A 111235-nucleotide genomic window follows, 5' to 3' on the forward strand; every position below is an offset into this window, starting at 1 on the left:
CTGGTAAATGAGAGCGACAGACAAGAGTTACACACGTATCAGCGTAGTGACCCTTGGAAAGTAGCTCAGATGGAGCACGCTTGCTGGGCACTCGTGGAGCCCTGGGTTCTGTGCCTAGCACAACATATACTGGATGTGGTGAGGCATGTCTGTTAGCCTAGCACTGTAGGAGTCGAGAGGAAGGATGATCAGGAGTTCAAGGTCACCTTCAAGTACTTAGTGAGTTTGAGGTCAGCCTAAGTTATAGGAGACTCTATCTCAGAAGCAGAAACTAACCAACAAACCCCAAGGAGTATGGTGAACACTGTGCTAAATAAAACCCGAAACAAGGCGATGGGCTAAAGAGAAGGGAGGTTACCATCGTCTAGACCTGGTCAGGGGAGTTAGTAAAAAATCCGATGATCCCTCCTGTGGGCTCATACTGGGTGCAAGCAGGCCTGTAATCACTACAGGATTTGTGTTAATGCATGCCTTGGAGCACGTCGATGTGTTGTTTCTGCCATCTACAGATTATTAAGTTTTTGGCAGTAATTTAATAACAGCAGGGCTTGCCTTGTTTTACCCTGAGGTCCTTTCAATTTGATTACTATAGAGGAGTTCTGAGACTTGAGGATGAGTCAGACAGAGGGAGAGCGTTTGATTCTCAAATTGCAGTAAGTGAGGTAGCCACACAGAGAGAGCAGTGACCATGAGGAAAAGTGAGAGAAACACTCAGTTCACAAAAGGATGAATCAGGGGACAGGAAATGGGGGGTTTGGCCATGGGAAACAGGCGTCATAGGGTCTGAGCAATCTTGTCTTTTATAACGTCGGAACAGTCTATTGCCTTTCTTGTATGTTGCTTAACAGGGCTAATACTCAACCTTCAGTCATTTCCCCTAAAAGCAAGTTCTTCTCTCCCCTGAAAGCATCCTTTGGAAATTACCCAATGCTCAGACACTCAGAAAGTCAGTCTAATGATGACACTCTAAGCCACCGAGAATATGAGCATCGCAACCTACGCCTTCTGAGATTTTATAGGAAGAGTCATGAGCAGAACACTGCCAGGGAAAAGGTCTCTCACGCCAGTTTGGAGGCTGGCCGGGTACCAAGTGGGAGGTTGCAGTCAACCCCTCCCCCAGGGAGGACAGCTGACTAGCACCTCTCTGTGATTTAAAGAGATAGCAATCTGTCCATGCCATTCAAGTATTTCTGAAGAATAGGGTTCGAAACCATGCCCGTTCATTGTAGCGCACCCCAAGTGACAAAATCAAACAGAAGTGAAATAATAGATAGGCAGGAAATGGTCCTCCACTCAGACAATATTTCCTTCATTATCCTTTACTTAAACCAGTCAGCGTTCTGTCCAGCATTCAGTCATGTTTTTCTCCTCCACGGTGAGATCAGTAAGTTTAATATTGCTTCTAATTACCAAGGAGGAGCCTCAATAAGTAAAGAGTCACCGTGGTCAAGTAAATCAGTAGATAAACTTTGCAATGGCAGATGGGAGGGAGAGGACGTGACTCTTCTTTCCCACTGCCTCTGTGAGATGGGAATTCAGTGACAGCTCTCCCAGGGGCTCATGCAGGTAACAGTTTATAATGGCCATCCTGTAGCACTAAAGACTTTGCTCTCTGGGAAATAGAGCCCCAAGGAGGAGAGGTGGGTGCTATAAAAAGAAGGGAGTGCTTGTCAGTCAAGGAAGCCATCTTCACGACATTTGAGCCAGCGGACTTCTTGGTGGCCATGGTGCTAAAGGCAAGGCTAAAGAGCCAGGACCACCATATGGGATGTAGGTGGTTACCCATGTAAGGCCCGATTCTCAGCCCTCCACTGAAAACCAATCACCTCCGCTCCCGCAGAATCTGCTCATCATCCTTACCTTGTGCCACAGCCGACTGGACCACAGACAATTGATCCCCATTGGTCTAATAGAATCCTCTCCCCTAGAAAAGTAGAAGTGGGTTCTAAGAACTACATGGTAAATTTCTGTTATGGTTTAAATGAGTGTGTTCTTGCAAAATTCAAATACTGGGATCTCATAACAAATGTGATGGGATTAAGAGAGAGGGTCCTGGGGGCTGGAGAGGTGGTGTCCCAGTGGTTAGAGCACTTCTTGCTCTCCCCAGGATCTGGATTCGACTCTTGCCATGATTTATGACCTCAGTTCAACACCATCTCCTGGCAGCCTAGGACACCAGGTACACATGTGGTGCATATACATAATGCATGTTTTGTTTAAAACACACATGCAAAGTAAAAAAAAAACCAAATATTAAAAATTGTTTTTTAAAGAAGAGTCTTTGAGAAGTGATTATATCATAAGTACTCCATCGTCAGGAGTTGGATGGATATTTCTGTAAAAGAGATTGACGGGAGTACCCTGGTTTGTTTGCCCTCCATCCCTTCTGCCCTGTTGGGACACAGCATTTATCCTTTTTTTCTGTTTTCAACCCCCATGAAGATATAGCAACAGGCTCCATCTTGAACACAAACAATGACCTCTCGCCACACAGCAAATCTACCTGTGTCTTCACCTTCGACTTCCCAGGCTCCGGAATTGTGACAGGTGAATTTCTATTGTGGATGAACTGCCCAATCTAAAGAAAGCATTCTGTGTAACAGCACAAACTAAAACAGGAAGGCTTAGGGCACAGACACTAAAGCATGATTAAGTCAGCCAAGCAAGAGTGTGATGCAGGCAAGCCTGTCAATCATCGAGCGCTACCCAGGGACCAGGGACCCAAACTTACAACAGTCTACGAAGTAGGAAGTTGATACCTTTGTCCCCACTTTACAAGAGGAAATTGAAGGTAAGGAGGATTTCAAATGTGCTCAAGACCACTAGAGACTTTGGGGGTGTTGGGGGAGGGGGGGATTCAGAAATAAGTACCAGAGAGTCACAGAGACAGCCGCTGCTTAGCTCCTGTCTGTTGGCAGTGTCTGGTGTCATTCCACATGCCTCGCTTCCTCCCTTTGAGACGTACCAAATCCCCCTGTTTCTAACCAATTTTCATTTTGCTCAAGTCAGCTTGACTGAGTTCTGCTCATTGCCTCCAAACGGTCTCAGACTCCATACATTGGAATAGGAGGGAACATTTTCCAGCAGGGGGTCTGTCGTTTGCTAGAATTGTGTTATGTTAATCAGCTAGAGAAGTATGTGAGAGATGGTTTAATTTTGTTCTTTCTTGAATTCACACAGTAAACCAAGCAGGGGTCATATAACTCCCTTAACAGCGGAGATTAAATTTCACACAAAAATATGATTTAGGGAAGAGGCTTCACTTTCAGCCCAGTGACTGGGGATTCGTGTGACCGTGGCTTTGCTTCCACCTGTGAGCTAAATCTCCAGAGTGGGGAAAGTGCTCACTAATAAGAAGAGCGTAGATGACACATTTTGTAATTAGTCTTCATTTCTGCTTTCCTGGTTAGTGCGTTTTTAATTACTGTGTGAATTTTTCTGTTGCTACATCACAAACCATCCCAACACTCTGTAGCTTACAAAGATCAATAATCACCGTATTTTTGCTCGTGGACCAGGAATTCAGATAGGGCAAAACAGAGATGGCTCATCTCAGTCCCGTGATGCTTGGGGCCTCAGCAAGATGTCAAGTCTAAGCTTGGTGGGTGTACTTTCCCCTGTGTACCTGGCTATTATTGCTGGCCCTTGGCTAGAGCTTCCCCCGGGCTGGAATCCAGAAACTCCATGTGGCTTCTCCACGTGATGCCTCCGCATGACCCAGTTTGTTCTTGCTCACAGAACTGCTGCTGTGTTTCGAGAGTCAGATCCTTGGACACAGCTGGGTAGAAGCGGCCCCTTCAAGATCTAGCCTTAGAAATCACGTAGCATCCCTTCTTCCAGAGCCACAAACCTATCTGCCTTTGAGAGGTGGGAACATAGCTCTTACCTTTCCATGGGAGAAACCGGAAAGGATGTAGTGAGTCAAAGGATTGGATAAGGTGCCATTGCCATGGGCACAGTTGCGAAGGAAGCAGGGAGGCCCAGAACAGCATGGCAAGTGTTGACTTCTTAAAAAGTAGATTGTAGAAGTTTCTTGTTCTTGTATACCTTTAAACGTTTAATCTAGTCAGGTCTCAAGTGGCCCAATGGAAATCTTCATCCACTGAAAGGAAGGGATGACAAATGGAATTTGACTCCAGCAGAGGCTGGCTACTGGGCAACAGTGATGTCAGCCAGGGGAAGAACAGCCACCCTATCAGAGCAGGTTGCTGTCTCCAGACATATAGACCGGGAGACATACTTCCAACAGTTCAGAATAGATGCAGCCATCGTGAGAGGCTCTGAAAGGAGAAGGGCTAAAACGGGATTGCCCTAAAAATAAAAGCCAGAACCTAAAATTGCAAATGATGAGGAAGAAAAGGGACTAATGCAAAGAAAACAGCCTTCCTGATGATGAGCAGGCGAAGCACGCAAGGCCGGAAGGAGGGGCACATGATAGAGACGTGGATAGAGAATGTCACCAGCTCCAAAAGCAAAAAAAAAAAACCCCAAAACCAAAAAACAAAACAAAACCCCTCACTCTACATCCTAGGCTTGCCTTGAACTTTCCTGTTCCCATCCCCACCTCAGGACTGCTGAGACTACAAATATGTCATCAAACCTGTGTATCATCAACTTGTAAGAAAATTGTGGGGTCCTCAAGAGCCCAGGAAAAGTTGGGGTTTCAAAGGTTGGAGGAGGACTAAAAACAAATAACTCAACAGACTGTCTTGACACTGTGTAAAATGAAAATGGGGCCTGGGGAGGATGTCTGAATCGGTGACAGGCTGTGCTTGCACATGCCTCATGACTGGTATTTGATCCCCAGAACTCAAACAAACTCCATGTAAAGGTGGAAGAGAACCATCTCCATAAAGTTGTCCTCTGCATGTGTGCTGGGACATGATCACCCCAAGATACAAAAATAAAAAGTAAACGAAGAAGAAGAAGAAGAAGAAGAAGAAGAAGAAGAAGAAGAAGAAGAAGAAGAAGAAGAAGAAGAAGAAGAAGAAGAGAGAAAGGAGGAGAAAGGAGACACTGCTTGTAACCCCATGGTCTAATCTGTTAAAACAGCCAGAGTGAACTTGCTGTCTTCCACAGTGAGCACTGATGGAGAAAGCACTCATAGCCCTAAGCTCTGAAATTCTTCCTTGAAGTGAAAGCCGGGTGGGTTGGTCCCTGTTGCAGGCTATTCTTCCCCAATGCGGACTTTTCAGATTTGGCCACTGGCCAAGGCTTTGTAAGACAGGCTCTGTTTGTACCTATGACCCAAGTGTGATGAACAGTGCTTCCTACCTCCTGCCATCCTCAGAAGTAACTTGGTGTGAATGCCAGACAAGACGGGGCAGAGGGGGCCATGTCATTTGATGGATCTGGTGCAGAATTCAAATGCAGCAGTTCCTTGCTTAAATTAGCAAGGTGAAAGTGCTATCAAAGACATTACGATAAAAAGGGTTGTTTTTCATTTCTCTCGTAGTCTCAGTGAGTTCTCACTGTTTGTTTGTTTGTTTTTTCATTTGTTTCTAAGACAGGGTTTCTCTGGGTGGCCTAGACTGTCCTGGAACTTGCTCTGTAGACCAGGCTGGTCTTGAACTCAGAGATCCAACTGCCTCTGCCTCTTAGAGTTCTGAGACTAAAGGAGTGTGCCACAATCCCCATCGGTGGTCTGTTTGTTTGTTTTTCTAGCACTTGCTGGTCTAAGTAAAGAAAAAAAAGCTTGACTTGCTAACATGAATTTGCCTTTTCTTTTGGTGTGCAATGACACTTTTACAGGCAGAATCATTCAAATGGAAATTCAGACATACATATTTATTTTGCTCTCATCAGAACAGGGGAAGCCCAGCATGGGATTGGCTTACTTATTTTACTCTCTGACACATGCACACCCTGGTAACATTCTCTGACCTACACACACACACACAAGCACACACACGCACGCACACACACACACACACCACGGAAGAAGACTGAGAGATGGACCCCCTGCTGTCTCTCTGCCCCTTTCTTTCTGTGTCACAGTTCCCAGGAGGAGTGACTATCTGATACAGTGAATCAGAACGCATGTAAAATGGGCTATGATAATGTCCCTTGGCCATTTGTATTTCTTAAAATACCACCTCCACATCTGTGCAGAAGGCAAGTGTGGCTCCGCATGGCTATCTTCCTGTGACTAGAGTGTCAGGATAAAATCTGCGGCTTCAACAGGCTGGGCCTGGCCCCCAGTCCCGATACTCGCACCCACGAAAGAGAGGAGTGATGGTGAAAAGCAGAGGGGGCACATAAACAACACACACTGGAAAGGGAGGCCCAAGACTGGCTTTGTAACACTGACAAGCTTTAGGTTTAAATAAAGGAAGGTGGCAAGAGACCAGGTACAGACTCTTAATCTAACCGTCTCTGTCGGGCCGGCTGTCATTGTCTCAGGTCTGGTCTGGAACAGTGGTTTGGATAAGATCTTGTTGTTTAAAGCAACATGATACATCACTGGAGATGGTCACTACCTCTTCAGGTGCAGCCTTCCCAGCATTGATAAGGTGGTGGCCCGTCCTGCCAGGCTCTGCTGTACCTGGAAAGTCCCATCCACCCAAGATGACTGCTGGTCTAACCGAGGACCTTCAGGCACCCTTTAGCGGCTGACAGATGCCTCCGTTGCTCGGACTTCTGGCTTTCCGCCCTGAAGTGAATAAGTTCTGTTCAGGGTCACTGGTTCTTTGAGTGATCGCCTACAAGCAGAGGTGAGCAGGTCACCTGAGGAGAAGACAGTTGCAAAACGAAGGCAGAGCCGCAGGCTTCTGTCCTGTTCTTCGTTACCTTGAGGGCTTGAGAGGAGTCAATGCTTTTCAGCAAAAGCAACTTTTACAAGCTTTTTACAACCTCAGGCTCAGTGCTAACTGCAGCTCCCTTAGCCTGTGGCCACTTTGAGTCTGTCTGACATCGCACACATTATAGATTCACTAGAACAGTGTGTTCAGTGAGCACAGAGGCTGCTCTGGATGGTAAGGCAAGGAGAACGCTGGTCCCACACATGGTGCATTATATCTGCTGATAATGATGCTGTCCTCTAATCCAGCTCAAAGGCCCCATCAGGACGGCACTGAAGAGCACCATTCCCTGGCTGCATGCCCACAGAGCTGGTCCCATGAGAGGACAGGAATCTTTTCTGGTCCTTACACTTGAAGTGTCTTAGAATCATGCATAGGGCTTCCCTTCTGGAGTTTCTAGATCAGTAGACCTGAGGGTGGAGTTAGAGAATTTGCTTTTCTAACAAATATCTGGATAATGTTGATGTTGTAGGTCCTGGGAACACACTTCAAGAAATACCAGTTAAGAATGCAGCCCTGTGCACACATAGGACCGACTTATCTTGTGGAATGAAAATCTGGGTAAGTTGCCCTAGGGTGGGGCCATCCCACCAGTCTGAAGCCTTATCAAAATGCCAGAGTGCAGAGTAGGTGATAAGACCTATAGGAGGAACAGGGGTGGGACTGGAAACCAGCCTGAAAGCCTGAGATGGAGGAGGAAGCAGAGGCTGGGATGTATAAGAGAGAGGAAGAGCGGGGGAGGGGGGCTGGAATTGATAGCATCAGAGGCTCTTTTCAGAAACTGGGGTGCTGAGGATGGAGGGCCCCACAGGGCCAAAATGCACAGGAAGGAGGAGGTGAGGCACTGAAGTGGCCCTAAAGCTTGTAGTTTGGGGCAGTATGCCTGGGACAAGGTCTCCCTAAGCAACTCTACAAACCCATTGTCCTTTAAACCCCATCAAGTCAGTGTTAGGTTAGCAGTCCCAGAGAACAAAACCTCCAGAAGTTAACATCCTCTCTAACCTCCTCTCCGAGTACCTTAAGGCAGCCCCTTAGAGTAGAAGGCACCTTTTACTGTTGTTGAGACCAGTTGTAGCACAGGCTTAACTTGCCTCAAACTCACTGTGTACCAAAGATGCTCCTGGCCATTTATTTTATTTTATTTTGTTTTGTTTTGTTTTGTTTTGTTTTGTTTGTTTTGTTTTGTTTTGTTTTGTTTTGTTTTCAGTTACAGGTATGTGCTGCCGCCCTTGTTTATGTGGTGCTGTGAGTCAGACTCAGGGCTTTGTGTGGGTTAGGTAAGCATTCTACCATGTGAGTCTCATACCCAACCTATTCTTGATTTTTTACTTTGACTTATCTATTTTATTTTAGTGTGTGTGTACGCGTGTGCGTGTGTGGACAGAATTTCACTGTGCAGCCAGACTGGCCCCGGACTCAAGGTCCTCCCACTTTATCTTTTTTTGGGTGGCTGAGATCTCATGATGGTTCCTGAACCTTGGAATCCTGCTTGGGAGGTGACTCTGGGGAACAAAGTTTGTCTTGCTTTTCTATAGATTCTTCTATACCATGGCAGGCATGTCTTTAGGTGATCTCCAAGTTTTTTTTTCAAATAAGATTTCATGACTTGAGGAACTTGCCTGTTCTGCCTCTGTCAACACCATGAGACTCTGCCGTTTCGAGTTGGCCTGAGTGTGGGTCAGGGAACTGTCCCAGAATTCCCAATGCTTCCACTTCTGTTCCCAGTTATTTCGCATCAAAGGTGTTCACTGAGCATTCCAGGATGAAGGCAGTTCCAGCCCTCAGGAAACACATCCAGGAAACTTCCTTGACATGCCCTATCCCAACCAGGCCTAGGTTCTGCTGTGCCAGGAGAAGGAAGGCGGACATGGTAGTGAAAGAGTTAATGAGTGTGCTGGGCTGTGACCTGAATCCTGTGGCAACCACCTACAGTTCAGAATTCTGAGGCCTCACTCTCAGGTCTTGATGAAGCTTTCAGTGTCCCTAACAGTGGGGACCTTAGCTTAGCATTCTCATGGCTGGAGCAGGGCCAGGCTAAAGCAGGGCTCCTAGAGCAGGGCCAGATACAGCAGGGCCGGACAGTTAGAGAGGTTTATACGCATGGCAGCTAGTCGGTGTTAACTGACATTGTGTGCAAAAGTTCCAGAGAATTCCTGCTTGGAAGCTAGGGATGAGAAAGAGTGGGGGAGGAGGGACCGGGCAGGGTTGGAAGAAAGGAGGGGACAAGCTGCAGGGGCAAAGAGAAAGGTCAGCCCAGAATTTAACCTCCGTCCTCTTGCCTGCTTCTGTGAGCCAGAAAGAGTTTGGTCTCCTCCCTCTGCCCCACCCCCAGGGAGGTGGGTAAACCCACTTTATTTAAGATTTTAATTCAGGGGTAATTCCTTCCTTCCCTGACAAGTGGGGGTTGAAGAGACCCTTGCATCCAAGTCTTTGATCCAGATGAAGCTGAGAAGAAAGACTTCTATAAAACTGTCCGGGAGAGAGGAAAGGGCTTCGAGGGGAGGTCATAAACCCGCAGATCTCCTTTGATCAGTCCCCTGCCCCCCACCCCGCATCCTTTTTAAGTCTCAGGATTATGGGGTTTGGAAGTGCCCTTAGTGTGTCCTCACAGGGACCATGAGACCAGAATAGAGGGCTCTAAAAATTTAGAGAGATTGTGGACAAAAAAGAAGAAAGAGGAGAAAGCATCAGTTCAAATTAAAAACTTGAAGTCACAAACTGGAAACCCAAGTAGCCTCCTTCTGTGTGTTGAGATAGTCCCTGACCTGGCAATTATTTAAACATCTACTTAACTGATGATGGTGTAAGATGTACATTTATTTCCACTTTCTAACTCCCCTGGACAGGAGAAAGCATTTGCTGTCTCACACTGTTTTATTTCAGGCTATTACAATGTGAGAGGACCAGAAATCTAGTCCCTTCAGCCTGTGTGTAAACAGCTATTAGAGATGAGTGGTGACTTCCAACAAATTTGGCCTTTGAGGTCATTGTCCACCCAGACTCATTCACCAGAGTTCTGTCTGGGTTTGTGTCCCCTCTTGCCCTCGTAACCATGGAAAGAGATGAAGTTTACAGTCTGTTGTTCAGCTTCGACACCCTCTTGCTCACCCCCTGGGGGCCTCTCATCTCAGTCAGCAGACCTGTGAGCCACCCATCTCCACAGCCACGCGTCAGGAGCACCTCATTTCTCACTGCAGCCCTCGCTTGTTTGTCAGCTGGGAGGCAGCATCTCTGTGAAGAGGGTTTGTTTGCCTGGCATTCATACCTATGCTCTACCTGTGTCCATACCAAGTCCAAAGGAGACACATAGACCAATCAACTCCGAGTAAGCAACCTTGTTAGATGGCCCTGGGGCTTACCTCTGTCTTAAACTTTTAAACTGGGGAGATGCAACACACATCTGCTCACCCCAGATAGGAATCCCATGACAAATATGGATACCACCAAAGTCCAACTGGGTTAACCAGTGATTTTATTGGGGTTACTTACCGGAAGATGGATGAGGGGTTTACTCACAGGAACAGAAATAGCTCAAAGACAGCTGCATCACCAAAGCCCACCCCAGCATGACTGACAGCTCACAAAGCAGGGACCCCGGAGCTCACTGCACAGCCTGCAGGCAGTTCAACAGGTGGGTGAGTGTCCTTTCTAAGTGACTCAGTTGGTCTAAATCTCTCCCAGGTAGATCGACTGGTCTCTGCTTCTTCCCGGCAGCTGGTCTGGCTTTAGAGTCTTTGTAGCTTGGCTTATTTGAAAGTGTTTTGCTTGCTTGCTTGTTCATTTGTTTGTTGTTTGGTTTTGCAGCTTGGATTGCTAACTCTAAAAAGGAGGAGCCCAGTGAATCTGATCAGTTTTAGGGACTTCCTGAAACTATTCTGAGTTGTTTATCTCTCTACTTAAAGGAAGGTTCCCTGAAAGATGGGCTGTTCCTTCTCTGGAACCTATAGAATCCCCGAACAAGAAGAAAAATGCCACTCTGAGCCCCTTATGGTAGCCTGGGTGGACTTAGCCCTACATGTAGAATTATACAACTGTATCATCTTGTCCGCAGTGAAGACTGTTAGCATTCCTCCTAGGCTCCACCCCAGAGCTACCTGGCAATAGCCAGGTATGCCTGGCTTAGTATAAAGGAGGCTGCTTGCTCTTATTGTCTTACTCTCTCTGCCCCCTTCTTGCCCTGACCCCTTTTTCCCTCTCTCTCCTCATACCCCTTCATGTGCTTCCCCTCCCTCCCCCTTTCCCTCCCCCTCCCCTCCCTCCCCCCTCCCTCCCCCCTGACCCCTTTTTCCCTCTCTCTCCTCACCCCCCTTCATGTGTTTCTGGCTACCCCTCCCCCTCCCCTCTCCTCCCCCTCCCTCCCCCCTGACCCCTTTTTCCCCTCTCTCTCCTCACCCCCCTTCATGTGTTTCTGGCTACCCCTTCTCCCCTCCCCTCCCCCTCCCCCTCCCTCCCCTCCCCTCCCCCTCCCCCCTCCCCTTTCATGCCCTAAATAAGCTCTATTCTATACTAAACTTGTAGTCTAGCTGGTACCTCAGGAGGAAGGGATGCTTCTTTGGCATGGGCCTACAGAGGCACTCCTCCCACCTGACTATACCTGGCTCTACAAACATGTCCTTGGCGTTCTCTCTCTCTCTCTCTCTCTCTCTCTCTCTCATAAAATACAACAGAGACAAGCTTTTCCTGGTTATATGCCAGCCACAAATGAAACACTGTTCTTGCACCAGGTTCTGATGCGTTTAAGGCAGGTCCCTGGACTGGAAGGGTGGGAAGTAGCCTATGAGGAACCAACTGTTAGGACTCTTCCAGCTCACAGCAGACTGGGGAAGCCTGGCTGGTAGTAATGGGGCAGCACCCATGAGTCAGCTTCAGCTGAGCAGAGAGGGAAACATCAAGACAAATATTTACAACCCTGGTCTCACTAATCCCAGAATGTGTAGGCAGGGGAGTCAACTCTGGCAGTTTGAGACGAGGTAGTCTAAGTACTCATGTGTTTATTGCTTGGTTGTTGAGTAGACACAGGGTGTCTGGCATAGGTGGGGAGAACCAGAAAGAGCACCGGGGACATAGAAGACAACACAATCCCAGGGATGGTAGACAAACCCAGAATGGGGCAACCAGACTTTTGCATTCTTGCTGTTGATTTGCCTTTCTGATTCTTTGGTCTTTGTTTTGTTGTTGTTTTCCCACCCTGTGGTAGGAATTGAACCCAGGGCCTCCTAGACCCTGCTTTGACTTCTTGTGTGTATGTGACCCGTGTACATACATGTTGGAGGCAGGGCCAAGGCCAACATAAGGCATCTTCTATCATTCTCCATCTTATTTCCTGTGACAGGGTCTCTCACCACATTTGGACCTTGCTGACTGGCTACACTGGCTGGCCAGGGAACTCCAGGGATCTGCCTGTCCCTGTCCTCTTCCTTGGGGTTCCAGGGAAGCCAACAGTGTCCGGCATTTATATAAGTGCTCTTTGTCCAAACTCAGGTCCCCAGGCTTGCTCAGTAAGCATGTCACCAGCTGAAGCATCTCTTTCTGTGTCATTGGGTGTGGCTCAGCCATCTCCTGTTAGGTCCGCAGGAAGTTCATGTTGCTTGTAACCAGGGCATCCATTCTTTCCATGTTCTGCCCTTGAGACAGCATCTGTGGGCATGCTGTCATTTTGCATTCTTTCTGCTAGAGGTTACTGTGCCAGGAGAGCATCCTTAACAACAGGCTCTCAACGGACCCAGTAGTTGGCAGTGGAAAGACCAGAGGGCTCCATTTCATGGGGATGAACTAGAAAATAGGGGGTGAGTGTCTTTTAAGAGTTTACTGTGCTATATCCAGACTCCCCTGGGCATACCAGTGGTCAAAGCTGGATCTTGCTAGTCAGTTCTGCTGTAAGAAAAAGTATTTTGCTGGAATTTGGAGAAGTGAGGGTTTGGGAATGGGTGGAGCATGGAGTCCCCTCCCAGGGAAGCAGCTTCCAAAGGGCACGAGGCAAAGCCAAGGCTGCTCTATAGGAGTGAGGTCAGGCAGAAACCAACCAAGGCCTCCAAGCCTTGCTCAGTGGAACCGGCTCTCCAGGTTCTCACCCAGGAGCACTTCAGAGGCTCTGAGCTGCCCTTGGCAGTCTCTCTGTCACCTTGGCAGGGAGATTTGGGATCCAAAGATCTTTCCACAGATATCAATTCTTCATGAGTGCCAGCGCCCTCTTCCTCAGGAAACAGCGACTGAGTCAGTAGTCCAAGAATGGAAGGTCTTTTGGTTGTACTTTCGTTTTTTTTTTCCTTTGTGGTGTGTGTGTGTTTCTCCTTCCTTCCTTCCTTCCTTCCTTCCTTCCTTCCTTCCTTCCTTCCTTCCTTCCTTCCTTCCTTCCTTCCTTCCTTCCTTCCTTTCCTTCCTTTCCTTTCTTTCTTCCTTTCTTCCTTTCTTCCTTCATTCCTTTCTTTCTTCCTTTCTGAGAGTAGATCTCACTATGCAGCCCAGGCCTAGAGTGAGCACATAGACCAGACTGGCCTCAAACTCACAGAAATCTGCCTGACTTTGCCTGCCAAGTGCTGGGATCAAAAGTGTATGCCACCTCATCCAGCTGAAAGGAGTGAGTTGGCCTGAGCCAGGCTGACTCCATGACAGGTTACAAACTAGCTGTTCAGGAGTCTAGGCCTGAGTTTCTACTTCCCAGAATTGGGCAAGTCAGTCCCTGGAAGAACAGCAGGCTCATGTAAAAGGACCCCCTCCCCAGCTTGTAAAAGGACAGTTATCCAAGCCTACAGCCAAGAGGTAAAGAGCTACTGTTCGTTGGCATGAAGCAAGAATAGTCTGAACCATAGCATCACCCAGACCCTGGGAGAGAGAACCCACCAATCAAGATACAGATCACCTACTCCTTCCTATTGTTCCTCTTTTTGGCTTTAAAACGGAATCTTCAAATTCAGTCAGGGTCCTTCCAACCGGATGGAATTGGGACCCTGCTTACACGAATAAACATTCTTTGCTTTTGCCTATTTTAAAAAAAAGATTTATTTATTTATTTATTTAATGTATGTAATTACATTGTAGCTATACAGATGGCTGTGAGCCTTCAAGTGGTTGTTGGGAATTGAATTTTTAGGACCTCTGCTTGCTCTAGTCAACCCCTGCTTGCTCCAAGCCAACTCTGCTCATTCAGTCCCTGCTCGCTCCAGCCCAAAGATTTATTTATTATTATACGTAAGTACACTGTAGCTGTCTTTTGACACACCAGAAGAGGGCATCAGATCTCATTACAGGTGGTTGTGAGCCACCATGTGGTTGCTGGGATTTGAACTCAGGACCTTCGGAAGAGCAGTCAGTGCTCTTACCTGCTGAGTCATCTTGCCAGCCCTGCTTTTGCTTATTATTTGAGCCTGAGGTATCACTCTTCAGCGATTCATGGACCCTAACACAACTTAAACTGGCAAATCTCTATATTAATGCATGTATTCTGTTCTTACTGAAGGGATGTTATTCAAGATAGATTTGCCAAGCAAGTATGATAGCTCATGCGGAAAGTCCTAACACTTGGGAGACTGAAGCAGGAAAATCATAAGGCCAGTCTGGGCTCAACAGCAAAATTCTTTCAAAGAAAAAAGAGAAGGGGCTGGGGAGGAAGAAGTGGGGAGTGGGGAGTAAAAGAAAGAGGGGATCGGAGGGAAGAAAATAGATTTGTTGAATTCTATTGCTGTCCCTGTGGAATGTTATGACTGAATATAAATAACCCTGAAGGCTCATGTTGAATGTATGGTCTCCAGCTGTTGGAATTATTTTGGGGAAGTTCTAGAGACTTTTAGGAAGTGGGCCCCTGGTTGGAGGAGGGGGGTCAGTGAGGTGAGCCCTTGAAGGTTCTGTATGTCCTTATGTTCTCTCTCTCTGCTTCCCATCCTCTATGAGGTGACAAATCTCCTCATACATGCCATGTTCTGCCCAAGGATATGGAGTCAGGAAATCATGATTTAACTCTGAAACCAAGAGTGAACAAATCCCTCCTCCCTCTCATGTGTGTCCTCTGGCGTGTTTAGCCTGGGTACTTCCTGAATTTTCCAATAAGACTGGACTATATAACTGAAAATTCATTTAAGGGAAGAGAGTTCTTCCCAGAAGCCTAGAGATCACCCCAAATACCCTCCTTGATCCAACATTCCCCAACAAGGACACCAGACATTTGGGCTTGGCTAGCAAGGAGAAACAATGCTGAGAGGACAGGCAAAGGAATAGGGTGAGATAAAGAAGACACTGGGGTTAGTGGGAGTGAGCGCAGGATTCAAAGGAAGCAGTCTGATCTCATGGCGGACCAGCTCTGCAAGACCAGAGGCACAGAGGCTCTGGGGTGGAACATCAGGGCTGGTAAGAAAGGAGCTGTACCCTGAGAGAACCATCCATGCATACAAATACAACACACCCCAGCGGGCTGACGAAGCCAGAAACCCAGACAGGGCTGAGGAATTGGGGCTGTGCCCACACAGTCCTGCAAGACAGAGGACAGGACTGTTGGTGACTCGGGACCTCAGTGTGTTGATAAAGTGTAGCGGCCTTTGCCCCTGTGGATGCTCCCTGGTCCTACCCTGCCTTCCGCTTTGACAAGAACTTCAGCAGCAGGACCTCTGGGGTATGGGGAGAGCCAACAGTTAGGAGGAAGGAGGTGAGATGCTGGGGTTTACTTCTCCAGCTCCATACCTGTGGTGTCACCTTTGTCAGATTGTTCCCTTCCTCCCAGAGCATCCTGGCCTTGCCCAGCTCTCTCCTTTCTGGTTCTGGCAAATGATCCCTCCCCTTCTCCCCACTGTCACTAACCCTGGGGTCCCAAGCTCTGCTTTGGGCTATCCTATACTCTATATTCTAACCTGTCCATGTTACAAGTCAGCCTTGACCAGGGATGAACCTCAGGGATAGAGTCCTTGCCTTGCATGTGCAAGACCATGGGACTGAGGCCTAACACACACACACACACACACACACACACACACACGAGGGAGAACACTACCGAATCACCCCGATTACAGGAACATTTCTCTCCTGTGGAGACCCTTATTGACAGATGGGAGTGCTCCTGCATTTGTAATAGAATCACATGGTGACAACGCCATTATTATAATAGGTTAGAAATATCCCAAAATGAAAGTGCATCCAGTACCTACCAAATGCCTTTCCTTAAAACACCCTATTTTGGGCAGGCCCCAAATGCTTCCAGCAGCTGACAGTGGCGAAAACCACCAAATACTGAGCCCACCTTGTCACGGAGTATCAATCGGATACTCTGTTAATCAGTTTCCTGTCCCTGATAAATACCTGAGACGACCAACTTACCAAGAAAAGCAGTTATCTGGGGGTTGCAACTTGGGAGGTTCCAATCCAGGATCAATTAGCCTGTTGTTCTTGTGCCTATGGTGGTCAGATAGACCATGTCACTCACCCTGCAGACCTATGGTGGTCAGGTAGACCATGTCACTCACCCTGCAGACCTATGATGGTCAGGTAGACCATGTCACTCACCCTGCAGACCTATGGTGGTCAGGTAGACCATGTCACTCACCCTGCAGACCTATGGTGGTCAGGTAGACCATGTCACTCACCCTGCAGACCTATGGTGGTCAGATAGACCATGTCACTCACCCTGCAGACCTATGATGGTCAGGTAGACCATGTCACTCACCCTGCAGACCTATGGTGGTCAGGTAGACCATGTCACTCACCCTGCAGACAAAGAACCAAAAGGAGAAAGAGGAAGGGGCTGGGGTCTTACTACTCCCCTTGAAGGTATCCCCCTAATGACTTTAAGACACACACATCCCGATTAGATCCCAACTCTTAACGGTTTTATGACCTTCTGATAACATCATGGGTTAAGGCTAAGCCTTGAACCCGTGGTTCTTTAGGGACAATCCAAATATCAAATACCAGTAATTAACTGAATGGTCCTTGAGAGGAAGAGACAGCATGTGGACATGCTTTTTGCTTTTGCACCATCATAAAGTTGAATAATTCTAAGTCAAAACACCATAAACGGGGGCAGGCTGTGTAAACTGGATGTCAGTGTGGTTCTCACTTTGTCTTTTAAAAATACTGTCTGTGGTTCAGCTAAGCTGGAATAGAAGAGACCACTGAGATTTGAGAGGTCAGAGTAATGAATGATGGCAACCATGAGCCCAAATGAAGACAGCAACAGCAGCAATGCCCACGGTGATGCCCACAGTGATGCTCATGGTGATGCCCATAGAGGTACCAATGATGATGCCAACAGTGATGCCTATGGTGATGCTCACAGTGTTGCCTACGGCGATGCTCATGATGATGTTCATGGCAATGCCTACAGTGATGCTCATGATGATGCCCACAGTAGTACCCTCAGTGATGCCTATAGTGATGCCCATAGTGATGTCAATGATAATGTCCACAGTGGTGCTTATGGTGATATTCATGGTGATGCCATGGTAGTGAATGATGGCAACCATGAGCCCAAATGAAGACAGCAACAGCAGCAATGCCCACGGTGATGCCCACAGTGATGCTCATGGTGATGCCCATAGTGGTACCCACGATGATGCCAACAGTAATGCCTATGGTGATGCTCATGATGATGCCCAGAGTGGTATCCACAGTGATGCCTATGGTGATGCTCACAGCAATGTCAATGATAATGCCCACAGTGGTGCTTATGGTGATATTCATGGCGATGCCCACAGTGGTGCCCACAGTGGTACCTTCAGTGCCTTACTGTGGGATACTAGCAGGAAGGAGTGTGGAGGAAACACACATTTCTCTTTATCATCTATGCTATAGTGCATCACTGAGCAGCAGGTGGGTCAGCATAGGCACTAGGTACATCTCATCACTAAGGGAGTACCTAACCAAAGACCCTGGCAAGACTCTGGGGTAGGGATAATAGAGCCCTCTGTATTTAACACATCTATTTTGCATCTTATTAAAAAAATCTGTACACTACAAGTTCTGTCATATCAAAGTTTTGTTTATTTTCTACTTTATTTTAGGAAAATTTCCTATGGAAAATTCCATCTAGGTGTGGTAAGTGCTCTGAGCCCTTAAACAACTGACTCACCTTGGGTGCTACACAGTGAGATCCTATCGCCAAAACTCACCCAATCAACTCAGCCTTCTCTGTAGTGACCTCTGAAGGGGGAAGAGCGATTTCCAATCTAGTGAATGAGCCCCGATATCATTAAACTGGGAAATGTACACTTGGCCTAGCCTGAGTGCTGCTTCAGGTGAGGGCTGGGACACTCTTACCTCTCTCTGCCTGTGGTTGCTGCAGGCAAAGCTCTGAGGAGCGGAGAGGGGTACAGGAGGGAAGATGGGAGGGGTGGTTGTGAGACAGGGATGGGATGGGGCAGGATCAGGGATGAGGTGGGAAGGGAGGGGCAGAGGGATGGAGGAGTAGGGTTGAAGGGTCTCAGACATGTACACTGAGAGGACAAGACAGGACTGAGGCTGACAAGCCGCTCCCGGGACTTCACTCAAACACATGCAGCCCTTTCTCCACAACTCTAAATATTGCTCAAGGAATAAATGTGACACTAAGTCTCAGGTTTCAGAAAGTGACAAACTCCAGGAAGCTGGCCAATTCAGCCCTGCCCCCCAACGAGGTTAGGGCTTTTTTATTGTTCTTTGAAATAGTAAAGATAGATAGATAGATAGATAGATAGATAGATAGATAGATAGATAGATAGATAGATAGATAAAAATAAAACAATATAGCAATTCATTCCCAGTCTTGGACTTCTAGCCCGTATCTGCAGGTCGTTGAGCTGTCTGTCTGTCTGGCTGGCTGGCTGGGATAGAAACACCTACTTCAAGACCGTAGCAGAAATTTTACTCTACCTGGCAACCTTTAGGACACCAGAATGCCCTCCCCTTGACCTCCCTGCAACCCTACCTGGCACATTCTGCCCCTGGTCACACAGGCATCCAACAAGAACGGCACGCTGATCTCAAAGACTAAGTGCAGAGACAGCATTTTATGAGCGTTTGTCTCTAGAGGAAGCATTTAAAAGCCAGACAGTCTACAGATGAACTTGGAAGTGATTCCTAAGCCTGGTTTCTGGGGCAGCTGGGGCCAGAAGACTCAGACAACCTACATTCATCATTAAGACCAACATTGGGTGGAAAAGAACCGCCCAGCGCCAAGGATCTGAGTAGGCAGGATTCATCCAGAGCCATCTGGACAGACAGCGCCAGCAGACACAATGCTGCTGATTTCTCTGCCCACTGGAAAAGTCCTTTTCATCTGAAGCAATGCTCTCCCCGGCTCCGGGGCATGGGGGGTGGGGGGGGCTTTAACCATTTCCTAAGGAGATTTTCCTATTTTGTGTAGCGGTGGTCTGGTACTTAAGATGCTAAATGCTTTAAAGATAAAATTCCCCCAAAGCCTCCAAAGCCAAAGGCTGGTGAGTAAACTTAGGGCCTGGAGTGTCATCCATTGGATGCTGTGTGCTCTGCCCAACAAACCATGGGCACTGTGCCCCTTCTCCAGTGACAGCTGGATGAAATGCATAAAATTACAAAGTGATAGAGTTGGAAGGTAGGCAGAAATCCTGCCTAATTTTTATCACTCAATGGCAGGGAAACTGAGCCGGAAAAAAGGAGAAGGAATGGCCACAGGCCACAGAGCCAATTAAAAACCAAAGACCCCTCTCCCGATTCTTGACACAGATCTTCTGCCCATCTCCCACCTCCCATGCCCCAGTGGCATCCACCTTGAGGAGGTGGGAAGTAAGGAGACACCAGGAGGCAGTGGAACTGCCATGAATATTTTAACAGGTTTCAACTTTACTCTCCTACCTCCCGGCTCCCTGACGCGTCTTTCCTGGAGACTTAGGCCCAGAGTTTTTTTTTTTTTCTCAGTGCTTGCTAGAGAGGGAACACACAGACATGACAGAAGTCATCAAGAGCTTTCCACAGGGAGAGTGAGCAATGGGCAAGTGTGGTTGGCTGTGAAAGAACCTAGTGGGGAAACCCCGACTCAATTCTCGATTCGGCATGCACCCAAGAATCACGAACAGACGACCAACTTGATGTAAGAACATGAGGTAGTTTAATGGCGGAGCTCTGGGTCAAAACGTATCTCACGCAGGAGACAGTGGATTCGACCACATGGTGGAGCCATAATGGCGGAGCTCCGGTTCGACGAAACGTATCTCACACAGGTGACAGTGGTTTCGACCACAAAGCTTGGAAGCTAGGGGTTTTTATAGAAAAGGGGTGGGGCTGGGGGAGGAATTGGTGCGGTTTCACATGACTGGTCCATTTAAACATCAACAGACTGTCAGAAGGGCGGGAGATAGGGAGGTACCAGGCCAGTCAGGACATGTAACAACGGGCCTGCCCGGGCATGTCCTGGCCATTTCTGCTATGTTCTCAGCCCCAGGTTTCAAAGCTCACAAACTCCTCTTTGGGCTATTTGACATACATTACATGAATCACAGGTCTCAAGTTTTATTTCCTTTCAGCTGCAGGGGAGCCCCACTCTCACCCCAGCACAAGGCAACTGAAGAAGTAACAAAATTCGAGGCTTTTGGGCCCAGGCTTGGGAGTGTGGCTGTTGTGGCTTAGTGCTCCAGGTGCTGGTCATAAAACAGATAGCGACATTCCTTCCTCCACCCACCCGCTTCCTGGGTTCAAAGAGTGTTCATTCAAAGAATGGCACCCTGACCATTACTGGAACCTGCAATGCAAATGTTCTATCTTTAGGGGCTCTTAGATTGTTAGGGGCTCTTAGAAACTGTCTTGAGAGATAACCTGACACTTGTGACTTTATACTTCCTTGTGACTCTTAACTGGTATTTTTGGTATTTTCCAACAACGCCCTCCCCACCTCCTTGAGTTGTGGTTTCTTCCTTTAAATACCCCCTTACTCAGCTACTCGGGGCGCCACGGTCCTCTACCCCTGCGTGGTGTATGACCGTGGGCCCGAGAGCGCTCTTGAATAAAAATCCTCTTGCAATTTGCAGCAAGACCGTTTCTTGTGGGTGATTTTGGGGTGTCGCCTCTCCTGAGTCAGAACGTGGGGGAGTCCTCACGTTGTGGGTCTTTCAGCAACAAGGCAAGTAACACTCATGGAGGGTACAGCTCAGGGAACACAGCAGAAGCAACATCTGAATGTGGGGCCGTGTCGGACATGGAAGGAGATGAGCGCGGGTAGAGATGTACTTGTGCAAAATCAACACTTGTATTTGGCTAATTGGGTAAAAGAATTAAAATCAGTCTTTAGCATGTAGTTAGCTGTTTACACTTAACTGCTGTACAAGGATAGAAGGACAGTGGGGGTAGGCATACCAACGATGCTGGTGCCCACCTTTTCTGGAACACAGAGTACCCTGCCTGCTAGATTCTTCTGGTTTACAGCACAAAAGTTTCCACCCTGTTTGTTCTCATCTCACAGACCCTGGGGAGGGAGAGAAGGCATGACCGAGCATCCAGGTTCCTACTTCTGTCACATGACCATCCTGGAGATTCCCTTTCCACCAGGAAGCTAGGACAGAGCTTGGTACAGGTCAAAGTCAACCTTCAGGGTGCCTTTGTAAAGAAGGTCCTTCAGAAAATATCAAGCGCCTCTCTGGGTCAGTCAGGCCTCTCTTCACCCCGACATTTGGTGGTAAAGGAGGCTCTGTTTCCAAAACCGTGGGATCAGGTGACACTGTGTGCCTAGCAGCCAGTGCTCCTGGGGCCCTTCCTTGAGGCAGGCAGATGCTCTGCTAGGGGTATTAGCCCCAGAAAAATGTCCATTGGATTCAGAAGAATGTTTAAACTCAGTTTCTGAGTTTATCGCCTCTCATTCCTCAGGGAAATCCCTAATTCCTCACTCTGACGTACTCAGAAGGTGACCGTTCTTTAAACCCGCCATGAGCGCTGAGCTCCATCCCCAAGCACCAAAGCCTATCTCTGTCAGCACATTCCACATCAGTCCTGATGCCTTCTCCTCTGCCAGGCTGTCCCTTCCTCCTGTCAGCTGATGGCCATCTTGTCCCCTGAGGCACCGTAAGCTTAATGCTAAAGAGGCGGAGTCTACCTTAGCTGTCCTCTAAGTTTTCAAAACTGTTTGTTTCCTTCATAAAGTTGGGGGAGAAAAACACAACTTAAGCTCTAGTGCAGCCGGTGAGCTAATGGGCCATTCTTTCCCAGGGAAGAGAAAACAAAGGGTCTAGTGGTCGGTAGAGCCTGGAAATCCTGCTGAGCAGTGATCACTCCCAGCTAAGGAAAAGGGAGCTCAGAACTGCCTGCTCAGCGGTCGTCCTTTGTTCTGTCTCCCGTGCCACCTGAATTATCTTCCCTGCTCCCTCTCAGACACCCTGAGCCAGAAATTCTGTCTTCCGGGGACCAGAGATGGATTTGCCTCTCTAAATCATCATAATTCACTGGAGTGATGTTGCCTTCAAGGCAACATATATCTGTGTTATGGGGCTTATTAGGAACTGGTCTTCCAGAGGCAGGAAGGTATTTTCAGTGCAGGTTAAAGTGTAAGAATTCTTCTTTCTTCCCTCTCCCTCTCCCTCCCCCTCCCCTCCCGTCCCCTCCCCCCCTCCTCTCCTTCTTCTTCATTGTCCCCTACTTATTATTGGGCTTTACAGCTAAAAGGCACGTAGTTAGTTCCCCGACCAGTACTTCTTACTGTTGTCTATTGCCCTGGGTGAAATATACAGGCAGTTTGAGACGTGGCTTGCCCCCCACACCTTACATAACTGCACTGTGATTTTGGCTTTTGTTCCTCTCCAGATCTGGGGCTGAGAGCTGACAAAACAAGCCAGGCAGTTCCTCTGTCTTCCTCTCAACCAAATTAACACACTCCTCAGGCACCATTCAGAACAATGCTTCTGGATCCTGGCTGCAATTAGAATCAGCAGGGAGCTTTAAAAAAAAAAAATCAATGCTCAGGCCCCACTCCAAATCAATTAAAATAGATTTTTGAGGCGTGGGCCTCCACATGGGAATTTCTATACAGCTTCTGTGATTTTATCAACATGAAGCCATAGATAAAAATCACTGTTTTAAACATAACCCGAATTAATGATTATAGGTTTTGCTTGCATGGGGAATGTTAATTTAATATTTGTATAAAACTTAAGATAGTTGTGCATTGAGTTCAATAAAGCCAACAGGAAGCTAGAATTGTGTAGGGTAACTCAGCTGCACACAGAAAGAACAAATGTAGAGAGATTTACTCCAGTGCTGCCTGGCTTAGAAGACCTTCGGAAGTCTAAAAGCAATAAGGTAGACAGTGAAATTAGAGCAAGTCAACTGAAGCAATCTGTTTCCTATTCCACACATTTCATAACAAAGCCCAAGTCCGTGAATACAGACGATGATGCCAGTCCTTCCTCAGCCTCTCCGTAGAGGGAGCCTAGAACTGAAGCCAGTAGTCTGACTGCTGGAAAGAGCCAGTAGACAAATGACATTAGACACAAGGGCACAGTCTAGGAAGCATCGAAGCCTGCAGCAGCATCTCAGGAACTACATGACAACTGGAAGAGTCCATCTCAAGGATGCTGTCCCTCATGACATTCCTCCCAATGCATCCCCAGGCTGGTCCTGTAGGCAATTGTTTACTGGCCATAACTGTGTTCCAGGAAAAATACCCTGACTGCCAGGAGTCTACAGCTCCTGGTGAGACAGTATGCTCTTCTGAATTTATTTACCAAGTCCATGTGTCCCCAAATGATGTTTTTCAGAAAAGTGGAATCTACAAGTCTTAAACCATCTTTATTGTTTTAAAGAGGGGGGGGATAATATTAGCTTCAAATGATTACACTGATAGATAATAGATCTAGTGCCTTTGAAAACTTCGTGCTTCACATCTGTCTGGAAAACAGCGTTCTCTGCGGGATTTGGGAAAGCTGAAGTTACTGACACATAGCTGCTGGGTGACAGTTGATAAATGTGGTGGTCACTGGTTCTAAGCCCAGCCACACCTTTTTTGGAAGGCTGTGGTGGGAATAGGAACCAATGAACCTCATGTAAAACTGGCCTATGGGTCATGGGGACTGACATGTTCGTGTCTGTCGAGACCTTCATGAGAAGAAATTGAACAAAGGGTATGGTAGTCTGTCTGGAACTTTCTTACCAACTGAGACAGCCTCTTGTCAGGTTCTTGTCTTCCTCTAAGTGGGCACACAGGAGGGTGAACAAACAAGGAGAATTTTTATTACGTTTGTTTATTTATTTAGTACGTGTGTGTATGTATGTATATATGTGTAAGTATGCGTGTATATGCATGCATGTATGTATATGTATGTATGTATATGTGTGTAGTATATGTGTATGTATATATGTGTGCATATGTATGAATATGTGTATGTATGTGTATAAGTATGTATTGTGTATATATATTATGTATTTTAAGTATGTATGTGCATATGTGTGTATGTATGTATGTATGCATACCATGGCATCTCTGTGGAAGTCAAAGGACAATTTATGGGAATCAGTTCTCTCTTTCCACCTTGTAAGTCCCAGGGCTTCCCTTCAGTTCATCAACCTAGCGACATGTGCTTTTACCTGGTAAGTCATCTCCTTGGCTCACTGAGGACTTTTATATACCAGGTGAGAGTGGCAGCGTGGATGGAAAAAATTAAAGCTTAAAAAATGCTCCATAGCAGCAGGATGCCAACGGGAGGGGTTGCCAGCAGATGTTCCAGCTGTGAGCTCTCAGTGTACCTGGGATGCCAACCAATGTCAGCCTCCAAAGGAGCCCATAAAGAACAAGTCACCCAAGAGAGTGAGCATAACAGAAGCAGAAGTGGTGAACCCTGTGGGCGCTCTCAGTGGGCCCGCCCTGGAGGCTGCACCATGTGTTCCTGCTGCTGGAGTCTAGTCTGCTCAGCCTTCCTCTGACGAGCAGGTCTACTGAGTGGATGTGCATCTCCTGCAGAAGAGCTGGGGCTCCAGTCCAAGGGCCAGACTGATGACAGAGCTGTGGCCAGGGGTTTATATTAACCCTGATGGGATCTGATTGGCTGGGTGTATGCATGCAAATGAGATGAAGAACAAAGACCAATCAATAGAGAGCCTGCTAAACCCAGGCAAGTTCTCCATCAGACCTACTGCTCCATTCCCCTCTCCCCACTCCCTCAGTGATGCAGAGACGCGGGAAAGGTGGAACAAGACATGTAGAACTGTAGAGTACTGGCATTCATTCCTTCTTCTAGCCCTGATTATATTGGCATTGGGGGTGTCTTCTACCTGTATCCTCACCCTTATCTAGCATAAGATAACAAGACTGCCTCTTTTAGGAGTAGAAATGGAATAACCTAGATCCCAGCCTTCCAAGCTTGCAGTCAAATCTAGCTCTTCTTTCTTTTGAGAGAGTCATCCACAGATCAAGCCAAATCCAGTCTGGACTAACTGGCTGCTGAAATCAGATGTCTCAGACCCTGCTCGGTATCAGAATCACCCTAGTTCCTAGTCAGATCTTCCTCTGTGCATACTCAAGGTGATCAGATGTCGTGGGAAGTGACAAGATGCTGCTCAAACTGATAAGAGGCCACGAGTCCGTTTATCGTAGACTCCAGTATCAGCACTTGACAGAACATCCAGCCTTACATAGGAATGACCTTCTCCTGACCTTCTCCAAATTGTGAATGACAAGGACTGAGCACTCAGAAGCCCCAACTCCCCAATCAGTATGCCTTCTATCACATGCTACCAACCCTTGTTGCCATAATTTAATGAGAACAAGAGTGCACATATAATGTGGTCAACATACTCTTTGAGGAGGGTACTCAAGGAAGCTTGAGTTAGTCAGGGTTCTCTAAAGGAACAGAACTGACAGGGTGAGGACATACGTCAAGAAAGGGATTTATTAGCTTGGTTTATAGGATTCAGTTCAGTCCAGTGCTGGCTGACACAAACTGAAAGAGGCCAAAAATCTTGTAGTTGCTCAGTCAATGAGACTGGCTGTCTCAGCAGTTTCAATATGGCACTGAAGGTCTGGGGGAATCTCTTGGAACATGTGATGGTTTGTATAGGCTCCACCCAGGGAGTGGCACTATTAGAAGGTGTGGCCCTGTTGGAGTAGGTGTGTCACTGTGGGTGTGGTCTGTAAGACCCACATTCTAGCTGCCTGGAAGCATTCTGCTAGCAGTCTTCAGATGAAGATGTAGAAATCTCAGTTCCTCCTGCACCATGCCTGCCTGGATGCTGCCATGCTCCCACCTTGATGATAATGGACTGAACCTCTGTAAGCCAGCCCCAATTAAATGTTCTTATAAGATTTGCCTTCGTAATAGTGTCTGTTCACATCAGTAAAACCCTAACTAAGACTGCCTGAGGGACTCCTGGAGCACTGCCTGGGAGACACTTGGAGTACTGCTTAGTCTTCAGTCTAGTTGGTATCCAAGGTTCTAACCTTGGTGAGGGAATGCTACAGCAACAGAATAGGGGGACTTGCCAATGAGGGTGAAGGAGAGCAGACAAAAGGCAAAGTTTCCTTTTTCTGTGTTCTATGAGGAGAGCCACAGAAGGTGCCATGAAGATTTAGGATGGGACTTCTTGTTTCAAATGATCTGATCAAGAAAATCCCTCACAGAGTGCCCAGTAGCCCAATTCCAGATACAGTCACGCTGACAACCACAATTAGCTATCACAAAGTGATACTGCTGTTAAATATACTCAGATGGACAATCTAGGGTGTATATTGGATGGAAGTAAACGGAGCAAAGAATCAGGGGCAGAGAGATGCTGTGCTCTGGACAGTGGGGGCAGCCAGTCATCCCACGGCGATATGGACAGTCTACAAAGAACCAGAAGAGAGGCAGCATTGCAAAAGAAACCCATGGCCCCACGTTTGTAGTGAAACTATTCTAAGAAAGAAGAGAGCTTGCCAGTAAACTGAATTACCCAGTCAGCTTCTTAACTGCTCTTTGTTCCAGATGCAGACAGAAGCAAGGGAAAGGATGTCCTAGCCCAGAACCCCTAGTGAGAAAAGTCTACTCAGCTGATTCATTTAGCCTACTGCCAACCCGAGAGACTTGCAGGCCCTGAAAGGGCCACTGTGGCTCTACAAGGGAAGAAACTATTCTACAGCTCTCAAAATTAAACTACCTGTCTTAGTCAGGGTTTCTATTCCTGCACAAACATCATGACCAAGAAGCAAGTTGTGGAGGAAAGGGTTTATTCAGCTTACAATTTCATACTGCTGTTCATCACCAAGGAAGTCAGGACTGGAACTCAAGCAGGTCAGGAAGCAGGAGCTGATGCAGAAGCCATGGAGGGATGTTCTTTACTGGCTTGCTTCCCCTGGCTTGCTCAGCCTGCTCTCTTATAGAACCCAAGACTACCAGCCCAGAGATGGTCCCACCCACAAGGGGCCTTTCCCCCTTGCTCACTAATTGAGAAAATGCCTTACAGTTGGATCTCATGGAGGCATTTCCTCAACTGAAGCTCCTTTCTCTGTGATAACTCCAGCTGTGTCAAGTTGACACACAAAACCAGCCAGTACACTACCGTAGTGGTCATTCCCGGGCCAGTACAGTGCCAGAGCAGAAGAAAGGGTTTCCTTAGTGCCTAGAACGGGCACAATTCCCATGGGCCACTGGCAAGATATGGCTGCTCTCTCCTCCCCCACCTTCAGGGAAAATATAAGAGAGGAAATCTGAACTTGGCTTTCGAATGGGCTCATTTTGTTTACCCGTTGTAACCTGAGCACCTCTCAAGCCCCAGGGCTTGCTGTCTGATGACTGGTCCTGGCTTTGGAGGCTGCCAAAGAAGAGTTGGCCACTCACAGTTCCAGCCTGGTCTCCCTTCCAGTACAAAATCAAAGGAAAAACGGAGTGGGTTGCAGATGTGAGGGGTTAGAGGTCAAGTGGAGGCCACAGCTCTCCATTCACTATAGGAACTAGAGTCCTGTTTAAGGAAAGGAGACTGATTATGTCAAAACAGAAGTGAGCTGGGCGTCCCTGACGTGGAGCACCAGGGAGAGAGTTCATGCGGTAAACAGCAATCTTACCTGGGCACAGACTTTAGGCAGTCGTCACTGCAGGCCAGTCTCTCCAGAGATGTCCTCCATTGAGGCTCTTCCCCTACCCCTTACAAGTAGGCAACAGGCCTATTGAAGGCTTTACAGAGAGACAGGGACAGAAAGACAGGCCTCTGGTTACATCCGTAGGGCTGTCACAGTCCTGGGAAAGCCCTTGTCCCCCACACTTACTGAATATCTTAGTTCCAGAGCACATGTTACCATGAAAGAGCAGCTTCCTGCTCCAGAACATTCTGATGCAGGCTCACACCATGCTAAGAGCCCACAGGAGCTCCAAGGAGCAGAGAATCACACAGCACACACAGAACACCCACCCTGCTAACAGCAGACACATGGAAAAGTGCTTCTCCTAAGACTGATCATGTGGGCCTGACTGAACACAGGCTAAAAAGGCTGTCATCTCTCCGTCATTATGTATTTGCCCCCAACTTTTGAGTTGATAGACCCCCATTCATCTCTACACAGCCATATTAGTCACTTAAGGAGTGTCTGTCTAAAACCTTATAATACAAGGTTGGTTAGCACTAAAGGTACCTGACCTCTCTCCTCCCCCGTGCAAGGTGCAGTTCTGTGAGTAATTAAGCTATTTTACTGTTAGATGCTTACAGCATTCTGTTTCAGACCCCTGAAAAGGCACCTACAAGTTTCTAGTCATTGGATTCAACAGATCACCCTGTGATGATGTCACCTCCCAAATGGGAGCAATTACCCCTTTGATTGAAATTTCCCTGCTCCCCACCACCAATCAGGAGGAACCGTGAGGCTGAGATAATGACCATCCAAATCTCAATTTGGCTAAGACTACTTTGCCCACCCTCCCCCCCCCCCGGCTTTTCTCTATTTAAGACCAGCACTCTTGTCAGCACCCCAGATGATAGGCTAAGATTCCTGATTTCTATCTTTGGGACATGGCCATGCTGATTAAAATCTCATTATTTTTTCTTGTTGTTGTTTGGCTCTTAGAGCAAAGAGTGGTAGCTAATTTGTTAGACTTGGCCTATCCCTACCCACTCCCTCACTCTCCCTACACCCAACCCTTCCACCCCCATGCTCTCCCACCCTCCCTATCCTCTACCCACTCTGTGGCCTGGGACAGTGGTTATTCTCAGATAGAAGCATCCTCCTCCTCATGGCCAAATGTTGAGAGCAGCCTGTACCATGCTCTAAACTCCTCCATGTTGTATAAAACAATGTCTTTTCAAACTGTGCCTTGCCCTGAGCGACTCCATCTTCAAGCAGTATTTTGACGGCACTGAGTATGGTGGTGACTCAGCACCTAGGTGGATATAAACAATACCATCTGCCTGGTACATCCCCAAGGCACAGGCTGATAATTACTTACTCCTGAAAGTAGAAAGAGCACCATCCTATAAACTTATTAAGATAAAGTAGGTCTATAGGGGCACTCGGTTTATTAAAAAATTATATCCGAGCCCTGGAATTATCAAACAATGCATACTGAGGAAAGAGTGCAGCTCTCTCACCTGGACCCCATAAGAGGAAAACACCTAACAGTCCACTGCCAATAGCCCAGAGGGCTCACAGGCAGAGGACTCCGGACAGTCCCAGGGGCTTCTCTTAGATCAGTTCCTGAGGCTGATGTGGCCTACTCAGACTGCTATCCATCCACCTGCATCTCTGCTTGCCTGCACATGGTCCTGTCTCTCACCTCTCTATTGCACTTTGCTGCAGCTCAGCAGATCCGCAGCCTGGCTATCTGGGCATCAGCAGTAGCAGCACCCCCAGCCTGGGTTTTTTTTTTGTTTGTTTGTTTTTAATCTTATTCTCACAAACTGCATCCCTTTGGCTTCTGCTCCTCAGACCGCTTTCAACTCCAAGAACTCACTTGGGGCCTTTTGTTTTGTTTTGTTTTTTTGTTTTTGTTTTGTTTTGTTTTGTTTTGTTTTGTTTTTTTGAGACAGGGTTTCTCTGTGTAGCCTTGGCTGTCCTGAAACTCACTTTGTAGACCAGGCTGGCCTCGAACTCAGAAATCCGCCTGCCTCTGCCTCCTGAGTGCTGGGATTAAAGGCCACCACCGCCCTGCACTTGGGGCCTTTTAACCCTCTGTGGCCAGTGAGATGACTCAACAGACCAAGGAATTTGCAGACTGATGTCCCGAGTTCAACCCCACATGGTAGAAAGAGAGAACCAACTCCTACAAATTGTCCTCTGATGTCTACATGCCCCCCCACAAGCATGCATACAAAGTCACATACATACATACATGCATATGTGTGTAAGACATACATATGCACAAAAATAAATACATACTTTTTTTTTTAAACAACTAGAATAAAAGAACCAGTATATTTCCCTCAGCTGGGACAGCAGACTACTAGGCAATTACTGACAAAAAAATTCCATATCTCATGAATTTATTGTTATTTACTAAATTCTGACTTTATGGAAAAAATCCAAGCATGTTCATCTGTGTTTCTGACAGCACACTCACAGCATCAAGGGAATGGTAGAAGAGACTCATTCTATTCCCAACACAGCCTGGGGTGGAGAGAACTCATTCACTCCATGCTGCACTGTTCTGCTCCAAGGGACTCCCCAAGCCTTTGGTGATAGCACTGTTAGTCAGCAAGAATACTGTGTATGTGAGACACTGTGGGTCCTAGGCAGGCCACAGGAGGAAGGCCGACACAGTCCCACATTCTTACAAGTGTATTCCCAGAGACAATATATAGTAAACCAAGAGTATACATGTTCCAGGTACCGTGAAAGATGTACAAGGGAGCATGGGAATTTCTAATGTAGCCGTGAGGGCCAAGGAGAGCCTTCTCTTCTTTCTTAGCCACAGGCTTCCTTCCTTCCTTCCTTCCTTCCTTCCTTCCTTCCTTCCTTCCTTCCTTCCTTCCCTCCCTCCTTCCCTCCCTCCCTCCCTCCCTCTCTCCCTTCCTTCCTTCCTTCCTTCCTTCCTTCCTTCCTTCCTTCCTTCCTTCCTTCCTTTTTTCCTTTCTTCCTTCCTTTATTATTTTTGGTTTCTATATGTAGCCATGGCTGTCCTAGAACTCACTCTTTGGACCAGGCTGGCCTCTGTCTCCCAAGTGCTATGATTAAAGGCATGCACAACCCACCACATGGTTTAGCCACAGGATTTTAAAGTGAGTCCTTGGCCAACCGAAAGTGAGAGGAGGTGGTATATAAATATTTGGATAATGGAGAGAATCTTGCCATTCGTTAACCCTGCTGCTAGCTAAAGTGTTGTCACGGAAAGCCATCTTGAAATATGTAAAAGAAGACACCTTGGCTAGCTACATGGAAGGGGCTGTTCCTCTGGTGACCTGAGCTTGTTATGTGAGAGAGAAGTAAATACCTGTCTCACTTAAGCTATTTTCAGTTTGATCTTGCAGCAAAGCAATGTCCAATAAATAGCAGCAAGGGAATAGTGGAACCTACTGCCCCAACTCCATGTGGTCTTCCTTAGAGCACAGTAAGTTATCATCAGTTTGTATTACAGAAACTATGGCTGGGGAAGATCATTGTGTTGCCTAAGGTACATAGTGAAGCTAGTAACAGAGATTTGAAATCTTCCTATCAACTGTTTGCAGCTTTGTCTATTAGATTTAGAAGCACCCAGGACATCGGAGAGGTACACCTCTGGTGTCTGTGACCATGTTTCCAGAGAGGATCACTGAGAGGATAAGACATACCCCATATGTGGATGGCACTGCCCAATTGCCTGGGGTGGTAGGGAGGGGTCCTTCCTAGCCACCAGACTGTGAGCTGCTCTGCTGTGTCAGGCCCTTTCTGCCACTATAGAACTGGGTTGTCTGGAACTGTGAGCCAAAGTAAACTGTTCTCTTTTAAGTTTTTGATGTCAAATAATTTGTCAGTGTGGTGGTTTGAATATGCTTGACCCAGGGAGTAGCAACATTACGAGGTGCGACGTTGTCAGAATAGGTGTGACCTTGTTGGAGTAGGTGTGTCACTGTGGGTGTGGGCTTTAAGACCCTCATCCTAGTTGCCTGTAAGCCAGTCTTCTCCTAGTGGCCTTCAGAGGAAGATGTAGAACTCTCAGCCCCTCCTGGCACTACACTTGCTTGGGCACTGCCATGCTTTGATGCCTTGATGATAATAGACTGAACCTGCAAGCCAGCCCCAATTAAATGTTGTCCTTATAAGAGTTGCCTTGGTCATGGTGTCTGTTCACAGCAGTAAAACCTTTAAGACACACAGTAAAGCAAAAGCCTGACTAATAATCCAACCAGGTTCAAGGGATACCCACTCTCCTTCCATTCCTCCCTCTGTCTAGATCATGTTTTATAATTCCTTCCGTTTAGATGAATTTTCACCAAATCATCCACACTCCTGACTGTGTTGCCCGCTCCCAGGCCAGTCCTCCCACTGACTCTTGGTCTTGATGATGTATTCCCTGAGCAACCCTAGTCTACACAAAGCAACCCCATCTACACAAAGTCTAGGGTCAAAGATGTAGACAACATCCACTTTTCTCAAACATCTTTCATTGTGTTCTAAACGGGAGCATTTGAATCATCCTTTTGCCCCACCACAAACTTAACTCTCCCATGTACAAAGAGCCTAGGAATTCTTGACGATAGCAGCACTCGGAGAGCCCAGAGGACCCTCAACTCTGTCATTAGTGCTGTCTAGACATCCTAGCAGCCTAGCTCCCTTGGGCTCTCCCTGGGATCCTGCATCAGAATGATGTTGCTATTTCATCTTTTTCTTCAGCCCTTCGACTGACTGCTTGGGGAACTGTGAGCTAAGCCCTGCCTACAGAACCTGCAGTCACTGTTCTCCCACTGGGCTCTCTCTTTGGGTTATGAATCACTTCTGGGGTATAGCATCTGAATAATTCAGATCTAAAATATTGACTTTTACTCCTCACAGACAGGAGGCAGGCAGCTTTACCCATGCCGTTGGACTTAGTGGGCATAGTGCGACTCCGATGATTGACACTTAGAAGGGCCTTTTGTCTGCAAATGACTGAAGCCCACAGGGAGACAAGGATGCCAGTCCAGGAGGTTTCCATGGCATCCTACTACAGCTTTATGCTAGACCTGGGAATTAGAAGCAAGGTAAAACGTCATACACAACATCATCTCAAACAAGCAAGGTCACAGAACTCAGCCAAGTCTCACCAAAGCCTTCTTCTTTCGTCCAGGAATCTCTATTTGCAGCCTTGTTGCTGCCAAAAGTGTGCCTGAGGGTCAGACTCCTCCCTCAGAATTTCTGTTGCTTCTGGTTTCTGTTCTCAGGAGTTTTAGGATAGGAAGCCACCCAGAGAACTCTTTGACCTGAGACTCTGAGGCAGCCCTTTCTCTTTCCTAATCTATACTCTCTTGGTGGCTGATTAGTTTTACTTAGTTAGTAAACTACTTACTTACTTAGTTTACCTCTGCCTTCTGTCTGTGTCCCTTTACTGTATATCTCATCCAAGTCCTGTTCATTGAGCTTCTGACTCACGTGTTCATCTTGTTTGTGAATCTCTAAGCCTAGATATCTCCCAGGCTCCTCCTACTTTCCATGACCCCTCCTCCACTCACTCATTCCCAATTAAAGTAGGACTTCTGGACACACTGTAAGACTTTGATCCTCAGTCAGTGGTACTTATTTGAGAGTCCTTCCCCCCAAGTGAGACACCGAGGCACAGATGAATGCAAAAGCAAGAGGTTTATTTTTCAGTGTGCTGCGGTTGACCTTCAGTTAGTCCCGCAAGGCAAGTGACTAGAAGGCAACCCCCAAATGGCTATTACAAGCAGTTTTTATACTTTTTTAGGGGCACAGGTTACATCATCAAGGTTACAATTCAAACTTATTGACTAAGTATATTGACCTTCAAATCTATTGGCTAGCAAGCATGACAGGCATTTGAACTCTACCTGGGACTTTGCAGAGGGTCAGGTGACTATCAGTCAGTACATTCTGAGAATTTTTACTCAAGAATGTTCCTGTGGGTGGAGAATGGAACTTGGCCTAGCCTTGACCCCAGACAGGAGGGGGAAGCTGTAAGGAGGGTATGGGACTGGAAAACCCCTTAGGGTCCCTCAACACCAGTGGTGTAAATAATGACACAGACTTTTTAATATTTTAAAGCTTGGGAGTTTAAGCTAGGGAAGCCTCCCAGCCAGTGGTCTAGCTTAACCTGACTACCTGACTAGTCCTGGCACTACGTCCTGCCACATAGCCAGCTCAACCTTACTTCTCTTGTCAGTCTGTCCTATCCACCTCACTGCCCTCCCCCCGACCCCCAATTCTAAATTACCTCTAGGCTAGTGAGGAAGGATGAATATTTATAAAATATGAGACCAGTGATGGATGGGCCATAGAAATAACAATACCAAGATCCTGCCAGCTTTTAGCTCTCCGCTGGGACAGAATTAACAAGTGAAGACATACTCTCACATAATGTACCCCAACACCCAATCTGTGTCTTATCTTATTTCCCTTGCTGACATCTCCATCCCCCACATCTGAAGCTGAGAGTCAGTGTAGTGTGACATACTGTCCAGTGACCTTGAAGTCATTCTTCCCTCCATTTACCTTCTAAGTATGTTCCAAATCATCTCCTAAGAGAGCTGTCCTCCAGCATTCTTGTTCCTGCACAGCTACAAGAGTAATTGTTACAGTTTAGATCTGCAATGTCCCCAACTCAGCACTGTTAAGTGATAGAAGCTTTAGGGGGAGGGGTCTAATGGGAGGTTTTAGGTCTTTGGGAATGAGCCTTCAAATGGGCAAATGGGACCCTTGCCCCACCTTTTTTCTTTTGTTTCTGTGCCATACACTGGCACTGTCATGTGATGCCTTATCATGTCGGTATGGGGCAAGTGGACCAAGTCAGCAGACAGAAGACCTTGTAAGGTTAAAGCAGGTTTAAAAACCCAAGGGAGCCGGGCGTGGTGGCGCATGCCTTTAATCCCAGCACTTGGGAGGCAGAGGCAGGCGGATTTCTGAGTTCGAGGCCAGCCTGGTCTACAAAGTGAGTGCCAGGACAGCCAGGGCTACACAGAGAAACCCTGTCTCGAAAAACCAAAAAAAAAAAAAAAAAAAAAAAAAACCCAAGGGAATTTTTATAATTGTGAATGGCAGGCGTTAGAACTAGCTCTCAGCCAGGGTCTATCTGTCCTGAAACACATAATCATGATACCCCATTGAGAAGACCATGACAACCAGCCACATAGGGACAACACCTGGAGTCCTTTCCCATGCAAATAAAGCATCTCTAACATCTCAGACTGAGCCAATGAGAAACTTCTACCCCTTGATCTCACCCTACTCCCAAAATGTTTATAAGGTCCCTATCCACATGGAACAAAACGCACAAGTTATTGCACCAAGAATTGTCTGAGGGTGGCTGTCTTATTGAGCTGTGACACTCCAGGGAGCTGAAGCTGCTTGCTGCTATGGCTACTGGCTATCTTTCGTTGTCTTATCAATCGCCTAGTGGCTCTGTCTCCAGCTTCTGTTGCAGTTAGTCACTGCTGCTGCTGTTGCTGCTGCTGCTGCTGCTGCTGCTGCTAGGGATGGGGCTGCAACAGTAACAGAAGAGATTCAGCCACTTCTCTGCCCAGGCTTCCCCTTGGAGAGCGGTAACACTTTGGCCAGAGGACCTTGGATACTTTTGTTCTGGCCAGACTAGGGATCTTAGGTTGTGTCCTGTCTCCCCTGAATGGTGCTCCAGCATCCCAGTGGTGAGGCAGACACACAATCCAACATGTTGGCATAATGTTATTGTACATTGTGTAAAGGTTGTCCTTGTACTATTCAAATGCTGACTTCTGTGTTCCCATATCTGGCTGCAATCTGGACATGGCATTGCAATGCTTACTCTAAGAATCTCCTGTCTCAAAGTTGTGTAAACCTTGCTCCCCAATTATTCTCTGATTGCTCAATAAATAAACAATAGGACTGGACTTCCGATCCCAGTGAAGGGAGGGACAGAAAGAGAAGAGGAGAGGATTGGCAACAAGGAGAGTCCATGAGCCACCATGAGAACACACCTGGAGCAGAGAGAGCCAGATCAATACTAAAGTGCAAGTGTCTCAGGAATTTTGGCTGGGAGGTAGCCAGATTATTAGAGGATTAGAATAGATTAATAACTGCTCAGTCATTGTGCCATAGATCTTATTAAATAAATCTAAGGGTCTCTGTCTATTTGGGAGCTAGCCAGGATAAAGAAAGAACTATCACTTTTAAAATTTCACTAACATTATCACATGCTCAAAAACATGGGCCAATGAATGATGGACTTTGTTTAAAGGTTTAAGCCCAAATAACCCTTTTCTCTTTATAAGTGGACTAAGATCTTTGTTATAGTTACCAAAAGTTGACCATCTGGCACAGTAATCTTTTAAAATATAAATCAAATCATTTTGAGATTTTATAATCTTTCAGCAGATCACTCATGCTTAAAGTCTAAATTCATTGGCAGGCATGTAAAACCCTTGCTGTTCTTGCTCTGGCTATACTGTGGTCCCCATACCTCTTCTTTCATTCTCCAGATGTTATGTTATACAGTCAATATAAAGGACCCTTTTGGGAAACAGAATTCTCAGATTCTCAATTCCCCATATAAAATGGGTCCATATAATATAACACACACACACATATTCTTCCTTATTTATTTACTTATTTTTCAATGTCTGAATATATTACTAATTTGGCTTTGAGCTCCTGAACTCAAGAAATCCTTTTGCCTTAGCTTCCCACAATGACTACAGTGATATTCCAATACAGCCTGCTCTGTAGTAAGCCATATCTAACTTACTTATAATACCTATTATGCTATGTCTTGCAAATAACTGTTCTATTTATTATAGTGATGAGAAAAAGGCCTGCACACATTCATTTACAGATCAAGTCTTCTTCCTGAATATCTTGAATGTGCAGTTTTTGATGCCTGTGTATACAGGGATCATTCACAGGCAGGACTGACTGTGTTCTCAGACTTCTGTGTTCCCACACCTCTGGGATTTGCCACTTTGCTCCTTTTGTCCTCCTCCAGGAAGCTTTGCTGACCTTGTTGTCCTTCACAGCACCCAGAACACACTGTTACCTGTAAAGTCTCTGCTGGCCTAAACAGGATAAACTGCATCCTGTTTGTCTTGCTGTGCTGTCTGATTGTCTGGCAGCGCAGCTGACACAGCACAGGTGTTCAGTAAGTATGTGCAGAAGACGTTTCATAGAATGCCCAGGCTTCATGGAACGCTAGGATGTCTTTCTCCCAATGCTGGCTCTGACCCTTCTATTTTGTCAAGGTTCTGTATTGGGAAAGCCGAGGGCAAGAACAATTTTAAGTCAAGAAGTGAGGGTGTAAGTCAGGAAGGGCACATTCGTAGCTCTCTGTTCAATATCTAGGTTCAAGAAAGGCAAGAAAGAAAGAAGTAGTTTATACCAATAAAAGCAGTTCTCTTTATTAGAAAACAAAGCATTTTGTTTTTAAAATTATGCATAGGGGGATTTTAAATGATGCCTTGTGGGATTGCTATATACACATGGATGCCGGTGCCCTGGGAGACCAGAGGTGATGGATTCCTAGAGCCAGAGTTAGATATAATTGTGAGCTGTGTGATGTGTGTGCTAGGAACCAAACTCAGGTCCTCTGGAAGTGCAGGTCCAATTCTTAGCTGCTGAGTCATGTCTCCATCCCATCTCCTGTGAGTTTTTCATGTGGAAATATTCATTCATCGATTCACTGGCCTATCCATGAATCACAGCAACTGTAAAACGCCTCCTCCAGGTCAGGGCCTATGTTAAATATTAGGGAAACACACCTGAGAGAGAGCTAAGTATACAGGAGGAGAGGCAGGCAGACACGTCCTGACAGGATGATGTGTTAAGGGCTGCAGATGAGAAGACATGAGAAGGCTGATGGTAAGGACTCCCCCTTTTCTCCAGCGGCTAGTCTCTCATCACCCCTAGGTTATAACTAGCTTTGACTGTGTTCCTTGTACCCACTGTAGTATAGTCAAACTTTGATCCTTGAACACAGAGAATGATATCTGTCCTTGCATTCATTCAGCATCATCTATTAAGTGCCTAGTGTATGCAAAGCCCTTTGGGGTTCTGTGGTAACTGCAAATAATAATATTGGCCCAGCATGAGCCTTTGTGGGGTACACAATGTGGTTCATTTGAAGTTTGGAACATAGTGGGACTGGGAAACACTTTTTTAATTTTAATATTTAAAATGTATATGTGTGGGGGCAGATGTGTAGGAGCATGGGTATGGAATCCACAGGAAAACAATCCAGATGAATTCCCGCCTGGTTTCTGACTGGCCTGGGACTCAGCAATGAAACAGTTTGCTGATCAATGAGCCCCAACGATACCCTTTCCAGGCTCTACCTCCCTAGCACTAGGATCACAAGAGTTTATGTCTAGCTTTTTCTTGGAACTCATTCTATAGACTAGGCTGGCCTCGAACTCACAGACATCTGCCTGCCTCCACCTCCCAAGTGCTGGGATTAAAGGTGTATGTGCCCACTGCCCAGCTCCTTCCTTTCCTTCTTAACACAGGTTCTGGCTGTTGAACTTGGATCCACATTGTTTCAAGGCAAGCACTTTCCCCCCTCAGGGGAGTGCTTAGATAACAAAGTAGAGTTAGAGGGAAGTCCTGTCTTCAAATGTCTGGAGAGCAGCCATGGCAAGAGCAATATGTGTTAAAGGCTACTCTAGGGGCAGAGCTGTAAGAACTGGCAAGGGAAAGTGCCAGAAAGAGGAGGGCAGGTGCCTCTCCACCTAACTGGCTGTGGGCAGTCACAGAACCCTCCCTAAGACCATGAAAGTGATGAGGACTCTTATGAAGTATTGACATAACTGAGGATGCAAGAAGATGAAACCGGTGGAATCCAGTTTGGGTCAGAGTTCTAAACCTATGGTAGAGAAATACTTGCCGTCTCCCCAGACTGTAATGGGTGTCATGGCCAACTGTGAGAAGAGAAGGAATACCAGGAGGGTGACTTCTCAATGGCACATGCCTCCAGAGCCTGCAGCAGGAGGAACAACCAGATAGACTCTAGCAGATGCAGTAACTTAGCATTTTTTTGTTGTTGTTTTTTGTTATTTGTTATTTGTTTTTTTGTTTTTGTTTTTTTGAGACAGGGTTTCTCTGTGTAGCCCTGGCTGCCCTGGAACTCACTTTGTAGACCAGGCTGGCCTTGAACTCAGAAATCCACCTGCCTTTGCCTCCAGAGTGCTGGGATTAAAGGCGTGTGCCACCAGGCCCGGCTATAGTTTAGCATTTTTACCATCTGAAATTCAGCAAGCTTGTATCTTCTGTAAGACTTCCTGTATATGAGCAGTAGCATTCTTGAGCAACTTGTAGCTTTTGTGCTTTTAAAAAACGTTTATGTCTGTTTAGAAGCTGTACACCTATAATATCGCCATTGGATATAAAGAGGGGGAAAAGCTGCTGTGCACACTTCCCAGTGAAATGCCATTCTGTTTCTATTTAAATGGTTCATTGTGCTTTACTCTATAGTGTCAGTAATTTAAAAAAATTGCCTGTTAGCTTCAGCCTTAGGACGGACTTTTTAAAAGATGTGTTTGTAGTGAGGTGAAGAATCACAGTGCTCTTGTAAGGAAATACAATATACCTAAAGCTATTTTCCTTTTCTAACATCTAAAGTTTTAAAATGTCCTCTTGTATACTAGCTTCTAGGTTGGGATTTTTGCTTGTTTGTTTGTTGTTTGTTGTTGGTTTGGTTTGATTTATTCATCCAGGTCTCTTGGGCAGGACTAATTATTTGGGGAATATGTATTTGTTGAGGCAATGATAGATTTTTTTTTTTTAGAATTAATTTTTTATTAGGTATTTTCCTCATTTACATTTCCAATGCTATCCAAAAAGTCCCCAATACACTCCCCCCCCACTCCCCTACCCACCCACTCCCACTTTTTGGCCCTGGCATTCCCCTGTACCAGGGCATATAAAGTTTGCAAGTCTAATGGGCCTCTCTTTCCAGTGATGGCCGACTAGGCCATCTTTTGATACATATGCAGCTAGAGTCAAGAGCTCTGGGGTACTGGTTAGTTCATAATGTTGTTCCACCTATAGGGTTGCAGATCCCTTTAGCTCCTTGGGTACTTTCTCTAGCTCCTCCATTGGGGGCCCTGTGATCCATCCAATAGCTGACTGTGAGCATCCACTTCTGTGTTTGCTAGGCCCCGGCAATGATAGATTTTATTAACTTCAAATACCTCTCCTTTTTTAATTTCTAAAAATCCTAATTATAATTTTGGTCTCTTCACCAAAAGGTACAAATTGCTTTCAAATGCTTAAGCATATAATATTAATTTACTGTCTGAAGAACTGTGATTTTCTGTGTAATCATAAAATTATTGCTTAACTAGAACTGTCCCCTTGGTTGAGTGTGTGATATGACTATTAGGCATTAGTAATATTGTGTTGCTTGAAAAGGAAGCCTGCTTGCTAGCTTCACTCAGGCTCAGAGCCTCCCTTGTCCAAAGCGCTGTGAGTGTTGCCTGTGGAGTTCTAGGTTAGCACCGGGGGGAAAATCCCAGTGTAGACTAGAGTCTTCAGACAGGAAAGATTACCTCTCTTCAGACTGCTTTTTCCTCAGACAGAAAGCCCCCCAAACTATATTGCGTGTATTATAAAAGTGACATTTCATATTTATGTTAGTTACAAGCTGTGTGCTTTTACTGTCATGAAACTCCTTAAAACACCTCACTACAAACACATCTTTTAAAAAGTCCATCCTAATGTTGAAGCTAGCAGACAAATCTTTATAACGGGCACTACACAGTAATGCACAGCGAGCCATTTAAATACAAGCAGAGTGACATTTCACTGGGCACTATGCACAATAGCATCATTTTTTTTCTTTATGTCTACATCCAATAGTTTAGAGTGGGATTAATCTTTAATTTCTTCTTTTATTCTCATTAGTGCCTCAAATATAATGCTAAATAAAGCTCAAAGCTTCTTAAAATGAGGGAGGGAAAAGAAAGAGCCAGTATGGGGAAATGGAAAGTTCTCCGTTAGTGAAAGCTGTTCCATGTTATGAAATGGTAAAAATAAATAAGGCAAAAGCCTGCAGGAGGAATTTCTAAGTGGGTCCAAACCAAATGACCTTCAGGTCCTCTCTCAATCTGGAATCTTATCTTTGAAGAAACTGAGGTTTGTCAAAAATGTTCAGCCATCCACAGAAGTGGCGAACTGGCCGTTGGTTATGGAAATTTTCTCCCAAAATGGAAACAAGTAAATATATTTCTCGTGACAGTTTCACAATGCTCTGGCCCTGAACATTTGGTGGTGTGGGGACTTCTCCACCTGATTGGCACCTGAATTGAAGCTCTTGGCCAAGCCTGGCTTTCAGGAGGAATTCCAGGGGCAAGAGGACACGTTGGTGTTCATAAAAGAAGAAAAAAATACAAAACCATCTGGCCTGGATTATAAGTCCATGCAGTGAACTATTATTTAGCTGTTAAATGAATTAAGTAGATTTATATGCACATATATATGTATAATAATAAGTTTAAGAAGAAAAATTCAAGAATACCATTTATAGCATGACTGCTTGTGCATATTTTTAAAAGCTACATATAAATCTGTCTACATGCTTTTCCTACATGAGATTTTTGGTTTTTTATTTCTTATATTTTTTAAGATTTTAATATAATTATATCGTGCCCCTGTTTCTTTTCCTTCCTCCCAATCCTTTCATATGCTCTCCCTTGCTCTTTTTCAAAATCATGGTCTCTTTTTTTAATTCATTGTTGTTACACATATGTCTGTATGGACATACATTCCTAAACAGATAAATACAACCTGCTCGGACTGGAGACTGTCCCTTGTACATGTGTTTTCAGGGCTGACCATTTGGTATTGGAGAACGGGTTGCTGTGTTCCTCCTGCTCTCATCTTTCCTGGGTTGCCTGTGGTTCTCTGTGTGGGGTTAAGACTGCAAGGCTTTTCCCTGTTCACGCTAGCATGCGTATTGGTGTCCCTCTTGTTCAGGACACGTTTGGGCATCCATATTGATGGTGTGGCCTCTGAGATTCCTAGGAGACACAGTCTCACTTTGAGAAGCTGTTTACTAGCTGGGTGGTGGTTTCTGAACACTTTTAATCCCAGCAGAGACTTAATTCCAGATGAGATGCAGAGGCAGGTGGACCTCTGAGTTCAAGTTCGAGGCCAGCCTTATCTATAGAGTGAGTTCCAGGGCAGCCATCTCAAAAAAAAAAAAAAAAAAAAAAGTCGTTTGTCATTTACTTTGGTAAGTAAGGTCTTACTACAGAAAGAGGGAATGGAAGAGATGAATTTCCTTTTTCATTTGATATATTTTCATATCAATTCTATTTTCTGATTATGTGCCTACACCCTTGTCTGTTTAATGCTGACAGATCTTCCCTGGATCATGGGATGATAAACCAAAATTTTTTTCTTATAATTTTCTATTCAAAAACGGCTTTTATTTCCCCAAAGGCAAGAGAAAGGGGAGTGAAGACGGATCCAGGCACCACCAAGACAGATTTTCTAGCTTCGTTTCCAAGCATGCAGAAATGCAGACAAAGAAGCAGAGGATTGGGGAAAGGGCTTCTTGCTTAAGACTCAATAAAAACAAGTCTGAGCTGGAGTAGAGGCAAGATCTCCTGGGCTCTAGCATGATCCAAACTATACCGGCAAGAGAGAAAGAAAAGGGAGGGGAATCAACCCTTGCAGAGACATGTGCGCTCGCCAGCTGACTGGTGGACTTACAAAGCTTTAAGCCTCAAGATCCATCCACATACGCTGCTTTTCTTTACCACTGGGACAAGGCGCAAACAGTGCAACAGAGGAAGCGCTATTTTGACTCACAGTTTCAGAGATACTCGTTCCTGATGGTGTGAGGATGTGGTGCAGCAGAACTCTTTACATCATAGTGGAAACAGTGATTATAGGATTCAGGGCAAGAGGCAGCCCCAAAGGACTCACCACCAGTGACCTACCTCCCGTAGCTAGGTATTGCCTCCTAAGGCTTCCAGCACCTTCCAATACTACCTGGGCAGCAAGCTCCCAACACAAGAGCCCCTTGGGAGAACATTTCATAGCTGATGTAGAATACCATCTCACCCTGAGATTCCCAAGATCAGTCCTAAAGCAGCCAAGGGAAGTTTACTTTCTTGACCCAATAAGCAAAAAATCAATAAACCATGTTGCCCACAGGACCCCCTTACCATGTATCTTGGGATTCTCTTTTTTTTTCAAGTATTCTATTGATTGAAGATGTACTTATAGAATTCAGTTCTGGTGATAACTGACTAAGGGTACAGGTCACCTGGGACTAAAGACCTAGTGCAGCCCAGGAGATTCAAAGCAGTGTGAATGTGTGACCAGGTTGACTTTCAGGGTCTTCCACCAGCCCTCCCAGATCAGCTCTCCTCTATTCCTCTGGATTTTAATCTATATTCCATGCTTTGGACTGCAATCTGACCTTGAATAGGGGTCAGGGATGTCAAGTCAGCTTGGGGCTTGAAACAGGCCCTGGGAAGAATATGGAGCTTGGCCAGTAGTCTCATTACACTGCAGGCTTTCTCAGAAGCTCCAATGTTGCTGTAACTAGTATATCAATACTAGTAGAGAATGTGCCTCGTTCATTCTCTACCAGTATAAGGGTCTTAAGAGACCCATGAGGGAACCTGTCAGTGAGCCCCTTTCCACCAGACACCACCCAACATCTGGAGCCCTCTCTCTTGGCCAGAGCTAAAGTGTTGCTCTGAGTTGGCTGTGTTGTTCCGTTAAACTGACTTTGATCCAAGGGGCACCGGGGGTTATGTATTTCAGTGAAGGTGGTGTAGTGCCCGTGGGCACCAAAGGCAGGAATATTCTTAGTCTAGAGACTGGGAAGTACCCTCTCCTTGAAGGCACTCCCCCACCGCCTGCCAAGCAGAGGCATGAACCTCTGTGCAGGTGCCAAGCCTTTCAACCCCTGAACAGTGGAGGCGGATGCCATTGCCTTCACAGGTAAGAGCAAGATGTGGTGCGTGGCAGGGTGACTCAATCCGTGACCTTTCAGGAGACATCTCAAAGAGAGCAGGTGGGGAGTCTGAGTTTGCTCTCTTGGAGCTCAAGACGTGGCTGTTGTCATTGCTTCTTTTCAATTCAGAAGATGAGACGTCGGCAGATCCTACCTCCTGGCTCAAGGATACAATCATCGTTGGTCCCCTTGAAAACCTTTTTAAAATGTAGTTGCCTTTGTATTCCTGTTTCTCCCTAATCTTAAATTCTGTTTCCCTGCCCAAGCCACAATAATTCTTAGTTGTGTAGTATGCTTCCTTTTATTTGCATACCTTATTGCAAAAGCTATTTCTTTGCAGTATTAATTTATGTATGTGTCCCATCTCATTGTTTCTTCTGCCTCCCTTATTTATTTTTTTCTACTCTTCCTAAAACCCATTCACGTTGCTATGCAAGACCTCTGTTCCTCTGTGTAGTGTTCCCTGGAACGCCTGAGTGATAAGGCAGTGAGCGCCACATTTAGTGCTCAGTTTCAGTGAGGGAGAACTAAGATAGCCTTTAACTCTCACCATGAGTAACTGCGGATGTCTCCCAAGGAACCGAATGATAATTTGGGGGATATATCCAGCTAGGGGACTTTCTGTATGCTCTACTGAATGTGAATCAGGAGGCCAATGTGCTCCCCAAGATGACTCATCACGCCCGAGTGCTCCGCAGGATGCCTGCCAGTGCAGACTTCTCTCCCGTCCACCCTCTCTGCAGCAGTGTGCAAGAGCAGTCACATCTCACATCTGCCACCCTTGGCATCGAACTTCTCTCCATATTTTATCCATAAAAAGAGCCATGCAGGAGAATCTTGTTGCTGTTTTAATCTGCGGTTTTTCGTGTGGCTTGTGAATCTCCCTTCACGTATGCTGTGGTGGAGGTGAGGTGCAGTTCTCAGGCTCCTGCTTAAACATTAGATCCCCAGTTCCCAGCCTCTCAATGTTGGCCTTGACGGCATATAAGCTCCTTCATGGGTGTTTCCTTTGACTAAAGGAACCGGCTTCACCCCAGTTCATGACCCACTGATGGGGTAGCATCTATCCAGTGACTAGCCATGCAAGTGTGCGAAGTCTCAAGTTCTTGCCCCAAGTCCAGGATGAATCTGAAGAGACTAACCCCGTAGTAGCAACACCCGTGGTGTTGGTAGAGGCCTGGGATATAATGGATCACAGCTCAAACTTTTAATCTACCCAGTCTTGTTTCTCTCCCTTGGTCACTGCTACCCATAAGGCCACCTCCAAGACTATACATACAGCTAAGCATCTCTGGGCCCAAAACCCAGGGAAATGGACCTATGTGGGGAATTTTATTTATGTAACACCTGTCTATTTTTTTTTCCTCTTTCCTGTTGCAGTCATTAAGTGTCTAAGAGCCTTCTACCTATGAGGGGAATTTTATTTATGTAACACCCATCTGTTTCTTTCCTCTTTCCTATTGCAGTCATAAGTGTCCAATAGCCTTACATATTCTTCACATCAAATTCTCATTCATAAAGATATTACCGGCATAGGGGACGGTGGGATGGCTCAGCTGGTAACGCATTTGCTGCATCAACCTGGTGATCTAAGTTCCATCCTGAGGACCCATTTAAAGGTGGAAGGAGGGAACAAATTCCCAAGGGCTGTTTTTAGACCTCTTCCAGCACATGCATAGCCACATTCAAACATACTCACTTCAAACACATATACACATGCACACACATATCACACACATAAATGGTAATAATACGTTCTTAGAAGATATTACAAAGACCTATGCCTATTCTGCCACCAGCCTGTTATGTATTTTTATTACACATCTCCAAATTTTGATATAATCAAATTTATAAAGTTTGCCTGGTGCTTTTTGCTTTTGACGCTTTGATTTCATGTGCGTTTCCTAGATCTCAAAGATCGTTCCCGGTACTCTGTTCTGCAGAATTATTTCTGCTGTTTTTCTTTAATATTTTATTCTTAGTTTGAGTCACGAGTGCCCACTTTTATGTACAGTATCAAGTTGAGTGCAGATTTACTTTCAGTTTCCATCACTTATGTGTTTGCTTGTTTGCTTTAGACAGGGCTGGCCTCTAGCTGTCAATATGGCTTGGTGTATGTGGTACTGGCAAGCAAACCCAGGGCTTCACCCTTGCTAGGCAAGCACTGCATCACCCGAGCTACAGCCCCAAGCACAGTCTCATATTTCTCCTATAGTGAACCAGTTTCCTAAATGCCACTTGGTAACTCTTCCCCCGAGGTGTGACATCCCTTTCATCCTTTAAGTTCCGACACAGACACGGTTCCGCATTTGAACCCTCTGCTCCACAGCACTGATCTTTTTGTATGTTGTCTTGATTACTGTTGATATTATGAGACTTTACTATGTCTTAGTATCAGAGAGGGTAAGAGCCCCCCCACCCCCACCCCGAATTCTCCTTTTGTAAGCTGTCTTAGCTACAGTTCTCTAGGTTCAATTTAAGTGTCTTTCCTGCTCTGTCTCTCCCTGGTTTTAGAGTAATTCGGCTCAAATGCTTTGAACTTTTTATTCTGGCTTTGTTTGGGCCAGAAATCCTTGGCTGGACTGGCACAGAAGGCCTGCCAGTTGGCATACCTGATCGGTGACTTGCGTCATTGGCAATGCATAAACACACACACACACACACACACACACACACACACACGCACACAGAGGCATGGGGGTGGGGGTGAGACACGGGGTACTCATAAGAAGTCAAGCCAAGAGATAGTATCTAGCTTGCACTGGCCACCCTAAAGCCCTGACTATGCTCAGCAAAGTAGATCCAATCTGATCCAAGAGAAACTGTCAAAGGCACACAGACTTTAATGAGCCTGGGAACCTACTCAGAGGCAGTAACGAACGGCGTTAACAACATAGTCCTACCGAGGAGAACACCCTGTCAGGACCTGCGGTGACTCGGTTCTGGTTTCTGAGGATTGCTTTCGAAGGTTAGTTATGGCCACCCAGCATCTTCAGTGTCTCTGTTACTTCCTTTTCTCTGTTCCCCAAACCTCTGCTTGTAGACACCTAGAGGTTTCATCCTGTGATAATTAGGAGCCTGGGAGCAGGCCACGGTTAGTCATCCTTGGTGTGAAGATGACAGGCGCTTCAGCTCTGGGGGTGTGGACGGGTTTAGACACATCAGAGCTGGGGTGAGAAGACAAGCTGGTTCAGGGAGTGGGGTGACTCATCCCCGAAACCTTGAGTGCCGAGGTCAAGGAGAGGGCAAAGACTTTCCTAACGCAGTCTGTTTTGTGGTGCAGTGAGACTTCTGCTAACTTCTAGTTTCTTTCTCTTCACCAAAGCCCATGGAGCCAAGAGATGAACTCCGGTGAGGTACAAATAGCTATTCTGGCATTGACCTGGTTTTGCTACCCCTCTTCTGGGTGTCTGTCTCTGACAGGTCCCGACATACTCTTTATTTGTATTTGTTTGTTTTGCTATTAGGATTCAAACCAGGGCTTTGTGTGTGCTAAACATGGGGCCCTACCACTAAGCTACACTTACCACCTCCTCTGTTCTTTGAGTGTAAGTTCAGCTTGAGGGATTTCGTCTGTCAGCTTTGTTCAAGTGCAGCTCAGCCGACAGCAGCGGCAGATGGACCCTTCTCCCGTTCTGTGTTATGCTTGTGTCCCATCCCCAGTGATCTTACTTCCAAGTTCAGAGCCTCAGAGAACAGACATTTTCAAGTGACTAACCAGTCACTTGGGTTCTACACTGCACAGGCTACACAATGCTGGCTGCCGGCTTCATGTGTTTACCCCGGTGGGAAACGAGTGTGATTGCTTAGTCTTGTGGCTCTTTCTGTCTGACCTGAGTCTATCCCCATCCCACCCTCCTGCTGGGGTGCAGGGAAACCCACGGTCACCTGCTCCCTTTGGGAAAGGTTTATATACTGTGCCCATCCCATTCTGTGGCTATGACAAAACACTCCAACCAAAAACAACTTATGGGAGGAGAGGCTTGCATTTGCAGGTGGTAACCCATCACAGAAGGAAGTCAGGGCAAGAACTCAAAGCAGGAGCTTGAAGCAGAAACCGTGGAAGTTTCTACAAAGGGAACAGGTGACTGTGGGCTTCCCCGTACCCTAGCAGGAGGATAGGATGGGGATAGACTCCGGTCAGACAGACAGAGCCACAGGACTAAGCAATCACACTGTTTTCCACAGGTAAACACTTGAAGCCAGCAGCCAGCATTGTAGGCTGTGTGGTGTAGAATGTATAGAATGATGTTTGTTAGCTCACTCTCTGTCTTAGTTTTTTGTGAAGAGACACTGTGACCAAGGCAATGGTGCATAAAGGAAAGCATTTAATTGGGGCTGGCTTACAGTTTCAGGGGTACAGTCCCTTATCATCATGGCAGAAACCATGGTAACATGCAGGCAGACATGGTGCTGGAGGAACCGAGAGTTCTACATCTTGATTGGAAGGCAGCCATCAGAGACTGAGTCCTGAAGGGGACAGAACTTGAGCCTTAGGAGCCCTCGAAGCCCACCCCCACAGTGACGCACTTCCTCCAACAAGGCCACACCCCCTGATACTAGCATTTCCCATGGGTCAAGCATATTCAACCCACCACACTGCCTGACCTATGCTCTGTTTCCTAGCAGCCCACCTGCCTTGGGATGGTAAAACCCACAGTGGCCTAGGTTCCCCTCACCAATCATTCATTGATCAAGACAATGCCCTACCAGTGTGTCTTCTCCAGGTTTGTATCCAGATGACAGCTGAAGCTAAGTAGGTCTGCTGGCTAGAGCCTTGGTTGAGAAAATGCCTCCATAAATTTATAGACAAGTCTATAGGCATTTTCTTAATTAGTGGATGGTGTGAGAGGGCCCAGCCCATTGTGGGTGGGGCCACCACCAAGCTGGTGGTCCTGAGGAAGAAGGCAGTCTGAGAAAGCCCTAGGGAACAAGCCCGTGAGCAGGAAGGACCCTTCCATGGCTTATGAGCATCAGCCCCTGCCTCCCGGGTCATTTCTGTTTGAGTTCCTGCCCTGAGTTCCTTCAGTGATGATGGGTAATGTGGAATTTTCAGCAAAATAAACCATTTCCTCTATAGGTTGCTTCTGAGTATGGTGTTTCTTCACAGTGATGATAACCCTAAGACAGTAGATAGGACACAAACTGTCGGGAGCCCAAAAAAGACCTGGACAGTACCTCGGTTTGATCTAGATAGATCTTTGATCTAGAACAGAACACCTAAAGGCCAGAGTACAGTGAGCTTATTGTCTTGTCTCTCTGCACCTAACAACCACTTCAAACGAGGCCTCAACACTTCTTCCTTCTCTCCTTCTTTTGCTCTGGGGATGCGTTGGGAACTTATCCTCCAGCTTCCCTTAAACGTAACAGTCCATATTTGGAGTGTTTGCAGGCGACATTGGAGACTAGCCACCAGGTCTTACACAAAGTCAAGCACGGCAGAGGAATCCATAGTGGACTTTTGGGGACTTCACTCAGAGACATGTGGAAGCACTCTATCTAGTGTTAGCCTCTCTGGGATGGAAGGACGTGAGCAAGAGACCGGTGGCTTCTCTTTTCAGGGTCAGCTTGGTAAGGAAGCAGGCTACGGCACATTTTAAGAGGTCGCTGTGAGGGCTGGAGAGATGGGTGGAGTGTGCTACACAAGCGTGAGGGCCTGAGCTCATATCTCCAGCACTCACGCAGAAAGACAAGCATAGTGGTGCGTGCTTGGAACCCAGCACTGTAGGGATGCAGACACGCGGATCCCTGGAGCTAATGGCCTGCTAGTCTAACCGGTTGTTATGTTCAGGTTCAATGAGAAACTCTGCTTCAAAAAAGAAGGTGGAGCATAATAGTGAAAGACACCTGATATTAACATCTGTGTCTACATGCACATGCCCATGCACACACACACACACACATACTCATGCACACATATTCACATGCCCAGGCACACACACTCACACACACATGCCCAGGCACACACACTCACACACATATACACACACACACAAACACACGCACACACACACTCATGCACACACATTCACATGCCCAGGCACACACAATCACACACACATGCCCAGGCACACACACTCACACACACATGCCCAGGCACACACACTCACACACATATACACACACACACAAACACACGCACACACACACTCATGCACACACATTCACATGCCCAGGCACACACAATCACACACACATGCCCAGGCACACACACTCACACACACATGCACATGCCCAGGCACACCCCCCATACACCCACACCCACACCCACACACGCCCAGGCACGCACACATACACACATGCACGCACGCAGGCACACACACCCCCACTCACTGTTAGAGGCTTGGTCTGTTACTATGTTCTGTAATAGTAAATACTGGCCCCCAAGATCTGGTGTCCCCCAATGAGGAGATTCTCAGGGACAAGGAAATCCTCACATACACCAAGTGATGCTATGTAACCTTGCTCCTTAATTTAAAACCATTGGTTAAGTAAAGATGCCGACAGCCTGTGGTTGGGCAGGAGAGGTAGGCAGGGCTTCAGCTGCTGAGCTTGAGTTGGGGTCTGAAGCAGAGACGAGGAGGAGGAGAACAGAGGGAGAGGAGAGAAGAAGCCATGTGTAGGTGGATCGTGAGCACACAGCCATAAGGGCTGGGCAATCGGAGTAGGAGCAGCCCAAGCAGAAACCTGCAAGGGATATCTCAGGGTTACTGACAGGGAAGTAGACAAGATAGCACAGAGGGTTGACATTCGCCCAGGTCTAGTGCTTTAAGGCTTATTATAAACAGAAAAGTTTGGTGTCTTTTATTTGGGAACTAAATGATCAGAGGTGGGGTAGAAACCCCCAATTAATTTTTACTACAGTACCATACACCACATGCACATGCCCAGGCACACATACCCCACACAAGCATGCACCTACACAGACACTTGGACATATACAAGTACTACACTCACAAAAAGACAAAACAGGTGAGATGCTAGTTGCCTAACAAGGGCACATTGAGAAGCCTAAAGACCCAGAACATGGGTAAGTCAAACATTCTCAAAAGGAGAAGATACCTCAGTGATGGGGAGCAAGCTGCTGCCTAGACCAGCGCTCCCCTGAGAAATCAGATTGTCCTTTGCTAGTCCTCCCATCTCCCCATCAATCTCAGACACTCAGGGGGAAAAGAGGGTTGCAGACTCAGCTGTTGGGCACGCCTTGGGCAGGGTGCTGGCCTTGCTGGGAGATCCAACAGCAGCATCACCAGGCAGAGGCTGAGCACAGCTGGTAGAAAGGCGAGAACTCTGAGACTGCTGAGGATCTGGAAATTCTCAACCTCTTAAACCCTCTGGGTGTTTACACATCTAAACAAGACTCAAGAATTCACAGGCCCCGTTCTCAAGAGCTAGGGGTCTCTCAAACACTCAGACAAAGATCCTCTGTGTCGGAAGAGCCATTCTATCCTACAAGCAGGCTTTCGTAGGTTCGGCTTCCCCAAGGGAAATTAACTATAACTTTTCACATGTCACAGACATCTGGGCAGTCCTTGTGGCCAAGAGATTTCTTGGTGCAGGTTTCAGACTTGGCCTGGCAACCATGAAGGAAACCCCTAAAACTTAAGCTGCACTAAGCTACCCCACAAAATGTTGCATGTGGATAAAGAAATGTGTTAAAAAAAGAAGTGGGTCTGCAACGGTAGATAGCAAGGTCTTCTCTCTGGGCCACTGTTTCTGCTCCCTGGGCCACCACAGTTCTCAGGAGCTTCTGAGACATTCCATCTAGCTACTGACAGCTTGGTAAGTCAAACAAACCGGGAAGGGAAGTTTTCCTAGGAATACGTCAGAACTGCTCTCTTGGGTACCTTCTTAAGTCTTGAGGTCTGTGGGTAAGGAGACGTTTGAGTTGAAAGGTTCTTAGACCCTCATGTGACTGACACAAACAGATGTAGTCTTTTTATTACTAAACTTAAATAGCCAAGTCCATATACTTATAAAGAAAAGGAGTTTGTCTGGCCAAACTCCAAAGAGCATAGAGCCCTTGTCCGAGGGCCCCCTTGGTGACATCACCTCACAGCAGATGGCACCTGTCCTAGTGTGCTTTCTCTTGAGATCAAACACAGAGCAGACCAACTTGAGGGAGGAAAGGGTTTATTTGGCTTATGTGTCTACATCACAGCCTATCACTGAGGGAGGTCATGATAGGAGCCTGAAGGCAGAGACCTCAGAGGAACGCTGCTCACTGGCCTGCTCGGCTTCCCTTCTCACAGAACTCAGGACTGCTGGCTCAGGGGCAAAGAACAGAACACATCCACACCACAGCAGCGAGAAAACGACTCGGATAAGGAATCACAACAGGCCTGTGGACTGTTAATTATCTAGGAAAGGCGACATGCCCTGGTTGAAGGAGAAAGAAACGCCAAGCTAGATTTAGTTGATGGGGTTTCCTATCCTTTGCTTCAGTGTGTACCCCGACTTTTCAACGCATGGCACAGCACACTCACTACAGCCCTACACCGCTGACCGGGGTGAATGAGTGTCATTCAACCAGCCTCACCGGGGACTTTTGTAATAGCTGGTGTCCAGTTCTGCTTCTTGGGTTTATCTTGCCAATCATCTCCTTTGATACATTTTCTGTATTCTTGACTATTTCACCTCCCCCGCTCAGTTTGACAGGCTAAAATCAATATAAGTGACAAAAGACAATAATAGCACCCGGGATAATTTAACTGGAGCTGGAAGCCCTGTGGACTGCTGGCCTCTTTCTGGAGAAAAACCTTGCACTAGCCAGAGCTGAGACCTAGTGTGATCAAATCTCTCTATGTAGGGAAGCACAGCCTGAATTCATGAACCCCAAGGGACAAAAGAGCTACTGATAGAAAAATAACCACATTGGGGTTGTTAATTCTGCTAAATTACAAATATTATAAATACCCAACTGGAGACAAATTGGAGAACAATTTACACCATAGCTATAGAACTCTAATTTAAACAGCAAACATGAAGACTGTTGTGTTGACACAAGAAAATCTGAATGTGAGATAAACTTTTAAAAAGACAGATTTTGCCGGGCGTGGTGGTGCATGCCTTTAATCCTAGCACTTGGGAGGCAGAGGCAGGTGGATTTCTGAGTTCGAGGCCAGCCTGGTCTACAAAGTGAGTTCCAGGACAGCCAGGGCTACACAAAGAAACCCTGTCTCAAAATACCAAAAAAAAAAAAAAAAAAAAACCAAAAAAAAAAAAAAAGACAGATTTAAAAAAAAATAAATATACTTATTCATATTGCAACAGGAAAACTGGACAAGCATCAGAAGAAAATGACAAAAAAAAAGCCATGGGGTTGGTTTTCCTCCAGGGATGTTTAGAGAATGATGAAGGAGCCTCTCTGAGATTGCTCCCCTTGCAGATGAGTGACCCTGCATTTGCTATGACTGCTGCCCAAGTGTCTCCAGAGAACCCTCACTTCCTCTAACCCGTTTTTAAAAAAGTCCAGTCAAGTCGGCAGGCTTTTGAGAAGAATCAGCAGATAGCTACGGTTGGATGGCTAAGACTGGAGTAAGACACGGCTCCATGGTAATTAATTTTCGCTGTCAGCTTGACTGGGTTAAGAAACACCTAGTGGGGGAAGGGCTGGTGAGACGGCTCAGAAAATAAAACATTCACCATCCTTAAGGCTGGGGTTCAGATGCCCAGGACCTATATAAAAGCCTGTAGGTGTGGCAGTCTGAAAGCAATTCCAGCTCTCTACAGACAGGGGATCCCTGGAACAAGCTAGCTGGACAGACTGAAGTGGTGGAAAGCTCTCTGCTTAGTGAAAAGGTGGAGAGTAACTGAGGAAGATATTTAATTGCCCCCTTGAGCTTCCACACCCATGCACACACACACACACACACACACACGCATGCATTCACACCTCCTGCATATACAGAATACATGTAAAGAAACACCTCAGCATTCATGAGGTCACCTTCTAATGTAGCCGTGAGAGCTTTTCCAGAAGGGATGAGCAGAGGGGGAGACCCGCTTCCAATGAAGGAGGCATCATTCCCTGAGCTTGGGCTCCAGATTGTAAAAGGAAAATGGAAAAGGATAGCTGACCATCAGCAGTTATTTCTCTCTGCTTCCTGACCAGACCCTGCCTTTTTTACCCCCAGGATGCGTCATGTCAGGTATTTGGGGACAGCAATGTGAAAAGCCACCTCTGTGCCACACTAAAGTCAGAGGATCATCATCTTAGCTGTAACTGCTGTGGTGGTTTGAATAGGCTTGGCCCATGGGACGTGGTACCGTGAGGAGGTGTGGTCTTGCTGGAATAGCTGTGGCCTTGTTGGAGGAAGTGTGTCACTGTGTAGGTGGGTTTTGAGGTCTCCTAGTGCTCAAGCTCCAACAAAAGAAATCCTCGTCTTGGCTGCCTGCAGAAGACAGTCCCTTTCTGTTGTCTATGGATCAAGATGTAGAACTCTCGGCTCCTCCAGCACCATGTCTGCTTGGGCATTGCCATGCTTCCTGCCATGATGATAATGGGCTGAACCTCTGAACCTGTAAGCCAGCCCCAATTAAATGTTTGCTTCTATAAGAGTTGCCCTGGGCTGGTGAGATGGCTCAGTGGGTAAGAGCACCCGACTGCTCTTCTGAAGGTCCGGAGTTCAAATCCCAGCAACCACATGGTGGCTCACAACCATCTGTAACAAGATCTGACTCCCTCTTCTGGAGTGTCTGAAGACAGCTACAGTGTACTTACATATAATAAATAAATAAATCTTAAAAAAAAAAAAAAGAGTTGCCTTGGTCACTGTGTCTCGTCACAGTAATGAAACCATACTAAGACAACTGTGCGGCCACTTTGCTCGGTAACCTGGAGTAGATCACTTTTAAACCTTGGGGAACTTCAGGCTTCTGTTCCTCTCCCATTAAGTAATGGCACTAGACCCACTGGGCTCTAAGGGTCTTTACTGACACTCTGGCATTGAGTGACTCTGGGTTTAGCAACTCATGGCTAGGAAAAGAGCCCCAAATAGAATTCCCATCACTCTGAGGCTGAGAATTCTTTCAGCCATCCAAAGCTCTGGAGGCCAGGGCAGCCCTGTGAACATACTGCAAGGGCAGGGTCCCACCAAGGGTTAATTAGAAGGGAAACAACACAAACAAACAAAACATTCTGCATAGCTTGGGCCATAGACACCAGACGATTGTTTCCTGAACAGGCGAAGAGCCCGGAAGATCAAGTAAGAAACACACTGACTTTAAAAGACTCCCTGGCATCCTGGCCTTGAGTAGTCATGAGGACAGGCCCTGAACCGCTCCGGACAGACAGGAGATACAGTTAGAAGAGTCTTCTGTCAGAACAGCTTGTCTCCCATCACAGCTGCCCAGAGAAGCAAGCAAGTTCAGCAGGAGTCATCTCCGAAAGCATCAGCCAACTGGAGAAAGAGCTTTGATGTAAGTCAGAAATTCTTCAGGTTTTCATGATTAGCAAGAGAAAATAAAGATCCTGTAAGAGGACAGGTTTGGGATATAGAGGGGGCCCTTCCTGCCACCCCAGTCTCTAAATCGAATGAGCATATCTCTTTTGGGGCAGTGACATGTGGAAGAAGCAGGGCAGACTATGGACGGAAAGAAGAGAATGCATTTGTCTGTTTGGGGCAGAGAGAACGATGGCCATTTGGTGAAACTCCTCCCACTAAGAAGAATTGGATAGAGACCCTGGGGTTGAGAGGTAAGGTGCCAGGGAAGTCCTCTCTGTCTCAAAGATCCACAGAAATGATGACCATACCCATCTCTGTGGAACCATAGGGATGGGTTCCATTTGAATAACAAATCATTTACAATTTTAGTGGCTTAAAATGATTGTCATTTATTTGGATGCCAGGCTGTGGGCTGGCTGGGCAGTTCTAGCCTGGGCCAGTTGGGCTCTTATGTATCTGTGAAAAGCTGGCACAGCTGGCCCTGTCCTCATGCCTGGCAGCTGACTGGGCCTCACATCTCTCAGGATCTGCCAGGGTCAGTTTGTTTGTGAAGCCCAGATTTTCAAGAGTAGGAAAGAGGAGGCTTTAGAATCCTTTGGAGGCTAGGCTTGGAACCTGCATCTTGTTACTTTTTAAGATTTTAAAAGGCCTTTTATGTGCATAAATGTTTGCATACAGGAATATATGTGCATCACACACAGGACTGGTGCCCATGGAGGCCAGAAGATGCCATTGGATCACCTGGAACTGGAGTTATTTTTTTTTTTTTTTTTTTTTTATTATTTTTTTTTTTTTTGGTTTTTCGAGACAGGGTTTCTCTGTATAGCCCTGGCTGTCCTGGAACTCACTTTGTAGACCAGGCTGGCCTCGAACTCAGAAATCCGCCTGCCTCTGCCTCCCAAGTGCTGGGATTAAAGGCGTGCGCCACCACGCCCGGCTGAACTGGAGTTATTGATTGATGGTTGGGAGACTTTAAGTGGGTACCAGGAACTTACTGCAAGACCAATAAGCACCTGACGGCTGAGCCATCTCTCCAGCCCCAGCCTAGTCATGTTTTCTGCATTATGTCCTTCAAAGCAAGACAAAAGCCACCTATGGTGGCCAGTTGTCCCATTTTGCTTGGAACTGAGGGCTTTTCCAGAATATCAGATCTTTTTCACTGTGAAAATAGGAAAAGTCTGGACAAATAGAGAAAGGTGGTCACTATAACGGCCATCCCAGACTCAAGGAGTGGAAAAGTTAGCTAGACATCACTCCAAAGGCCTGTAAACAATGGAAAAGTGAGCACCATTAGTGATCATTAAAGAGACGCCACTCAAAGCCATAAGGAGATACTCCTTCATACCTAATAGGATAGTTCTTTTCAAAAACAAAGCATTAAAAACAGACAAAAAACCCACAACAAACATAAAATCACAAATGACAGCAAGGATATTGAAAACCTGAAAGCTTGTGCTTTTAGCTGTGGGAATGTCACATGGTATATATAGCCACTGTGGAAAAGGACCCAGCAACCCCTCTAAATTAAACAGGAATACTGTCTGAATCAGAAATCCCAATGCTGGGTATATGCTTAAAAGAATTAAAATCAGGGACCCAAACAGATGTTTGTATGCTCACTGACTGCACTGGCAGTATCTCCATCACTGCAAATGATGGGGGCAATCCAGGTGTCAATCAACAGATGCCCGAATACACACAGCACACGTGAGGGAGCATCCACCATTCCGTCTCTAAGAAGAAGGTGATCCGGCACACACTGTGGTGAGGGCTAACCTTAAGGAGGCTGTGCCAAGTAAAAAGAAGCCAGGTCTGAAAAGACAGGAGCCAGAGGATTCTGCTTACCTGCAGCACTAAGTTCTCACTTCCTGGGGTTACAAAGCACCATGACTGTTGCTGAGGGCTGCGTGTAGGCTCAGTGTGAAGTTAGTCTGCAATACAAACAGAGTTTCAGCTTTGCAAGAAGAAAAAGGTTCTGGAGATGAACAAAGTTGATGGTGTCACAACAATGTAATGTCACAACCACATAATGCCACAGATGTTCACACTTGAAAGAAACTACAATGCTTAAATATATGCTACATATATCTTATTACAATTCCTTTAAAAGAAGGAGGAAGATGGGGCCCCCTCTCTTCACAAAAGGAATGGAAACTATTGTGGCTACCCACCCCACAATCTGCCACAGGAATGAAGAACTTAACTAAATGGAATTGAGCTGTTGAAGGAGTTCATAATATTTGAGAAGATGCTCTGGGAGACAGCATGCAGAATCCAAATAGTGCCCGCTCAGACACTATTTCCTTCGGGAGCCAGCAGTATCTGAAGATTATTTACTCCAAGTGCGAAAAGAAGTAAAATTCTAGAAAGCTGGTGTCCCCAGGTGAATAAGATGGTAAGGCTACCTAGTAAGCCTTTAGCTCTGTCCAGAAAAACAGGACCAAACAACCATAATTCAGAGTCCTAGAAGAATCACTAGGGTATTCTAAAGGATTGGAGCCACCGTTTCTAGTGCCCTTTACGACCCCGGCATAGAGCTGGGCAGAGTGGGAATCGACGAGGAGCAGACCTGTTTTCTCATCCTTTTGCGGAACTCTGTGTGTGGAGAAAGGCTTCCTGGAAGGAGGAATAGGCTGGAAGGAGGATGTCAGAGGTGTGGGTTGGTGGGAAGGCCTGGCAGGGTGACGGTTGCTAGAGGAAGCCAGGACATAGGACATTAGCAACTGCCAGATTCCTGGAACACTGTGAGGGAAGGAACTAGAGGACATCGTGTCCACATTTCCCATGGGAAAGAGCCCATCCAAGGCTTGTTTAGCACCACTTTGGAAGCAGGTTAGCCTGGTAGTAGGAACATGGTTTCTTCATTGTTATAGTTATAGATGATGGTCTGCAAATCCCCTGGAATCTTCTCCAGGCTGATGCTGAGAGAGTATGTTGGTTAAACACTCACCTGCCACCAACAGCCCACCTCCTCTGATGCCATGTCTGCAAGTGAGATGGTGTCCTCCCACCTCTGAGGAACAGGCTCCACCTCCTCTGATGCCATGTCTGCAAGTGAGATGGTGTCCTCCCACCTCTGAGGAACAGGCTCCGCCTCCTCTGATGCCATGTCTGCAAGTGAGATGGTGTCCTCCCACCTCTGAGGAACAGGCCCCGCCTCCTCTGATGCCATGTCTGCAAGTGAGATGGTGTCCTCCCACCTCTGAGGGACAGGCCTCCTGGCTTAGCTCTTTGTCCCACCCAGGTATTTTCCTGCAGGTTTGTCTGTGTATCACATTTGCCCATGGAAGTAAGAAGAGGGCATCAGAGCCACTGGAACTAGAGTTACAGATGGTTGTGGGCCATAGTGTGGGTGCTGGGATCAGAACTCGAGACCTCTGGAAGAGCAGACAATACTCTTAATTGCTGAGTCATCTCTCCAGCTCTGTATCTGTCCTCTTATTAGCTACCTCACTGAGAGCTCCTAGGGTATCCCCTGATCAATTTTCCTTTGAGATGTTACAGAGAATCCATTCTTTGATCTCACAGCTAACACTTAGCTGTTCTGGGTTTGATCCTGACACTCACAGGTCAGCAATTGGTAGACACAGCTGTCTCAGGCAGGCTGGAGTGCCAGGGCATTGAATAGGGCTGCATGCCATGATCCCATCCTTTTTGGTGAAGATGAAAACTTGGAAGAACCCCAAGGAGAATGCATCTGGCAATTGATTTATTGTTCCAACTGCCTTTTCCAGCTGGGAAGATTGCCATAACTGAGAAGAAGCAGCTACAGTACTCAGCACCATCCAGCACTGTGACACTCTAGGAATCCTGAGATATGAATCTATCTATTGATCAGGGATCTGTTTGAGCCAGGAGACCAGGGCTCAAGAGGACTGATGGTACCCAAGCCTGACACCCAATCCTCATGAATTGGAACCAAACAGTGTAAGTGCCAGCTTGACCACCACTGCCCCATTCCTACCTATTAAAGGCAGTGCTGAAGAATGATCCAAGGCTACCTCCAGAAGCCATGTCAGGCCAAGTAAAACGGGACAAGATAAGGTAGAGGAGCACTGGAGAAATGAACTCAGCACTTAAGAGCAATGGATGCTCTTCCAGAGGACCAGGATCTAATCCTAGCACCCACATGGTGGCTCATCATGTTATATGTTATAGAGTTGTGTGTTATTTAGATATATAGTCTTAGAATCCAGAGATCTTCCTTCCATAGGCACCGCACACTCGTGGCACACAGACATACATGTGGACAAAGCAACCATATACATAAAAATAGCAAATAAATAACATTTGAAAGATAATATAGAGTAAGGTCCACTTGAAGCAAAGTCAAGTACCAGGATAGAGGGAGTTTACCGAGGAGCTAGCTCTAGGGGTGGACCCCCTTCCACCCCATTTCAGACCCAACTATGTTTGTCTCAAAGTATTTTCTTAAAACTCTCTGACATGGGCAGGCTGCCCGAATGACTCTGTGACAGGGAGAAAGTAAACAGCTAAGGGTATTAAAACCATTGTGTCCTTGAGAAAAAAATGCCTGCAGTAGGAACAAGAAGCCAGGAGCTCATTGAGGGAGGGGGGGGGGACGGGGGAGGGGGAGGGGGAGCACTCCAGCTGACTGCCACAAGGAGACTTCCTCGGTCAGTGTTCGGATGGACACCTTTAGACTCCAGTCTGAGGATGTTATCTTCCTTCTCAGTCAGGCTGTTCCCATCACCTCTGTGGGATGCTGTAAATACCTGGTTTGATGCTCTGCTATTTATTTACTGCTCCAATTGAAATGCTACCTGCTAATTGTTCTTTCACTTCTGTGTGCTACATGCTTAATATGACCATGCATTTGAAACTGAAAGTATGGCTATTGTAAATCAGTCTCCAGACTCTACAGAGCATAGCTGGCATCTTCAGCAAAACCAACAAGCCGCTGTTTCAAAGGATTGACTGTTACAGAAAGTCAAAGGGGGAAACAAGTCTCCAAAAAAAAAAAAAAAAGTTACCACTATGGGGACAAATTGGGCCTCTGCCACATGGGATGGCGATGAGAAGGGTGAGTAGTGGTAATTTAAAAACCTCCCGGCATAGAAACCTGGCATCCCACACCTGGATGGCTGGGCCAACACACAAATGCCTTCCTAAAACCGCAAGTGCAGGCCTAGGACACAAAGGATTTTGACCCTCTGTGTATTTTCTTTTCTTCTCTCTGTTGTTTTCAAAGATTATTCACTGCCCAAAGTCACTTGGGAACACATTTATCTTGGCAGGCTCTTAATGGAATGTAACTTTCTCTAGCTCTCAGACTTTTTCATGGAAAAAATGTAAAAGAGCCCTTGAAGAAATCCGAGTGACTACTAAGATCTTACAGTAGACAAAGCGTTACAGTTTAACCTGTCCATTAGCATGGACAGGCAGTCTTCATCTGTTACAGTACACCATGAGTGTGATTTGGACTCACTCCCATAATAAGTTGATAAATGTATATATAGTGTTATGTCTCATAATATTAAAAAAGAAAATAAAATTAAAAAGGAAACAGTAAATATGAGAGGAGGGGAGGGAGGAGATGGGTATGAGAAGTATGAGGTTATACTCTTGGTAAGAAAGGTCAAAAAGAAAAGAGCATTTTATATAAGAAAGGGGTGATTTGTATGATAAAATAAGATTTTGGTCCTAAGATGAAATAACTAGAATTTTCTAAAATGGGAAAATAGAGATAAAGACAAAACCAGAAGGCTGAAGCAAGTCACAGACGGTCTAAGTAAGCCACACTTACTTAGATGGAGATGGTATATGGATGGTTATATTTAGTATATGATGATTTAAAGTCATTAATTCCTAAAGTCAAAGTTAGTACACTGAATTATCAATAAAACCCTTTATTCCAATAGAACCCTTATTTAAATCAATACGGTTCTCTTAAGATACTGACCTACTCTTTAGTTTGTTTGTTTGTTTGTTTTGTTTCATTTTGTTTTTCAAGACAGGGTTTCTCTGTATAGCCCTAACTGTCCTGGAACTCACTTTGTAGACCAGGCTGGCCTCCAACTCAGAAATCCGCCTGCCTCTGTCTCCCAATGCTGGGATTAAAGGCGTGAGCTGCCATGCCTGGCCTGACCTACTCTTAATTAAGTATATGTGTATGGCTATGTGGGGGTATGTTCCCACAGGAGTACGGGTGCCTGTGGCGTCCAGAGGAGGGTGTTTGAACCCTTATGCTAGAGTTACAGACAGTTGTAAGCTACCCACAGTGGGTACTGGGAACCAAACTCAGGTCCTCGGCAAGAGAGAACACACTTTTGACCAGGGAGCCGTCTTTCCTACCCCGTGTTGATACACTCCCAATAGCATTTACCAAAGCTGGCTTGTAAAAAAAAAAAAAAGTTATGTCTACTTAAGATCAATTTGTGGTTTTGTTTTATTTTGCTTTGTTAGTTTTTAACCATTAGGGAGGAGAAGGGGATGAGTCTTAAAAGAAAGAGCAATCAGGATGTATTTGCAATTTCAATTTATTTTCAACAAGCTTTATCTAAATGTTAGAAGTCAAATGCGTAAGACTGGGTTCAACAACGAAAGCTCTGAGGCTTATGCTAATAAAAACGAAAGAGACAAATAGGAGAACCAATATTTGGCTCTTGCCTTCAAGATCAGCCAGAACCCAGGACATGATGAAGCCCCTCTACTTTAATCACCTGTCCTCTAGAACCCATAGGCTATAGAGTCTCCAGAGGTTGGACTCTCTCTATTCTAACCAGTACCTGCAGTGGGGAGAGTCAATGGAACATGTCATGTTCCCTTTGCTTCCTTCCAAAGGAAGCTACATGGTAAACAAGATGGGCACCTCTAGATTGCCCAGCTGACAGAGGGACAAATATAAGGAAGCTAGGGCTCCTTCTAAGTCCCTGAGTGCAACCCAATGAGTCTCAACTGACTTGATGGTGATGATGATGATGATGATGATGGAGGACAAGGAAGTAGAAAGAGGAGGAGGAAGAGGAGAAAGAGGAGGAGGAAGAGGAGGAGGGAGAGGATGAGGAAGAAGAGGATGAGGAAGAAGAGGATGAGGAGGGGGAGGACAAGGAAGTAGAAAAAGGAGAAGGATGTTGTTAATCTGTGACCACATACATGGTCTTAAAACACCCATCAGAAAAGTAAATGACATTTAACCATCCATCCAACTTCAGAAATTACTAACTAGACTCACTTGTTCAGGATTTTTAAAAGACCTCACAATGAGAATCAGTAAAAACCCAATGCAGCAATAAACCAACTGAGAAGTTAGATCTTTCTCTTCAAATGAGACTACAGTCAACTTCAGATAAGTGAATCTATAGCCCACGAGTCACAGCTCCTACTAATAAATAATTATCCTCTTGGGAGGTGTCTCCATAGCATTGATAACTCCTACCTGTGCCCAACAGACAAAGCCTTCCCTTGCATCTCTCTCCATTTTACTTAATGGCTAATCAAGTTTGTGCCTTCTAAATCCAACAAATTGTTCTTGGCACATCATACCCTGCTCTGGACATTACTATTTCAATTTTGATTTGTGTCTTTGGTTTTTATTCATGTACAACTGATGTCTTCCACATACCAGACACTAAAACTTCATATAATACTGTGTAGGGTCTTCGGCCACCTCTCTCTACCAAGAGCTGTTGGGTCACCTGAAGTTCCTCACCCAGGGCAACACACATCCACACCTTCTTAGCATGAACACTGATGAAGGATCATCCATCCAGATGAAAGCAGCCAGAGTGGCCATTGCCCTGTCCCCATCTGGGTTCAATTCTCAGCCCCCACATGACTGCTTACAACCATCTGTAACTCCTGTCTCAGGGGATCTGACGTCTGCTTCTGACCTCAGCCAGAATGTCACAAGCATGCAAGTGGTTCACAGAAATGCCTGCAGGCAAAACAGTTATCTTAAATAAGAAGAAGAGTGTGAAGGCTAGGCTGATTCTATCACAGGCTTCAAATTGGCAGTTCAGGAGACTATGCCCAAGAACTGAGCAAGCCCAGGCAAGCCCAGGCAAGTCAGTTACTAGAAGAAAAATAGATAGGTAGATAGATAGATAGATAGATAGATAGATAGATAGATAGATAGATCAGCAAACCCAGGCTTTCAGCAGATAGTCAGAAACTGCCCTGCCATCAGAAGCTGCCCGGCCACTTGGCCTGAGGCAAGGACAATGGATCAGTCAGCAATAGTTTCCAGACTTTCCTAGCAACAGTTTCCAGTCCTCGTGCCCTGGTAATGGTTCTGAAATGTCCTTAGAGATGGACTCATCAGATTAAGATAGAGGTCACCTACCCTGCAATTTCCATAATGTACTTTAAATCAGTACTTTGAGCTCACTTCAGGCTCTCCATCTTGAAATGAGAGACCCCAGCATGCTGGACTTCTGCAAAATAAAATGCTCTTTGCATTTATGTACTATTTGAGTCCACAGTACCATTCTTTGGTGATTCATGGACTCTTACAGGAAGAGGAGAAGAAGAGAGGGGAAAGGAGGAGGAGAAAAACAAAAAGAACTGGGTTTCCAAAAGTCCTTGAGGAGGGCATGTTATGATCAAAAGTATGAGTTAAAATAAATGTGAAGGCAAAGAAGACAAAATGGCAAACTTTAAAACACTGAAAAACATAAAAGATCTTGTAGCTAAGTATGAAATAACCAAGCTAGCAAGACAAGCAGAAAGTCAGGAATCCAAAATCCAACAAAGCTTTTCCAGGTAACTAATTTTTGGTTGCATTTGGTTCAAATTGTATTAAGTCAATCCTCCTGTATTTACATTAATTATATTCCCAAAAAGTTGTTAGGAAATAACAGAACTGATAATGCTTAATAACTAACACACACCCCCCACACACACACACTCACACACCAATTAAGATCCAGTCATGTTTGTCTCACTCAGCATGTCCTCTAGAACAGGCTGTCCTGGGGGCATGCTGGCCCCATAACTCTATGATAGGGAGAAAGGAAAATAACAAACATATAAGGGTCATTAAACAAACAAACAAACAAACAAGCAAACAAGCAAACAAGCAAAAAACCAAAATCATTGTTCCCTTGAGAACAGAGGTAAAGGGTTTTCAACAGAAGTTACTATTGTTTACCTCAAGATGTAATGCCTGTAGTGTGAAAAGGAAGCCAGGAGCTCATTCATGGAAAGAAAGCTCTCAGTCAGGAACCCTAGCTGGCTGCCTCACTATGGTTTCCTCATTTGATTTTGGATTTGATGATGTTGTCTGTTTGCTCTTTCGATCAGGCTATTCCTGTTGTCTCTGTTGGGTGTTGTGCCTGGTTTGACGGTTCGCTGTCTCGTTGCTGCCTGTCTATCTGAGATGTGCCGATGTGTTCCTTTATTTGTTACGTGCATGATAAGCTCCATTATTAGAGACTGGAAGCATGGTACAGAATACCACCCACAAGCATGAGTACCTAAGTCTGTTCGCAGTGGCGTGTTTTCAGCACTGGGAAAGCAGAAACAGGCAGATCCCTGGGGCTCATTAGCCAGCCTGCCTAGCTGAACCTGTGAGTCTGGGTCCTGATGACAGATAGCCCTTGCCTTAAAAACAAAGTAGATAGCTCCTAAGAAATGTATGCCTAAAATCATCCTCTGCCCTCCACCTTCCTGTGAGCCCATGAGTGAACTTGAGCACGCACGCACACACAAACACACACATGAAACCACACAATTATGTGCAGGTAGTGACAAGTGTCGAGATAACATGAACCCCTGAAGTTATTTGAACGAAGGAAAATATGAAGGAGAGAGAGAGAGAAGACTCTGCTTCCCCAGCCTCTCAGGCTAGTAGAAGCAAGTTAGAGAATCAGGAGCCAACTGAACAACTGAAGCTGCGCTCTACAATGTATTTATCCCTGTGTGGATGGATTCCACGTCAGTGGCTTTACACTGACACTGGCTGATTCCCTGCACTCTCCAGACTGCAAGCCCTATCTTCTTTTCCCATTTATTTGGGGATGAGATGACTCTACCCTAGATAACTTTCCCCAAAAGGATCCTGTGGAGAGCCGTGCAATCGCCATTATAAGATGGCACTGGCCTCCGCTGTGCCTAACTAGTAAACAAGCCTTGTGCGCAAGTGCGAGAGTGAACTCACGCTTAGTCACTGCCCATCTAGGGGCGTAGTAATGGGGTGATGGGCGAGCAACGAATCAGGAGCTGACACGCCACATCAGGTGCTGAAACGCCATGGCTGAGGGCTATATAAGCAACGCCATTTTCCGGGGTCTGGGTCTTCCCTCCTGAAGAAGCAATAAAGCTTTTTGTTGCAGAAGATTCCAGTTGTCCGAGTGTGTTCTTGCCAGCGAGAATGATAGCTGGGACAGGATCCCACTGTGCCCTGAGCTCTGGGCCCAGAAGCCTGCCCCTGAGCTTTAACCTGATGCTATGGCTCCCAGCAGGCATCTCTGTGGGAGACTAGGGAGAGGAGGAGCCACAGGCGGGCATTGCTTTGTGCCTGTAATAGAGCCGGAAGAGTTGTGAAACCCAGGAGATTCTACTAGGCTCTTCTGCAGTAAATACTTGTTATAAAAATAAACTCAGCCTGTGATTCCACAAAGAGCAATCCCCCAGAGCTGCCAGTGCTGGAAGTAATCGTACTTCTCTGGGCACAGGGCTCAGGATGCAGGCCAAGCCACAGGGCATGACGTGCATTTGAGCTCACATTCACAACTCTATGTCTCACTGAAGACTCAGACCTCACCGTTTCAAAGGAGGCACAGTCTTACCTGCAGCCCGGTATAGAGAAGTACAAGTCTGAGTTAAATAAATGAACAATAATCACCCACGTAGGGAACAGTGAGGTTAGTTATAGCGAGAGTGACAACAGACGACATCCAAGTTTTTTTTTCCTTTTTTTAATTAGGTATTTTCTTCATTTACATTTCAAATGCTATCCCAAAAGTTTCCCATACTCTCCCCACCCCCCACTCCCCTACCCACCCACTCACACTTCTTGGTCCTGGCGATCCCCTGTACTGGGGCATATAAAGTTTGCAAGACGAAGGGGCCTCTCTTCTCAATGATGGCCGACTAGGCCATCTTCTGCTACATATGCAGCTAGAGACACGAGCTCCAGGGGTACTGGTTAGTTCATATTGTTGTTCCACCTATAGGGTTGCAGATCCCTTCAGCTCCTTGGGTGCTTTCTCTAGCTCCTCCATTGGGGGCCCTGTGTTCCATCCAATAGCAGACTGTGAGCATCCACTTCTGTGTTTGCCAGGCACCGGCATAGCCTCACAAGAGACAGCTATATCAGGGTTCTTTCAGCAAAATCTTGCTTGTGACCCAATGGTATGGAGTTATGAATGTAGTGGTGTGGTCTTAGCTGCACTGAAACCCCTAGAATATCCAGAACAGGGGAGGATGTTAACTGTTCCAGAGCAGAGTGACCTAGGAAGTACACCCAGAGAAAAGACTCGGAATGTTGTGAGAACTCAAAACTAGAAGGACAGAATTCACAGAATTTGAAACTCCAGGGCCCAGAGAAGATGCAGAGGTAGAGGACCACCCCTACACATGCCTGCCTGGGGGAAAAAAAAAAATCTCAGCGGGGCATACGGAAGCCAACAAGGTCTTGTCTAGTCCATGCCCACAAGGAACTGCGTGAGCAAAGGAGAAGAAGCATGAAGTAATATGTGGTATGATTTCATTTCAACTGAGTTGGAGGAAGCCCTCTGTGTGAGCCGAAGACAGAGACACCTGAAGAAGCTCCCAAAGGAGGCAGCACTGAATTGACCTTGAAAGAGGAGTGTGAACCCTAAGGACAGATATAGTTACTGAGGCCCCAAGGTTATCCCAGCTCGTTAGCAGCTGGAAAGTAAGTCTTCCTGTGAATGATGCAGTTGCACATCCACACAAAATCTTGCTGAACGCTCAGAACTACCAAGCCTCCATGTTGCGCCTTTATCACCCTGAGGCCTAAGCTGTCTTAGCTCTCTTCTTCTCCATGGTGGACATGGCCATCTCTGCCTTGAGTCAGAGCACCTATAGTTATCCACAGGAGACCCTCGTGACATCTGGCCTATTTTCATTCCATCCTGGGATCCTCGTGAGGCCCTGCTTCTCCCGGTAAGCAGTAGGTCTTCAGTGATGTAGTTTCTGAGTTTTTCATGCTCTGGGCCAGCCTCTTGAGTAGTGTCACTGGCGGTCCTGTAAATAACACCAACAAATCCCTCTGTTCACCAAGCTGGTCTTCGGGGAACTCTTTGGTCTGTTTTGGCAGTTTGTAACCCATGCTGCCCTGGTCCTGTCCTTCTCCACAGAAGAGCTTGCAGGCGTGTGTCAGTGGGTTGATGTGGGTGCCTGCAGAAGGCCCTTGTGGTTTTGCATGCTATTGAACATATGATGCTCATTAAGGCTGAGGTCACAGGTGCCCCACAACCCCCCAGAGGCAAGTTAAATTTGCTCTCCTCTGAGGCTACAGGTCCTTAGAACCTATCTGAGATGTACCACTGTTCAAAAGAGCCTCTTAATCCCGTCCATCTTTTCCTTAGATATTCTGATGAGCCTGCAGAGCAAGCATCTAGGGACCTCCCCCCTTGCTTAACAACACACCTCACCTCCAGGTATGTGGTGTAGGAAGGAATCTCATTTCCTAGAAGGGAAAAAAAAAATAAAAATTACAGGGCTTCTGTGGTTGGGAAGGCAGGACGTAGAAACTGAGAACTCGTGTGGCCCCACCTCTTTATTTTATGGACTAGAAAATGAAGGGGTGTGTCCTGGCCCAGCGCCTGGCTCCTCTTATGACACTCCCTCCCAGGCATCTGGCTGCTTCCTTCCCCAGCAAAGCCAGCTTCTCCCAAACCTCTTACTCCTGGCCAAGTGCCAAGAGCTTCTAAGCCCTGTGACAGCACAGCATAGGAGCAAGGGGCCCGTGGCTTTCCTTATGTACAAAAGCATTCAAGAGATCAAAGCATTCACAGTTTGATGATGTTCCTAAATGCGAGCTCAAATTGCTGAGTTAAACAGCCAGCAATTTTTTCAGAGGCTTTCCGGAACAATTACCCAAGAAGGAATTCAACTGTGTTTGCCTTTGGCTCCCTCTCATCCTTTTGCACAGCCTGAGAGGGGAGGGGGAGGGAGTGGCTCAACAAAGGGAATCTTAAGAGATTATTGCTAATTACAGATTTTTTTTACCTACCTCCTTTCTTTCGGTTCTCCAGTTAATTAAATCAAGACCAGGTGTCTGCCAGATGGGTTAGCTGCTGGCTATTGTAAGAGATTACTAGATCCCAGCAAATGAGGTAGGGCAGATGCTCTTGAGTTTCGGAATCATTGCTGCTGCTGCTGCTGCCATCTTTGCTGTTTCAGCAGAAATTGGAAGAGAGAGAAAGGACTCTATTTTGTCAGGAACTTAGCCAGAGCTGAGAGAGCAGGCAGGTCCTCTGTACCAGCCTTTCTGGCCAGGGCATCAGATCTGAAAGAAGTCAGATCTCCAGTTACTAATTTAAAAGCAACTGCTTTGGGCTTGGGGATGTGTAACTTAGGACTAGAAGTCTGGGAGACCCTGGGTAGCAATCAGGGGTCAGTGCCCTCCTGCTCTTCTCTGCCGGACTCTAGCAACTGTCCCCACCACCATTTAAGATGAGAAAAATAAAAAGGCAATAGCAGAACCAGACCTTCAAAGTTATTCCGACACAGTGCAGACCATCGTTCACAAAGACAGTGGCCCTTCTCCAACATCTCCCATCCCAGCCCTACTATGGGGTAGAGATGTCCAATCCCATTGGCAAGTCCAGGCAGGAGCACCCAGGATCCTGGCTGGGGCCAGCATGAAGGAAGGAGGGGCTGGGGGGAGACCAGGAAACAAAGGTCAGTTATTATTCACAAAAGACCCATTTGTTCCGGCGTGTGAAACTGAACTTCTGTGCAGCACTGGGCCATTCACAGAAGCCCCAAGCTCACGCCCAGCCACCAGCTAATCAGTTCCCCATGCTTCCTAGAGTCTGCCTTCCATGGAGCAGCCTCTGAGTCACCAGCACCGAGCCTGTCTCTGGGTGAGACGGGTGAGGAGCAGCCAGGAGCGAGGGCCCAGAGCTGGAAGCACCATTTGGAAGCCGGCACACACTCTTCTTTCTTTGTGACTGAAACAGAGCAACAGAGCATGAACACACATCGGTTTGTGTAACTGGAATTCCTGTCTGAAGAACCAGATCCAAGGTGTCCTGGCTTTGGAGAGCTGGAAAGAATGACTCAGCTGTATCTGGCAGCAGATTGTCGTGGTGTGCTGCTTACTCTCTGGGGGAACAGAAACACACTATAGGTAACAATTTGGTCTATTCAATTAAAAGACAAAAACTAATAGAAACCCACTACCACCAGCAGCAGCAGCAACATCAACTCTGCCATCTCAAACCCATTCATTCCCCCATGATCTCTTGGTTCTGTAACTTTACTACCATCTTTGGGTCCCTTTCAAGGTCCAGGGTTACCTCTTCAGATTGGGTCAGGGAAGGAACCACCCAGAAAGGGGAGTGTGGCAGGCAGCAAGATGCTCCAGGCTCAGCAAGCAAAGCACTCAGGTTGTGTGGCAGTGCACGATTCCCCAGTCAGTATTACCTGGGAGTCCTATTGTTCCCTCATGCTCCTTGCCCCGAGAAAGAGATTTCTGTCCCCAAAGAAAGTAATTTTTGTCCCAGGTTCATAAACCAGAGGAACATTTTTAAAATACACCAAAACCAGGGGATGGGGAGATAAGCAGGAAAATGTTGCTACGTAAGCACGAAGCTCTGAGTTTGACCCAACACACGCCTAAAATGTCAGGGGTGGGGCATGCTTGTAACCCCAAGGAAGCAGAGGCAACAGGATTCCTGGGATGCTCTGCATAGCCAGCCTAGCCTGACTGGTGAGTCCTGGACCACTGAGAGATGCTCTCTCAAAAACAGCAGTGAGTCCTGAAGAAATAACACTGGAGGTTGACCTCTGATCTTGACATGCATGTGAGCTTGTGTGCCCACAAGAACGCACATACATGTGCACACACACAGAGACACCAATGTCGCAAAGAGAGTCTGAAGCATGGGCTTGGGAAACTCATCTACAGGTGAGACTTCTGTGCAGCCATGGCTAGGAATTGCTGGCCCGGAGGAGGCTCGCACGGTTCCAGAGTGAGTGGATGTTGACTCAACTGCCTCTGACATGGCCCCTCCGAGATTTCTTCTGGGTCTTACATGTCCCTGAGGTATGACAGCTCTTCCAAGCAGCCTTAGCCACACTCTTGGTCCTGCCCCACTCTAGACTCTCTGGCTGGATTTTCAACAGAATTCCTTATCAGCTCCTAGAAGCATGCAGAGATAGACCCTGCTATGCCATGGACACTCCTAAGTCGGTGTAGGGAATCTCTGAGTGGTCAGACCCTGAAACTGAACAAGGCACTAAAGAATCCTGACCCGTGAGACACATTTCCCCCACCAGGCTGAAACCCTGGGTGGGAAGAGGAAGGTTTGTGTCTCAGTAAACTGACCCATCGCTTCCCTCTGCTGCTTCTCCCGGGATCAGGAGAAATAAAGTCTGGGATTTCTCATGCTCACCGTCTTCCTGTAGAGATCGCTCACAGATAAACCATGATCCGATCTCAGGCTTTTTGAAAACCCTACCTCTTTAGCAGCTGGCTTTTGAGCTTGTCACTTTGGGGACTCGAAAAAATCTACTTTGACGGTGAGATCTAAACACTGGCAACTATGAATCCTTCCCCCCAAAGCAATGGACTTCCTACTGCCCACCTACACACACACACACACACACACACACACACACACAGCTTCTCATGTTCAGTGAATGGGAGGACTTACAGATTACAAAAACATTCCTGAGAATGTTTTAAACATTCTCTCCATGCTGGGCCAAGACTCAGCATTTTACCTGGAGCCATGAGGTGTACAGCCACGGTCTGGGTCACAGCATTTGACAAGGCAGGTAGAGAGTGCACTCTTACTGTCCCCTCATATTTGTGTAGTGAGACAAACCAGAAGATTAGGTGGCTCCCCTTGTGATGCTGTGGTGGCTGAAAGTGGAGCTTGAGTTTTTGTATGAGCTCATCTTACTCGGCTTAAAAACGCTGTTAGAGTCTGTGGAGAAACCAGAGATCTCTAACGCAGCGGTGGGATAGGAGAGATGTGTGGCCCACCTCTTTCTGGAGCAAGCATGCTGGGCTTAGTCCTGGCTTGTCCAATGCCCACCATTCTCCCTCAGACTATCTGTCCTACCAGTCCTCTGCAAGCATGGAGAGTAGGGGCTTATCTCCTCCTCTCATTCTGTCTCCCACCCTGGTCCACTCCCCTGCCCAATTGTCTGTGGCCCAGCGGGCCTTTATCTCAGCCCACCGGCCCTGGTCTGTAGTAGCTCCAACACCACTGAGTTGTCAGGGCTTCCCAGAGCTGGGCCTGTTCTCCATAGGCAATTAAGAGCCCACAGTGAGTCAGCAGACTGGCTGGGCCTGAAGCTGAGACTCTTGGCTAGACCTCTACCAGATGGGGCATCCCTATCCTCCCAGCCCTAAGGACATCATCTGCCCCCACACTGAACACTTGGGACTCCGGTGTGTCTCCCTACCCCCCACTGCAGCTCTGAAGTTGTCCCAGCAAATACCCTTGCCTTGGGGGGGCGAGGGGGGCTAGCAACGGGAACCAAGCACAGGAACTTGTAGTTTCGAGAAAAGTGGCATTCCGGAAGCCTGAGGGTGTGAAGTGTGGGTACCTCGTCTCCTGGCTGTGACCCTCTGGGTTCTAGGAGGGAGAGCTGAACAGCCTCCAAGAAACAACCACACACCCTGGGTGCCCACACTTTTGTGAATCACAGCTACTGTATGGGGTGCTGAGTCACTCTGGGGAGACAATATAGGGCCTATTTTAAGAGGATTTGTCAGGGTACTAAAGCCCTAAGTGCTTAGTAATTTAACTGCCAAAAATAGGTATTGGTGTAGGTCTCGGTGCGGGCCAGGCTGCTCCTTTGATGGCTGTCAAGGTACATCCAGTCCTGAGCTTGTACAGTGGGCTCTGGCACATACAGGGCAGCTCCCAGCCATCAAAGCCACACCTTTGCCTCAAGAAGGGTGGAAGGGGAACTTCAGGAGAGGCCAAGTCAGAACAACAGATATTGAATCTTGGCGCCATCTTCTCTGAGTCACTACTGTCCCCATTCACGGGGAGTGAAAAAAAATCTGGTGCCTGCGACTAACTGATTTGAATTTCTAACTTCTTAGCAATCCAAAAATCTTGAAGTTTCTTTTTAATAGAACGGATCTCCTTCTAACTCTGCATTTACCTGGGCCTCACTCAGTGAGCTTGAGCTCAGAGCCACCTTAGAGATCCGTGATGTCCAACCTATACCAGGGATGAGCAAATACACAGCCAGAGCAGAGTGGAACTTGTCTGGGCCACAGAGTTGAATCCCACAGGCAGCCATCCCTGGAGTGAAGAGTGCAGAGAGGGGCATGGATGAGACACTGGCTCCCAACCAGGAGGCTAGCCCTTACTCCAACAGCAGTTATACACATTAAAAAGTCAAGAGGGCCATAAAAAGTTGAACAGAAGTCCCAGGAAGGCAAAGACGTAGATCACTCCTGCACGAGGACTCAGGACAGGGGAAAAGCACTAGAACTAGTTCTTCAAAGCTGCGCTGGGTGCAGATCTTTAGAGGCAGCAGGAAGAGAAGAAGCTTAAGCTAAGCCATGGAGATGGGATGCCTGGGGGGTGTGGGGGGGAGTCAGCTTGCTATTACATAGGATGCTAAGACTATTACATAGGATGCTAAGACAGAGTAATGGGCATGGGAGAGGAAGTAGGTTAAAGGCCAGGCGATGGAAAGTCTGCAGTGCCACAGTTAGGGATCTGAGCTTGATCATCATCATTACCATCTAAAAGCACCAGGTGGCAATGGGCCAGACACTTCACTGAGAAAGAGTCTCAAGTTCTGCACAGACTGCAGTTTTCTGAGAGCTTGTAATTGAGGAGAAAGAATAAAATTATGGGCAGATATTAAAGATATGTATTAAAAATGCACATAAATCAAAACCTGTTAAACACATGAGTGTCTAAGTGTGAACAGAGAATAAGTCTATTTAATGGACTTGTGAAAGAAGAGGGCATTTTGGCAATCGCTCCTGGGACAACCTCAGCCTTCCCTGTGCCTTGCAGCTCTGAGAAAGGTTCCTGCATTAATCAGGGTACTCTAGAGTCACAGGATTTCTGGAATGTCTCCGTATATTAAGGGAAATTATTAGAATGACTTAGAGTCTACAGTCCCACTAACCCAACAATAGGCAGCTGTGAGGAAGTCCAAGAATCTAGTAGTTGCTTGGTCTCACAAAGCTAGGTGTTACAGCTGGTCTTGCGGATAAGCTGGAATCCTGAAGAAGTAGGTTCCAGCTGATGTGCTGGCAAGTGAGTACAAGCAGCAGCAGAAGAGTGAGCCTTCCTTCTTCCCTTGTTCTTATGTGGGCCTCCAGCAGAAGGTGTGGCCCAGATTAAAGATGTGTACCACCGTGCCTGGAGCTAAGCTTTTCTTTACTTAGAATTGCTCTGTCCCAGGTTGGCCTTTAACTCAGAGATCTGCTGGCTTCTGTCTCCTGGGATTAAAAAATGTGTACCAATTTGCCTGGGCCTAATATTTTCATGGCCATTATGCCTCAAGATCTGGATCACAGGTGAGCCTTCCACTTCTGGCTTGTAGTTCATTCCAGATGTAGTCAAGTTGACAACCAGGAATAGCCATTGTAGTTCCTAAGAGTGAAGACTTCAGTCCGTAATATTAGACACTTGCCTTAGTGTGGTTTTGGCTCTTAAATGGCTGGCTTCTGAGACTGCACCATTCCATAAGCCTCTCATCCATTCTCTTTTATGTCAGTCCTCTTGTGTGTTCAACCCTGAGTCCACTGGTTGCAGCTTGGAGGGGAAATGGGAAAGGAGTCCACTGGCTACAGTTGTGTGGGTTATACCCCACCGAGCAAATTGGAGCTGAGCTCTAGACTTTCTGTTGTGAATCTGAAAAGAGGGGTTTTACACACAAGGAGAGGTGCTTTCTCTAATTCACACAAATACATTTAATGGGCTTGTGGCCCTAATGGTTAGAGAGTGAGGTAGCTGCTCTGGGAAAATGTACTCCAGCTTCGTCCCTGCCCTGCCTCCCTCCGTGGGACATTGGGAAATGCTCTATCTAGGTGTCCCTGGCCAGGTGCCAACTTGACAGTGACTGTGACCTGCCCAGCTCCCTTCACTGGATCCCTTGTCACTTACACAACATTAGGCCAGAGATCTGAAGGAAAACAGAAACAATTTTGCCAAAGCACATCAAGGACCCACACGTACCGTAAACACCCACTGGGTCATACCCTGGCTTCAGACACACTTTTTTCTATATTCCCTGGCACACTGTGGAGCACAACGCTCCACGCTTCCACAGAGCTACCAGACAGTTCCAGCTTTTAAAGGACAGACCTGCAGCCCCCCAAGCAGCCCTCTTCATTGCAGTGGGCCTTGGTCAGGCTAGCAATGACCTGTTCTTGTTGAGTACAGTTGGGTAGTGTGATGTCAGTGTTGGTTCCACTTCTGTGCCCTATTGCCCTGTAGATCTATAGAAGGAAAAAGAGAAAAGGAATGCAGACGGCGAGCTATTTCTTTTCTCCCTCACTCATCAGCCTATACCAGGATGGTAAGCCCCATGAGAGAGGAACCTCGAAGCTGGGTGTTAGCCTGTGCCCATGCCGCGTGCCCTGCTCCTAACCTCAGGTTCTGACTCCTGGACAGAGCTTCCTGGTTATGGGCTAGCAATAGTCTTCTGAATGATGCTCCTTGAACATGGCTCCTGACTTCCCTCCTCAAAGCCCACCACTTCGATTCTAGGTAGCTTGTGCTAAATACCCTTCCTGGATCAGTCCAGGGTCTCTGGTGCTGTGGTTTTGTCAGTCACTGTCCCATCCCTGGCTTCCCTCTGATCCAGGAAGATGGAGCTTCCCGTCTCTGGCATGTCTTGGAACTGCTTGCTTTGTCTTAGTGGATTATTTGTATTCAGGGGGCAGAGCATATGTCTTTTTTCATCTCTGGATCTGGTATCACAGAGTCCAATTCAGGGCCCTCAGCAAGGTATGAATCCCTCAGCTTAGGGATGAATGATGAGTGAATGAGTAAGAGGGGCCCTCAGCAAGGCAGGATGATGGATGGATGGATGAATGAATGAATGAGGCTCTCAGAAAGGCATAATAATGAATGAATAAATAAATAACTGAGGCTCAGCAAGGTATAATGATGAATGGATGAATGAGTGAATGAGGGGCCCTCAGCAAGGTGGAGGCTTGGGAATAAATGATGAATGAATGAATGAATGAATGAGAGGTAGAAGAGTAGAGTTTGATTGTTACAGATGAGAGGAGAACCCTGGAACAGCCCGAGGGCTGAGAAGATTCTAAGGGTGTAGGTGGGGCTCACCTTTCCCTGGCTCTTGTGCTCAGACAACTTCTCCTATAAAATGGTCCAGTCACCTATCCTTGCAGACTCTGCATTTCAGCCCTTCGCATACTCTGTTGCTCCTCCTCAACCAAGCAGGCATCTGTAAGAGCGCTTGAACAACCGAGAGGGGAGGGAGGAGAGACAAGATCTAGCCCTGCACAAGGAAGCAGGGATAGAAAATGGCCTGAATTGAAGGCTTAATTAAGAGAATTTGACCAGGGTGAGTGGTCAGGGGGAGGGAGAAAAAAACCAAACAGAGAGAGACTTCTGAGAAAAGGTGCCAGAGCCATGGACAGCCACCAATGGGGACAGGCAATGGGGACAGGTAATGGGACTGAGTTTGGTTCTGGATGTTTTTCTAAACAGGGTTTCTCTGTGTAGCCCTGGCTGTCCTGGAGCTCACTCTGTAGACCAGGCTGGCCTCGAATTCAGAAATCCGCCTACCTCTGCCTCCCAAGTGCTGGGATTAAAGGAGTGCGCCACCACTGCCCAGCTGGTTCTGGACCTTTTTGAAGTGTCAGTTGTTCAACCATAGCAACTGAACAACTGGCTATTGACACCAAGGCAACAAAAACCACCAGTGGCAGGGAGCACATAAGGAGGGCATTCTTCCAGAGGCAGGTGGCCGCACCTCCTGGCTGTGCGTGCCAGAACAGAGGACTCACTCTCTCCTGTCTCAGAGCCGCTGGGAAGAGGACAGTTCTAGTGTGTTCTAGGCACTGTGCCCTATGCTCTCCGTAAGCCACACATTCCGAACCTACTGAACATCTAGACCACATGGGAAGGAGCTTCCTGCAGTGATAAAAACATCCTTTACAGGAGGTGATCCCGTGGCCACACACATTCCTTTGGAACAGTTGACACAGCTAGTACAGTCAGGCGGCTGAATAGTTCTCTCTTATAAATTTATTTAAGTATACGTGTAAATAGCTACATAAGGCCAATAGCCGCTGTACTGGAAAATTAGATCTCTTTTAGCCTTGGCAAGTCATATGTAAGAAAACCAACGAAGTGATTTTTCTCAACAAAATCATCTCCTCTAAGATATGAACTAATGTCCAAAAATTCTATTTCCATGTAACTGTATAACTGAGACCATGTGTGCTTCATAGAAACCCTGACATAGTTAGAATTTAAGGTCTGAAGCCAATCTCATCCCCTTTCCTTGGGCAATTAAGGCTCAGAGAGAGCATGTGACTTCCCAAGGCTCCTGAGATGATGGATAAAGAGCTGTGTGTCCTTTCCTGAAGACCATCAGACCTGTGAGTGTGCACTGACCACCCCACTGCACATTCCACTGGGATTTCTCCTGGTCCACTGCCTTAAGATGGAAGCCCATGCTACTGTCTCTACCAGAAAACATCCATCTCACATTTGTGCCTCATGACCCACTCCTAAAATTAAAACAGGAGGCTGAGACAGGAGGATTATAAGTCCAGGGATAAACTGGGCTACATGATGGGTCTCTCTCTATAGATAGAGAGATAGAGATAGAGATAGAGATAGAGATAGAGATAGAGATAGAGATAGATAGAGAGAGAGAGAGATAAAAATATATATACATATACATATATATGTATACCTAAAATATAGATACATATACATGATGGGTCTCTCTCTATAGATAGATAGATAGATAGATAGATAGATAGATAGATAGATAGATAGATACATACATATATATGTATACCTAAAATATAGATACATATACATATATGTATAATAATACTGATGTGACAAAATAGAAAGAGGTCGAGAGAAAAGTGACATTAGAAAAATCCCATACAGTCAACTAAAAGTGCTTTTCAGTTCTGAAATGTTAGCAAAGGGCTAGTCCTACAATACCTCAGAGTGGTGTAGTTCTTACAGTTCAGCCATAACCAGGGACAAGGAACAACAGACACTCCTCACACACACACACACACACACATACACACACACACACACACACCCTGTCCAGCTCCCTTGTAGAGTCTGAGGCCCTTACTCATTCTCTGGCCAAGCGAAGATGCCTTGCTGCATCTATCCAGGATGCTCTACCACGTACACACATCTGGGTAGTGCATAAACAACAGAGACACTTCTCCAAGTTTATAGGCTGGGAGGTGAGTTTGGGGGATGGGAGAGATAAACATTCAAAGCACTTTCTTCTGCCTTGCACAGAGTAGGGTAGACCACTTCTAGGGAATACTATCAAGTCTGACAGCTGAGAGAAGAAACACCCCAAACTGGAGGTTTTCTCTGTGTCTGGGACTGTTTGATCCCCTGTGCCACTACAGGTGAGGTCAGTTCTACTGCTCCAGGTTTTCCTTTCCAGGGGGAAATAAAGGGCCAGAAAGAGCATCCTTCCCGGACCGGTCTGTCTGTCTTTCTGTCTTTCTGTCTTTCTGTCTTTCTGTCTTTTCTCTTTCTGTCTTTCTCTCTTTCTCTCTTCCTTCCTTCCTTCCTTCCTTTCTTTTTTTGTTTAAGATTTCTGTATTTGTTTTATGTATATGAGTACACTGTAACTGTACTGATGGTTGTGAACCATCATGTGGTTACTGGGAATTGCATTCAGGACCCTGCTTGCTCCAGTCAGCCCTGCTTGCTCCAGCCCAAAGATTTATTTATTATATTTAAGTACACTGTAGCTGTCTTCAGACACCCCAGAAGAGGGTGTCAGATCTCATTAGGGATGGTTGTGAGCCACCATGTAGTTGCTGGGATTGGAACTCAGGACCTTTGGAAAAGCAGTCAGTGCTCTTACCCACTGAACCATCTCTCCAGCCCCTGGGACCAGTGTTTCATGTACAAAGCTGGAGTGTCATGTGTCTACCTAGGTTTTGAATCACAGACCTGGGCTGGGGTCATGGCTACAGCATGCAGTCCTGAAGACATCACTCCTCTCTTTGGTCTCAGGGCTGTCCACTGGATGGTACATGGGGAGAAAGCGGTTTGATGGTGCATGGAAAAATGCTTTGCTTGCCACAGGAAATGGAAAGACAGTGAATGCCGGGCTGATGAAGACTCGGGCTGGCTGTGGGCAATGCCGTAGGTGCCAGCTCTCTGAGTGCTTCCTCCGTGGATCTTACTGCTGTCCCTCCATGTCCTAGCCTCACAGAGCTTGCACTCTGGTGAACAGACCCTACTGAGCACCCTCAAGCTTGTGTTAATTCACATGGATAAGGAGAAGAGGGATGCGGTTATCTTGTGAGTTTACCTGGGTTCAGTTTCCTAATCTACAGATGAGCTGAGGTTTTTCTGACATTTATAGTTCATGTGACAATGTCTACTCTGAGGGGCCAGCATCACTGGGATGGCATTTTTAAGAGTCTCCATCCTTTCCAACAGGGAAAGAGAAGCACATCTCCTCAGGCTCTAGGCTCAGTGCCCTTCTAGACCAGCAACAGAGTTGGTCCCCCAGCGATAGAGGCCCAGGGATAAAGAAAGGCTCCTGAACCCCTAGGAGACAGGAGTAGGCCAGCATGCCTGCAGGGGCAGAGCAGGAGCCTTGGCTGTGATGGGCAGGTGAAGAGAAACAAGAAGAATGGGGGCTATAAAGCAGGCTAGAGAGGCTCTGGGACCAGGACTTCCCCCAGCCGTTAGTGCTAGAGATCTTTGAGGGCTTCTGGAGGTGCTGTGTTGAAACCAGAACAACTTGCCCAGAAAGGCATTTTCCAGTGACCATGTCTCTCTGTGGAGAACAGGACTGACTGGTTATTAGGCTCTCTGCTGTATGAGAGGCATTCCTAAAGCCTCGTGGACGGCATGTGCCTTTGGGCACAGTAATGGGAAGGGTGGCACTGTTCAACTATGGGGCTGGCTATTCCCCATGTTCACAAGATGCCAGCAGAGGCTAGATTGGTCCAGAGTGGTGTAGCCCCAGGTCTTTGGCAGGCTCCCCCATGCATCCTTGGACACAGTTATGTCCTATTCTGTCAGCCCTGGCTGTGATGGACCACAGGAGCCTCATCTTTGTCCCAAGAGAAGCTGTGGGGAGAGTTTGAGCTCTTCTTCCTTGCCTGTTGAGTGGGCCCTGGATTAGAGGGCTGGCCGCTGTCAACCGCAGCTGAAGCCCAGCTGTCCCTGTAAGTCTGCCTGGCCCACTTTTCAAAGCGTGTCTTCCGAACATGATCCTCCACTGGCTGCTGAAAGCCAAGAACCAAGATCAGCCTGAAGATTTCTGGGTGCAACTTCTACGTCTTCAGCCGAGACACTGTTTTATTCTGTCTGCCCCTAAGTCTAACTTCTCTCTTGAACTGCATCTCCCCTATATATTTGACTTGGTTCCGCCTCTCTCTCTCTGTGTCCCCCTCAGACCTGCAGTTCCTGCCAGCTGTCCACAGCCCCCTCTCTCTTTGTTTATGTCTCGTTTGCTTTCCTGTCTATGTTTGGGTGTGTCTCACTGTGTGTTTCAGTCCTCCACACAGACACACCCTCTCGCCGCCCCTTATCTTAAGGTGTCCAGGATAAATGACCAGCAGGAATAAAGCCCTCCCAGAGCTCCCCAAAACAAAGGAGAGTGAACTACCAGTCGAGGTCCACATCTCAGATTGGCAAGACAAAGGGTTTCGGTTACCCCGAAAACCTCCCTTCTGGCCACAGTAGGAAAATATCTAGCAGTAAGTGTTCCAAACTTGTAGAGTAAGGCTCTTTGTTCTACAAGCAGCACTGCAGGGGACAGTGGAAAAGCATATAATGTCAACTAGTCCTGAAGAGCCTAGGCTGGAGAGATGGCTCAGCAGTTACAAGCATTCGATGCTTTCTAGAGAACCCAAATGTAGTTTCTAGTGTTGGGAGACTCACAACTGCCTATAACTATAGTTCTAGAAGAGCCTCTATGGGCATGTGCACGCATGTGTATGCACACACACACACACCACACACACACACACACAAAACCAGTGTCTGAATCATAGGTCCCAGTTTTCTACAAATGAGTGAAGTAGGACTGGGCTGAGGGATCAACAAAGAACAAGAACGAACACAGCCAATAAAACTCTGCAGGGCCTAGAACCTGGGAAGCTTCTACACCTACCTATAGTCAAGGTACCACACATAGTCCAGCTACCTAACAACCAATGTGTGGCTGATGTATGGTCACTGCCTCATCTTGTAGATGGAGAAACCTCGGCCTGGAAAGGCTAAGTTGGTTGTCCAAAGATATGCAACTGTCATTAAAGCCTAGAACCATCAGACTCCAGGCCAGCCTGCCTCCCCAGTGCCACACCGAGGAAACAGCACACAGAGATGGTTCTTTTCATAGCCAAGCATCCTTCCTGTGGGTGGATCAAAACATAGAAACAGTTGGACATAATGAAGCATCAGGTTATACTGACCTCCCCTGCCTGCCTTCCAGGCAGCAGGTGACTTCTGAAGCATGTACCAGAGTCACGCTGTCCCAATTAGTCCAGTAGGAAACGCTCACGGTGAGGCCTGTGGGGGTGCTGGTCAGATTTTATTGTCAACTCGACACAAGCTAGAGTCATCCAGGAAGAGGAAACCTCAACTGAAAAAAAAAAAAATCCCTCCATCAGAGTGGCCTGTAGGCAAGCCTGCAGTGCATTTTCTTGATTAATGGCTGCTGTGAAAGGGGCCAGCCTACTTTGGGTAGGTCCTGCATTGTATGAGAACGCAGGCTGAGCAAGCCATGGAAAGTCAAACTAATAAGCATCATTAGTCCTTCATGGCCTCTGCTTCAGTTCCTGTCTTGAGTTCCTGCCATGACTTTCTTTCATGATGGACTGTAAGCTGTACAATGAAATAAACTTTTCCTCCCAAGATGCTTTTGGTCATAGTCTTTAGCATACCGATAGAAAGCAAACTAGGATGGAGGATGGGGAACTCCAGGAAACAGTCCACTACGGCCTCCTCATCTCACTAGGGGTCAAAATAAATGTATCCAGGGCTTAAGAAAAGGCACAACAGAAAAGTTATAATAAAATCCCACAGTGCTTTGTTCTCTTTGAATAAAAATAAACTGGCACTGTCCTTGTAGTGATAAAAAAAAACCTCTTTCTAATAGATTCAGCCTCGTGATGTAAGAACAGGCAGAAGGTTCACAGAAGACGTCATTAGGCATTGGAGATTAGGGATGGTATGTGTGTGTTAAAGAAAGCTCTAGAAAGAAAGGGAGAGAAACAGGAAGGAGAGAAAAGGCACCTTGGCTCATTTCCCTGTAGCCTTTCCATTGCTTCCTTCAGTGGAAAGAGCCAATTCTCCTTACTGTTTCTATGATGGAAAAAGGATGTGTGAGGGACAGACAGGACATGGAGCATATTCCAGGATATTTGATCCTGTCTAGGCTCCCAGAGTTAATGTCTCCCTGAAGGGGCCTCATTGGGACAAGATACGTATATCCGGTGCCAGGACGGCGCACACACAAGACAGTTTATGAGCCTTAAAACAATTTATTGTTCCACTTATACCCAAGTGAGCAAGTACACACCCATATGAATATGAGCCCAGTTGCTAATTTGATAGTCTTTATTAAAGACATAAACTAGATTCCACTCCTCACCACAAATATTTCTGGAGTTCCTACTATTCGCCAGCACTAAATGCGCCCCCAGGGGTAGAAATAAATCAGCCATTAAATCAGCCTTGTTCTCAGAAGAAACTGGAGAGTCCAGAAGGGGACAGATGTTCAAAGATGCAGTCATTCAACATCCAAGCCAGAGTGCACAGCTAGCTTTCTTTCTCTGTTTTGTTTTGTTTTGTTTTTTTCCCAAAGGAAGTTTGTGGGCAAACTTGTCTATTATTTTTGATCCAATAAGCCACTTTATTTAACAAGCTAGCACTTGTTGTTTAGGAACTTTAAAAAAAAAAAAAAAAAGCAACACCACCTTGCCCACCTGCCTGGTAGGTTCATGAGGGCTGGGCCACTGTGTCTTCAGTGCCGGTTGGGAGCCTGGTTTAGTGAATGGTCAAGGAAGATATGAGTTGAGGAAATGGTGTGGATATGAGATGCAGAAGGGATGGAAGATAAAGATCTGCTTCCAAATGAGCCTACACAATAGTGCAATGTAAAATTCCTAGGAGAAAAAGCAAAGTCTCTCTTACTCTGCTCTGCACACAGGAAAGACAGCATTCATTATTTTCATACTGTGATAAAACACCATAGCCAAAAGTGACTTATGGGGGAAAGAGTTAATTTTCACTGCCGGTTCCCGAGGGATAGCGATCACTAGTGGTAAGGGATGCACGGTAACAGGAGGCTAGAGCTAGAAGCTGAGAGAGGACGTTTCAATCATCTACAGGAAGTAGAGAGACGGAACCGGAAGTAGGGTGTGGCTACAAACTCTCAAAAGCCTGTTCCCAGTGATATACACCCTCCAGCAAAGCCACAGCTTCTAAGGGTTCCAGTGGCCTCCCCAAACAGCACCAGCAGCTAGGGACCAAGTATTTAAATGCCTGAGCATGATTGGGGCATTTCTTATTCTAGCCATCACAAAGATGCAGACTGAACTGTGGGCCTCAAACCCGCCCGGCTCACTGAACTTGTGGCTTTCAAACCCTGAGCCATCACTTGGCAGAGACCTTGGTTTGTCTCTTAGTACCCACTTCAAGCTCCTCACCCCGCCATCCCCGCCAGAGTCTAGAAAGTTCAGGGTCTTCCTTTCACAGCTTGACTGCTACCTAGAGACAACCATATGATAATTCTGATAGTTCTGGCCACTAAGCTTGTTGTCAGAAGTCTCTAAGGAATTCTTTTTTTTTTTTTTTTTTTGTCTTTTGGGCTTTTTCTCCCTTCTTTCCTGAACCAGACCTGAGGTATCATGGGAACTGTCTGTCACAGCAGCCTCTGGACCTTGTCTTTCAGTCCTGGGCATCAGTCTTAGGCCATTGGGTGTGGTTAACACATGTGCCACCCCCAAGACCCATGGCTTCTTGTTCTCCCCATCGTTCAGCTGCTCCAGTTGGGTTTTGTTACTCGTACCTGAACACAAAGGTGATATGTGGGATGCCTAGCATTGCCAAGCACTGGAGCAGTTACATTTACCAGCCACCACCCAGTGATGAATGGATGACATCTTTTGAGCACTTACATTCTCAGACACACTTCTGTTATTCACACAAATCAACCCTTGCTCTCACCATATCATCAACCCATCTTCCAGACAGAAAGTCAAGTTCCAAGAGACTACAGCTGGCGCTCGCCTAACAGGGGAGTTCTTTCCACCACCAGACACTCCTCACTCTGATCTCTGCAATGAAGTTAGTATCTGTCTTAGATACTATCTGTGAAGAGACACCATAACCAAGGCAGTAAAAGAAAGTGTTTCATTCAGGACTTCAGAGGGTGAGTCCGTGACCATCATGGCGGGACCATGGTAGCCGGCAGGCAGGAATAGCTCTGGAGCAGTAGTTGAGAGCTTACAACTGTTCTGCAAGCAGAAGGCAGAGAATTAGAGACTGGGCTGAGAATGGGCTTTTGAAACCTCAAAGCTCACCTCACCGACACACTTCTTCCAACAAGGCCAGAACTCCTAATCCTTCCTAAACAGTTCCATCAACTGGGAACCAAGTATTCAAATATTTGCGCCTATGGGGCCCATTCTCATTCAAACTACCAGTCTCAAAGGACATCTCCTGACCCTGCACCATCACCACCTCCTGGGATTTGCTAGAGAGACACATTCTCCATTCCCATCCTAGACCCGCTAAATCAGAAAGCCTAGCAGAGGTGGCCATCTGTTCCTGTTGGACTTGTGGCCAACAAGTCCCTGCAATTATCCAAACCCAGAGGAATCTGTCCACACAATGTCATGGGTGAGTCTTCCTGAGCTGAGTTGTCTCAGCCCTGCCTCAGGCTGCATTCACTCTTTTGTTACTCCAGGATCTCTGGTCTCCTTTTCCCAAACGTCAAGGCATCTTCTCCATCCCACCCTGGGAGGCCCAACCTGGAGCTCCCATCTTTCTTCTATTTCTTTCCTCTTTTTGAGGATTTGTCTTAACTTGATTAGAAACATTCAAGAGATTAGTGAAGCACACTTTTGGACATATCTATGATTCCATCACAAAAACCGTCGGATCATGAGAGTTCTGACCTAATGAACAGGTCAGTCTCTAAAACTGAATATCATTCAGCCCAAAAAAGGAAAAAATTCTGGCACATGCAGCCACATGGGTGAGCACTGGGGACTGGAGTGACATGAGCAAGACATGAGACATAGAAAATGTGTGTCCCAGGCTAGGGGGAAGGGGGATTGTTGCTTAAGTTGTGGAATGTCAGTTTTGCAAAAGGAAAGATACCTGGAGACTGACTGCACAACAGTGTGGGTGTATTCATCTTACCTGGACTGTAAACTCACATGTGAAGATTGTGAACTTTATGCTAAACCCCTTCAACCACAGTAGAAACTTTCAAAAGAAAAAAAAAAAAGTAATGCTTGTGTCTTAGTCAGGGTTTCTATTCCTGCACAAACATCATGACCAAGAAGCAAGTTGGGAAGGAAAGGGCTTATTCAGGACTGGAACTCAAGCAGGTCAGGAAGCAGGAGCTGATGCAGAAACCATGGAGGGATGTTCCTTACTGGCTTGCTTCCCCTGGCTTGCTCAGCCTGCTCTCTTATAGAACCCAAGAACCAGCCCAGGGATGGCACCACCCACAAGGGACCTTCCCCCTTGATCACTAATTGAGAAAATGCCTTACAGCTGGATCTTGTGGAGGCATTTCCTCAACTGAAGCTCCTTTCTCTGTGAAAACTCCAGCTGTGTCAAGTTGACACAAAACTAGCCAGTACAGCTTGCTTGAATTTCATTATACTATTATACTATTCTGTCTTTACTTCTATACATCTGAAACTTTCTATCAGAAAAAAAAAACCCTAAATATATTCTATGGATGTATTGGTTACAGTTTTCCAGAGAAATCAAACTAATTGGGTAGACACATAAGACCCACGAGAGCCTGGCCATCGCTCCCTGATTACCCTTCTCATTCAGGGGCAATACGGCTCTTTTAGTCCTGGCTTTTTTGCCAGCATTCAGTAGGCATGTGTGGTACTTTTCATGTGACAATGCCTACTTCTTCTTAAGCTTATTTCTAGCCTTTAAAAATTGCTATTGGAGGGGCTGAAGAGATGGCTTATGGGTTGGGAGCACTGATTCCAGAGGACCCCAGTTCAATTCCCAGCACCCACATGGCAGCTCACAACTGTCTATAACTCCACTTCCAGGGGATACAACACCTCACCTCACACAGACGTACATGTAGGCAAAACACCAATGCACATAACATTTTTCAAAATTATATAAAAAAATACAAACTATAAAAGTTTCTATTGTGTATTGTGATGGTGAACAGCAGGTGCTAACTTGACTTGAACTAAAAACTCCCCAGACAGGGAGAGGAACATCATTCCTGGGCATGTTTGTGAGCATTTCCAGAGAAGATTAGCATTTAAAGCCGTGGGTGAGTTTATACGTGGTTTCTCCCCTACTCATTCATGTGTTAGAAGCTTCGTCCCATTGTAGGTATGTAGCAATGCTAAAAGATGTGGTCTAGTGGGTGGTTATTCAGTCCTCGGGGGTGTTAGCTTCAGAAGGAACCCATGTAGTTCTCACGGCCCCTGCTGTGTTCTTCTGGGAGAGGTGTTACAAAAGAGCTCTCTGCAGACAAACACTGTGAAGACAGTGGGAGATTAGTACTTGGGGATGGGGGAAGGAAGGCTGTAAACAAAGCAACAGGTCTGTGCTTGTTGTTCGTGGTGTGCACATGTGTGTGCACTTGCCTGGAAACTGTGTGGTGTGCACACGTGTTGACATGGACTGGGAGGGAGTTCCATGATGACTATGATAGGAAGGCCCTCCATGGGGACCAGAGAAGAGGGTTGAGTGTTGAGAAAGAGAGAGTGAGTGTGGAGTTTAGTGGAGCTAACCCTTTCCCGAGTGTTGGCCATGTACCAGGCTCTGTCCTTTTATGAGTTTCTCTGACTATTGGGATGGGGGAGACACACTGAGTGCAAATGATAAATGCATGCTTTCATGTTTTAAAGTAGCTGCAATATCACATGTGCATTTGATTACAGATGGTCAAACTGATTGGTTTGGGTTCAGTTTTCGAGGTGATGGGTAGCTACAGAAGGTCATTGAGGTCACAGAAGGTCAGTGAAGGTCAGTGGTCTTGTTAGGCATCACATCTGATACTGTGAAGAGGATGGGTTAACTGGAGAGAGAGCTGGAGCAGAACAAGACCTAACAGAAGACGTTAAGATGGTGGTCTGGAAAGGAAGTAATAGATACCTATGTAAGGCAGAGTCTGGAAGAAAGGTAAATGGCCCAGCCCAGCAATGTTGTAACGGTAGCACTGTTGGTATTAGTGAGTTTGGCTGTGAATATATCGCCAGTGAAGTATTCTGGGAGACCTAAGAAGTATTCAATAGATAGCTAGATTAAAGAAGGCTAGGAAACTTGCCTCTTAGAGATAACCCCTCCTCCAGCATGGTGGGATACTGCGCATGGAAAAATAAAGGGATGGGAGACCTGCATCCCAACAGAGTTTGGGTACACTGCCGTGGGACCCGGGCATTGAATAGGCCACAAAACCCCACTGGCAGGGGGTTGGGGGGAGGCACAGTTTCGGCTCCCACTCTCAGGTATCACAGACCGCTGGGTAACGCAGGAGAGCCAGTTTTGGGGTCCCTGCACAGAAGGAAAGAGAAGTAGAGGGCAGCCATGGCCATGTGGAGAGAGGGCGAAGTAAGAGACAAGGAGAGAACAAGAGCTTAAGAGAGAGAGGAAGGACCAAGCAGCCCCTTTTATAGTGTGCTGGGCTACCTTGCTGTTGCCAGGTAACTGTGGGGAGGAGCTTACCTGGCTGTAGCCAGAACACCAGGAGCTTGTGACATTGTCTAAGTGATAAGCCACAGGATTATAGAGTTGAGGAGTTGTGGTGGTGTCAGGCGCTTGTGTCTGGGAGCATAGCTTACAGTTCGGTCCCTTGTAGATTTTTCTACTGGGTCTCCCGAGTAAGCCTCACTTGACCAGAACACAGACTGCCTTTCACGGTCCAACACAGCATGGCTCACTGTAGTGAACAATGTCTATAGACATTGCCTCCTTACCCATTGTCCACTCTTTGCCTGGAAGGCCGCCCCCCTCCCTAGGTCTCTGTCCAATGTGTTCAGCCAATGTGGAGTAATGGAAGGGCTTCTATGAAGGACTAAGCATTTATAACTGTAGATCTGTGGACTCTGTTTTTCCCTGGCCAGAGCTTACAATTATTACACTGTAATCGGAAATAAAATTCTAGAAACAACAAAATATAAAAATGATTATAAATTACACAGTCTTCACAAAATATAGAAAAATAGTATTTTTAAAAGAATTTATATATGTATGTATTTAATGTATATTAGTACACTGTAGTTCTACAGAGGGTTATGAGCCTTCATGTGGTTGTTGGGAATTGAATTTAGGACCTCTGCTTACTCTGGTCAACTCCCACTTGCTCTGGTCGTCCCCACTCGCTCAGTCCTTCCTTGCTCCGGCTCAAAGATTTATTTATTATTATAAATAAGTACACTGTTGCTGTCTTCACACACACCAGAAGAGAGCGTCAGATCTCATTTTGGGTAGTTGTGAGCCACGATGTGGTTGTTGGGATTTGAACTCAGGACCTTCGGAAGAACAGTCAGTGCTCTTACCCGCTGAGCCATCTGGCCAGCCCATAATAATGTTTTTTAAATCGTCTCAGATATACCTTTATGACTCTCTCTTCAGCTCTTGCCAACAGACACTCCACCCCTCAGATGAAACTTTGTAAGGCAGGAAAGAGCAAAGTTACAATCCAGTCTTTAATAGATTTGGTGGAAATTCTATTTTCTTTTACCACTGACCATCTAGAGCTGTTGCAATTTACATCTCATTGAAGGGTCTCACTACAGAATCCTGGCTGGCCTGGGACAATCAAGTAGACCAGCCTGGCATCAAACTCACTGAGATCTGCTTGCCTCTACCTCTTGCCACCATGCCTAGCAATCATGTGAACTGTCCAAGCTGTTTTTAAATGTGGAAAGACCTCTATCATTTCCTTCATATGGAACAAAGGTTTCAGAAGCCTTTCTTATGGAGAAACTGAAATACTCTGAAATGATCTGTTGCCAGGGTTGTTAGTGTCAAAGTCTTGGCTTTGGCAGCCCTTACAAGCTAAGCTGGGCCACCTGTCTTCAACACGCCAATCGAAGAGACAAACAACTAGCAAAGCAGAGAAAAGAGACTTATTCCACGTGGCAAGACTAGAGACAGAAACAAAAAGGCCCAAGGACCCCCATATCCATGTTGGAGTCTTGATTTGAGATTCAGGTTTAAATTTATTTTATGTGTCTGAGTGTTTTCCTGCACGTATGTTTGTGTACTATGTGCATGCCTGGTGTTCAAAGAGGCTGGAGGAAGACTTTGGATCTCCTATAACTGGAGTTATGGATAACTGCAAGTTATGGGTAACTGGGAACCAAGCTCAAGTCCTGTACAAGATGACAAGTGCCCTTAATGCCCGAACTATCTCACCAGCCCAAGGTTTAATTTTAAATAGAAGGCAAGAGATATGTATTGCTAAGCAGTCCTAGTCAAGGTACAGTCCTGCCTATCACTGACCATTTTAACCTAGGCTGGAGTCTGTCCTGTATGTCTGTCTGACTGTCAGAACTGTGTGAAATCTGTTCCTGGAAGACAAACTCCTCTGCCTGACACCAGGCCTTTTAGACTTTCCCTTCCTCCCACATGATATTCTTGGGGAAATTCCAATTCCTTGGAGACCACTACTCAATAGTCTAATAGCCAGAGAAGCACACATGTCTCTTTTTAGATATCTTCCTGGCTGCCAGGGTGGTGACAGCAATACTTCTAAGCTAGAGTGTCTTTGATGTTCCCAGTGGAGTGGCACATGGTGAGTTTTCTATTTCGGTCTTATAGAGGGTACTCCGGTCTCCATACTTCCTTAGGTGGTCACATGACCATCTGTAGCCTCTCAGACTGACTGAGATCATATACCGGCCAGCATCTCTCAATGGTGCTCTCATTGTTCCCTTGACACACATCTCCAATGGAAGCCTCCTCCGTGACATTTCCTATCAGTTTCCAGGAAAATTAAGCTCAGATATCTTTAAAGATGTTAGTCTTTCAGTTATAGATCACAAGAGTTGATGAACCTTCCACAGTGGACTTACAGGCTCAACTTCTCAACCAGTAGGGCAGTCACATGATCCAAGGGCAATGGGGCAGCTAGCAATGAATTAAGTGGACAACATAAAAACAATTTAAATACAGTCCACCTCCCAAACCCATCTCCTATAACCAGATTTCCAAGATGCTCATCACTACTTAAAAACTACAGAACATTTAATGGATATTGCAAAAGGAAACTAGGGTTAAAAAAAAAGTCTATCTGGGTGCGGTGGCACACAACTTTGTTCCCAGCACTTGGGAGGCAGAGGCAGGTGGATCTCTGAGTTTGAGGCCAGCCTGATCTACAGAGCAAGTTCCAAGACAGCCAGGGCTACACAGAGAAACCCTGTCTTCAAAATAACAAAAACAAAAACAAACAAACAAACAAACAAACAAACACCTGACTTCTGCAAATTTTACAAAGGATGCAACCTGTGAAGACTGCTAGGGCATCTGCCTGTGCCCTGAAGACACCTGTGGACATGGGAGGTCCTGAACCTTGAGCGCGACCTTCCTCACTGCCTAGATCTCCCCCGGGTAACTACCTCCAACCAGGTGTGTCCTTGGTTTCCTTCTAAGTCAGCTTGCTTTGCAGAACACTTTCTGTCTTTGTTGTTTTGTTTTGTTTTGTTTTGTTTGCCCTGAGGTGACAACACCTGGGCTCCAGGTCTAATTCCCTGGACTATTCCTGGATTTCCTAGCTCATAGCTTTGCCAATAACTCTTTTGGAATGATCCTATTTGAATGTATCCCGGCTTCACCACCACCTGCTCTCCGCGCCCCGCCCCCATTCCTCTTTGGACCCTGACAGATTTCATCTTCCTCTACCCCCCAAAACACCCGACTTTCTCGCTTGCTGCACCCCAAGTTACAAGTTCATGCCCTGTCCCAAACTATGGCTTATCCCTTCTTCCTGCCATACATGTCCTAAGCAAACCCTACTTGACATTCCAGACTCATCCCAAACTATAGCTTATCCCCTCTTCCTGCCATACATGTCCTAAGCAAACCCTACCTAGCTTTCCAGACTCGGACCATCATATCCTCCTCCCAGGCAGCCATTACTGCTAAGCGCATCCATTAGGGAGAGCCGCTGTCAAAAGGAGGGAGGTTCCTTCCCTCCCCTGGGCCAGTGAGCTGGGATTCCCTACATCTGTGAGTATGGGAATGATTAGGCTGGCTGTGTGCCCTGCACAGATCATTTCCAGCCCCGGCGCCAGAGGGATTCTGCAGGAATGCGAAGCTGGGCATCAGTGTGTCCTTCTTGCAAGCCTGCTTTAAAGGACAAGCCATGTCAGATCTGGGGTGGGGGCGGGGCCAGGAGCAGATGGCCAGGAGACTGCAGGAACCCCAGGGGAGCAGAATCCGGGTTTCCTTCTCTCATGCTTCGGAAAGGGCTTCTTTGGGGGAAGTAGTGGGAGCAGCTTCAGCTGTGTAGCCAAGCAAACGGAGCCTCGCCTGGCAAAGAGGCAGATGGGGTTTCCAGGCTTCTCTTCACCAGGGCAAAGTGGTTTGCAAGACCTGGCAAACTGCTCAGAGGGAGGTGGCTGTGGAGCCAGGTAAGTTGTGAGAGTGAACAAGTATTTTTTTTGTCAGAAGTTCCTTGTCACCAAGGATGCTGGAAATCTGCTTAGTATTTGTGGGCTTTGAGGAGAATACCACGGAGCATCGGACCCAGCTTTCTGCTCCAGCGTTCCATGTCTGTGTGCCAAAGTGCGGGGACTTTCAGACCACGGATGAACCAGATGTTTGAGGAATCTTTTACTGGCTGCTTTAAAATTAGGCCACATTTTTTTTTTATCTCCTTTGTCAAAGTAGAAAGATAGTGCTATGGTTTGAGTGTGATTCCCAACCCCCAGTGCCCCCAAAGTTCATGGATTCAATTCTTGACTCCTCCACGTGGCGACATTGGCGGTGGGTAGTAGTGGATAGTAGAATTTGGGGCATGGAGCTTTCTCCCGATGACTTTTCGCCCTTGCAGGTCAGGAACAAACAGTACACGAGCTACAGAGAGGCTGCCTCTCGTGTTTTGCCTCTTTTGCCACCAGCCAGCTTGTCCTTCTGCTTCTCACTACGGGAAGCAGCAGGCTGCCCCTGCCAGAAGCCCAACACATACCAACCACTGTGCTCCTGGATTTGGCAACCTCCGGGACTGTGAACCAGGATAAACAAACACCTTTTCTGTATAAACTACCTGGTTCCAGGTATTCTGTCTAGGACAGTATGCTTATCTAAAGGTAAGGATAGGATGGGGTTACCTCTGGGGTCTTCACACTGGAGAATGTGGGGCTGGGGGTGATGGTGACCATCATGGTCAGTGGAATGTATATTATGTAGACACATTATGAATGCACAATATATGCAAGTATATATATGTGCATGCACAGTATACATGTGTGAATACGATGTATATATATGCATGAATATATATATGTATTCACATATATGCATATATATATTCATCTATGTATGTATATCTGTACATACACACACACACACACACACACACCATAGGCAAATGGTTTATACTTACCAGACATTAATGGAAAGATCACTCAGTGCTGACCATGGTCAGATCTGTGACCTAACAGACTAACAGACTCCAAAGCTAACATTGTTCTGACCTTTAAGCAAGCCACTTTTCTATGCGGAGGCTCCATGTTCTTACCTATAAAATGCAACCAGCAGACTAGATGATCTGCACTGCCACCTTTAGTTGTAAAAATTCTATCATTCTAGCAAAACCAATCGCAGGCTATTGGAAGAGTGAACAGTTTTAGCCCTTCCATCAGGTAAGTTTCTGCTCCTTAGAGCAGCTCCACAGTGAAACCAAGAGGTCCTATCCTTGACCCCCCCTCCCCCATCGTGGTTCTGCCTCTCTGGGTCTACTTGAACTTGGATGAGTTGGAGTGCCTCTCTGAGCCTTCAGGTAAACAGAGGATTTTACACTTAATCAGACCCTTAGGCTTACATGCTCAGACAAAGTTCCTTGACCTGATTTGTAGTACAAATCCCGAGGCATCCTAGGTCCCAGCCCCAGCTGAGGAAGTGGGCACTTAGAGCCTTCTCCCTGAGACTCTCTGTGCCAGGTAAACATTTGTCACCGTATTCCCTGACTCAGAATGAACCTTTCAATATAATCTCCCAGACTTAAACAGCAAGGACACATGGAAAATGAGCCTCCCAAGGCTTCCTACCTTTTGACTGTTGGCTTTTAAAGCTGAATCTTGGGCCCTAACCTTGTTCTTCCCCCTGGATAACAAGATTGACAGGGTAGTCACTGGCCCAGCAGGAGGAGAGGATCCATCTCTTTTTGGCAGTTTGCCTTGACCCTGAACTAGAAGCAGCTTTCTGTTGAGTCTGATTTCCAGAGTGCACACATTCCACCTTTGTGCTAATTTACTGGTAACAGAAGGTGATGCACCATGACATCCTTAAACCCAGGAGCTGGGGAGAGAGGTGTGTTCACAAGCAAGCAGGTAGAACAGGGAAGGCCTTGGGGGCCTTTTCTCAGAGCACTGGCTATGGAACAGGCAAACCCAAATGTGACTCTGAGTTGATTTATTTTTAGCTGTGTAACCCTGGACACATTACTAACCTCCCTGAACTCACATGTCCTCCTTGATGAATACTTAGTGCCAGTACGTTCATGTGGTATAGATGTACTCTCCATGGGATAATGGTCTCAGGGCAGGGCCTGGCTTTATGCCAACTATTTCCTTTAATGTTCACAACACACTAGAAGTCTGGTAACATTATGGAGCCTTTGTAACAAGCCTGCACTCAACAGTTACACACACACACTCCTTTCTCTTGCCTTCTCTGATTTTGGTACAGGCCATCTCTACTGTGCTGCTGCTCTGGCCATGGACTGCCTGGACCACCCTCCACCATCTCTACACACCCAAGTCAGCCTCTTTTTCTTAGCCCTACCTCACTGGCCTGGCTCACTGGGATGCACCATTATCCCATGGAATCGTCTAAGTCTCCTTAGAAGTGAAGCCGGGTGTGGTAGAGCACGCCTTTAATTCCAGCACTTGGGAGGCAGAGGCAGGCGAATTTGAGTTCGAGGCCTGCCTGGTCTACAGAGTGAGTTCCAGGACAGCCAGTGCTACACAGTGCTGTCTCCAAAAACCAAAGAAGTGAGCGGTGCTTGTGCTACACCTGCCCCCAGGCAGCTGGCACCTCTGCCCCCTACCCCATCTGTTACAAAGAAACAAAACAATTGTCCTCCCTCCGCCAGGACTGACCTTTTTGAGAATGATAAATAGTATCTAAGTATCTCATCTTGGAACCCTGAGCAGGGTACCCTGCTTTGAGCCGAATCTCAGCAGCTATTGTTGTGGGAGTAAATGCAGAGACCTGGACGTACTTACCGTGGACAATGAGAAATAGACTCATTCTTCAGAGAAGCAAGGAAATAGGAAAAGACAATTCCCCCTCTCAGCATACCTATTTGTAACAGGGACATTGCAAGCTCTGCTTCATCCAGGCAGAAAGTGAAGGTGGAGGGAGCTAAGGATTGATGTTCTGGGCACAGCAGCATGCTGGGCAGTCCCCAGTGCTTAGCACATGTCATGTCCTCACAGTGACTCTCCTGCAGTGCTATAGCCCTTCGTTTGTAGATGAGGAAATGGAGACCCGGAGAAATGATGTTAGAACCTACATTTCCAAAGCTCATCTCAAGGTGGGCTGTGATCTCTGCACTGCACCTGAGATGGGAGTGTCAGGGGGGCCCTTTATTTCTATAATTCATCATTTTGTGCCTCCAGCACCCCAAATCCTCTTGAGGAACAGAAACAAACAAAAATTGATTGAGTCATTTACACCACAGGTGGCAGGACCCAGCCCCTTGTGCGGGGACAGTTTTCTTCCCAATAGCACTCCCCTTTCCATAGACCCCCCCACAGTTTGCCCGCAGGCCTGAGTGCTCAGTGGCCTTCTGTGTTCCCCCAATAGGTCTCTCAAGGGCCTCTGAGTCAGCGAGGCAGCAGCAAGGGAAGAATGGTCCTGCTTCAGGCCCATCCACAGCTAAGTATACAGCAAGGTAGATATGAGATGGGCTCACTCACAGCACATCTACAGGGCAGCCTCCTCCTGGGATTCCTCACGCAGGAAGACATACAACTGCACCTCTTAGCATCCCCAACCCAAACCCCAACCCCAACAGCTGAACTGACTCCTAGCCTTCCCTCTGAAGTTCAAGCCTGCTAGTGAGCCAGATTGCCATGTCTGCCCCTTGTTCTTCCTTCCAACTCTCATGGCCACCTCTCTCCAAGTCACCCGGTACCTTCCCACTGCCATAGTGGTGAAAGGGCTTCTCTTACTCTCCACAGTGTGATCAGAATCTTCCTAGCTCTCCTCCTTCCTGGGACGCTATCATCACTCCTCCTTTCTTGCAGCTATTGTGATATAATGGCTGTAAGGAGAATGTGTTCCTCATCGTACCTGCAGCACGAGGCACCAAATGCAAGCACATTCAACCCGAATGCTTTGCTTTCAACCACCACTTTAAAACCCCAACAGAAGAACTACACTGGACTAAATCTGGGATTTGAACACAGGTCTAACCCAACCTCAAACAGCCAAGTTCTTCCACTTAACTAGTTCTCTCTTTCTCTGTCCAAAAAGAGCTCCTTGTTCCTCCAAGACTGTGCTGGGTTATGCATTCCACAACAGCCAGGACAGGGTCTCCAGCTCCACCTGACCCTGGCTGTTCCAGGCTCTCTCCCCACAGGGATCTCCAGTGTAGACTCAGACACAAGGTTTTCAGAGTGGCAATGCAAAACATCTCTCTTTGAAAGCACTTGCGTGTAGGCTTCCCTGCTTTGGCTCGCTTAAGGCAGACTTGAGTGGCCTTTTAATAGGTTTGTTTTGTGGTTGGTTTATTCTCTGATGGGGTGAGTGGATTTCATTTAGCTGTGTAAAGAAGGAGAGGCAGTTTATAAGCCAAGTGGAGTGGCTGGTGTCAGATGGGCTGAAGGATGCTGAACGTTTTCACAGGTCTCTCCACCCCCTTGAGCACCTGACGGGGGGCGGCTTTGCTGTCTGGTGGCTTTTATTTTGATTTTCCTTCAACCTCTCAGGATCTGTTTAATTCACCTGGAAAGCTGCATAATCTTGACAAAGCTCAAGACAAATTAATGAGTTGATTCTCTCTTGCTGCTGCTACTTTCTATTAGCCAGATGGAAGACCCAGCAGTGTACTGTGCACTCAAAGACTGGATGTACCTGTGATAGCTATTCTTGGTCGTCGGCTCAACTACATCTGGAATTAATTAAAACCCAAACATCTGCATACTCTTGTGAGGAATTTCTTTTCTTTATTAAATCATTTGAAGTGCAAAGACACATTTTTAATCGGGATCTTTTGAGGGGAGAAGATTGACCCTTAACCTGGGTCCTACCTTCTGCTGACAGCCCGTATAAAGGGAATGAAGAAGGAAACTTGCTTGCACTCTCGCTGGAGGACCATTCCTTCACTGGCATTGGAGCCTATGCCTTTGAGATCCTGGTGTATGCTGAAGAACAGCGGAGACATCCACACTCGTGGGCTGAACAACTACTGGATTCTTGGACCTCCCAGAGACAGCCATTGTTAGACTAGCTGGACCATAGCCTGTAGTCATTCTAATAAATCCCATTATATAGAAATTCATTCCCTAAGTCCTGTCCCTCTAGAGAACCCTAATACAGTACCTTTACCAATGAATAAAGTAGAGAGTTAGATTGGTGGTGATGGTGCATACCTTTAGTCCCAGCACTCGGAAGACAGAGGCAGATGGATCTCTAAGATCTCTGGTCTATTGAGTGAGTTCCGGGACAGCCAGTTTCTACACAGAAACCCTATTTTAAAAACAAAACCAAAAAAACCAAAATTAATCGTTTTTTAAAAGTAGAGAGTTGAGGGTGTTTCCCTGGTCATTCTGATGAGTCTGAACTATAGTTGCTAAAATGTGTCAGGTCATAATTTTTCTTGTCTTTCCCTTTTTTTATTTTAAAGACAAGATTGGGTTTAAACTGGACTAGATTGTAATTTTCAAACAGAAGCAAAAGTATTGTGCCTCCTTAAGTGACATTCATTCTGAATGTGGCTTAGAGTGGCTTGGAAAAACCCACTCTAAGAATTTAAGTCAGCAGGAATGTATTGAGTTCCTAATGCATGGGGAGATCAGATTGCAAGAGAAAGCGAGGTAAGAAATGTACCTCAGGAGGTTCATGGCTGGCAGGAGATAGGGGAAGCATGAAGTTTCTACTCTGCCCAGGAAAGTGCTCCTGACTTAGCCACACCCCTTTCCTGGTACCCAGCAGCTTGGTTTCTAGGAAGATGGGCTCTGAGAACTATCTCTCTGTCCTTTCCTTCTGCTCCCCTGGAGTCCTAGGTCTAAACTCTCCAACACATCTATTTACATGTTTGAGTCTTTACACACTAGGTTACCATATTTAGCAAATAAAAAGGTACAGTTAGGCCTAGTGGCATAGGCCCACAGTCCTAGCACTCAAGAGACTGAGGCAGAGTTCAAGGCTAGCTTGGGCTATGCGGCAAGACCCTGTCTCAAAACAAGCAGAAGGGTATACACCTACATAAAAAAGGTACCCATTTCTTTTTTTTTTTTTTTTTTTCCTGAGACAGGGTTTCTCTATATAGCCCTGGATGTCCTGGAACTCACTTTGTAGACCAGACTGGCCTCGAACTCAGAAATCCGCCTGCCTCTGCCTCCCGAGTGCTGGGATTAAAGGTGTGCGTCACCACGCCTGGCTAGGTACCCATTCCTATCTGATTTCGTGTTTGCTCCATTTTACCCAGCAACCCTGACTGACTTGGGTCATCTCCTTATTAGAAGATGGGATACTCACTCATACCTCCACTCCAGTCTCTTTCACAGCCTCTCTTCCCTCTGTGGTCTTTAAATTCTGGGTGGCATCCCGAGAATTACAAGCCGCTGTTCTTTTCTCTCCCCCATCATCCTCTCTATGACAAGTTCAACATCAGCACTCTCTCGGTCAATGTGGTACATTGTAATACATAATAATGTATCAACATCTGGTCCAGAGAGCATACCCTCCCAGACTCCCTGCAGATATATCCACCTCGTGAACACATGGGCAGCTCCAAGATGTGCCAGAGAGCCCCCAAATTCAAAATATTGCTCAGTTCTCTACCCTGTTCTCCCAGTCTCTGAATTAATGTTATTTTGAGCCACTTTCTGTATCATAAACCCAGCACTAGTGTCTTAGTTAGGGCTTCCATTGCTGTGAAGAGACACCATGACTACGGCAACTCTTATACAGTCAGCATTTAATTGGGGCTACTTACAGGTTCAGAGGTTCAGTTCATTATCATCATGACAGGAAGCTTGGCAACTTCTAGGCAGATATGGTGCTGGAGGAGCTGAGAGGTCTACATCTTCCTCCTAAAGCAGACAAAAGACTGACTTCCAGGCAGGTAGGAGGGTCTCAAAGCCCACCCTCATGGAGACATACTTCCTTCAGCAAGGCCACACCTCCTAGTAGTGCCACATCCCATGGGCCAAGCATATTTAAACACAGGAGTCTATGGGGGCCAAGCCCATTCAAACTGCTATAACCACCTTTGTCACCCAGCTTTTATCTCCCATATCTGCTGTTCTGCTTCCCGGTTCATCTGTCCTCTAAAGAACTGTCGGCCGTCCCTCCTCTCGCCCCGCCACTGCGATTACAATGCTCCCTTCTCTCTATGTCCTTCTTCAGTCCTCTTCCACACTGTCCTTTGAAGGCTGTGGCCCCTTCTCCTGCTTCTTTAGATCCTCATCAACCAGTGAGAAACTTGACCTGTGGGACTTGTAAACGGCCAGCTCTGCAAACTGACTGTGACACAAGATAGCCCTGGCCATGCTGACACAGGACACCCCTGGCCATGCTGACACAGGACACCCCTAGACATACGGAAAAGGCACTCTCTTCCCCGGCTGTGGTTCAGAGTCTGCTTAAACGGGTCAGGGCTCTTCCTGCCATCCAGCCCTGCCTTTGCCTGAAACTATGGAAAAACACTCACCTTCACACTTTCTGTTCTTGAAGAAGCCTTTTTATATCCTCCATGAAGAGGGTACCAAGCAGGGAAGAAGGGTGGGGTTCTCTGTATCTCTTCCCTTAACCGTTAGCGAGAACCTTCTAGAATCTCTGTTAGAAAGCATGAGAGTGAACTCGGTGGTAGAGCATTTGCCTAATACAATGATGAGGACCCAATTGCGGACAACATCATGTGATATTAAAAAGGGGGAGAAAAGTCTCCCAGAATAATTATCTGTGTGCAAGACTTGAATGTAATATAGTTTCTTGTAAATTATGCCAGACTCAAAACATCCTAAACACTGGGACCATATTTTAAACAGTATGTAGAACTTTATAAATATCTTAGTGGGTCAGTGAGATGGCTCAGTGGATAAAAGCCCTTGCAGTCTGACAACCCAATTTTGATCCCTAGGACCTACTACATGCAAGATACAGGCCTATTCCTATCAGTTGTCCTCTGACCTCCACCTGAGCACTGTGGCATGTGCCATCCCCCCCCAACCCCCCCCCTCACTTGAAATAAAATTTAAAACATATTAAATGTTTTAATTTAATATATTAAATTATTAAAGAAAATATATTTAATATATTAAATGTATTTGTTTTGTGGTTTAAGACAGAGTTTCTCTGTATAGCCTTGGCTATCCTGGAACTCACTCTATAGACTAGGCTGGCCTCAAACTCAGAGAGAGATCCACTTCCCACTAGCTCTCAAGTGCTGGGATTAAAGGTGTGCAGCATCACTGCCTGGCTAAAATGTATTAAGCTTTTTACATCTGTAGGACTATGGAATCCAACACAGGAAATATCTACATACCAATCATCTAGCTGACCTATACTGGCTGATTTTGTATCAACTTGACACAAACTGGAGTCATCAGAGAGGGAGGAGCCTCGCTTGAGGCAATGCTTCCATATGATCCAGTCATTTTCTCAGTTATGATCAATGGGGGTGGGCCCAGCCCATTGTGGGTGGCGCCATCCCTGGGCTGGTGGTCCTGGGTTCTACAAGAAAGCAGGCTGAGGAAGCCATGGAAAGCAAGCCAGTAAGCAGCGACCCTCCATGGCCTCTGCATCAGCCTCTAGATTCCTACTCTGCTTGAGTTTCTGTCCTGACTCTTTTTTTGGTGATGAATAAATAGTGATGTAGAACAGTGAGCCGAATAATGCCTCTCCCCAACTTGCTCTTGGTCATAGTGTTTTGTTGCAGCTATAGAAACACCATAAGACATGACCAAAATCAAGATTTTGTTGTATTTGCTTTCAATCTTTTCCCTTCCTACTATCAACTGCTAGAAGCATTATCTGAAGCAAGAAGAAACCAAAGCATCCCCGTGTGAGATCTTAAGACCTGCTGGGCAGGAGGAGATCAGAGAGAAGGAGAAACGGGACAAATGGAATCTGTCAGTATGCTCTCGTTACAGGATTTGAAGTGGCAGAATCTCTTTTTCTTTAAATGCCATTTTCCCAGAGACCGCTGACCTACCAAGCTGTATACCCTGGTAACAAACTGGAAGCATAATGGTGGGGGGATCTTATTTTCTTGTGGTAATTGAAAAAGATGGCAAGAGTGTAAAAACATCAGACTGCTTCAATCTGCTTCAGTACTGTTTAAAAACTCTCTGCTCCAACCCAACAGCCTGTGTGCTGACTGCCTTCAGATGGTACCACGGCAAGCATGGTTTCTCTTGCTGGAGAGATGGCTCAGCGGTTAAGAGCACTGAGTGTTCTTCGGGAGGTCCTGAGTTCAATTCCCAGCAACCACATGGTGGCTCACAACCATCTGTAATGGGATCAGATACCCTCCTCTGGTCTGTCTGAAGACAGTGACAGTGCACTCATATACATAAAAAAAAACAAAACAGAGAGAGAGAGAGAGAGAGAGATTGACAGCTGAGAACTTTTTTCTCCATGGTAGAAAGAATATTTGAAGAAGGGAGATTATTTGCTGGTGGATTTGAGTTTGAAGCTTGAACTTTAAGGGGATTTTATGGATTGTCATGTCCCAGGGGATGAGCAGCTGACCTAGGTCACATGCCAATCCACTCAGAGCTGAACAATCACTGAAGAAGCTATGAGGCACACAAATGCATAATGGTTAAAAATAATAAACAAACGAAGCTTCTGTGTTTTCCTGCCTGGGAACAAGGGCCTGTTCTTCTGGTCTTTATACTGAAATAGTGAGACTCTGGGGGCGGGGGAGGGGGGGCCTAGCAGTTGGTAAATGATCTAAGCAAAGCATTGCACCATTGCATGGAATTGGAGAAGCCCAACTTCACTTGGGACTGTCTCAGAATGAAGGACTGGGGACAAGCAAGTGGCCTGGGCCTCCTGCCACAGAAAGTGACCAAAGAAACGAAATGTCTTTCATGAGAGAGTGGCTTATTTAAAATGTTTCCTCATACATGGAAAAGCAAAAGTCTGCTTTGTCTCCTAAAAGTTACATCCTTATCCCACCAGAGATGACAGTCATTAAAGCAGCCTTTAAAAGGCTTGCAGAACTTCCCGTTTGAAAGTAGAATGCCTTGCTTCGTTTCATGTGGCATAATTCACAAAGTACAATGCCCGATTTTAGTTCTTTGGTTTAGATGGTCCCACAACTCGTTTTAGTGCCTCTTGCTTGCTGGGTGGGAGTGGAAATGTGGGTGGGGGTGGGAGCTGAACCTTGTTGCAGCTTGCTGATCTTAATATCCAAATGGTAGGGTAGTTTCAGCACCCTGCACAAGCCAGGCCTGAAACACCTTTTTTTTTTTTTTTTTTTTGGCTTTTCGAGACAGGGTTTCTCTGTGTAGTCGTGGCTGTCCTGGAACTCACTCTGTAGCCCAGGCTGGCCTCGAACTCAGAAATCCGCCTGCCTCTGCCTCCCGAGTGCTGGGATTAAAGGCGTGCGCCACCACGCCCGGCCCTGAAACACCTTTTGAGAAAGGAGTAGAAATGCATAGTTCCCTAAAGAAACTTTCCAGAGCTCTTTTTAAAAATCATGTATTTATTTTATGTATATGAGTACGCAGTTGCTGTCTTCAGACACACCAGAGGAGGCCATTGTATCCTGTTACAGATGGTTGTGAGCCACCATGGGGTTGCTGGGAATTGAACTCAGGACCTCTGGAAGAACAGTCAGTGTTCTTAACCGCTGAGCCATCTCTCCAGCCCCCTTTCTGGAGCATCTTACCAGGATGCCACAGGGCACATGGAAGAACTGGTAGTGTTTGTGTTTGATGGGCAGAGAGCTGAGGAACCTGCCAGGTTCCATTCCAGCAAATGTCCTTTAAGAGGTGATGTTTTCTGAGCCTCTCTCTACTAGATACCATGAAGAATAAGAGGAAAATCATTGGATTTTCATATTGTCATTTGCTCATTTAGTCAGTCAGCCAACCCCCCCAAATTAATCTTCAAATCCTTATTATTGGTGAGCTATACTATGTTAGATACTAATAGATGTGATTATAAAGAATAAAAAAAAAAAGAGGTGTGCTGGTTGTCAACTTGACAAGCTTAGGCACACCTGGAAAGAGAACATCTCAGTTGAGAAATTGCTTCCATCAGATTGGCCTGTGACATGTCTGCGGAGACATTTCTTGATGCCAATTGATGTAGGAAAATGTCTTAGTTAGGGTTATATTACTGTGTAGAGATACCAGCAGCCAGGCCATTCTTACAAAGGCAAACATTTAATTAGGGCTATCTTACAGTGTCAGAGGTTTAGTCCATTATCATGGGAGGAAGCATGGCAGCATGAAGCTAGACATGGTGCTGGAGGAGCCGAGAGTTCTACATCTTGTTCCAAAGGCAGCAAGGAGGAGACACATTCCACACTGGGTGGAGCCTGAGCACTAGGAAACCTCAAAGCCCGCCTACTTAGTGACACACTTCCTACAACAGGGCCACGCCCCCTCCAATAAAGCCACACCTCCTAATAGTGCTGCTCCTTTGGCCAAGCATCCAAACACAAGCAGGCATCTATGGAGGTCATTCCTACTTAAGCTACCACAGAGGGCCCAGCCCACTGCCATTCCTAAGCAATGAGCCAGGACCTTAGCGGAAAGGTAGATGAGCAAGCCAAAGGGAACAAGCCAGTAAGCCGCACTCCTCCGTGGTCTCTGCTTCAGCTCCTGCCCTGAGTTCCTGTCCCCTCCATTATGGTGGGCTGTAAAGTCTAAGAGAAAATAAGCCTTTTCTCCCAAGTTACCTTCGGTTTATCACAGCAACAGAAAGCAAACTCGGAGAGCTGTGAATGTATTTTACAAAATACAATGTGTTCTTATCTGCGTTGCTTCAGGGAACATAAAACAGGAAGGATCCTCAAACTCAGAAAGTTTGTGATCGCACAGAGGCGTGAATAATAAGCTTTTTATCATTATAACACAGTACCCAAGGCAAATAGCTTAGGACGAAAAGAGGTTTTAGTTCACAGTTTTGAAGGTTCACAGTATATGACTGAATGGGCCCCACTCCGCCTCTAATGGGGGCCTTGCTACAAATTATAGTGAGAATGTTACGGAGAGAAAGCACCACAAAGACAACAGGAAGTCAGAGGGAAAGGGGAGGAGCTAGGCTTCTTAAAGGACACCCCCACCCCCATCCTCTCATCCCAGGAATTCCCAGGGCTGCAGAGAAAAACCTCAATCCCTTTATACAGCACACCCCCAGAGGTACAGGCGCCTCCCTCTGCCAGCCCCGCCTCTCAGGGGTTCTGTCTCTGCCCAGGATGACCCCTCTGAGAACCAGGCTCCTAACATATGGACTGCTGGGACAGAAAACACATTCAGCCAATAGCGGGGAGGTGTGGGTAAATTGCTGTGTTACCAAAGTAAAATAAACTTGAGGCAACAGGAAAAACGAAAAGAAAAGTGCCTGGCAGGGAATGAACAGCTCCCCTCTAGCCTCATGTCAGCACTTCACAATTCAGAGAGCCAAAATGTGGAGAGGCGCATCCATCTTTGACAGAAGTTTGGTTTGAACAAGATCTAGGTGCCAGACTTTGAACAGAGAGGACTGAGAGACTGTGCATTCTTCCCCTTCAAACCACTTAAAGGTGTGTTCTCTTAGTTTTCAGCTCAACATGTTCAAATACAACAGTTTAAGTACCCTTGCAGCATCTGTGCTTTGAGATTTAGGGAGCAAAAGAGAAGCCAAAATCATGGACCATAATTCATGTGAAATTAAACCTATCAAGGTTTAAGTATTGAACTTAAACAATATTTTTGTTTTGTTGTTGTTGAGACAGGCCTCTCTATGTGGCCCTGGCTGTTCTTAAACTCAATATGTTGGCTAGACTGGCTTTGAACTCACAGAGATAACTCCAGTCTCTGCCTCCCAAGCAAGTACTGGTATCCATTGGGGAGTGGCTTGAGCTATTTTTTTATAATACTTTGCTTAGAGAACAGGCCCTCCATGACTTAAAACATAATTTATTCAGCAAATGCTTTTTAATCTCAATTCTTTATTCTGATAAATGTTCTAATATGACACAGAAAATGGCCTTCCTTGGTATAAAATGTAAGTTATTTTTTTCCTGTAGTGATTCACCATCTTGTGGTGTCTCACATTTCTCATTCTGGATGCCAGTTGCCCTTAGACAGGACTATAGATAAGAAAGATGTGGGTGTTTGAGAGGAATGTGTACTGACATCAAAGATTCTCTGACAACAAGCACAAAGTCCCCACTAATAGAAATGTGCGTGTGTATACGTGCGTGTTGTTCTCTCTTCTAAAAAGAGAATTTTAAAAATATCAATTTATTACAGATCCAGGATAGTCTGGAATTTGCATTTCTCACTCTGCTTATAATTTACAGCGTTCATATTGTGCTCATAATTTTCATGCCCTGGTTTTCTGTGTCTAAGAAGCTGCAGCCCTGTCTTAGAAAGTCTTCCACGTTCTTAAAGCCAAAGAATTAGGGAATTTGCCAAGTTATGAACTCAAAGCAGCCTTCACTTCCTAGCTTGAAACAAAAAGTTTGCTTAAGAATACACATAATTAGCTGAAATCTCAGTTCAATTAAATAAGACATATAAATTACTCACATGCATTTTCAATATATTCTCGGACTTCTAAAGGTCCATAATAAATGCTTACCACCTGGAACCAGAAGCCTTGAAAAATGAATTTTGTTTCAGGGGGTCAGAACAATTCTGAGGGTCTCCTGCACCCCTCTTTGTTGAGGCAGAAACGAAGAGAAACAAGGTAAGTCGGATGACAAATATAGACAAGGTTCTTCGGACTGAATGAGTGTGTACACGCTTTCCTGTTTCCATCTGGATCCTTTTCAGTGTGATTGCTTATTTTTAGGTTGGCATTTTCAACGGAGGATGAAGTGGCTTCAGGAAATGATGTGAAAGGTTAAGATGATGGACGAGAGCTGTCAGGAAGGCAAACAGCCCCCTATGTTCAGTGTATCCATAGCCTCCATTTTATGTACAATGTATCCATAGCCTACATTTTATGTTTAATGTATCCATAGCCTCTGTTTTATGTTCAATGTATCCATAGTCTCCATTTTATGTTCAATGAATCTCTTAGGGGGAAAATACCCCCAGATATCGGTGCATCTGCTCAGTCAGCACTCGGGAGGCAGAGGCAGGTGGATTTCTGAGTTCGAGGCCAGCCTGGTCTACAGAGTGAGTTCCAGGATCAGCCAGGACTACACAGAGAAACCCTGTCTCGAAAAACCAAAAAAAAAAAAAAAAAAAATCTTTGAATCCTGTAAACTCAAGTAGCCAAGCCTTAGTGTAAAGGGTTGTAGGAGAAAATGTGGAACATGAAGACACACACACAGAGAGAAGGGGAAGTCATTGAAAAATGAAGTAGGATCAGCTTGAATCAGGTTTATACTGTTTCAAAGCCAAGAAGTCACATGGAGGAGAGGTATGAGCAAGAACAATGGATAAGCTGGTATGCTGCTTCTTGGTGAAGTTGGCCATGCTACCAATACTAACTCCTCCCACACTCTTCAAAGTATCCTGGAAGGAGAAAGTTTTGATATTTGCATACATAGTCACTGTTCTAACATTTTGAGAAGCCCTAGATATTTTAGAAAACTCCATATTGTCTTAACTCCTTTTTGTAGTATTGAATGAAATAATTCTTACTGTGCCTTTATGAATTAGTTTTTGTTTCCAGAATTCTTTTGTGATGATTAAGAAAATGTCTAAGTCTATTTACAACCTCCCCAAACCTTCCCCAGTCCCTTTTTAAATTTTTATTTATTTGTTTAATGTGGATGTGTTCAGTTCCCAGCACCCACGTGGTGGCTCACAAAGGTGAGCATACATACACCCAGGCTCGCACACACAGTAAATTACTTTTAAAAACATTCTTAAAAGACAATAAATTAAAGGTTTGTATGAAGTGGTCAAATATATATGTTAAAGTTATTTTCTTTGTCTAGTGTTAACATGTCTGACAGAGTCACTCATGGACCCCCCAGGAATGATAAGTAAAGAAGTGACCTAAAGCCAATAGAAGGCAATTCAATTTCTGCCTAAAACTCACACTTAGGGAGATGTCAGGGGAGGGACCATAAGTGTACTTCAGGGTTGTGGTTCCTGATTCATGCTTCAGTGGATAGCCCTGCACCCATGTGCGCATGGATAGCAGTAACCGGTCCTTTCATGTGATGATGCAGCCATCATTCATGGTGACGTCATTTGCTTTTCAAAAGATGGTTAAGTCAAGGCCAAATGTTGAAAAGATTCTATGATTTGTAACATGTTACAGAATTATTTATGGTTTCAAAACAAAATCTGTGCCAGAAACAGATGATAACAACAGACTTGGAGATTTTGCATTTTTCAGTGGGTTCTGCTAACTTGAGGGTCTTGAACATGTGTCTTCAAGGTGGAAACCAACTTATCAATATAAATTAAGATTAATATAATCATATCTATATAATATTAAAATATAAACCATAGCAAGCATTTCAAGCGAAACTGAAATCTGGCAATCCCATATGAAGGCAAAGAAGTTTACACATTTCAGCATGTTGGCTAAATACAGCCCTGTGAACCTTGGAAAATATATAACCGTGCTTTCTGATTTCATTTATGAATCTGAAAACAGATTTGAAGATTTCTGGGAAATATGGAGCTGGAGAGATGGTTCAGCACCGAAGAGCACTTGCTGCTCTTGCAGAGGACCTCGGTTCAGTTTCCAGCACCCACATAGTGGCTTACAACCATCTGTAACTCAAGTTCTAGGGAACCTGACACCCCCTTCCTACCTTCAAGTCACCAGACATGCATGTGGTACACAGACATATATGCAGGCAAAATACCCATACATATAGAATAAACTAAATAAATCTGAAAAATAATATAAAAATAAGATTTCTGGGAAATAATTGCTACTTTGATATGGGTTTTTTTTTTTTGCTCCATTTTCAATTGACATAAATCCTCTACCTGCCAATTTTCAAATAGACTGCCTAAAGCTCCAGTCTGACATTCAACTTACCAATAGGTGTAATCATAGCCCTTTCCAACACTTATCCAATTCTGCCTACCTCAGAACAAACGTCATTCCCGTCTCAGCCATGCTTCATTCACGCCCTTGTCTTTTGACAGCAGCCACATTTGAGAACAACTCTTTTCAGGAATGAGGCACACAAAGGGTAAAACCAGAGTCAAAGCATCCTCTGAGAACGCCTTCAGAGCTCACCAAGAACTGCAGCTACACCCATCAATGGGAGAGCCCTGTACCCATCAATGGGAGAGCCGTGCTCTCATTTCTCAGAAACAGCAGGGAATACATCACTAGTTTTACAGAGCCCTTTTTTCTTTTACTTTAAAGTATTTTAAATGTATTTATATGTTCTGAAACAAGGGTTCTCTGTGTAGCCCTGGCAGTCCTGAAACTCACTCTGGGGACCAGGCTGGCCTCGAACTCACAGAGATCTGCCTGCTTCTACCTCCTGAGTGTTAATTAACTATATATTTTAAAATACATTTTTAAAAAAATTAAGTTTTTTCACTACTCATGTCCATTTTCTTTATTAGTGATCACAAACTTTAAGATTTCGAAAGACTTCTCTAAACAGGGCAGCCCATCTTTAGGATAATACTTATCTGTGGTGGCAGACATCACAAAAATTATACATAGGTCTTATTTCTGTTCACAGCTCTAATTAAAGTTTGTTAATGTGTGACCCAAGACAGCTCTTCCTTGTCCAGTGTGGCCTGCAGAAGCCAAAAAGTTGAACTCTAAAGTCTTCCCTAGTACACGGGCTACTTCATGGAGTCTTGCAGAACCCCATTCCCAGCCTGACTCCAGACTGGAGTCATGCTCAGCCAGGCACTTTGTCCCTGGTGAAATGAGAATCTAGTCACAGCAATGGTTTCCATTCCTGCCCACCCCCTCCTTAAGGTCCTATACACTGATCTGTCAGAAGCTAAGCATGGTCTTCAAAACTGATACAAGGAAGAACACACTGTTCAAAGCTGGCAAAGATCCTCGCCTTTTCCTTACCCTTCTTCATACTCCCTTCATGCGTGCTACCCAAAGCCTCCTGTGTTCCTGCAGTAAACCAGGCCCTATGGTCGGTGCTGGAATTATAAAGACAGGAGTCTGCTCCCATACTCATATTCTAATGGCTTAGGTCTTGAAAATATGAGACCAGTGGAGTACCACATATCCATAAACTTGTTCAATATTTTTGGTTTCCTGATTATATTTAACATTGGGAGTCATGAGTTCATTGGTTCTTTGTCTCTTATACCAGATACTTAAAGCATTTAGGGAAAAAATGTCACTTAAAAAACTGTAAATTAGTCAGGCAGAGACGGTGCATGCCTTTAGTCCCAACACTCCGGAAGCAGAGGCATGTTTGATCTCTTGAATTTGAGACCAACCTGGTCTACAGAGTGAGTTCCAGGACAGCCAGGGTTACCCTGTCTCAAAAAAACTAAAACAAACAAATAAAAAGCTGTAAATTAAGTTGGTATAGTGACACACACATTAGATCCCAGCACTCAAGAGGCAAGCAGATAGATCTGTGGGAGTTGGAAGCTACCCTGATCTACATAGTGAGTCTGAGGCCAGCTAGAGCTATATAGTGAGACCCTGCCTCAAAAAAACAAACAATGAAAAACAAACCAAAAAAAAAAAAAAAAAAAAAAGCTGTAAATTAGGCCAGATGGCCCGGTGGGTCCTGTGGCCAAGCCTGACAACCTGAGTTCATCCCCAGGATCCACATAGTGAAAGCAAGGAACCAAATTGTCACACACACACACACACACAAGATTAGAAAAGTGACTTTTAAAAGAACCTCAAGTTAGCCAGCCCCATCTCAAGTCTCCAGTACAGTTTTTTATTCCCCTTATGTTTGCTTACTAACTTACAATCATTTTCATTTTAAGTGGTTGGAGACATAGGCCAGGGGTAGGTTGCTCGCCATAATAATAATTTTTAAATTAAAAAAATATCCTCACAAGAAGTTTTAAAAAACAATGTAGAGTTCCTCAAACCCACCTCCCCCCATAAGTGACACCTAATATGACTGCAATAAAATATCAACCCCAGGAAGCTAAGATTGGGAAAATGCTATTAAGTAAAATCTAGACCTTATTCAGTTTTTAATAGTATCTACATGCACTGACACACCCTGGCTCCACATGTAGATCATATAACCATTGCAAAAATCAGCATATGGAAAGGCTGTATCAAAAAATAAACTCCAGCATTAGAGTCACACCTCCCTAACACGTCCCTGCCCCCTGACAGTCACCAGTCTGCTCTCCACAACTCCCATTTGAGGATGTTAGGTAAGTGGAATCACACAGCGTGTGACCTTTCTTCGTCCCCACAGAGCCCCTGTGACCCTTCCCAGGTGCCTGGCTCTGGCAATCTCCCTTCCTTTCACCGCTCAGTGGTCGGCCATTGTGTGGAGAATCAGAGCTTCTTTAATCTGTCACCCTCTGAAGGGCAGTTGAGTTGCTTCTAAGTTTTCTTACTAAATTGAATAAAGCTACGTTTGAACACTCATGTGCAGTTTTTGTTTTCAATTCTCTGAGATAAATGTTCAAGAGGAAAATGCCCAAGAGTAAGTTCAAGGTTAACTTAATTATATATGTGTATGTATGTGTCTCTGTGTGTGTCTCTGTGTGTATTTAATCCTGTGTGACAGCCTTTAATAACAGCTTCACTGTCCACTCCATGGGCAGAAACACATGCCTGGCACTGTAAATCAAGCCAAGAGTCCATGGTTGGGAAGCTCACAGGCCCCAGAGGTGAGCCTCCTACTGATATTCTGTCCTCTCAATTCCTGTTTCTCGACCCATAGACTTCTGCATCTCTCAGACCTCACCGGAGAAGTTTCTCTGTGTAGTGGGCAATGGCTGATGAAGACTCACAACTGGTCAAGGATAGAGAAGAAGTGTCAGTGCAGTGTGCAGCTACAAATATTCAAGGATCATTCGAGAAGAAGAGGTGGGAAGATTCCAGGAGCCAGAGAAATGACTGGACGCTTCATGAACTCACAAAACCACAGCTGTGACTGTATGCATAGAATCAAGCCAGACAGCATTCCAGCTGGTCACAGGGAGGGGCTCATGAGCCCGGCCACTGAGGGAGGCACTATTGACAGTTGGTGGCTTCTGAGGGCAGAAGAGTCAGTTTTCTTGAGGATGTGACCCTGGTTTGAGCCATCGTCCAGGGGATGGCCCCACACCAGTGAGTATGCAGACTGCATATATTGGACATATTGGATTATTGAAAAACAAATAAAACAACAAAACCAAAAAAACCAGAAGACACGAAGTTGGAAAAGCAGAGAGGATAGGGAGTTGGGGGTAAATCTGGAAGAAGTTGGGGGAAGAATCGGGGTGAATATGATCAGCGCAATCCTGTCATTCTCAAAGAATTAATAAAATATATTAAAATAAAATTTAAAAGCTATGTTGAGACACACTTGAACATAGTACCACTTGTTTGAAATATTCAGTTTAATAAGCTCTGGTCAAAGTGTGAAGCCATCAGATAACTCTTGCCCAACCAAGATTTCCTCATGGCATTGGCAAGCCATTACCTGCCCCTGCCGCTCATCTTAAGGCATCCACCACTCTGCCTGTTACTATAAGGTATTTCTGTTACTATAAGGTATTTTGCACTTTTAGAAGTCGTGGTAAATGGAATCGTATTCTCGGGGGTGAGGGGAGGCCTGACTTCTTTCATCCAGCGTGATTATTTTGATATTCACACATGTTATCTTGTGTAACAATTTCTCCTCTTCCACCAAGTTACTATTTCATTATATTGGTATAGAGACTGAGGAGATGAGATCCAAGGTAAACAGGAAACTCATGCATGCTTTCTGTGCAGCTTGCACACATAGCCTGAAGGTCATTTTACAACACTTCCAGTGAACCTGGCTTTTGTTTATGATGCATCACCTAACACCA

The 111235-nt window shown here is 46.1% G+C and overlaps 1 protein-coding gene and 1 long non-coding RNA gene across 2 annotated transcripts; both read left to right on the forward strand.

The window, feature by feature from the left end:
• Window positions 1-54763: 54763 nt before the first annotated feature.
• On the forward strand, window positions 54764-55922 carry LOC147000621 (uncharacterized). The gene is made up of 3 exons (XR_015045780.1): window positions 54764-55150; window positions 55290-55427; window positions 55855-55922. It is a non-coding gene; the product is annotated as an uncharacterized LOC147000621 (long non-coding RNA).
• A 4252-nt stretch (window positions 55923-60174) lies between these two features.
• LOC110311189 (uncharacterized) lies at window positions 60175-110467 on the forward strand. The gene is made up of 3 exons (XM_021184433.2): window positions 60175-60220; window positions 91111-91348; window positions 110119-110467. Exons 1-3 carry the CDS (start codon window positions 60175-60177, stop codon window positions 110465-110467), a joined length of 633 nt encoding a protein of 210 aa, XP_021040092.2.
• Window positions 110468-111235: the final 768 nt, after the last annotated feature.

Source organism: Mus caroli, unplaced genomic scaffold (assembly GCF_978045245.1).
Source record: "Mus caroli unplaced genomic scaffold, Mus_caroli_1 scaffold_17, whole genome shotgun sequence".
NCBI classification, from domain to species: Eukaryota; Metazoa; Chordata; class Mammalia; order Rodentia; family Muridae; genus Mus; species Mus caroli.

Excerpts from the sequence above, each read along its gene's own strand:
- LOC110311189 (XM_021184433.2), top strand. The coding sequence starts at position 60,175 with ATGGGGACAAATTGGGCCTCTGCCACATGGGATGGCGATGAGAAGG. Across the intron at positions 60,221-91,110 it reads ATGGGATGGCGATGAGAAGG|GAGCAGATGGCCAGGAGACT; the intron begins GTGAGTAGTGGT and ends GGGCGGGGCCAG. Across the intron at positions 91,349-110,118 it reads GGAGGTGGCTGTGGAGCCAG|ACTTCTGCATCTCTCAGACC; the intron begins GTAAGTTGTGAG and ends CTCGACCCATAG.